This window comes from Mytilus trossulus, chromosome 8 (genome assembly GCF_036588685.1).
Source record: "Mytilus trossulus isolate FHL-02 chromosome 8, PNRI_Mtr1.1.1.hap1, whole genome shotgun sequence".
NCBI classification, from domain to species: Eukaryota; Metazoa; Mollusca; class Bivalvia; order Mytilida; family Mytilidae; genus Mytilus; species Mytilus trossulus.
Window position 1 is genome coordinate 66,095,822 of NC_086380.1, and position 132,466 is coordinate 66,228,287.

At 33.2% G+C, this 132,466-nt stretch overlaps 4 protein-coding genes and 3 long non-coding RNA genes across 7 annotated transcripts; 4 read left to right on the forward strand and 3 right to left on the reverse strand.

Annotated features, from left to right (window-relative positions):
• Positions 1-1,090: 1,090 nt before the first annotated feature.
• On the forward strand, positions 1,091-12,838 carry LOC134682057 (toll-like receptor 4). Its single transcript, XM_063541656.1, has 2 exons — positions 1,091-1,149; positions 10,162-12,838. The coding sequence occupies exons 1-2, from the start codon at positions 1,125-1,127 to the stop codon at positions 12,681-12,683; spliced, it is 2,547 nt and encodes an 848-aa protein (XP_063397726.1). The 5' UTR covers positions 1,091-1,124; the 3' UTR covers positions 12,684-12,838.
• A 1,320-nt stretch (positions 12,839-14,158) lies between these two features.
• Positions 14,159-14,980, reverse strand: LOC134682058 (uncharacterized). Its single transcript, XR_010100771.1, has 2 exons — positions 14,643-14,980; positions 14,159-14,580 (listed from the first exon to the last, which is right to left on the reverse strand). It is a non-coding gene; the product is annotated as an uncharacterized LOC134682058 (long non-coding RNA).
• Positions 14,981-15,077: 97 nt separating this feature from the next.
• On the reverse strand, positions 15,078-21,208 carry LOC134682059 (uncharacterized). The gene is made up of 3 exons (XR_010100772.1): positions 21,158-21,208; positions 16,715-16,903; positions 15,078-16,056 (listed from the first exon to the last, which is right to left on the reverse strand). It is a non-coding gene; the product is annotated as an uncharacterized LOC134682059 (long non-coding RNA).
• Positions 21,209-25,260: 4,052 nt separating this feature from the next.
• On the forward strand, positions 25,261-28,106 carry LOC134682060 (toll-like receptor 3). Its single transcript, XM_063541657.1, has 2 exons — positions 25,261-25,326; positions 25,509-28,106. Exon 2 carries the CDS (start codon positions 25,515-25,517, stop codon positions 28,041-28,043), a length of 2,529 nt encoding a protein of 842 aa, XP_063397727.1. The 5' UTR covers positions 25,261-25,326; positions 25,509-25,514; the 3' UTR covers positions 28,044-28,106.
• A 9,734-nt stretch (positions 28,107-37,840) lies between these two features.
• Positions 37,841-67,590, forward strand: LOC134727876 (uncharacterized). The gene is made up of 14 exons (XM_063592271.1): positions 37,841-38,021; positions 40,850-41,271; positions 41,528-41,696; positions 43,264-43,685; positions 44,592-44,760; positions 50,062-50,166; positions 54,843-55,091; positions 58,033-58,548; positions 59,601-59,707; positions 60,233-61,477; positions 62,460-62,490; positions 63,573-63,859; positions 65,998-66,025; positions 66,646-67,590. Exons 1-14 carry the CDS (start codon positions 37,841-37,843, stop codon positions 66,948-66,950), a joined length of 4,236 nt encoding a protein of 1,411 aa, XP_063448341.1. The 3' UTR covers positions 66,951-67,590.
• Positions 67,591-87,799: 20,209 nt separating this feature from the next.
• Positions 87,800-94,390, reverse strand: LOC134681280 (uncharacterized). The gene is made up of 3 exons (XR_010100598.1): positions 94,237-94,390; positions 88,541-88,686; positions 87,800-88,087 (listed from the first exon to the last, which is right to left on the reverse strand). It is a non-coding gene; the product is annotated as an uncharacterized LOC134681280 (long non-coding RNA).
• A 26-nt stretch (positions 94,391-94,416) lies between these two features.
• Positions 94,417-102,413, forward strand: LOC134681281 (uncharacterized). Its single transcript, XM_063540832.1, has 5 exons — positions 94,417-95,474; positions 96,848-96,878; positions 97,961-98,247; positions 100,656-100,683; positions 101,647-102,413. The coding sequence occupies exons 3-5, from the start codon at positions 97,984-97,986 to the stop codon at positions 101,949-101,951; spliced, it is 597 nt and encodes a 198-aa protein (XP_063396902.1). The 5' UTR covers positions 94,417-95,474; positions 96,848-96,878; positions 97,961-97,983; the 3' UTR covers positions 101,952-102,413.
• Positions 102,414-132,466: the final 30,053 nt, after the last annotated feature.

Here is a 132,466-nt window from a genome sequence, read left to right on the forward strand (position 1 = left end):
TCTATCACACAATGATGGTGTATACATACGAATACTGTCAAACTTAGACATTTTGACGTGCCATTTAGAATTTGGACGCCATTTTGATGATTTCTGTATTATATGGTTAATAAAAATAATAATTGACATATCTTTATTGTATTTCCTGAAGTTTGTGATATCTTCTGAACTCATTAAAATTGGAAGACTTTATCAAGTGAATTATGTTATACTTATGTTGGTCATCTTGAATTTGGCGGCCATATTGGATTTTTTTTCGTGGCTCCATATCTGAATTTTGTCTACCCCCCTTAATCTTTCACTATGCCAAGTTTCATGCTTTTACCATCAATTATTCTGATATCCGCTGGACTAATTGGTCATTTAGTGAATTTAGTGATTGTGTGCTTAAAACATTAATTTAACATTTACGATTGACACAGTATGCATAAAAGTGCAATTGAAATTTTATTTTTTTCTCTTAATTTTGGTATACATTTTAAAAACGTCGTGCTATAAGCTCTGTTGTCCCCTGGTAATGATTGGTTCCTCGCTTGCATACTTAGATAGATATTAACTCATCATAGATACCAAGATTGAAAATATATATTTGCGCCAGACGCACGTTTCGTTTACAAAAGACTCATCAGTGACGCTCGATTCATGAAAAATTGTTAAGCCAAACAAAGTACGAAGTTGGAGATCATTTAGGACCAAAAAATGCTGCCAAATACAGCTAAGGTAATATTTCCTAAGGGAGACAGCTTTAGTGTTTCAAAAATTCAAAATTTTGAAAACAGTTACGTTAAAGTTATGACCATATCAATGATATTTCATGTCACCACAGAAGTGCTGATTACTGTGCTGGTGATACCCTTGGGGAATATGCAATTTGGAAGCACAAATACAAATAAAGACATAAATAGGTTTAAATATGGTGAACCTACAAAAGGAAGGTATTTAAACAAATAATCAAGTTCTAATTTATTATTTATTTATTTAACATATTGCCAGTTCCTCAATTAAATCATACGGCGAAACCTTCCTGTTTTGAAAGTCGTTCGAGTCTTTTTATCACCTCACCCAGTTAGAAGTTAAACTAATAGTTTATGCAAAGGTGTGTATAAATTCTGTTCAAAATCGCCATGTTGTATTCAAGAGGTAGTAATCGTAAGTATTTATTATAATTAAACTCATCATAGATACCAGGATTTTAATTCAATATTTATAAAAAGGCAACAGTAGTATACCGCTCTTCAAAACTCGTAAATCTATGGACACAAAACAAAATTGGGGTAACAAACTAAAACTCAGGGGAACGCATCAAATATAAGAGGAGAGCAACGACACAACATAACACACACAGAAACGGACTAAGCATTAGACAAAATCCGGTGAGAATAACAAATATAGCAGACGCGCATTTCGTCAACAAAAGACTCATCAGTGACGCTCAAATAAAAGAAATGTTAAAAATGCCAGATAAAGTACGAAGTTGAAGAGCACTTTGGACCAGATATTCATTTAGTTTTGCCAAATACAGCTATGGTTAAATTGAGAAAGCAAATGGGGAATGTGTCAAAGCGACAACAACCTGACCATAGAACAGACATTAGCCGAAGGCCACCAATGGGTCTTCAATGTAGCGAGGATTCCCGCACCCGTCTGTGTCCTTCAGATGGCCCCTAAAACATATTTTAACTAGTAGTGATAATGGACGTCATACTAAACTCCGAATTATACACAAGAAACTAAAATTAAAAATCATACAAGACTTACAAATGCCAGAGGCTCAGTCCTGACTTGGGACAGGCGCAACATTGCGGCGGGGTTAAACATGTTTATGAGATATCAACCCTATACCTGTAGCCAATGTAGAAAATTAAACGCATAACAATTCGCACATTAAAATTCAGTTCAAGTGAAGTCCGAGTTCGATGTCAAAAGATGTAACAAAAGAAATTAAATAAAATGACAATGATACATAATTAACAACACACTACTGGCAGTTAACTGACATGCCAGCTCCCAGACCTTAATTAAACTGATTGAAAGATTATGTCTTCATCATATAAATATTAGGAATAATCTCTACCGTTAGTGGTTTAGTGTCATACTATCATAAAATATATTAGAAGAACATAACCCGTGTCATGCCAACAACTGTTTTTTTTCTTTTCTTTAAATAAATGCAGAAATAAATGTTCCGATGCAAAGACCCTATACGTGAATCAATATTAAAGCTAAAATATGCAATCTTTAATGATCCGACAACATTATCGTAACTATATCCCGTCTAAATAAGTCTGATTAAAAATTTTGTAAGCTTTTGAGGTGAATACTGACATGTTTGCGCTTTGTAAAGAATATTACCAAAGAAGATTGAATGTGAAATACCTGAACGTATAAGATGTCTGCATGTTCAGTTATATTTACGAATTATTTCCTTGTACCGATGATAAAATTTAGTAAATGTCTTGACCAGTTTATAATAACAATAATCATTTCCTGAGGTAGAAAAGTCTAAGTATTTAAAAAACTTAAAGTTTCGTTAACAGTTAATTTACAATTATGAACATATAGCACTAAATAGAAGCAACACTAGATAAACTTGGTAACAAACAATGGTCGATTTTATACTAGAAGCTTATAATAGTTAGTACAATGTAACACGATTTCTGTAACAATCGTAGGTATGAACATAATGTTTATACGTTTCATCTGTTTCTTCAGTTTTTATTTATATTAAAAATTGGATATTGTATAAATGGCAATCAGGCAACTATCAGTAGACAATTTCAGATCAAGTTTCAGAAATTTCTATCAATGGTAGAGTTAAGCAAGATTTTATGCATTTTCAGTAATATTTTTATGAGTAATCAGCTGGTAATATGATCATTAATTTTCATTTAGTAAACAGTTATTCTGTCCTGTAAAACAGTGAAAATTGAAGAAAACATTTCGTTCCATATAAGATTATAACCATCACCAGAAGTATTACATGTTAATCCCTTGTATCCCTGCTAACTAGTTAAAATAGTGCTTTTAAACACCCATGATATATATCTATGGCTCGGACATTTTTTTCTGTAATGAAATGCAGTGTTAATTTCCTTCAACTGTCAAAACCAAGGAAATATCTTTTTTTACCTTCACGTTATCCAGCGCATCATGATAGAATTTAGTACGAATCGATTAAATCGATCAAACATTCATCCCATTTGCATAACAATTATAGTTGAATATGATACAAAAAAATGACTATAAGATGTTGAAAAACCACGAATTTCCTCTTTGTCATTACTAAAAGGTGACTTGTGGTCCATTTATACCTAAGGCTTTATTCCCTCATGTGTTTTACTTTCATTTTACTAAATTTAAATTTTGGCAACTTTTACATATCATATAAGAATTTTTTTAATAAATGACTAGTTGAAGTGTGCATGCTGACTGAACTATCCGTAAAAAAGTTTTCTGACTCCATGGAGGTTTCAAAAAGTCCTTACGTAAAACTAAAATGTACGCCGCCATATAACGGATGCCTTTTAGTAAGCATGTGTTGTAACATAAAAAAAATTCATTGAACTATTACTGTACATTTCTTAAAGAGTAAAAGAGAAAGGTTTTCTTGTATAGCCCATTGCATGAAATAATGAGAAAAACATCCGAAAAATATCTCCTAATGCGCCGAGTATGGCTTTCTCTGTCTATACTCATATTCATGGTATAGTCGATGCCACTGCTGGTGGACGTTTCGTCCCCGAGGGTATCTCTAGCCCGGTAGTCAACACTTCGGTAATGACATGAATATCAATTATATGGTCATTTTTAAAAATTTCCTGTTACAAAACTTCGAAAAACTAAGGAATTTCTTGTCCCAGGAATAGACTATCGTGGACGTATTGGTTACTACTTTTGGGAATTGCGGGTGATAAATGCTCTTCAACTTTGTACTTGTTTGGCTTTACATTTATTTCGATCTAAGCGTCACTGATGAGTCTTATGTAGGCGAAACGCGAGTCTGTCGTATTAGATTTTAATTGTGGTACCTTTGATAACTATTAAATCCTATTTCAAGTTATTTCCACTAAAATATGTTTTTACGACGTAATCAACTCAGAATCTATCAAGATTATTATATTCAAGTGAAACAGCATGACATTTAAAAAACATGAGAGTAGTACATATAAGGTCAAATATCCACATTTAGCTTTCCATTCATATATAGTAGTAATACCACTGTTGATTTCCGCTATTGATAGTCAATTGTTTCAATTAACTTCTCATCAAGAGCATTTGTTATGTGCATGTCCACCATTATGTCAATGACAGAAAAATATCAATGTTTTATATAAGGCTCAGAAATTGTGTTTCGTGCCAAATACACAAATGTTGAGATATAATTTTATCTGAGACTGATCTAATATTGTTGTTATACTGTAGCTAAAATCTATTATATTAAAGAAAATGAAAATTAATTTTCATCCCCAAAAGAAATCAAAATTTTGGCATGACATGAATTTGACATTGCACGAAATTATCCCTTTGTTACAATATCTAGTAGATAAAGGCGTTACATGAAATCGACCTTGCACAGAAATATCCCTTTATTACTAAATTTGAAAGATAAGGGCCAGCGTGAAATGGAATTCACATTTCACGAAATGATCCCTTTGTGATAATATGTATAAGATGATCGAAGGCGTGACATGACATTAACATTGCACGAAATGATCACTTTGTTACTATATTTAGTAGATGATAGTGTGACGTGAAATTGACATTGCACGGAATTATGCCTTTGTTACTTTATTTAGTAGACGAAAACGTGACATGACATTAACATTGCACGAAATGATCCCTTTGTTACTATATTTAATAGATGAAAGTGTGACGTGAAATTGACTTTGCAAGGAATTATCCCTTTGTCACTTTATTTAGTAGACGAAAACGTGACATGACATTAACATTGCACGAAATGATTCCTTTGTTACTATATTTAGTTGATAATAGTGTGACGTGAAATTGACATTGCACGGAATTATCCCTTTGTTACTTAAACTTTATTTAGTAGACGAAAACGTGACATGACATTAACATTGCACGAAATGATCACTTTGTTACTATATTTAGTAGATGATAGTGTGACGTGAAATTGACATTGCACGAAATGATCTCTTGTGACTATATTTAGAAACTATAGATGAAAGCGCGACATAACATTGACATTGCACGAAAGATCTTCGAGAAATGATCCCTCTGGTACTATATTTAGTAGATGAAGGCGTGATTTGAAGTGACCCCTTTGGTACTATATTTATAAGATGAAGGCGTTTCATAAAATCGAACTTGCACGGAATTATACCTTTGTTACTATATTTAGTATATGAAAAAGACATTGACATTGCACGAAATGATCTCTTGTAACTTTATTAAATAGATAAAGGCGTGACATGACATTGACATTGCACGAAATTATCCTCAAGAAGTGATCCCTTTGGTACTATATTTATTAGTGGAGAGTATCAAAAAACATTGACCTTACATGAAATATTCCTTTGGTTACTATATTTAGTAGATGAAGGCGTGACATGAAGTGATTCCTTTGGTACTATATTTATCAGTTTAGAGTGTGACAAGACATTGACCTTGCATGAAATAATCCCTTTGTTACTATATTTAGTAGATGAAGGCGTGACACGAAATAATTTCCTTGTTACTATATTTAGTAGATGAAGGCGTGACATGACATTTACATTGCACGAAATGATTTCCTTCTTACTATATTTAGTAGATGAAGCAAACGGGAAGTGTTCTAGCTGTGAAGTATAAACTACTTTTACAACTGTACCTGTCTTCCTCATCCGTGTTTTATTTAAATAGATAGCTGACGTTTTCTTTGTGTTTTAAAATTTGTTAAGTTATTTCTTGAGAATTGAAGTAATTTTACTCATCATATTTGTATAAATAACGATACTTTAAAAGCTAACATTTAACCAAGACTCGTTGAACAGCATGACCGTTTTGTCGCTTTAAAAACATTACATTTTTAGATAACATTTAAATTACCGTTATTTGATACAATTTTTAAACTGTTTATAAGTGTGTTTTTCAATCATAATAAATAGATTGAATATAAAAAAAGGTATGCAGATTTTCTAAACTTGATTTTTGTTTCCTGTTTTGTTTAACACATTTTTAATAGATTTTTAAAAGGCAATCATCTCCTCTGACATAGATCTCATTCTTAGCCTAGGTTTGGCATTCTTTTATTTGTTTTTTTTGTTAGCTAGTCTAATTTGTATAAGGCTATTTTATATCACAGTATCTTTGATGCGTTTCACTCGGTTTTTGTTTGTTGCCCCGATTTTGTTTTTTGTCCATGGATTTGCATGAACAGCGTATTTTTACCGTTGCCTTTATTTGGCATCGGGTATCAGTGAATACACATCTGGTGTAGCAATACTGACACCCTTTCATGATATGACAAAATATTTTTTGTTTATGTTGGAAAAGGTCTTGGGACAGTTTGTCCACAACATATTTTTAGTAAAGACATGCGCACGAAGGTTCAGGATAAAAACAGATCTTTCTCATTAGGTAGCTCCGTACTTTTAGTCTACTAAACTCTTATAAAACAGCCTAAACTACATTTTTGTATGGTTAGGATTTTCAAACTTATCTAAAACATAACAGTAAATTGTTAAAATGAACAGATAAACATGAATTTTCTATTTTGATTACTAGTAACAACTCGTTAGAGTTTAATTATCCTCGTTTTTCAGTATACCAAAAGACTTAAGAATGTTCGCACATGTATTACCAATATTTTTCAACTGATCGGGCGGAGCTCATGTCTTAATTTGCATTAGAACAGTCTACTTGAAGATGTGTGTGATAAGGATGATTGCCGTTATAATTAATATTGAATTCTAATCAACTGTAAGTGTCACCAAACTCATATACAAGAGAGCTGAGTGTATGATATTGGACATATAACTGGACAGTTCATTAATGAGTTTATCCCAAAACTCCGGTCTTCAGATGAACTGGTCTTAAATAAGCGAACTTCTTAAACCCCGCCCATTCAAGTGAAATAAATTTAATAATAATTTTGTTTTAAATAATAAGATCATTACAATAGGCAAATACACGTTTCGTAAAGCGCTTAACCTGACATGAATAAATATAGAAGTGTGCTACGTGATCGGATCACAATAAGCTGTTTTATTAAAAAAATTTATTCATTAATACTACTTTTTCTGTTAAGTCTGTTTTTTTATGATATGCATTTGACGTGACTCTGTACTTATGTATCCTGTTATACTTTGAATCACACAATTATTTAGTCTTTCCACTTTTCTGTGGAAAGACTTATTGTATTTGTTCTGAACGTTACATCCTCGGGAATTTTTGATTTATTTTGATGAAAGGATTCGATGAAATTTTAGAGGAGTTATCTACCTTTACAAAACAAATTTGTCGGTACGCTTTTTTACCTCATAAACAGTAAACCGTATAACCCTGGAATGTTTTTATTTGAATCCCCTAGGTCCTCACTTAGAAATGAGGTCAAGGTCCAGGTCAAGTTCTCAATTGTGACTTATGCCTGTTTTTGCATTTTCGCCGATAATTTCAAAGATACATATAAAAGAACAAGTGCAAAATGTCTACTTTGTTGTAAAGGCATTTGACCTTGTACAAAAAGTAAGGTTACAAATGACCTTGAAAAATGCCTAACGGAAGTGACTTTGAAAAAACCTGAAGTAGACTTTTTTGCAATTTTTTCATATAAAATTACTCACATTCGATATTTTTTGTCATAAAGATACATAAACTGATTACAGAAGACTAAACATTACTTCCAACAAACCGGAAGTGGTAAATTATCTCCCATTCTACATACAAAAGTATTTAAAACTATATAATTTTGGAATCTGTGTGAAAAAAGCTATCATATGCGACCGGAAGTGACATTCATTTCCCCAGAAGTAGCATTATCTCCCTTACATCACTCAAAAGTATAATTAAACCATTATTTATTGTATTAGTATGAGGAAACTATCTATCTAATTTCTTTGTTATGGAAAGACTTTCAATTGTTCTCTGAACAATTGGTTTTTAATTCTAATTATTAATATGAGGCAGGCAAAACCTGTGAATGGGGACGAAGTCTGTGTGTATTATTTTTTTTTAATTCAATCATGTTGATAAAAGAAACCGAAATACCGTACGTAACGTTCCCGATTTTGGTTCTGTTGTTATGGAATTAGCTGTGACGTTCTTTAAATTATGACGTCATATTCGATGTAAACAAAAGAAACGCTTTCATCAGGTAACGTTTTTTTCATATCAAACAATTATTAAAATTGAATTTGTATTGAGATCTAATCTTATATTTTACTAGACTGATAAATATATTTTTTTTTTAGAAGAATGAAAAATTCGGGAAATTTTCCCGATTTAAAAAAAAATCAATCTTAAGCTGGGGTCACACATTCACGATTTTTACTACCGTCCTCGACAGGACCATTCCCGATTAAAATGTATCAAAAGTCTGATCAAGATTCTGTGAATCGTGGATGGAAATTCAAACTTAAATCAAAATTTGTAAAAAAAAAAAAATTTGATCACGACAACAATCAGATAGTGTTCAGGAAGCGACGATATTCAACCGTTTCTAAGCGAATTAGTACCGATAATCCCGTTCTGAAGCCGCTTCTAACCCGATTTGTATTTTTCGCCAGGTAAAATTCGACCGAGTATGTCACGACTTCGTCCCGACTCTACCGAACGTAATCCGACAGAGATCAGACAGTGACCGACGCTGACGGAAGATATCCGTTAGAAAACTATCGACATATTCGGGATGATCAGGTACTGACGGAACGTAATCCTATCACGGTCCGCTCTATCACATTGCAAACGGCTTTGTCTGGTCTCAGTCGTATTGTATTCTGTAATTATCGGGACTCTGACGTGGGTATCATTGATTAATTTCGTATTAATAACGGGACTGTTTCGGCAAAAAAACGGTTCGCAATCGACAAGATCTGGATGCAATCTGGACTCAATCGGCAGAAAAACAACTATGAAAAATTACTCCAGATCATTCCCGTTCCACAAGACACCGTCCAGAATACAGTCATTGTTCGGAATTCGATCCGATACAGCAGAATCTGTCACGACATAGCCACGATTGTAATCCGACTAGACAAAATCGGCTGAGTTGTCCCGAATGTTACGGGACGCACCTAACTGTCGGGGTGCTTTGCCGAACTATTCGGACCCTTCCCGACCCATAAGAATCTGTTACGAACTCAAACGACTGTGTTCAGACAATGATAGGACATTCCAGATAATTGAGGATACTAATCCGACTTTTTCACTTTTCGTGTCGTATTGCTGTCTGATCTCAAACGGGAGCAATAATCAGCAATGTGTGAACCCCGCATTATTAATTTTTCTACCGTAATTGGGGACTTCGTCCCAATATTATACTTTTACTGTTAAGTCTGTTCTTTTGTTGTATCTACTTTACGTGACTCTGCATTTATGTATGCCGTCATACTTTGAACGACAAAATTATTTTATGTCTACCTTTGAGAATTTCAAACGCGCAATTTTACACCAGTACTGAAAACCTGCCATCCTTTTCGGGTAGACTTTACATAGATAAATAAAAACGTATAAGATAAACAAAATGAGGATGTTAAATTTGATGTATGCCATTTTGTGCTTCTTCGTTACATTTGTTATTTTTATAGTGATAAAGATGATAACATAATGTTGACTGCTGTACCCCTTTTTATGACATTTTTACTCTTTCAGTACGTTTGTTTTGTTCACGCATCGTTGACAATGTAATGAAATGCGACTGACATACAAGTGAGAGGTTTAGCTAGCTATAAAACCAGGTTCAATTCACCATTTTCTACATTAAAAAATGCCTGTACCAAGTCAGGAATATGACAGTTATTGTCAATTCGTTTGATGTGTTTGGACTTTTGATTTTGCCTTTTGATTTTGATCTTTCCGTTTTGAAATTTCCTTGGAGTTCAGTATTTTTGTGTTTTTACTTTTTTTTCTAATAGCCAAGAATTGCAAAAAAATAATCAACCAATTTCATATAATTATTCATGATCTTGTAGCAAGCATGTGTAATTTTCTTTTCTCTTACAGAAACAACGAGTATGTTGCCGCTGTTATTATTTATCACATGTGTTCACGTTGTTAATTGTCAACGCTGTAAAATCATTTACGGCAGTTTCAAAACAGCCGATTGTCGTAGACTTCATTTAAGGGAAATTCCACAAAACCTATTGGAAGACATTGATGCATTGGACCTTGGTGAAAACAGCTTTGTGACAATTGCGAATGAATCTTTCAGTCGTTATAGCAACTTAAAAGTTCTAAAACTAGATACATGCAACATAAAAAGCGTAGAGTCAGAAGCATTTAAGGGTTTGTGGAAGCTTGAAATCTTATCATTGGCTAATAATTCTCTCAATATATCAACCAATGATGGGTTATTCATTTTACGTAACATACCAAACATTATTGACCTTGACTTTAGTTCAAATATGGAAATGGCTGATAAAACTGGACATTTGTTGTATCCAGGAGCGGCATTTCAACACTTGAAAAGACTACAACACTTGACCATTGATCTCTACGGACATCCTGTTTTTGGACCTGAATTCAAACATTTACCTTTAAAGTATATCAAGTTCAAGAGCTGTCATCTTAAAAATTTAAGAAATGACACATTCAAAAACTTTCCAGCTACTTTGTCAGAAATTCATTTTTCGAAATGTCTTTCTATCCAAACTTCCCAAATCGGAGTTAATGTATTGCAACCGTTTAGCGCGCTTTCTATTCTTGACTTGTCATGGACTTGTGTTACTTTAACAAAAGGATTGGAATTAATGTATCCACTTGTAAACAGAATAATGCATTTGGTAGATCTATCACACATGCTTAATCCAAGGACAAACAAATTTGTTATACCTAATACCATCATCCTGACAGCGGAAATGATGAAACATCTGAACACTATGTGCATTCAAATTCTAAACTTGGCTGATAACAACATTGTAGATATTCTACCGCGCTCATTGTTTGGATCAGAACATCTGGAATGCCTTGAACATCTCGATTTATCAGGCAATCGCTTCGGACTTTCTTCTCTAAAATTTGAACTACCGTTTAACACTCCTAAACTTTCAAATCTTAGAGTTTTTGATTTTTCATACTTGGCGTTAACATATTTGGATGCAGTTTACATGCCAACAAATACCAGTGCGGATCAATATCACTCGCGTACCAAACAGAAAAGGAAACATGACTATTGTGAAGGTGAAACTTCCGTCAATGTAACTATTCCACCAAAACTCGAAGTATTGCGTATAACACATGTTTTAGGTGCGCCTCCCTTTCCACAATTAACGCTAAATAACATCACTAGTTTACGATACTTAGATATGTCTTATTACGATATCAAGTGCTTTCCTGACATCTTTTTGTATAATCGAGACATACGGTTGGAATACTTAGACATATCAGGAATTGATTGTGAACATTACTTCAAGAAGAAAAACCTACCTTACTTTCCTGTTCTTAAGGAACTGTACATGAGGGATGCACATTTCTATCGTGCTATAGATAAGAACATAAATATATTTAAAAATACTCCAACTTTAGAGCGTTTGGATTTAGATTCAAACTATATGTTTACTTTGCCATCATCATTCATAATGCATTTGGACCAATTAATTCACTTACGACTTTCAGAAAATCGCCTGAGTCATATTCCTACTGCCATTACATATCTGACAAGACTTAAAACGCTAAATTTGAAAGGGAACAGAATATTTACTCTCTACCCTGAGTTTACTTCATGGCTTGATGCGCAGCAAGTAAAACTTGGATGTTTTTCACTGAAGATACGAAAAAATGATTTTTCTTGTTCGTGTGAAAACAGAAAATTTGTTCGATGGTTGAATAGTACGATGGTACATTTGGACAATAAGACTTACTATTGTCGATTGAGCAATGGATCTTCAAGTAACACTAACACGGTTTTAATGAATTACCATGATATATTTAGTAATTGCGATGCTTTCGTCTGGTTACGAGTTGGTGTAATACTTTTGGTCTCGTTTTTTATTGTTCTTCTTCCTACTATAGTAATATACAACTTCCGATGGAGAATTATATTTTTCTGCTACCGGAAGTTTCGAGGAATTGTGGAGAACAGCTTGAAGTTAAATTATGATTATGACGTATTTATTTCTTACGGATATGATGGATACACATGGGTTCTTGAGACTTTAATGGAGCAACTGGAAACAAAATGGGGTTTTCGCGTATGTATAGAAGATAAAAATTTCATAAGTGGCAGATCGACATTTGAACAAATAGGTATTGCTATAAACAGAAGTCGCCAAATCATTTTTGTCGTGACTTCCGATTTTATGTCTAAACCTTTTGCCGCGTATGAAATAGACCGGACAAAAGAAGCGAGATCATCACGTTCGCTACAGAATATAATCGTTATTGCCCTGGATATAAACATTGAAGACATACCACGAGAATTACAGTCACTATGGAGTGATGTTGTTGTTATTGAATGGCCTCGACATTCGGATGATGTTAATTTGGCTTTAGACAATTTGAAAACAAGACTTCTGCTGAATTTTTGAGACACTCTTGATGCATGTTCACGTATTTGGTTTAAAGGGACAGAATGAGAAATACTAAATAAATTGTATTGTTCATGTGTAAGCTGATACAACAAAATCAAAGTGTTTAAATCTTAAATTTTAACTGCATGACATTTAAACAGAGAGCAATAATGTTAGAGCTAAATAAAAGAGAATATACAACCAAATTTATCTACTCGTTTGAATTGTTTTACATTGTCTTATCGGGGCCTTTTATAGCTGACTATGCGGTATGGGCTTTGCTCATTGTTGAAGGCCGTACGGTGACCTAAAGTTGTTAATGTTTGTGTTATTTTGGTCTTTTGTGGATAGTTGTCTCATTGGCAATCATACCACATCTTCTTTTTTATATTCTCCAATAAATATTTTTTTAACTGACCACAGTATCTGTATTGTAATCAGAGTGGCTATATAGTTAAAGAGACTTAGAGCCGTGGTTTAGGGGTTAGTGCATCGGACTACTAACACAAAAGGTTCCGGGTTCGATTCCCGTTCGGGATGAACATTTCAGGAATAAAATTGAGAATCGAAATGGGGAATGTGTCAAAGAGACAACAACCCGACCATAGAAAAAAACAACAACAGAAGGTCACCAACAGGTCTTCAATGTAGCGTAAGATTCCCACACCCGGAGGTGTCCTTCAGCTGGCCCCTAAACAAATATATACTAGTTCAGTGAACTCGATTTTCGGCTCTCCCTTGACACCATTTGCATGGTATGGTCTTAAGGAAACGATGATAGTCAGTCGGAAGGGGACGATAAATGCATGGCTGACCCGTGTAAAGAGAGAGCCATATCTCTTGCACGTTAAATACGCCCTTGTAGATTTCGAAAAAGAGTAGGCTAATGCCGCTACAAGGCAGCACTCGCACCCGCAAAGTGGAAAGATATTGATATAAGTTGCAAAACTTGTTTCCCAATCCACTATAAATAAATATGTTTAAACTAAACTAAACTATAGTTAAAGCAGACTCCATCATTCGTTTAAATTGCTTCAATGCTTAAATTAAAATATACATTCAGTCTTCCTTGAGTATTAACAAGTTGTTAAATAAAAATCACCTTTCACTCATATTGATCAAAATTGTCGTCACCAAAAACATGAATATAAGAAGAAGAGGCCTATACGTTAAATGAGACAACAATCAAATCACACTTAACAACACGTTTTCAGATCAATATTATATCTTCTATAATTTCCATACATTTTATTTTACAAAAGCTGTGAGTGTTGACAAATTATCCAAGATCTGTAAAGAATACCAGATTCTCCATATGGCATATATATTAAAATGAGTTAAATTAAGATACATTAACATTTCAGACTTGGTACTTGTAACAAGCTTATGACAATGTGACGGGTTTGACTAATTTTTACTAAGATTAAAATTCACATGTTCGCCTTATATTATCATCTTAATCGGTGGACTAACAATAAGGACATAAAAAAACCCATACAAAACATTTATTAACGAAAAAGCACATAACTGTTTTTATGACGGCATATATATATATAAAAAAAAAAAACAAGAACAAGAACTAACAGCACTTTAATGATTACAAGTAAAAGAAACAATATTACTGATTGTGAGCAGTAATTTAAAACAAGCTTAAAGTTAATTAAATCATGTGGTCTAACATATAGTTAATATGATGCATGTGGTGTAAATATTCTTTTACGATCCAAGGGGAATTCGGGTTAAACATTCGACAGCAAAATACAGACTTAACATCTCGGGGAACCTAATTAAACGTTGTATAAATTATCAGCATGATCAAAGCAAGATTTGATGGAAAAATAAAATAAAGTTGTAACAATGTCCAGATTAAGATCTAATAAACGTTCACTTAAATTTTTGGGTAAAACTTCATCACCTTTGCTATAAATTATAATCATGAAGGATAATTCACTGGTAATGTGGGTAAAACTTCATCACCTTTGCTATAAATTATAATCATGAAGGATAATTCACTGGTAATGATCTGTGATTTTGTGTCCTTTGGGTTGCTACATACAGCTTATGATCTATACTATATCTAATATTAAAAGCTCGTTCTTTTTGTATGCAATTTGGTCTAGACTATTGCAATACGTATCTTGAATTTGGCGGCCATATTGGATTTTTTTTTCGTGGCTCCATATCTGAATTTTGTCTATACCCCTTAATCTTTCACTATGCCAAGTTTCATGCTTTTACCATAAAGTGATCAATTATTCTGATATCCGCTGGACTATTACCTGCATACTATTGTATTACAAATTATTTCCAGGACCAGGTATTCCCGTTTGAATGGTTTTACACTAGTAATTTTGGGGCCCTTTATAGCTTGTTGTTCGGTGTGAGCCAAGGCTCCGTGTTGGAGGCCGTACTTTAACCTATAATGGTTTAATTTTTAAATTGTTATTTGGATGGAGAGTTGTCTCATTGGCACTCACACCACATCTTCCTATATCTATAGTTATTTTTAAATTAAATTTCAAAATATCCTTTCTTTGCCTTTTCCCCTTCTAGGAGTGGGTAATAGCAAAAAGGTACTTACAAAAACAAATCTTGTCATTTAAGGTATCAATGTATATTCTTGTTCTGTCATTGAAAGGTGTAAACTTTCCACTTGCACAATACACCACTGTACATTCAATCATGGACCATTCCCAATACAACTGACCACTCAAAATTTCTCTTGCCAATTTCACATTTAAATCAAAGAAGAGTGGCACTATTCATAATTACCCGCAATGTAACGTGTTTCGGAGGACTTAACAAATTTAACTACGTTTTTTTTTCTAAAATAGAAAAATATAAAAACCATACAGCATTTCTCATGCACCATACACTGTTCCCCATACACCATACACGTTCAATTTGGTCAATTTACACATTTCAAGGATTGTACTATAAATTTCATTTTTGCGCTTACATTTCTTTTCGCACCTTTCCTGTTGTTCACACCCATTGGAAAAAGGGAAATCCCGAACATTTTAACCACAGGTCTTAAAATGCGATTTTTGTAAAAAAAATTAATATAACACTGAGAAGGCTACCATGCATTAAATTGGTTCCTGGTTTGGGAGATACATAATTTCAAACATTCTCGAATTCCTGATGTTAAATATAACAATTTATAGTAAAAAATGTAGAAATTTAAACGGTTCGTGGAACATTCAAATATGTAGATTATTTAAGTCAAATAGTTCGTGAAATGTCTTCATAGATGTTGGTCAGCCCATTCTTTGAATGCATTGAATGCATCAGTCTGTAATCCATCGTTCATTCCAAATGACTGAAAATATGTTTTGCATTTTTTTCTGTCCAAATCACGTACTAAACATTGGCCGAAAAGCTGTTGTGCCTAAAATTGTAAAAAAAACATTTTCTTTTAAAAACATTTAGTAGCCATGTGTGCCATACAAACTGCATCATTTGTTGAAAACCCCTGGATACGATCACGACCCGCTGTCTTAAGACAAATTTATGAACGATTTTTGTCAATTTTATGTGCTTCTTTTACAAATGTTCACCTATTTGAAAGAATTCAATCAGTAATATTTCAGAAAATAAGAGATATAGACATATTTTTATTTTATTTTTCAGATATAATTTAACAAGCAAGTTGCATGCAAAATTTTATCAAAATCTGTTACATAGCCCATTTTTTTCCCACTTGAACTTAAAACCTGTCCTCGTCCAGAATTAGATCGAATTAGATAACATATGGACGCTAAACATATTGTTTTTGTAATAGAATATTGGGTGCACCGGCAGATTTTTATATTAATCTTTTGTTCCTGGCAAAAAAAGATTTTTTTTCTCTTTTCTTTTTTTTGAGGGGAGGATTTATGTCTTACGTGCTTCAACAAAAAAATAATTGATGGCCAATACAGCTGCATTTTTTTTTTAAATTGCAACTAAAAAAATAAAATGCCAAGACGCTTGATTGTTTTATTGACCCCATATTCTACTTTGTTTAATCTATTACTACATATTGAGACAAAAACGTATTTACTCACATTAGTAATTCCTTTCCGAGCAAGACTGGTTTTTGTCACTGTACCGATTCCTGGCACCTTTTCTACTCCTATACCTTGCATAGACCTGCACACAAAACTAATATGTTTCGCTGTTGGTGTCACCTCTTCAAAAGACATGTATTGTTTTTGCATTTTCGTTGCCATTATGCAAAAGATGATTATGAGACGCTGTAATTAAAACAAACACACGTGTGTTAGACCATTGGTCACTGATTATAGCTATGGTCAATACATGTACCTTATCGATATTTATTCCATTCCTGTTAAGTTCTGAAATTACACAATTTTTTAAACCAGTTGAAGCTATATTGGTCTCTGTTTAAGCACTGTACTGTGCTTTGTTTTTGCAACACTTGACCCAAACTGTTTTTGGAACACTTGACCCAAATAGGAAGTTGCCTAAATGACTCCCCCCCACCGATCGGACTGATAAGCGATAAGTTGTTTGTGGTTGCTGTGCTTTTATAAGTTCAGTGTATTATCAACTATACTTCTCAACCCGAACTTGATTATGTTGTCTGCAATCGCGTGAGATTGTAAAGGCCGTAATTTGGATTTTATCTAAAAGTATTTGTGACCGACAAAATAGTTAAACTGATACAGTTTTTTTTAAGTATATCATCTACAAATCATAGCAAGTATCTTTTCGGTCAAAAACTGGTTCCCTGACCTATATTTGTTTGGCTCTGGCAACGAGAGGGACTCAGATACCCGTATGTTGCAAGGGAGAGAACCACCTAGTGCTAGTTCATTTATATAATACTTTAATTTTGCAAGTGCATAAAATATATATTGTGCGTTACAAAATGGAAACGTTTATATCAAACCAATACGGAATAATAACCGTGTTGCAATTATATTTCACTTAAGTCCCTCAATAAACCTGAAGTTACTGATATATTTTATGCTAATAACGTATATAGTGCTTTAACATTAGCAATCACGCACGGCATATCCAGAGTAAATGAATACTAAGGGAACGGAAGAAGTCCATTTTATTTAAGGACAAATTTTGTTTATTAAAGGTTCATGTGTCATGTTTTATCGACTCGTCTTGGACATGTTGAACATACATGAAATGTTTGCCACTGGACGTTAGACAAACAACAATCAATCAATCTTCTTTTCATGAAAACAAAAATGCGATGACTTAACACCTCTTCTTTTATATTGAACCGGCCGTCCGCCCTTTAATCGACCAACAAGATTCGTTCTTAAAATTTATAAAAACGCTGACATCGAAATACACTGCGTGTAAACACACGAAGGGGTAATTAACTTAAATTACAAAAAAAGTTTAACTTTTGTGTTAATTAAGACCACCGTGTTTCATCGTACAGCGGATATAGGTACTATCCAAGCGGGCGTGTTCGATTTTGATATTACACGGTAACGAAAATCTTTGTTTTGTTCACATAATATCAATTTGTACTTCAATCTAAACATAAGTGCTGTTTTAAGAAATGATTTGGTCGTAGGTTGATAATTAGAGATGTCTCATTATTTTCCCAAAACAAGAGGGATGACTAAAACATAGAACATAGTAAAAGCATGTGCAAATACCTGTCAAAAGAGTTGGCCCTCGTCTCATCCGATATAATTTCCTATTAATTGTAACTCTTTTTCTGATAGAAGGTTTAATGTGTGAGTACAATAAGTATAGCAGTTCCAATAATTGACATTAAATTCTTTTATACATTTGTTATTTTTCGATATTTTATCCCTAAAGAAGCGTTGTGTACGGTGTTTAGCTGACCACATACATTTTTATGTACGGTGCTTAGTTAAGTTGTTATACACCGTACGCAAACTTTTTTTTATAATGGTTTATTACCCAAAAAGTTTTAAGGAATGAGTGATCGTAAGTAGGTTTATGATTGGTAACAAGTACTTTTGCCCTGTGTTAGGTTTCTTTCAGATAAAACATGTAAATGTCTCAACAGCTGTATCGAAATTGAAAGTTTGTGTTGACATTCACAACTATTTGCGCAAGTACAATTTAATTGTTCTTATTAGAATATCAAAGTTGTTTTAAGAATAGGAAAAAGTCGATGCGAAAATTATTTGGGAGCAGGAATTTCAAATATTGAGAAATGTACATTGAATATTGATAAAGCAAAACAAAGATTTTCGTTACCGTGTAAGGTCAAAATCGATCATGCCTGCTTGGTTAGTACCTGTATCCGGTGTACTGATGATACACGGTGAAGACACGTCTGCCTAATTTTTAAAAATTAATAATTACACAAATTCTAACATATTAACATATTCTGTTTGTGCCTGTCCCAGGTCAGGAGCCTGTAATTCGGTGGTTGTATTTTTTTTTTATGTGTCATGCATGATTGTTTTTTGTCCATTATTTTGTACATAAATTAGGTCTTTAGTTTTCTCGTTTGCCTTTTATAGTTGACTATGCGGTATGGGTTTTGATAATTGTTAAAGACCGTACTTGTTGATTTCTGTCTGTGTCATTTGGTCTCTTGCGGAGAGTTGTCTCATTTGCAATCAAACAACATCTTCTTATTTTTATATATATATATCGTATCGAAGAGGAGAGTAATACTACAAATATTGAAGGTCAGAATACAAGACGGTCTGCTCGATAATTAATCTGTTGCCTCAACAATCGACAATGAAAGTAGTCTGAAAACTATCTTTCGACAAAATAGATGAACTAAACTTCCTATCATGAAGCTTCTTCCATATACGTAGAAGAAATTAAAACTTTTCTCTTTATACAAAGGGGATTATTATATAAAAGAGACGACAAAATAGATGAACTAAACTTCCTATCATGAAGCTTCTTCCATATAGTTACGTAGAAGAAATTAAAACTTTTCTCTTTATACAAAGGGGTGTATTATATAGATCAAGACGTGGTTATCTTCGAGACAACTCATATTAAATCGTTTATGGGAGATTTTTATATGAAGTTAGGTGTGATTGACAATGAGACAATTATCATCAAGAGTCTATATACAATGTACAAGCTACTTTACTTTTACAGCATAAACACGGTTGTCATTCGGTATTTCGGGAACAACTGTCTTGAAATAATACGTTCCTATTGTCAATTATTAAGACTTGATCGTGAAAGATCCGGTATGGGGTCGTGAAGTTGACCTTATTGAGAAAAAAAATCTAAATTTAATCAAACCGTTTCATGGTAGTTTAGCGTTTTTTTTTAACTCAGTAACTTTATAGCTACCATCACCATGTTAAAAAACTACTCCTGATGTCAGACTAAGTTAATTGTAACACGGTGTTACACCACTGTCCTAGGTAAGGGAAGGGTGGGTTGAGCGCTCATAAACATGTTTAACACCGTCACATTCTTGATATGTCTGTTCCAAGTCTGGAGCCTGTAATTCAGTTGTCGTTGGTTCATGTCCGTTATATTTCAGTTTTAGATTAAGTATTAGTTTTCTGAATTGAATTGTTTCGTATTTATCATGTCGGAGCCTTTTATAGCCAACTTTATGATATGGATTTTTCTCTTTATTGAAGACCGTATGATTGCCTTTGCGTACATCCAATTCATTTAACTCTCTCTGCAAGAAGAACGCGAAATAAAATTGTCATTTCATGATGAACGAACAATCAAAAATTTCCTGCACGTTGATCTTTTTATAGATTTCACGAAACACGGTGAATAACGAACCTTTTTCACTGCTGCACATGTGACATGAAATAAATTGTCAAAACACGTTGCACGAAAATAATCCTCATTTAATTCTGAGGAGGCCTGGTATATTTTTTGAAGTCACCCCCCAGATTATTTACTTCCAACTTAAAATTTGCCGATATCTCAAAAATAAATTCCATTTCTCATACAGATCAGGGCCAGAAAACTTATTCCTCTTCGTCAAAAAATTGACACAAAAACGTCATCCTTTTTGAATGAAATAGATCCCTGAAATAATTTTTGAAAAAAAAGGTTTTTCCAGTTTTTGGAGAATACATAATTTGTGTTTGACCCTGAAAAACATGTTTGTTTCACCCTCAGCTGCCACTATATGTCATATTATATTTTTTTAGGCGTCAAATTTAAAGCAAAACAATGAAATATCCTTTCATGACATCATTATCATAATTATTTAGACTAATAATGACGTCTTGAAAGGCTATTATATTGTTGAGGCGTCAAAGCAAAAACATAAATAAATAACCTTTCAAGACGTTATTTGGACTACCCCTATTCAAGATGGTTGCAGTAACCTTGAGGTGTCAAATAAGGTCAGTAGGGTCAGAAATGAGCTAATTAAGGGTTTTGTCTATAATTTTTAAAATTTCTATTTCATTGGGATAAGTTGTTAAGATATTCACAAAACGAATGGAGCAGGTCGTATTTGTATTGAAAACCTTTTTCTTTTAAAAATTGCTCCAATTTCGAAATATAATACTGCAAAATGTTAGATTTACCTCACCTGTCCAGACGCTGCCAACAATCTTCAGCGTTATTGTGAATTTGAGACTGTTTTGATTGGACAATGCAATTAGGGGTGTTCCATTATTCTAAAAATAAACGCTTCGCACATTTTCGGGAAATGGTTTATTTTCAAAAAATGTCATTTTATTTTCGAATTGAAATGTCGATATAGTTATAGTTTGGAACACAACGGGACCCGTTGAAAAATTACAACAGGTTAAATGTCTTAGGTCTAAGACTCTCACAGCAGGTTCAGTTGGTTTTATTCATTAAATAATATGACATTCTGAGATAGGGAAAAAAAGGGGGGGGGGTGAATTTTGAAAAAGAATAACCTGACCTGGGCAGAAGAGAAAATTAATGACTTGACATAACTAAGGCAGCAACCATTTGATTTTCGGGGGGGGGGGGGGGGGGGGGCTATGGATATTTTTTGAAAAAAAAGGTTTTTCCAGTTTTTGGAGAATACATAATTTGTGTTTGACCCTGAAAAACATGTTTGTTTCACCCTCAGCTGCCACTATATGTCATGCTAAAATTGTAAGAAAAAAATTGACCGTTTTTCGCCAAAAAAAAGTTGTCTGGAAAAAAATCCATAGCCCACCACCACTCCCTCCCCCACTCCCGAATGTCAAGTGGTTGCTGCCTTAGGAGGAAACTGAATATCTTGCAACATAAAATGTAAGTCTAGCTGGAGGATACAAATGACACTGAGAAGTGATCTCATGTTTACTTCATGTATACTTGGCAGTACTGTAAATGTGTATGAAAGTGAAAAAAAAATCACCTTTTTTAATCCCACCTTATGATCTCAAAATATGTCACATCTTATAAATGAAATTCTGCATTTTGTAAAAAAAACAAATTTTATTCATTTGAAAACAAAAGTTGACAATATATCGACGAATATATACACATGTATTAGGGTTCCGGTGAAAAAAGTTCCAGTGGAACTAATTTCACAGGAAATATGTTCTTGGAGAACTTTATTCACAGACAATTTCTATGTAATTTGTTCCATCTGTATGAAATAAGTTCCACACTTTACCTGGTGAAATAAGTTCTGGGTTGGTGAACATTTGTTCCTTGCCTAGTGAAATAAGTTCCTAGTCTGTGAAATATGTTCCACTGGTTAAACAAGTTATCTTATATATTGAGCGCTTGTCATGCATCAGTGAGTTTAAAGCAATTATAAAAAAAAACATGTATTATATTGATAATGTAATAAATTAAAAGAAATTCAGAAATCAAAAAATATAAGAATTAACTGCAGTGTTTTTGAGAATATATACGACATTGAAGCAAGTGACAGTCCCATCTGAAGCAAGAATCTCTTGCACGCGTCATGCTAACTATGATATCCATGTACTTTCGTATAAATCAAACAAACTAGAAAACAGCATTCAATTCAATGAACAGCAACAAACCCGTTTAAACTAAAATTGAGAATGGAAATGGGGTATGTGTCAAAAAAAAAAAGTAGATGAAGAACACCAAAAGTTCTTCCACACAGAGAGAAAATTCCGCACCCGGAGGAGGGCTCCAGCTGGCCTCTACACAAAAATGTGTACACGTTAAGTGAAAATGGACGTCATACTAAACTCCAAATCATACAAATTAACAAAAATGTAGCAAAACATACAAGACTATCCAAGGCTAGAGGCTCCTGACTAGGAACAGGCGCAAAATGCAGCGGGGTAAAAATTCTCAACCCTCCCCCTATAACTATAGCTAATGTAGATTAAACAAACACACAGCAATACGCACAGTAAAACTCACTTAAAAGAAAACAGAGAACGATTTCAAAATAGCTAACAAAAGAAAATAAACAAAATGACAATGATACATAAATTAACAAAGGACAACTAGCAGTTAGTGACATGCCAGTTCCAGGCCGCAATTTAACTGATTGATATCCTATGTCTTCATCATATGAAAATCAAGCACAATCCCTCCCGTTAAAAGTTAAGTATCATATTATCATAAAAAAAATATGAGAAAAACATAACACGTATTATGACAACACGTGGTTTTAGAATAAATGTGTTTATTTCCGATGCAAAGACCAGGTATGAGTGAATCAATATTAATACCAAAATATGTCATCTTTAATGACCTGACAACAGTATCGTAACTATATCCCTTCTGTATTTTTTAAGTCCGTTTAAAGGTTTGGTAAGCTTTGAGGTAATTGTCGACTTTTTGGGCTTTGTAAAGAATATTACCGTAAACAATTGAATGTGAAATACCTGAACGTATCAGATGTCTTCATGATGATTTGAATTTACGAATGATGTCCTTGTACCGACGATAAACTTTAGGAAATGTTTTGATAAGTTTGTGATATCGAAAACCCTGGTATCATATTTTTTTCAGTAAAACATAGAAAAACCAAGTTTTCCTAATTTTAAGAATAATTTACGAATGCCCAGAATCTCTTGGGTAAGAATTTCATGTCTCTTCGTTGTAGCATTATTTATATTTTATACTGTCATGTCTACATGACGTTTGTATGTACGTTACTTGTTCCAATTGTCGTTACCATAATCCCGTTCTCCATTCCCCGAATATGACTAACTGAATTAAACTTATCACCTGGTTTGTACCATCATGAGCAATACGTCGGGCCTCACACGTGGTGCATGCTGGATCTGTTCAACTTCCTGGAACACTTGTGATTATCCTGATTTTTTCGGTGGGTTCATGTTTCTCAGTCTTGTTTTCTATATGATGTTTTGTTTACTGTTGTTTGTCTGTTTGGTTTTTTTTCTTTTTTTTTTTGCAATGGCGTTGTCAGTTTATTTTTTTTTATTTTTTAGACTTTGAATTACTTTGAAGTCCTGTAAAATAAGTGTCATTTCAATGTTATATTTAACATTGCCATTAAATTGCGAGGTTTGGCATGCCACACAACCAGGTTCAACCAACCATTTTTTTCCCTTTAAAAATGTCCTGTACCAAGTCAGGAAGATGGCCATTGTTATATTATTTTACAATTTAACGTTGCGTTTGTTTTCTCTTATTTTTTAGTGTAAATTCACATTGCGATAAGACGTGTCACGGTACTTGTCTATCCCAAATGCATGTATTTGGTTTTGATGTTATATTTGTTATTCTCGTGGGATTTTGTCTGATGCTTGGTCCGTTTCTGTGTGTGTTACATTTCAGTGTTGTGTCGTTGTTCTCTTCTTATATTTAATGCGTTTCCCTCGGTTTTTTAGTTTGTTACCCCGATTTTGTTTTTTGTCCATGGATTTATTAGTTTTGAACAGCGGTATACTACTGTTGCCTGTATTTGATATATTTTGTGTACTTTGGTATATCTCTTTAAATTTTCTGTCTGTATGGCTCTACAATGCACGTTGGGTTATAAGAATATGCTTTAATTGCCATTTTGTCAAAAAATATTCTCTCTTTTATTTTCGATAACTCATATAAGAAAGAACATACTTGTACCCACCAAAGGCTAACGTATTTAAGTAGAATGTATCTAAAATGTGATTGTGCTAAGTACTTTCTCCCATGAGACGAGTTGCGGGGGACATAACAACACCGTCCTTCCGTCTGTGTGTCCATCCTTCCGTCTGTCCGGTCTTGAAAGCGTTCTCATGTGTACAATTGTAATAAGATTTTGACAAAAATGTTTATCAAAAGTAAGTATCAACTATTTTTCGAACAAGCCAGGATTGAAATTTAATGTCGATCAAATATTTCAAAAAGAGGTATGGCCCTTGATTTTTTTTTAAAGATATGATATGAATTTCAAAATAAACGACTAATGCAAGGGTTGTTAATTTGTATGCATGGCCTAGCAAAAAGGCTTTTAAACCAACACACGGAAATATTAAATACACTTGTGAATACTTACAATGTATTGCGACCCTTTATTTGCTTAAAAATGTCTACATTTCAAAATGTTCGTAGTCCATTGTTTAACACAGAGGAAGTCATAACATATTACATTGACACATTTATCTATGGTTGAACGAACATCAGACGAACTAATTTGTTTATCATTCTACGCACCTCATTTATTTTAATTTTTTCCTTAAGAAATGATAAAAACACATTAAATAATCCGTACATGTAACTTCCCGTAAAGTTTAGAACGTATCATTGGCATCTTGTATACTTCGTTCACTAGGATTAATTATTGACCGAAGTAAGTTGATTTGACGTTTTGAAATTAATTGATAGCAGTTTAAAAATTTAAGAGATATAAAATCCTACTGGATTTAAATTGTTTAAATTAAGAATCTATATTATAGACTAAACATTTGTTATACAGTTTTAGATAATCCCATTTCTACAAAAAAGTGATGCTGTTTATCTTTTTCCTTACAGGGAAATATGAAATTTTCAAGTTTATTGCTGGTTGCATTTTTACTTCACAGTGGAACAACTCATGATTGTGTTATCATAAACGGAAGTCATTTCAGAGCAGATTGTCATAATCTAAACTTAACAGATATTCCGCAAGATTTACCTAAAGACATTGAATTCTTGGATCTGAGTGAAAACAACTTGGGAGTTATTGTAAATAAATCATTTGCAAGATACAGCCATTTGAAAACACTCGAGCTTCAATACAGTAAAATACACACCGTTCAACCCGAAGGCTTTGATGATTTGGATAACCTGGTAAATGTATCGCTAGCTGGAAATGAACTGAATATATCGACGGATGGTTTATTTGTATTGAAAAGTATCCGAAATATTATCAACCTCGACTTCAGTTCAAATACAGATTCATCGGTTAAAACTGGGTATCTATTCTATCCAGATACGGCATTTCAACAGCTCACAAAATTACGAAACTTGAGTATTGATTTGTACGAACACCCAGTGTTTGGACCGGGATTTAGATATTTAAAACTCCATTCTATACAATTCAAACGGTGTAGTATCAAGGCTTTACGAAATAATACTTTTGTTTATTTTCCGGATTCAGTAATAGAGCTCCATCTGACGGAATGTAAACTTATAGAAGATAAAAATATCGAAATCAATCTTCTCTATCCCTTTCCGCAACTGTCTATATTAAGTTTATCCGGAACTTCAATATATCTGACCAAAGGACTAGAATTGCTATACCCGTTTAGAAACAAAAGTTTGGAGATTTTAGATTTATCACATATGGTAAAGCCACCGAACTACGACAAACAATCAAGCATACCAGATGCCATCATATTAACAACAGAGAAAACGCAGTATTTGAAAACGATATGCGTCAAAACTCTTGCTTTAGCTGACAACAATATTGTTGACATTCTGCCTCATTCGTTTTTTGATTCGGATTGGAAGCATCTTGACTGTTTGGAACATATAGATTTGTCGGGTAATCGTTTTGGATTTTCTTCCTTAGGCTTCCAAATGAGAAAAACTAGTCCAAAACTTTCGAATCTAAAAATATTTGATTTTTCATATATTCCTCTTAGATATAAAAGCGCAAATTACCTACCAGTGACTAAAGATCTCAAAGCAAACCAGTTTCGATTCAAACACGAAGATGAAAGTTGTTCCGATGCAGCTCATAGTATTCTGACACTTAATGTTCCACTTCCGCCACGGTTAGAGTTTGTTCGTATAACACGTGTTCTTGGTGCACCACCTCTTATCAAACTGAATTTACAGAATACTGCTAGCGTACGATATCTTGATATGTCCTATTATGACGTTAAATGCTTTCCTGTAATCTTTATAAACGAAACAGAAAACAATCTGGAATATCTAGATCTTTCAGGAATTGATTGTGAATTATATTACAAAAACATTCCTTTCTTTCGTGCACTGAAAACATTGATAATGAGAGGATCGCATTTTTATCGGGCAGTTGAGAACAACATTAATTTGTTACTCAATGCTCCTAACTTAACTAAATTAGATTTAAGCTCGAACAGCTTATTTACGATTCCGTCATCGTTTTTAAAGCATTTGAAATCTCTCGCGACTTTACGACTGTCACACAACTATTTAAATAATGTTCCGAGTGCAATTGAAGATCTTCGAAATCTAAGGTCCCTCGACTTAACTGGCAACAGAATTTTTACAGTGTTTCCTAATTTTACTTCGTGGTTTCATTCCCAAAGAACCATAAATACCACTTTCCATCTTCAAATACTTGGAAACGATTTTTCCTGTTCCTGTGAACACCAAGGGTTTATTCGATGGTTAAATACTACAAAGATCACTTTAGATAAAGTCAAATCTTATAAATGCCGGCTGGCTAACGGGTCAAGTACTACCACACAGGTCGTTTTACATAACTTCCATTCATTATTTACTAACTGTTACGCAACGACGTGGTTGTATATAGGAATAAGTATAGTTATATCTGCCTTCATAATTATTCTTCCAACTGCAGTTATTTTTAACTTCCGATGGCGCATACTATTTTTCTTATATAGAAAGTTTCGCAAAATTGTAGAAAGCAATATGAATCTATCGTATGAATACGATGTTTTTGTTTCGTACGGATACAATGGTTATACATGGGTCCAGGGCACATTGATAGATAAGTTAGAAACTGACTGGAGACTTAATGTGTGTCTTGAGGATAGAAATTTTATTGGTGGAAAGTCAAACTATGAACAAATTGCGCATGCGATTTCTAGCAGCCGTCATATCATATTTGTTGTGACTTCCGATTTCATGTCTAAACCATTTGCTGCTTACGAAATAGATCAAGCAAAAGAAGCTAAATCTTGTCGTACTCTCCAGAAAGTAATACTTGTTGCACTGGATATTTGCATCCAAGACATTCCAACAGATTTAAGGTCAATATGGAGTGATGTGTCAGTAATTGAATTGTCGGACAACAATCGTGATGACCAATTGTCTTTAGAGAATCTAAGAACGAGGCTTCTTTTGAATTTTTGAAAGTATATACAGCATTAGTTTTTTTTAAACAAAAGTTTCTTCCATTTGTTTTGTCTCCATTAAAACGACGTGTATATACATATATATTTGCATGTGTATAACACATTATTAACAGATCACATCTTAAATATATTTCTAGTTAAAGTTTTGGACATTATTGTTATATTTATATATATTTATATTGTACAGTTTTTTTACGGGTACTATCAGGATTTGGTTGACCGTTATGGATTGTCAGGGTCACACATGATCACGGATCCATCGTCTTCACCTTGATTGTTGCATTACGAAATGCGACTTTCATCGAATTATCACTTGCATGAGAATTAAGGCGGGTTCTACAATTAAAGCAAGAAGTGACTTATTTGGCCTTTTAAATTTTTTTTATTCGAGCGTCACTGATGAGTCTTTGTAAAATTAAACGAAACGCGCGTCTGCCGCAAATACTAAATGTTAATTCTTGTTTTTGTAATTCGATATCAATAGATAAAAAAACGTATACAATGAAAAATTTGAAAAATAATAAAATACAACTTAACTTAATTTCAGTATTCTTTTTTCTTTGCTCATTATTCTATAGCTTTAAAAAATATTGAATTTTAAACCTGATGCTTTTTGTTATCTATTAATCATGCTTTTCTTTGTCTAATATGTTCTGCTTTTTATTTGTATTGTTGTCCTGTAATATTTTGTTTTCATTTCAATGTTATATTTAACTGTGCCATTAAAGTGCGAGGTTTGGCATGCCTTAAAACCAGGTTCAACCCACCACTTTTATTCCCCTTTAAAAGTGTCCTGTACCAAGTCAGGAAGATGGTCATTGTTATAATATTGTTCGTTTCTGTGTGTGTGTGTTGCATTTTAACGTTGAGTCGTTTCTGTTTTCTCTTATTTTTGAGATAAGACATGGCACGGTACTTGTCTATCCCATATTTATGTATTTGGTTTTGATGTTATATTTGTTATTCTGGTGTTGTATTGTCTGTTGCTTGGTCCGTTTCTGTGTGTTGTTGCGTTTCGGTGTTGTGTCGTTGTTCTCCTCTTATATTTAATGCGTTTCCCTCGGTTTTGGTTTGTTGCCCCGATTTTGTTTTTTGTCCATGGATTTATGAGTTTTGAACAGCGGTATACTACTGTTGCCTTTATTTAAACAGAATTGCTATTCCGTAAAAAAAATTAACTGATATATTTGAAGTCATTGCGGACATTGCTTATTTTCTGTCATCAGTATCTTGGTAGCATATTCTTTAATTTTTGCAGCTATTTTGTATATATTTGCACCCGAATATTCCCTATTCTTTAATTGGTTTGTATTTTTTTCTCTATTTTTAATTATTGTTTTACCGTTACTATATATTCCATAAACCCAATCCACACCCTCGTATCATTTTGTAGTTATCTTTGTTGTTTGTAGTACCAGTGTTCGTAATATCTTTTATAATAATACATAATAAGCATTTCGTTTACAGATTTTAGTCACATATACTATACGTTTTACATAATTTTCGTCTTGATGCATTCCACTACTCGAGGTAAAAAATGGAGATGTTTGCAATTTTTGAAAATCTAGTTAATCTCCGCAACGCTTTCATTTGTGCTTTTCTTAATCATGAATGTCGTCAGTGGTTGTCTTATAACTTAAATAATTTGGCCATTGAAATAGAGGGACGAAAGATACCAGAGGGACAGTCAAACTCATTAATCGAAAATAAACTGACAACGCCATGGCTAAAAATGAAAAAGACAAGCAGATAAACAATAGTACACATGACACATCATCGAAAACTAAAGAATAAGCAACACGAATCCCACTAAGAACTAGGGGTGATCTGAGGTGCTCCGGAAGGGTAAGCAGATCCTGATTCACATGTGGCACCCGTCATGTTGCTTATGTGATAACAAATCGGGTAAATAGTCTAATTCGGTAGGTCACATTCATGAAAGGGAAGGTTACGATGTAAGGAACATATCCGATATCATTTGCGAAACGATTGTTCCATCACGGTCAACCAACTCGTGAAGGCGTCCGTACAATTTACGAAGGTATGATTTCAACTTCATCATTTGGTACTTTTGGTTTAGTAGCTTCCTTAGCTTGTTAGCAACATCCCTCTATCAAAAAAATCATGATAGAAAAAAGGCAAGCCGGGTATATCGTATCAATTGGGAGATTTATACCCCGTATGCAGGTGCTGCTGGAATGTTGCTACTTAGAAATGAAAAGTTCACAATTGGAAAGCTGAAATCATCTCTTTTGTCGTAAGGTAGTGTTTTCAACCGACTCTCATTGTCAATTTCTAGATGTAAGTCAAGATATGAGGCCGACTAAACTGTATCGAATAAGCACTGATGAAAAATGTTGATAAACTTTGTTAAATCTGGTCACCTCCTTTTTAGATTTTAAGTTACGAATATTATATAAACACTATCAAAGGGGGAAACATGTTTATCTTACGAATGAAGACATTGCAGCCCCTTTATTGGTTTACAGCTTTTATTCCTTACATTGCATCATCATCATATTTGACATGAGGCACCTGTTTACGCATAGGGAGGAGAAAAACCCTATTCTTCGTGTGGTCAAAGTACAAGGTCACACTTGCTTTAAATGGACAGATTGTTTATTTGCTTAATTAAAGAGGAATTGATTAGACACAAGTAAATCATACTTTTGAAGTCTTCTGCATAATACAATATAAAATTACAATAACAGTGTAATATAATGAACATGCATATAAAGCAAACAGTTTATACATGTATGGAATATAATACTAGCTTTTATAGGTAAAAAGAGGAGAGAAAGAAAAGAAGAGAAAAGTAATATAATTATGTGATGATGACGTGTGTGTTGATGATGACGATGATGTTCCGTGCCAGAAACAATAACGCTCTAACAAGCTGGCATAAGAAATCTGTTTTATTGACCTGTTAATGAAATTTTGAACATGTTTGAAAGTTTTAATAGTTTTATCGTTCGAAAGTTCCAAGTGTCCGCAAATTAATAATTTTGTATCTACAACACAGTTTTAGGATAGCCAGTTAAGATTATCGAATAAGTTTTTTCTACCTTATTAATACACATGGAATTCGGATCACAAGTTCCTACAAATAGGATCAACTAAAACATCGTCTACCATCCAAGCTTTCTCTTACCAAATGACATAACGCCAATTCAAATTATGTATTTGTGTGACAATATGATGGGCTTTATAATATATATATATATAACTATATATTATAAAACGTCTGAATAATAGTCAACGATGTTTCCCACGAGGGCGCTTGATCGGTACAAGTAACGATACATGTACACAATAAAATAAATTATATAAACGCTTAAAAAGTGTAAGTAACAACACCAATAACATAAAAAGGAACTATAATGTAATTATTTATAAATATTTCGGATAACGGATATCCGTCATCGGTATATATGAGTGTGATGTTGAATGAATCAATCATCAGTCTACTTAGATTAAGCTGTTACAATCTTGAAATTTATACAATAAAGAAGTCAAACCAAACATCAGGTAAGACGCTTGCACAATTCTAAACATTTGTTAAACACGACATAGGTTATATGACTAATTACATCAGAGAGTTCAAATATATGCTTTAAATAAAAATAATAATGTGCGATATTCTAAAGCTTTAACGGTGTCGATAATTATGATGTTACAAGAAAGATTGCGTCAATAAGAGTTCAAAATAAACAGCACTGAACGGTCTAAATTTATAAATATTTCCGATTTGACAACGGTAGTGTAGTTACAATAGAGTCTGCGATGTTTATAACAAACGGCCGCTAAAATATAATTATACATTTTGACTAAAGTAAACTAGTTGAACGTGGCTTGGTACTAATACATCCCTAAAAAAAATTGTTATATTCAACAGATTTATTTTAGAGATGAGTAAGGTAAAGGAATAGAAACAGATACTGTAATAATAAGTAATATAACCCAGATGTAAAGCACTGCATGGTGTCGAACTACATCTTTTCATTGATCCCATTTGGTACCAAAGTTATTAATTTTCTTATCCAAAATCTTTCCCGAGTAAGTCTATCCTCCCTAGAACAAGCAGAGTTGTGGCCAATGATAGTAATGGTCAGTCGATTGAGTTCTGCCTTAGTGTGGCCAAGGGATCTCAAATGACGACTTAGAGGGAGGTCTGGCTTGCATTGGTAGTCGCTGCGATGACCGTTTATTCGTTTGTGAAACGGCTGTGATAACTCGCCAACATACTGTTTAACACATTTACACTGTAGGAGATACACAACATTTGTAGTCTTGCAATTAACATTGCAAAATAGTGTGTATGCTGTACCAGCGGAGTGACTGTTAAAAGTCTGGGTAATCAGTATTTGTTTGCAGACATCGTTTGTTTCTACAACCCTTACAAGAGCCCACTGACGAAGAGCCTGCTTGAGAGGATAACTCAGCTCTCACCAGCAAGTCTTTCGGGTCTACGAAAAGCTAGTACAGGTGGCTCGGGAAAGATCTTGGATAGTTTAGGATGTTTTTCGATATATTTCCAACTTTCGCGGATAAGTTGTCAAATTTTGGAAGGTAAGTCAACACAAAAGGCACCCTCCTGTTGACCTTTTTGACTCTATATTGTAAAAGTTCATCTCGGCTGATGTTGCTAGCACGAGAAAAACCTTAATTAATGTCTCTCCTTTTATAGCCCCGATGTTTTAGTTGACCGCAAAGTTCTTGTAGTCGTTTTTTGGCAACATCGTTGGTGGAGCAAATCATTTATATTCGTATGGCCTGGCTGTAGGAATTTTTGTATATATATTCATATTTATAATTATATATTCTCAAAATGTTTATTAAATTGAGTAGAATAAATTCAAAGGGTATATCTATTAAGAAAATCATGACCTTGTAAAAGGTTGTTTAATTGACCGATACGTTGCATATAACATGTTTACATGCAGACCAGGTGGTGACATATAGCAATAACAATTAGTTAAAACACTGGACATACTACATGTATTCTTCAAACATCAATTTCCAGGTTGGTCATACCCCTACACTGATGCAGTATCCCAACTTCTTAAACTAGGATGAAAATCTACTATACATTGAATTTCCTTTAGTGTGTGCTATGGATATTTCTGTGCTGCGTTTTTTAACCATTGTGCTTGAATTGCTTTTGGCTTTTGTTTATATATATATATATAAAAAATATATGTATTATATGGTGTGTGAATTTTGTTCTGTTCAGTCTTTGTGTAGTACAACGTATTCATCTTAAATATTTTGTCTTATTTGGATCATTTGGTCAGAAGAACAGAAAAAAATAAATAATAACAGCTCCCTCTCGTTGACAAATCTCTTCATGGATAAAAGTGCAACTGATATTTTTCTATCCAATTCAAATTTTAATTAAGGGTTAAAAACTTAAAATACTTTCAAATTATTTGCATTACATTAAAATAAATGTCAGTTGGACATTTTAAAATGCTATGCTAAATAATACTAGTACTACTGTAACAGAAAATTTAATCCGGGTATAATTTTTAGTCTTATTTTTTCACCTGTCATTCAACCCAAACTCTAATTGAAAAACCCTTTGTTCTTGATTACCTTTGATCTCATCTATCCAACTTTTTTATTTTACCCTTACTACCTTTAATTTTAAAAAGTTGGATAAATGACAATGAACCGTCAAAACAGGTCAATTGGAGTCAACTAAATATATATTCATCCCTGTATCTTTTGATTTAAGTCTGTTATGGTCAAATTGATAGAAACCTTGACACTGTTTATATTCTGTATATATAGTTATGTATATTACTGTATAAAGAGACCGTTCGTTATGGGCACTGGTCAAAAAGGGCTTGATTAATCTGGTATCCCAAATAACCATGTGTTGTGTTACATTTGTGTGGCGAAAACCCGACTCTAGTAAAGACCAATTATGTATATTTATTAATTAAGATATGAGTATATTTGAGAAATAATTATATTTTAATTTATCTGCTTATCATTATACACTATACACTGCTATAATGATCTATAACACTTATGCACAAAACATTTATTTAAATTTAAAAAAATCATTCGATATTTATTTTGAATTGATATTAAAATTACAGTAAATGTATGTTTCATAAAATTGGGTACACTGATTTAAACTTGTTTAAAATTCAATCTATTGATCCTACATGTCTTTTTAACACTATTTTTGTCATACAAAACAGCGCTTTAGGTGAAACGCAATAAGTTATCGCTTCAGGTGAAACGCAATAAATTATCAACAATCAAATTTATATTTAAAGGTATTTCCAATCTATTTTTATATCAAAAAGAAGTAATATTGTCATAAAATGGCGTCGATACAATATCAACATATTTAATGTAAGTCATCCTTTATTCTTTCAACTAGTGTTTATCTTGTCTGGAGAACGATGCATTTGGTTACTTTTTCATAAATTTACAACCTTTTTTTCATTATTAATGACCATGGTAAGCAATTAAATTCATGATATTGATAGACATTTATTTTTCACTGTAGACTAGTGCCTATAAACAAGACTTTATGAATTAGACGAAGTACTCCTCAAAACAGTCGTATTGAATTTTGAAGTAAAAAAACCAAGGCAGTTTGAGATTATTTTTTTTTAGGGGGGGAGGTGGAGTTTGTGGGGGGATTTTTCTTCTCAAAATGAATTATTTAATGGAACAAAACATCTTGTTGTAAACCTTCCCTTTTTTGGAACAGGTTATCAAAAAGTAACTTATCTACTCTATATGTGGCCATTCCCATTATCTTCCGTACTTCAGTTTCGTTTTATTAGGGACTTTCCGTTTTGAATTTTCCTCGGAGTGAAAGTTCGCATCTCAGTTTCAAAATAATGAACTTTTCAAAACACTAGTTTATTTTGATTGGGGATTAATAAAGTAATCAAAGGAGAAAAAAATATATAGGTCAATGTACTTGTTTTTCGTAATATTAGTCATTGACATTTTGGAGGGAAAATATTTTAAATTCTCTGGACTTTTCATAGCTTTATCATTGACAAGTTTAGTTCTCAAAAACTATAAAAAAAATATTGAAATTCTATAAGACTTTTACAGATGGGTTAACATTATACAATCATGTGAAAGATTTGAAAATGGGGGTCAATTGGTAAATATTTTTAAGGCATTCAAATGGATAAAACCAGAGGTTTCCGAAAATCTGTTAAAAATCCCAAAACGTGACAAGCGAACTTCATTTTAAAAGTATGTTTGTGATTTTACTTTTTATCAATACAACAAATAAACAAATAGAACAATATGGACTCGTCCAGTGTTCAGTTTGAAAGTTTCAGTTACTGTACGCATTCATGCATGTTCCAGCTGACTTACTCAATTTACGTGACTGTACAGCAGAAAAATAAGTTGAAGGTACACTAATAATAACTACAATTTATGTATGATTTAATAACAATGACAGGTCCACATCATAAGTTTTTTTTCTTTCATTTATACTCCGCCTATCTAAGCGATATCTTGATATGAGTTCATAAAAATCAAACAGTCTACACAATTAGTGACTTCATACAGGAAATTCTCCCTTTCCAATATTTTATAATTCACAATTAATAAATGTCTTTGAATTTTTTTTAAAATGTCAAGGAACGTAGGAATTAGATTTATGAAATCACACGTTTTAACATTTTAAGCTACGCTGCAGAAAGATTTATATAGATATAAGAAGATGTGATATGAGTGCCAATAGGGTAACTCTCCATTTAAATTATAATGTGCATTGCAGGTTAAAGTATGGCCTCCTACACGCAGCCTTGCCTCATACATATTTTTTTAGAACAGCAAGCCATTAAGATCCCAAATGGATATTGTTAAACAATTTAAACAAAACAACAACAAAAAACACGGTCTAATCTATATAACAAAAAAAAAAAAAAAAAAAAACCGAAACAAAATTATGAACAAAATCAACACTAGACAACCACTGAACACAGATTCCTGATTAAGAACAGGTGCAAATAAAAACCCAGCGTAATTGAACGTAGTAATAGGCGTCAAACTTCACCTTAACCTGAAACAGTAGTTTGACATTACAAAATGTTCAAGATAGAAAGACACAATAAAATAATACTTGAAATGGCTTAACTCAATAGAAAATAAATATATTTATTCCATATTGATAAAATTTTAGTAGGTTTTTCTATATGAATTGGATTTTGAATAAATAAGCATATTCACCTGCGAAAAAGGATATTCACCGCGCAAAACGTCGCGTGCTTTTACGTGCATAATTTTGGTAAAACAACGTTTGATGTACAATTGGTTTTGGTAAATAATTGTCATTACATAGATTTATCTCGTAATACGGAATAAAACAATTACTGTCTTTTGTTTCGGTAAATATGTGGTGTAATTGACTTTTGAAAAACTGATATTCACTTCGGCCGTTGGCCTTAGTGAATATCAGTTTTTAAAAAGTCAATAAAACTACATATTTCCTCATCAAAAAAGAGTAATTGTATAGTATTAAACATCAATAAAGATATCCTTTATTCAAACAAAGGTCCTTTGATTTTCTTTATTTATATCAATGCAAATATTGTAAAACAAAATGACTTCTTTATAACATTTTGTTAGATTCTCTTTCCACTTGATAAAAATATAAAACAAAATTATATAAATGGATAATAGATGATGTGATAAATAAATGATTTATATATATTATAAATATATAGATTTTAACACTGCATCGAGTGTGATACGATATTTATTCACCCGGACAATTAAATTTTCAAATTTAAGACGTCAGACTCAACGAGCGTTCTTAATATTAAATTCTAACTGTCGAGAGTGGATAAATATCCTAATTCACGATATTTGGTAATGGTCAGTTTCTCTAAAGATTTTTAGATAATATGCAAGCTCTATGTGACGTCGACCTTTTTCGTGCAGTCACAATTTGAAATTCAGAAGAAGTGCATGAAAATTCGACGTCATAATCGAATTTTGACCAATGAAGAACTGAGATCAAATAAAAGGTTTTAAAATTAGAGAAAAACAATTACATTTCCATGCACACGAATAATATAGTTTTAACTTTCTTACTTTCTAGTGAGGAACATTTAACTCAATGTTTTGGAGGCTAATTTCCACCGTCGTAAAGTCGAGTTGACAAAATAATTAAGGCGTCGTGCCTAAATAATAACAATGATAGAATGTATCCTTTCTTAACTGCTTAAGCTTCCACCTATTACTTTCGATTCTAAATGAATCAACTAAACTTAACCTAAGTCTTTTCTTTTTTGTTTTATATGTTGAATTAAGACTGCGAGATTTGTTATTGTTAATCACAATTAGCAACAAATGATTAGAGTGGTTAAATATCACAAAACGGTTAAATGATGATAACGAAAAAAACACTTTTAGTGCCAACATTTGACTGTTCTTTGTTTTGTCACTAAGGGGAAAGAGTAAAGGCACAACTAACGTAATATATCTTTATAATTTATATTTATTCGAAATATCCTCAAAAATGTGGTACACATTTTTCAAAACCCCACTTTGCTTGTTAGTCAGTGTGTGCCACATAGTTGATGTTATTTCTACACCGACAGAAATAAGATTATAGTCGATTTCTAAAACAGATCGTCACCTTCTTACTGTTAAATGACAAATTATAATTATTCCAGAAAGTGATGACAATAAAAGAGAAGTTTCAATATGGTCGGAAACAAGGGGATACTGACAAGGAAAACGATACATATTATAACAATGTTCTGACAATCTAAAATTCAGAGTTACTCACTTAATATGAACGACGAACCTTCGACATCAGGTGGCAGTACACGTTCAATATCACAAAAGCACCAAGATGATGTCGATGTGATGGCTGCCAAACCTCCGGAAGTAAGAGATGGAACAAAACTTTCAATACCACTGAAACTGAAAGATAACAATGATGTGATATCTGACAAGCATCCAGTAGTAACAGGTATTTGTATCTTATTCAGTAAGCACATAAGGTTCATTCACATTCTGAATGTTTTTTACTGAGAACTTATTATATCGTTTGACAGTTGTATTCATTTGGGAACAAACTGTGATCCTATACTTGCCGATTATTTTCGTTTCTCTTTTGAGGCAAGTTTAATGTTCTAACATCACGATCTTCTTCATAGACGATGTTCTTTAACTGAGTGAATCTATTGATTGTATCAATAAACAAAAAATAATATGAAACAACGAATACTGCCAGAATAGATAAAGTCTGCCTCTAATGCACAGTAGTTGTCGTTTGTTTATGTAATTTATACTTGTTTCTCATTTTTCGTTTTTATATAGATTAAACCGTTGGTTTTCCTGTTTGAATGGTTTTACACTAGTAATGTTGGGGCCCTTTATAGCTTGTTGTTCGGTGTGAGCCAAGGCTCCGTGCTGAAGGCCGGACATTGACCTATAATGGTTTTCCTTTATGGATTGTTATTTGGATGGAGTGTTGTCTCATTGGCACTCACACCACATCTTCCTATATCTAGATTAACTTATTTTTTTTATTCCACTGAGAGTTGTTTAAGAACTGAACTTAACGACACAAATTGATTAAAAAAAATTCAAACGAAACGTTATAATTCTGTGAACCTACATTTTAGCAGAACATTCATTAGAATATTTATCTTCTGTTTTCTACAAAATTCCAGGGCTTGCTTGTCCATTGATTATTTTATAGTTTGACAGACGCCATTATGTTTCGGTTTACCTTAAGGGAATATGTAACATATTACCACTGACATTAGCCGCTTGTTGTTATAACAATCTCGTCTTTGATTATATTATTAAAGAATGTGACCGATCACCATGTATTTAACTTGCCATGAGTAACTTCTTGTTCAAAAGGGTTCATGTTATTTCTGCTTTAGTTTTGAGTGTTGTTTTTTCGGTTTTTTGTAAGCGACTGCAAATAAAAACCTGTGCATTATACACTTTTTTCAAAATTAATCATGGGGATAGATCTTCATATGTGAAACACCTACATATATTGATGCCTCTTATTATACCTTTACTGGAAGACTATCAGATTTTTTCTTAGAAGTACTATTTTCCAGAAAACGTTACATTTGAATCATGCAAAATACAAATAACGATTTATTTTACGTTTACTTAACTCATATCAATGAACTAATATTCAATGGCATAACTAAAATAGCTGAACAAGTAAATGTTTTGACAATTACAATAACAATATTGTAATGTCTGAAAACAGGTTGCATTAACTCGTGATTCGAAAATTATACAAAAATTGGAAATTTAACAATTGGATAAAAGATTTGTTTGGTTCACGTTCATTTGTTGACAACACTCTTCCAATACAAACCACCTAAACTTCCACAGTAACGTAAACCGATATTAGCACAATAAAGCAAAATGCGAATTAAGGTGATACCCAACACTTTCACTAAAATTAATTTGGCTCGTTAAATTTTCATAAACTTTTACCTTTTAAGTATTTACTTTGACCCTTTAACAAAAATATACATTTGAAAATTTTTGAACCAACCGTTTTGTCAGAAATATTATACTGGTTACATAGCAGTTTGACAAACAGCAATTTTGATCATTGAGAAGCTTAATATTCCTTTTACAACACAATATAATTTAAACGGTAAGCTGACTTTACAGAGTTATCTTCCCGTAGTGTTAGGTACCACCTTATTGTACAAATAACAAGATATATTGTGAATAAAGTAGTGAACAATATGTTACTTTAACAGAAAGAAAACTAATATGTTTATTGTAATCAATATTTGAATTTATGTCTGTGCATATTAGGTACATTATTTAATTACCAACTATAGCATGCTTCGTAATATATTAGTACTCACCACATGTGCCTTATCCTTTTTTATAATCTATATGTATGATACAGAATAATTTCAATTTTTGTTCAGTTACATCAATTAATTCCAATTCAAGTTTTTAAAACTTATTTTTCGCAATCAAATCAAATCAAAGTTTTTCCAGTTTACATCAACACATGTTTTTTCAGTGAACCGGATATACGATAGTGATTTGATACAGTGAGGGTTATCAGGTGAAAATCAATTGCACTGTTTTAAATATAATTATGTATGTTAAACTACTTAGTATTGTATAAACTCATTTGATTTTTCCCTAGTCAAGTGAGGCTGTATGAAGACAGGGTCCCTAAGTATGCGACCTAGGCTACTTTGGTACATGTATTTGTATATCAGGGAATGATTGAATTATACATTTGTTATTGTTCAAAAATACATTGTACAAATAACCATTTATTTTCCTATGTGCCATTTAATGGAAGTGTTGTGGAAAGTATATATTAATAAGGAGAATATACGACTATAACTTTCGTTGACTGATATCTAAACGTTTAATATATTTACTAGAATATATTTATGTATATAGATATAGTCTTGAATGTTAAACTGCCCTATTTTATGTCGAGTTTAAAAATGTTTAAGACATTTTATCTGCAAGCTATTTTCTACGATAGTAGCTGTTATTTTAATTGTTAAGGTATGCAATCAACATATGACGTAATATTGCACATTTCATCGGCATTATTAAAAATATGATTTAGTATATAACAATGTCTGAATTGGTGTAGTTTTAATGATGGGAAAATTTATAGAACTATAAACTGGTGGAGTTTTTACAACTGTTTAAACAAAAACAAAAAGACAAATCGTATATAACACGACTTCTGTGTCAGACATTAATATACTCTTTGCATTTGACATGTTTAACATATGATTAAACGCAATGTTTTTGTATTTTTATTTTAAGCAGAACTGTCAGCTTTAGACGATAGGCAGAAGAGATGGTTGATTGTTGGAATATGTCTTCAGAAGATAGTATTACCAGCACTGAGGCAGTATATTGTTCCAATTTTAATAGACCTGTATAATGAATTAATTCTCAAACAGGCAATTGACACGCAAACATATCAAACACATTTAACACGATATGCTCCAGCAAACACTGACCTGAATTATGAAGCTGTCAACAACAACCAAGCAAAGTATGGTAATCAAAGAGCAAAGTACGACTACACAATCAAAAGTGTTGTTGATCTATCGAAGCTATTTCTACCGACACACATGACACTCGATACAGACTTTCATGAAACATGTGACATTTCTGCTTGGCTGGGATTGATCATCAATACTGGCAGGTTTCCAGTATCTGTTAGCTCATGTGCAGAAAATGTAAGTCTATTAAATGTTTACACTTATATCTAACCGTTTTTGCACAAAAATTCAATGTTTCAATTATTTATGATTTTTTTTGTATACCAAAAGCGGCCTAAATTTTACAAATTCAATGCATCTCAAGTTTCTGACAGGTCCCTATGACACGATTCAACAGCTCTTTTCAAAAATAATTTGATGCCTAGATATTCAATTTGCTTTCATATGTCAATTTATATACAAAGATGTTGTTTTGAATTCTGTTTTATGTCAGGTACAAAGTGATATAAGAAACCCATGGGTTCATTGCAATTTCACTGAATGGGATGATTTAAAGTATTCTCATTCATTCAAACTGATGGAAAAGCTAGTAAAGACACTTAGGCTGAGTTCCTACAAAAGAGGTCAAATCATTATGGAATTGAGAGAATGGAAAATTAATGGTAATGTACAAATATAAATTCATGATTGATTAATGTCAAGTGGCAAATATTATATTGTAGAACAATTTAACTTTTCGAAGCTGTGGTCATTTTTTTTCCTAACAAATATAATATTCGTATAAAAGTTAAATTTAGAGGGCTGACATCAGTTTATCAAAACAGACTTGCTATTGAAAGCCGTACGGTGACCTATAGTTGGTAATTTTTGTGTCATTTTGGTTTCTTGTGGAGAGTTGTCTTATTAGAAATTATGCCACATCTTTTTTTTATATACATTATAGGTCAAAGTGGGGTCTCTAATTCAGGGCCTTTGCTTACACTGAACATGCAAGCTATAAAGGGCAATAACATGACTTATAAGTACTACGGGAAAACATTAAAACGGGAAAACAAACGGTATAATCTGTATAAAAACCTAGAAACAAGAAACACTTATGAACCGCATAAACAAACCACAACTACTGAACATATAGATGACGTATATATTATTTGTACTAAACATATCTGTTTGCCTGTATAGTGATTGAGATTACAACATAATGTTAATTGCTGTACCCCAATATTTTAGATTTTCGCCTATTGTAAAAATGAGAATGGAAATGGGGAATATGTCAAAGAGACAACAACCCGCCCAAATAATAAAACAACAACAGAAGGTCACCAACAGGTCTTCAATGTAGCGAGAAATTTCCGCACCCGGAAGCGTCTTTCAGCTGGCCCCTAAACAAATATATACTAGTTCATGATCAGTGATAATGAACGCCATACTAATTGTGTCTGTTTGTTCTGTTCGCACATCGTTGTCAAATATTTTTTTTTATGCCTGTCTTACAAGTAGGAGGTTTAGATAACTATAAAACAAAGTTTAATCCACAATTTTCCACATAAAAAACTGCATGTACATGAACCTAGTTAGAATCATAAGTCAGAGTGGTAATCCATTTGTTTGATGTGTTTGATATTTTGATTTGCCATCTAATTAGGGACTTTTCGTTTTGAATTTTCATCACTGTTCAAATTTTTTGTGATTTTCCAGTATACACAGATTTCCTGAGAAAATAATGAAATAATTCAGTATCCAAGCTAATTTTCAGTTTTTTCTGCTATTACATTTTTGAAAGGTATCCATTAATGAATTTTATGCATCTGTTACTTTTATATTGCCATGTATGAAAATATAAACTAAAATGGTATTTTGTTTTATCTAACTGATTACTGTATTACCTTTAATGTAACACTCCACACCAAATTGTCAAGTTCAGATATTTTAACCATATTACAAGCCATAATATAATGTGTTATTGGTCATTCAATTGTTAAGGTATGGAATACGTATATTTTTGTGTCGTATTTTTGATAACTGGTAAAAAAGAATATTTCAGTGCTATATTTAGGAAATTTGTATAACACGAAATGTATTGATGTTGTGATAATGATCGAAACAATTCTAAATTCTCAAAATCATAGTTTATACCAAATTTCGAAACAATTACGAAAAGAAATTAGTGTACTCTTTGCATTTGACAGATTATAAAAAAAACTGTTCTTGGTAAATCATTATTTACAGCTAAACCATCAGATTTAGACGACAATGAGAAAAGGTGGTTGGTTGTTGGAATATGTATGAACACTGTATTAATACCAGCTTTGAGGAAATATGTTGTTCCAATTCTAACAGTACTCTATAATGAATTAACCCGCTATCAGAATATTGATACGCAAATATATCCAACACATTCAGAATATTATCAACCAACACACAAAAGCCTGAACTATGGAGCTGTCAACAACAACAAAGCAAGGTTTGGTAAGAAACATGCAATGTACGACTACACAATCCAGAGTGTTGTTGATTTATCCAAGCTATTTTTACCGACACATATGACGAACTATACAGGCTTTGATGACACATGTGACATATCTGCTTTGCTGGGATTGATCGTCAATATTGACAAGTTTCCTCAAATTGTAAAGTCAGATGCCGAAGAAGTAAGATATTTGTGTAAACTACGGACAAAAGACTTATACATGTAATACGCAAACATGAAACACTCATTTCAACCAATAACAGCCAACAAAAACTTTCCTAAAACAAGACGAAGGCAACAAAAACAGTGCAATATATGATCATCAAAAAGAAAAGTACTACTACACAATCAAGCATGTTTTTATTTCTTTAAGCTATTCTACACACAGACATGACACATTAAAAGACTTTGACAACACATGCAGCTATTCCACTTTTCTGCGATTGATCAAGAACATTAATTAGTTGTTTAGGTATATGCTGTATATGCAGGTTCTGTATCTGTTTTATCTGATATCTAACCATTTCTGCAAGAAAGTTCAAAATGCTAATCATCTAATCTTTCGTGTTTTTTTATAGTAATGATATTCATTTTTACAATCAACGTCCGTAGTTGTTCAATCACTATTTGTTATATCGAGATGTAATTTGATATATAAATTAATTAAAACCATTGGTCGTGGTGTTTAAGTGACCACCGAAAAACGCAAAAGAAGATTCAGTGCCTTGTTAAAATGTTGTAGTATCGTTTACTTAACATTAGAAATAAAACAAAAAAGTACATTGAGATGCAGATTGAATTATCTTAATTTGTTACCTAGGTAAACTGCCAAATCTTTCACTTCCCAAATGTTGGTTTATATTTCTAAGAACGAATCTGTGTCCACATAGTTGATTTTATATTTTTTATCGCGGATTTGTATTATGAATGTCATCTCAGATAATAGCAGAATAGATATGTGTTTACGGACCACTGTGACACGAAGTATCGCCTACTTTAAAAACACAATGCCTTGCGATTTAATTCTGCTTCCATGTATTAGTTTTATACAGGTTTCATATGTAGTATATATCTTGTTATGTATCAGGTACGACGAAGTATACAGAACCCATGGACACGAGGCAATTGCACTCACTGGGATGCGGTACAATACTCAAATGCTTTCCAACTGATGAAAAAAATAGTCAAGGACCTCAATCTGAGTTTAAACGAGGAAAATCAAATCATTGAGAAAATGAATGAATGGGAATTAAACGGTATTGTGCAAATATTCATTTTAGAATAATAAATAATTTTAGTTATCTGAACATCAGGTAACAAATACTTACAATTTGAAGAAAATGTTTCTATTAAAATAGAATGGGAGTCTAAATTAAAAATGATAGAATTTGTTCATACTTTGCCAAATGTAGGATATATTGTGATATGATCAAAAATATAAGTAATATGATAGGTCACCGGACTTTTTTTTAAGCTACAGTTTGTGACAAAATGACACATTTTGTAAAGATTATACAGAAAAAACATGATTGAGTGATTAGAAGCTAAACTAAATTATAGAATTGTAAAATAAAGTATGAGAAGATAGCTTTTAATTAATGCTTTGAGAATATCAAAAGAATGATAGGATCAACGTGCGTTTTTCCGACTAAAATACAAAAGGTCATGTAGATTCCTTCAGAAATGCATGATTTCCCCTTAAAATGCTTATTTCAGAAACATTTACAATCTACGCTTGTAAAAAAAATAATATTTATAAGTTATATCTTATAAATTTATTCATTTCAATAAAAATTCAGATTAGTTATGATACATTCCTTGAAAAGATATGCTAATTTGAACGAAAATCTAGACCTCAGGTTCTCTGTAATTTACAATCCAAGTTGGCAAAAGACACCCATACCACCTCAATCACAAGTTTGATCATCATAAATCTTTGATTCGTTTTAAATGTAAACATAGAGAGTTGTGTTCTATTATTGAGATAAATACTAGTAGATACAAAATTTACAGATACGGACCGGGTTTTACTAATGTTATTATCTGACGCATATTGTGTATGCATTTATTTACCCAGCGGTGACAAACAGATTTGGCAGACGAAAAGGGGATCTTGCAAATAGACTAGAATATACATAAACGTGATTATTTCATTTTTCTATTTCTCAGCAAATCATTCTTTCTGACCATTGTCTGACGTTTCAAATATATCAATTCATACGTGATGCTCGTGCATTTCTTAAAAAGCGGCACTTTTGTTACACAAAGTAAAACATACTGTATATAAATGTTGTGCGTCTGAACCGGCTTTTTTGATTCGCCTTCAACAGGTCACTTAAGCCCGCACATTTAAACCACAAACTGTATAAACATGTATTAACGATAGAAAACGTTTATTCCGTCATATCTATATAAGAGCAAATGCCAGAATAATTAAAGAATATATGCAGTCGTCTATTGTTATGTTAAGGAGTTGATACATACGTTATCACACTTTTTTTCTAAATTAAAAGGAATATAATTAGTTTTAAAAAAAATTGTGTATATTGGTCCGAGACCACCATTGTCGTCCCTTGATTTTCGTTGTTTACAAATATAGTCCCTAGTGTTGACAGTGGGTTACTTGCCATTAATTTTTATACCCCTTCCAAATTTATTTCTCCATGTTCACTGCCTCAAATTGCAAGAAGGGGGATGAAATTACACTGTAAAAAAATTTGGGTCCAGAATTTTAAAGGAAAGTAGTGATTTGGTCCAGCTGAAAAAGGTTGAAAATGAGCACTTCGGAAGCTGTCAAAAGATTTCAAGACGCCCTAAACATAAAATTGTCCATATTTTGAGTTAGAGACGATGAAGTTTTCTATAAATTTGATATAATTTGTCCCAAAAGTAGTACAACACACTGTAAAAGTTTCTTTGAGAAAGCGCAGGTGGGATTTTTTTTATTTTCATTTATGTTCTAAAAGAAATGCACTACGAATTAATTGTGTTCTCGGACCTAAGAGGTGAAATCTGTAAATATAGAATTTGTACTCTGGCAACTTCCCTAAATGATTTGATGGTGTCAACTTGTCAAATAGCATGAAACTAAAGGATTTAAACTTTTATTTTATAGAATTTCTGCAAAAATTACCAATTTTGGCATTTTATGGTCAAAATAGGCATTTTATAACTTTTTCAATATTGATGCATAAATGGCATCCTGACTTTCTATCTGACAGGTTTTTATGGGTCAATATTTGTGTTTCTATGCCTTTACCTGCTTCTTTTACTTATTTATGAACTCTGAATCTACAGAAAAGAAGTTTATCTCAGATAAAATGTGCAAAATGTGTTGTATAAATGACCCTTGTCTAACGCCTTGTTTGGATGAAGGCAATAGTGGGGAGCTTGGTATATAAAATTTGATGTCCATATTACAGACCTCACTAAATTTGTATCAAATGCACTTTACAATGTCTATTGTACCTGTTCCATTTCACATAATAAATTTCTTTTCTTCTGTAGGATAGCAAGTGGTTTAAATATAAGCCTGTTGAGAATAAATTGCATGCAAGTTTTTCCCTAAAAAGGCAAAAATCTTTGTTTCAGCCCATACTGCTTGTAAGAAAAGTTAATTGCAAGAGTCTTTTTGTGCTCAGATTTGTTGTATCATGTCACATGATTATAGAAATGATAAAAAAGACACAAATTTTTATTTCTTATAGCCTTAATATGCATTTTTTAATGTAAATATGTAGCACGGCCTTAATTGACCCTAAATTTTTTCCAGTCTTACTTGGCCTAAGACCCTTTTAAACTAATATGATATGTTATTTGTAACTTTTCTTTCCATTTAAAGTACTTTAAATACATATGTAAGGATTATTTATAACTAAAGAGCTTCACAAATTAAAAATTGCTGGAAAATATTACATCTTCATGTAAGGCTCCCCTTCATTGAAAAACCTGAATTTTTAGGCACAGGCTCATATAAATTTGACTTTTGAATAATTATGCCAAGTCTGATAAATCAAATGAGTACTCTATTGCTTTTAGTACATGATAAGTTATATGTTAAGGCATTTAAAAAGTGTTTTTTTGCAATATTTTAATTTTTAAAGCCCCAAATGTTGATAGTTGAAATTTTTCAATTTTAACGTCAAAATTTTACAGGCAAAGATGAGTATAGAACTTAACTTAATGTCTATAATGTACATCCTATTGTCATGAAACTTTGTAAGCAGTGTTATAATACATTAAGCTTTGTTCATACCAAGTTTTTTTAAGATTTGTCAACTCTTTCTACCCTATTAGGTCCGAGACCACCATTGTCGTCCCTTGATTTTCGTTGTTTACAAATATAGTCCCTAGTGTTGACAGTGGGTTACTTGCCATTAATTTTTATACCCCTTCCAAATTTATTTCTCCATGTTCACTGCCTCAAATTGCAAGAAGGGGGATGAAATTACACTGTAAAAAAATTTGGGTCCAGAATTTTAAAGGAAAGTAGTGATTTGGTCCAGCTGAAAAAGGTTGAAAATGAGCACTTCGGAAGCTGTCAAAAGATTTCAAGACGCCCTAAACATAAAATTGTCCATATTTTGAGTTAGAGACGATGAAGTTTTCTATAAATTTGATATAATTTGTCCCAAAAGTAGAACAACACACTGTAAAAGTTTCTTTGAGAAAGCGCAGGTGGGATTTTTTTTATTTTCATTTATGTTCTAAAAGAAATGCACTACGAATTAATTGTGTTCTCGGACCTATTAGATTGGGAAACAAGTTATGGAACTTATATTGATCCCTTTCCACTTGTCGGGTGAGAGTGCTGCCTTCTAGCGGCAAGGGTGTCTTAAACGTGCAAGAGATGAGGCTCTCTCTTAACACGGGTCAGTCATTTATCAAGCCATGACTTCTCACGGACTATAATCGTTTCCTCAAGACCATACTCGGACATGGTGTTTAGGTAGAACCGAAAATTCAGTCACTAAAAGTCGAAGTTGAATTTACACTGTATTTTCCGATCTATAATTGATTAAATTACGATAACATATTACATTGTTAGGTCGATATCTTGGTTATGTGTAAATGATTTCAATCAAATATGAAACATGATAATCCTATACCCAAAAAAGGATTAGGCGTGTAAAAAACCTTAACGACTTTAATTTCTGCTTAGCAATAAAATCGGTACCTGAATAAAGAAGTCATTTCGGATATTTTGATATGTTCTACTTCTTCACACTCCTGTCCATTTTTATATTGCAGGTTACATCAACAAAAACGATTTGACACAGGTTTTTGTTTCCTTCCTTGGGCTTCAATATAGATATAGTGATATGCGATTTGATTGAAAACGGGACAATTTTTTCAAGAGACCATATGACGAAATGACATAAACTACAGATTGCAAACAACTGCATGTTGTACTGTATCTAAGGATAATTATAAATGAAAATCGTCAAGCAATTGCTTAGACAAAAAATAAAATGTATAAATCAAAAACGGAAAAAGCCGTCTTCCAAGATTTGATGATGAGATAAAATTGAGAATGGAAATGGGGAATGTGTCAAAGAGACAACAACCCGACCAAATAAAAAAAACAACAGCAGAAGGTCACCAACAGGTCTTCAATTTTACGAAACAAACGAAAGAGCAAAACATCCTAATCGTTTTTCTTATACAGCATTTGTTTGTGTTCTATCAAATAGCTCTATCTACTGATGGCTAACTGCTTTCAATGTAGGTTTATACTCAACCCTCAAATAGCCACGTTAACTTTTGAGGTAAAAAGAGTTCAAAGAAATATGCCCTAGTTTGTAAACTGTAATTATGCCATCCCTTTTAACACCAAACACATTCCTTTTCAGCTCTATTTCTCATAATACAAATGAGTCAGGGATAACGATTAGAGATCCCTTGCTTAATGAGACGATGCGCATTTAATACACATATTATATTTCCGGTTGTCATTTACGAGATAACCAACAATGAACGAGAAATGTTTATTGCATGTACATGTTTTACTTTTGTACTATTTATTTTTTTGCATTTCTGGGGCAGTATTTTTTTCTCGCCAGTTTATATCTGAAGAGAACATTCCAAAATCATAGACCCCTTTTAAATCATCTATAATCCTCTCATAAGTTCATTATAGTGTAATCATTTGCAGTTGTTAAATCCTCCTTTTTTCCCCGTTCTATTTCGATTAATTTACTTTAAAAAAGGGGGGTGTTTTGATACTGAATATATCTTATATATATTGTTGTTGCAACCAAATTAAGACTTTGAAACAGTATTTGTCATGACGAACGGATTATATACTATTAAACTTTATAAAACCAATGTGGAACTCAACGGTAGTAATTTCAAATATGCCGGATTGGCCTTATCGCAGAGAAAAGGTTTAATGCTATTGTAAGAACAAACATCTATCACTTGGAATCAATCACACTGTAAGTTCTATGATTGGTGATTTGTTGCATTTCTTTGATTTTTCCTATCTTTATAAATTGTTCTGAAAATATATAATGCCTTTATACTAGAAATGAGTGAAATATTGTTATTTTCAATAGAACTTTTACAAGGAGACAATGTTAAAATGGCGACCTCTAAAGATGAACCAGACACTGTTAGAGACGATATTGAAATACATGGACATACAGGAGGCAAGCATGAAGGTACTGTACCTGTAGAAACTTTTTAATGTACAATTTAAAGAATGTTTGTGAAATATGTGAGAAAACAATGGAGAAAGGGACATTGGTTCAAGAAATTAACAATGAATTTGTTCTTGCATTTGACGTGGCTCTGAACTAAAACATCCCGTCATATTGATATTGTAGCATGGTAAATGTTTGGTTATACATCTGTTTGTTTAAGGTGGTAGACCTAGGTTAAGGGAAATAACTCTTAAAATCATCAGTACGTTTGTGTCAGCCATTTTCATAAATATGTTCTAAGCTTCTAGGATACATAGATTATTTTTAATCTGTTTCAGGTCAATGCTTAAAATACATTTATAAAACTTGACTATTACAAACGCATCACTGAATTAAAGAGTTATCTCCCTGGACCAAGGTCTACCCCTTTTAAAGAGATTTATATTATAACACTATGTTGACTACTGTTTCCATACTTTTTTCTACATATTTCGTATTTGTTCACACATTGTTTAGTTGTCAATATAATGGAATTTGAAACGGCTGGCATACAAGTGAGAGGTTAAGCTAACTGTTCCAAAATTAATCCACCGTTTTCTACATTAGAAAATGCCTGTACCAAATCAAGCATTTGTCAGTTGTTGTATATTCGATTCGTTTGATGTGTCTGAGCTTTTAATTTTGCCTCAGAGTCAGTATTTTTGTGATTTCACCTTTATCACACTTTCAAATATGTTATAAGTTTGTAATCTAGAGCTACAAAAGGTCCTTAGAAGACAATACAAAATGTCTGAAATCATAATTCCTAAATTTTCGCCAAAAAGCTAATGACTGACATGACCACCTAAAAAATAATCAATTAGGACATAACCCGTTACATCTATAGATATAGAATAATAAATAAAAGCTTGTAAAAATAAATACAAATTAGTAACAATTAATATAAAAAAGAGAGCATGCCCAAGGTGTAAAGTATATTTTCTTAGATCTGTTTGATCTTATTTCATAGAATAAAACACCATATTAATTGAATGTGAATCCTTTACGAATATTTTTAAAGGAATATTTGTTTTTGTAAAAAAGTATTTACGATGATCGAGATTATAATACATTGTTAACTATTATAACTCTTTCTTTTGATTTATTTACCTTATATATATTTGGTTCGTTAAAGCACTGTGGTCAATATTATTGAACTTTATGCGACTTTTTGTGACTGTCATTCAAGTAAGAGGTTTAGCTAAGTTTAAAACCAGATTTAATCCACATGTTCCATATATATACCTGTATCAAGTCAGACATATGACAGTTGTTATCCATTTGTTTGAAGTGTTTGATCCTTTGGTATTGCCGATTGTCTAGGAAATGTTCCATTTTGAATATTTAATGGAGTCTGGTCATTTTGTTGTTTTACAATAAATAAGTCATTTTCAGTTTAAGGTCAACAAACAGTAAATGGGCTTTGTCGCAGATTTTGCTAAAAGTTTGCATACAACCTTGGCTCGTTGAACTACAACTGAAAATCGAAAAAAAATACATTTATCTCTTTTATTATCTGAAAAATTGCAGATTGATTTCTTTTTATATGGGTGAATATTTGTATAGAAAGCACACGAAATCGGCGAAAAACCTTCTAAAATTTGTCTTAAAATCGCCAAATCTCTAATTCTACTCCATAGATTTTTCTTAAAAAACAATATATTGTTGACATATTAATTTCTGTTTTAATGATATAAAATAATCATAGGGTCACCGACTTAGTTTTTTGTCTAATAATGAATTTGTTCGGTAGCAATACACAGTTAGGAAAAAAACTTAAAATTGACACTCATAATTTTTAAACACCCTCTTTCTCCCCTTGTCTAACAAAGAAGGCTTTATATGTGTGTTATGCATGTATATACTTGTAGAAAGAGAATCTTCCATAGATTTGATTTCTAATGGTCATAAGGGTGAAATATTATCCCTTTTGGGTGTAACCATGGCAACAATCTGCATTTCTTAGATACAAAATATAGCAAAAAAGGGGGGTGAACATGTCACAAAAGTCTCCAAAATTTGGTCTAAAGGAAAATTTCAATGACTTACAGTGATACCTTTCCTAAATCCATAGGTTTATATCTATCAAGTGGTCCAAAAAAAATCATATGTCTTCCTGCTCGTTTTTCCATAAAATTGAATTGAAAAGATCGAGCGCAAAATCTTTGTTGATAAACACTACAATAATTTATGGACCTATGAACGGGAAGGGATAGGAAAATACGGACTGTCAATCATTGAAATGGCCTATAAAACATGTTAAAATCAATATAAATGTTCATATATACCCACTAAGAAGGCTATATTATTCTTCAATTATCTAAAAATCAATTTTATTGTACAAAAACTTTCATATTTAAAAAATTCACAGGGGCCATAATGCGAAACTAAACTTCTAACTGTGTATTGCTACCTTACCTTGTTGGTAGTGAAAAACGTCAAAAATCAACGTTTTTCGGCCTGCAACGCGATAACGTTACGATTATTTCGACTTTTTGATGGATTTTTTCACAAAGAATGCAACTTTGGATGATGTATATCGTAAGAACGAAGTCGGTGACCCTATCTTTATTTTGCATCATTATAACGGAAATTTATGTATCATCAACATATAGTTTTTTAAGAAAATCTATGGAGTAGAATTAGAGTTTTGGCGATTTTAAGACAAATTTTAGAAGGGTTTTCGCCGATTTTATGTGCTTTCTATACAAATGTTCGCCCATTTTGTAAGAATTCAATCAGTAATATTTCAAATGATAATTGAGATAAATGCAATATTTTTTCGATTTTCAGTTGAAGTTCATCGAGCCAGAGTTGTATGCCAAATTTTACTGAAATCTGTGACATAGCCCATTTACTGTAACTTGACCTTAAAGCAGTTTTGCAGAATTATCCATCTTTTAAAATATAAAGCTTTACAAAAAAAAGAAGTTAGCTAACGCCGCCGCCATTACTTATATCAATGTAAATTGTGTTGATGTTGTATTTTTATGACAGAAGTTGAAGCTTAAGATAGAAAAAAATATGTTTCTTTGAATAGTGCCATTGATTTAGGATTTTGTATTTAGTTTTCGGTATAAAACATGAAGAAACATAAATAATGCAAATGCTCTTAACGTAGTGTATAGCATAATCATCAACCTACTTTGATCCATGCGCAGTTATTGAGGCTGGTTTGATCGAACCAGATGTATGGTGTCTAAATGTAAGCCTTTTTGGTTCAAGCTAAATGTAAGCAACAATTGTTCTTTCTGAATTTAGATATTTTAGTTTTACACAAGAAATTCTACACAACAATGATCGACAAAAGGGATCATTTGTCTTTCCCCTTTTTTGTCCCTTTTGTGAAAGGTGAATCTACTTGGCACCATCCTACGGGATTTATATCCCGACTCGTTCGCTATACCCGTTTCTGTAATGACGGTTTGTGTTTCAATGAGCATACCCTTCATTGTTACATGGACATTTTTGGTAAAGTTGTTAACCGAGCCTGGAATTAAGGTCCGGATAAGATTATCTATTGAAAATATCCCCCCTCCTCCCGATTCGTAGCAATGAACTGATAATGATTCCAAGTTATGTACGAAATAATTCATGGAAGCCATAGCCATTTGTTCGAAATTTACACATGGCGTGGGCCATGATATTTGAATTTTATTCAGAGCCTTACGGAGGGAAAAAATTAACGAATATCACGTCCAAGGCCATGTGTAAATTTACAACAAATCTATGGCTTCCATGAATTATTTCGATTTTAATGGGACAAATACGGTCGTTTAAATACTGAAGCGAGGGTGGGAAGGCCATGTGTGCTGCTGTTCTTTCTTACTCCCTGTGAGATAAAGCTTACACTTTCTCATAAATCTATAGCTTGCATGAATTAATATTTCGTTAATAACCGCCAAAAAAATGTACTTTATTCTTTTAATAATCAAACTAAACATGTGCCATTTTTAATCTACATGTTTTTCTCGTATCCTACTGTCAAATCCAAAGATGACATTTCGTAACTAAGGTACCGCAATGTTGACTTGCTGACATCAATAAATATGCGAATAAAGAATGGAAATGCACCAAAAACTTTCGCGGAATTTTATTTTATTTTGATTTGTAGCTTTTTCCGATCTCTTGGGAATTAGTTCTTTTTGTTATGTATTCAAATAAGAATAAAAGTTTTGTAGTTTAATTTATTTCAACTTCAGTTTTTTAAACAAAATATCGGCAAAGCGTTTGCAAATAGGTTCTGATGCATGTGGACTTACGTGGGAGGTATATTGTAACATCCATTGTTATGTATCTCTCTGATTCTGCGCTAAGTATAAGTATATCGGGAATTTTATCACGGACGGTGTTGTTTACAAAGCGAAATAAGCACGTCATATTAGAATCTTTAGTAAATCCTGATTTACTGGTATCTGTTTAAAAGTTAGCATTGGTAGCATTCCCAAGATAAACAGTTCATATATTTAAAACAGTTACGGTGTTCATATTTTCACAAACTAAGAAAATAGAGCAATCCTTTTTACTATCTAACAGTTTGCTTAGAATCACAAATCTGTATCACAGAATTCCGTATTAAGATTAATGAAAATGTTTACAGATGAACTATGAAAAACCAATAAATAAATGATGATTCTGATTGAATATTTTAATAGATCCTGATTTGCTTCCTTTTGCTGGAACGTCTGAAGATTTTCGAAAACTGCTATCCACTGGATCATATGAGTCGTTTGAAAATAGAGTTTTCCTTTGTGGAAGTTGTGCATGTGGAAAGTCCACCCTAGCAAGTGTTTTAATTGGTAGCCCAATACCACTTACATGGAAATCAACAGATGGATTAGTCATACACTTTGGGCGTAATGGTATCAACTTGGAGAGTTTTGAGATGGTCCCTTTAAAAGAAGGTAAAGTAGTTTGAAAATATAAGACGTGGATATTGTTATACATAAAGCATAATAAATTCAAAGATAGGCATGAAAAGTTCATACATTGGCATCGTTAAACTGTTGATATTTTCACAAGAAAAAATAAATATGGTAATCTTTTCCTTTGATTTATAAATACCTTAGTTAATACAAAATTCCAGGGCTTGTTTTTCCTTTCGTGGTTTCCTTCAAATAGACATTGGAGCTATTTGAGCAAGAGTTCCAAGTTGTAAGAATTTTACGGACGCCATTCCAAGATTGTTGACCATTAGGAAATATCTGTTTCACATATGACGACGGAAATGTTCCTAAGGTCGTAACGAACACTCCATTTCCCCTTTTTCTGTCCAGAGCACCTGCTATCAACCCTGTTATGTTGTGATGTTTGTGTAGCTCAGTCTTAAGTTTTAAATGTTGTGTTTATTGTATTGTTTTTGTTTTTGTTTCTTGTCTTTTTTTTTCCTGTGCCTTATTTTTGACTTATGAGTTTGGATGTCCCTTGGTATTTTTGACTTATGAGTTTGGATGTCCCTTGGTACATCTTTTACCATTTAACAGTTTTAAACAGTAACGTTTTATTAAACATTGCATTGTTTCACAATACTTCAGATTCAATATGATATAAATGACTGGTAAATATTGTCAATGAAACCACTATCCTTCAAATAAAAGTAAAGCTGCTGCATTTTTTCTTCATAAATACGAATGTAAGTTCACTGGTGACATATTATCAACACAATGTAAGTTGGAAACAATGCTTATAATGCCCTTACGAAAATAAGCATAGGTAATATTCGTATATATAATGACATCTCACGAAATTGAGTAGGTCAACATTACGAGAAAAGTCGGGGTTTTATGAAATCAGCTGTATTTATAAAGTGCAGCCTACATTTGTACATCTGTAAATGTGTACAATCATCATTTAGTAGTATAATGGATAAATCAGACTTATTTATCAGATACTAGTATTCGGATTTTGTTATTGATGAATAAAGGCGGCTTAATACCGCAATCCCACTAGGCCACGGTCGCACTACGATCTGTGCAAAAAGTGAAAAAAAATGACGATCGTAGTGCGATCGTGCAGATCGCAGTAAGGTCGTAGTACAGTCGGTTCAAGGTCTTCATGATCGTGATGATCGTGGCCAACTTTGAACATGTTCAAAATAATCGTGGTGCGGTCGTGGCAGATCAGATCGTAGTAGAACGTAATGCAAGCGCAGTACGGGCGTAGTAAGATCGCATAGGTCGATGTACCCTCGTACCGAGAGCGTAGCGAAAGTGCTCTTCTAGTCGGGGAGACTGCACTACGATCTCACTACGATCATCACGTTCTTACCGCGACGAAAACACGCTCCCACTACGACTATAGACCATAGTACGATTTGAGCAAGCCCATGTTGTCCTCATCACGCTGTTCTTACGACACGACTACGTTCATACTACGATCATCATGCTCATTGTCACTGTTTTATAAAATTTATAAAAGTTTTCCAGTTATTGTTTGTCTGTATGTAATTTGGACCTTTTGTCCTTTATATCCAACGGCTTTATCATTTGGGACACATCTGTGTCACCCCTTCGGTCGTTCACTAAAGCATCAATTGATCTTGATGGACCAGCACTAAGTTGTGATTCAGGTTAGATTGGTCAGTCTGACAGATCTATTCTGGAACATGATTCGTTACTATTAGATTGCCCTCTGCCTCTACCTCTACCCTTACCCTTACGTAAATTATGGTTGCATAACTGCTTTGTTTCCGAGAAATTCTACGTATCAATGATAATTTGAAGGAATGATACAGCATTTATTTGGAACACGATGTTAACGTTATTGCTGGGAGCGTAGTATGATTGTAGTATGGCCATGGTAAGAGCGTGCTATAATCGAAAAAAAAACGTGGTTGGATCGTGTTGAGATCGGATCAATCGTGGTATGGTCGTAGTGAGGATGTGATGAGCGTAGAAAGATCGTGAAAAATGTAGTGAGGTCGCAGAATAAGCATGGTGAGAACGTGGTATAAGCGTAGCGGGATCGTTGAAGAAGCGTAACGAGGTCGTAGAAACAACAAGATTAAACGAAAATTAACATTTTCATGCCGCTCATACTGCGAGGTCACCACGATCTGAATTTATTTTAGATCGCGGTGAGCGTGATGCGATGGTGGTGTAGTGTGACTTGGGCATAAGGAACACTTTAATATCTTGACTTACATTTAGAAATTGACAATGAGGGTCGGTTGAAAACAAAAATTTACGACAAAATGGATGATTTCAGCTTTCCAATTGTGAACTTTCCATTTCTAAGTAGCAACATTCCAGCATCACCTGCATACGGGGTATTTATCACCCATTTGATACGATATCCTCGTGCATGCATTTCCTATCATGATTTTCTTGATGGAGGGTTGCTGTTCACAAGGAATCTATTAAACCAAGAGTTCCAAATGGTGAAGTTGAAATCATCCCTTCGTAAATATTACGGACGCCATCACGAGTTGAGTGACCGTTATGGAATAAACGGTTCACAAATGATATCGGATATGTTCCTTACGTCGTAACTACAAGCAACACGACGGGTGCCACATGTGGAGCACAATCTGCTTACCCTTCCGGAGCACCTGAGATCACCCCTTGTTTTTGTTGGGGTTCTTGTTGTTTATTCTTTAGTTTTCTATATTTTGTCATGTGTACTATTGTTTGTCTGTTTGTCTTTTTTCAATTTTAGCCGCATGGCGTTGTCAGTTTATTTGAGATTTATGAGATTGACTGTTCCTTTTGGTTTCTTTCGTCCCTCTTTTATTTTGTTTGTCGTCGTCATCAATATTTATGAATTGCACATTTTATTTAATAAGCACATTCATAGTCTGATACATTAATGTTTCCTTTAATGCCGAGTGAAAACATTTTTTTTCAGAAGAAAGAGGTCATAATGTGTTGACCAAGTTAGTAATTGGAAAACCAAATCGTGAGATCACTAAACGTCAAACTATTGATAACCAACAGGACTCGTGCTTTGCTCCATCCTCTATTGATTTGACAGAATTAAATCTTCAGGTTACTAAGACTAATGCTAATTTCAGTCCAGAAGTTTCTCTATGCACCGATGATGACGTTGTGGAAAATGAGGTCTTACCAGGGGAAAACACCAGTACATCTGAAATAAACAATACTTCATTAATTAGTCTGCCTAATGTGAAAAGGGTTGAAGCCTATGCTGTACATGAAGACATTTTGAAAGTAGTTAAGAGTGGTCAATACAAAGTTAAGATTGCACCTTCAGATTTAGTTGACTTTGGTGGTCAAAGGTCGTATGATATGACCCATCAGTTATTTGTACAGCACGGTGGTACATTTGTGGTGATGTTTGATGGCAGTAAGGATTTTCAAGAACCTCTGACAGAATATCCTACGGGTGATATTTCTAATGAAAGTAAGTACATCCTTATGACAATTGATAATATATATGAATAATTCAGAACGGCACTTGGGAATATGTCAAATAGACAACAACCCGACAACAGAGCAGAAAACAGCAGAAGACCACCAATGGGTCTTCAAGGTGGTCCTCAGGTGGCACATACATTTACTTAATTTGTTTAAAACATCACACCTCACATAGGCCTGCGGCTCCTGGCTTGCGACAGGAGCATACATGCGACGGGATATAACATGTTTTGTAAGATCTTAAATGTCCCCTTATACCTCCAGCTAATGTAGAAAAATAGAAACAAATATCAAGTCGCACAGTTAACTATGTTTAAAAGAAGTACGAGTCCGATGTCTAAAGCACCTAATGTGCCTGTCCCACGTCAAGAGCTTGTAATTCAATGGTTGTCGTTTGTTTATGTATTATATATTTGTTTTTTCGTTCATCTTTTGTTCATAAATTAGGCCGTTAGTTTTCTTGTTTGTATTTTTTTACATTGTCATTTCGGGGCCTATGCTATATATAGGCTTTGCTCATTTTTGGATGCCGTATGGTGACCTATAGATGTTAATTTTTGTTTCATTTTGGTCTCTTGTTGAGAGTTGTCTCATTGGCAATCATATCACATTTACTTTTTTATAAGCAAAATGACAATGATAAATAAATAATCAAAGAAGTACTAGCAGTTACTGAAATGTTAAATATATAAGATCCATTTATCACATCTTGGATTAATTTATTTGACAAAAGTCAAAGGCAGGAGGAAATGTTTTTGTGTTGTCTTTCGACCCCTCTACCACAAACTTTGTTTTTCATCGACACGTATAAAAATTGCGGTTTTTCAGTTAAAAGTTATTTATATAAAAATAATTGCGTAAGATAAAAACGGAATTCAGAGTTGCCTATATATTTATTCAAATACGAATATTTAGATTACTGTCAAAATGTAACTAGAAAGTCATTATTATTCACTCAGGATTATGACAAAAATCTGAAAATGAACAAAGAGGCATATGCAAGGGGGAAACTTATTTGAGTATCCGTATTTTTTTTAGCTATTGTGAAACATTGGGTCAACTCAATACTCACCTACTGTGTTGATGATAGTAGTATCATGCCAAAGATCTTGTTTGCTGCAACGCATAGGGATATTCTCTCAGATGTAAGCATTCATATTTGTTAACGCATTTTTTTTTCATTTAATCGATGCTTATTCGACAAAGTATATTTTTCATTACGGAACGTAAGCTATACAATGCCGAAACATGACAAATTTCAAATGCATTGGAAAGTTTAATTCGCGAAACAGACACATGTATATTATTGTGAGGCTAAATATGAACAGATAGAACACTCCTTAACCTAGGACAATGATGTTACAGCACAACATAATCGCGCACTAGTTAAAGATAGGATTATCCCTTCAGGTCAACATAGAAATATATCCGAATATAGACTAATTGCACCAAGTAACGACCAGACCATATTCGTAGTTAACACCGTTATTTGAAAGCCAATTACGATAAATGAAACATATTTCCAAGGGAATATTATTAATCGTTGCTTATCCAAAGAATGTAGGGTAAAGGGGTCATTAACTGTCAGAAAAAAACAGGACTTAGTTCAATGCTAAAACATAAGATGTATTTGATTTGTTTGTTAGCGTTGTGTATTATTTTCTCAACAGGATATGCAGACGAAAAGGAATAACGAATTTGTAAAGAGAGTCACTGAAATGTTTGGTTCCCATAAAATGAATAAACACATTGTCTTCGATCCGGTTTTCTTCATAAACGGTACCGACAAAGACGATCAAGAAATACAGCATTTGAAAAACCAACTTGTCACTATTGCTCGGAACCAGCCATCTTGGGGACTACGACGGCCAATAATTTGGGTCCCAATTGAGATTCTGATCGATAATATGATCAAAGATAATATTCATATCATACCAAAAGCATACTTAGCTGAGGCAAACAAAATGAACAAAGATTTAGGACTTTCTGACAAACAAATGGACGAGTTTCTGTTAACACAACACGCATTGGGCAAAATCATGTACTTTGATCAAGCGGAACTTAACAATTTTATCATTCTGTATCCTCCTGCATTGGTCAATATTCTGAGGTCATTCATCACAGATGAAATGTTTTGGCCCAAAGATGAGACCCTAAGAAGTATTCTAAGAAGAATGACAGAAACAGGTAAAATATACAAAACAGACCTCATTAAGCTATGGCAACAGAAACAATTCGTTCATCATATACCAGATGATGACTTCAAAGAGTTCATTATTCAGGTCCTTGTACATCTCGATGTTTTGGTCCTGCCAAAACGATACTCTGGCCAGGATGACACACACATAGATTATTTTTTAGTTCCATGCACAGTTAAACACAAGATGCCGATGTCCTTTCTGGATGACAAATCATTTGCAAACAGAACAATTGCGTTGGTCTATCACATACGACAGTCATCCATACCGTCGGCATTGTCTTTCAAACTGATAGGTGCTGTTAGTGGTATTTGGCCTATCAAAGAGGTGAACGCACGTCCATTATTATACCATTCCTCAGCTGTACTATGTGTTGACAGCCAAACTGAGTTTCGAATAATAGTAGAAGACAACAGAATTGTCGTCTATCTTACAAACATGTCATCTAGGTCTTGCATCTCCCCAGATATCGCAGCCAGTATTCAAGATTGCTTGACGGTTACTTTACAAGCTGTTTTGAAGTTTTATTTAATCAGCATAGGAAAAAACCACCAACAAGTAAATGTGTCGAATCTCTTTCACATTGAAGTCGGAGAAGTTTGTTGCAGAGCTCCATGTGTGATATCAGTTTCAAAGGCAAAACAAACTCCTGAGTGGGTGTGTAATAGTGGAAATACACATTTCTCTAGAGATCCTTTACTGTGGATTTTTAACAAGGTAATTAATCTTATGAAATAGACAAATTAGCAAATTAATTTGGGAGTTCCTCTGTTGAATAATTCGTAAGATTAAAGATATTCTTCCTCAGAGCATGCAATGATTTGTACAATTATCTTAGAGGTATTGCGCATTGCGGCGGTGATATCAAAAAGGTATTAACCTGTGATCAGGTCTAGTTTATGGTGAATCAGTATTGGTAGGACAATGATATTTGGTATGTAGTTGTATAAGCATTGGCACATCTTATTACCATGATAATTGTTTGGAACTGCACTCTCAGTCATGGTCTATCGACTTTAAAACTTTGCTTAGTTAGCATGTTGTAGTTTGTGATTATGTCAGTTTGTGGATAACTAGTTGTGGTATGTCAATGATATTTGGTATGCAGTTGTATAAGCATTTCTCAGATCCATGGAGATTTTTTGGTCCCGCCCTTCAGTCATTGTTTGTTGACTTTGAAATTTTGCTGAGGCAACATGTATTAGTTTGTTATATCAGCATTGCTTGCGCATTTTTGCCTAGACGCCACAAATATCATTGAGATGATTACCGAAGACTGTTGATAATCATGTTAACACGATGTTTACATGATAATAGATCAATAACGAACAAGTGCAATACAATTTTTGTAGGTCTGTTTGATTTTATGTTTTGAGTTAAAAAATAAGTCCTTTTTATAGTTGAATATAACTAATACATGCGTACATGTAGCCTCTGTCTACGTAAGGAGCTAAATCAAAGTTATCTTGAATACGGATTCACGGCAGGTCGAATTATTATCTTTTTTTAAACATGTTTTGACAAATTTGGGCCAAAGTAACTGTGTATTACGAAGCATTATTTGTAAATTCCTCTTATATTAAAAATTGAAAAAAAAGATTCTATATCATCCTTAGCTTTTGCAATTTGAAGTTATAACGTACTTATTTATCTCTTTGTTATATTATCTATCATAATGTATCTTCGAAATATTTTTCAGACGCATCAAGAGTGTTCATCCAATTGCCCAGGTAAAGTAATTAAGTTCATGATTTATAATCATGAAATCAGGATTCATTTAATGAATAATTTCTATAATACCAAGGTCGGATGAATGTCCATGGCCAATTCTCTTTCAAATCTAAATTAGGTATTACGGATGAATCAATACCATTAATTAAAAGCAAACCGACAATCGGTGGAAGAAAAACAAATAAATACAAACAACAAAATGCAATCCACTACACATACAAAATACAGCATCAAGAACCTTCTAAAACTGCAGTTGAAATATCAACAGTTTCTGTACCAAATTTGGCATCTTAAGTCTTGTTGATGTCCAACAAACAGTTATAAATCATATTCGATAATGAAATAAATAGAGGAAGAAGAGGATCCGTTTCCATGCAGTGGAACACAATAAAATTTCATTGATAGCATGCGTCTGACAAACTTCCCTTAATAAATGCAATTTGAAATTGATATATGAAATACCACATTTACAGCTTTTAGACAAGCGGCAACTTTAAAGTATGCAAAATTTCCTTAAGGCAAACAGGCCTTATAATAATTTCAAATACATAATTGGAAAATATACAGTATGTTGCGAATCGTGAATTAGACCGCTTACTAATGAGCTGATGATACCCTAGGGAACAAACACTGGCAATATTGGTCCAGTTTTCATATGTAAAAATAACATTAAAACTTTCGTATTCTACGCGCGTGGTTTGATTAACCTTCTGTATGTTCATTATGAACGATATAATTCTAAAGAAAGAAAGCTATGCATATTTACAATCTTTGTGAGTAAAGAGATAAAACAATTATTTTAAAAAGATAGACATTTCAGCGATCATAAACTTTGGCCAAGATATTTAGGATCATTTTGAAATGTTTGATTAGTGGCGAATCTAATTCCATTTGGTTTTAAATCATGTAAGTATCGGAGTAATGACTTTAAAGCTGATGATTAACCGTCGGAAATAACAGACCAAAACATGCAGGATCAATTGGGTCCAAGCTCTATTGTTCGAACACGATTTAAAAAAATACTTGCTAATTCAATTCTAGTATTATCGTCTATTTGTAAGAGATTATTTTTTATATTTAGGTCTGGACGAATCTGTCCTGACAATGTCACCAAGTGAGCAACATCTATCAAGACTTGCCTATCAACTGAATATTCAAAGTTGTAGGGAGTTGATAATTAACCTCGGGATACAACTGAATGACTGGGAAGATATTGAGTACAGCTACATACGCATGCCGCTTATTATCAAAATCATGGCATTGAATTTCTGGAAAACGACAAACATAGTGGGAAGACCAAACAAATCATTCAACAACTTGCTAGATGCACTGAAGGCAGTTGGCGACACAAGGCATTTACTTTGCAAGGTTTGAAAAGTCTTGTTTATTTTTTTTCATTTACACTCATACTTTATTGATAGTGTTGACTTCCCTGTCTTTTTGACGTATATTTCATTCAAAATAGCAAACGTTTAAGATTTCATAGTATACATCTTGATCTATAACCTGTCATTTATCCTCTGTTTAATTTCTTATCTTATGATCTACGCTTTTAATAAAATATATTAACATCGGTTCCGATAGTCAACTTTAACACACCTTGTTCAAAGAGCCAACCAAGCTTTTCTCATCATTTGGCTTTCGTCGTCGTCTGTTTACTCTTACAAAAATCGTCTCCTCTGAAACTACTGAACTGAACCTAATCATTTTTTTCTTCACTCATCATGGGGTTTTTATTTATAAAAGGATTACCCTTCGTGCTACCCAACATTGCTAAAAATAAAACATAAGTGTAAACGTATGTTTTGTCTTTTATTGTCAAAATAAAGTAAATATAAAATTGACAGGACATAATGTCCAGAATTTTTAACTCTACTAATTGTTAATTGTTAATCTGTTCGACATCTTATTGCACTAACATGAAACATCTTACCACTGTTGTCCTTATTGCCTTTATCTTGAAAACTATATTAGGTAGAGATAAACTTTAAGACTTTTATCGTAATTGACACTCTTCTCATTAAAAGATTTATTGATGACAATTTTTACCAAATTATGCGTTTTTGCCATATAACTATAGAATTATAAAAGAGAAACAAAAACTTAAAAGCAAAACTTATCAAGACGACATATTCTACATTTAAGACAATTCGGAGGAAACTTTCTGACGACTCCTTATTGGAATTATATTGTCCTTTAATAAAAATGCAATTATATTGTTTTCGTGTTTTGCCTGATAAAAATTAAATATAAAATAGAATATTTTCATAACAAACATGATTCCCAAACAGGTCAAATTTGGCCGAAAAAGTAAATAGATGTCACTATTCATAAGCATGAATGCCCTTGAATGAGGATTTTGTACCGTTTTATGTGTTTTGAACAAAAATAGAGACTTAACAGACCAAAGTTCTCAGCATTACAAGATCGACATCAACCGTGAGTGTAAATTTGACCTAAAATGTAATATTTTCTGATATTCGTGGATTATACAAAGCAAGGTAAATACCAATCAATACATTAATTTTGGTACTTTTATCATTCGATAATAGACCGGTTATACCAGTTAAGGTTGATAAAACAAAAATTGGTTATATGATGCCTCTGCTTGTGGACTATTAGTCCCCGAGGGTATCACCAGCCCAGTAGCCAGTACTTCGGTACTGGCATGAAAATACGGATTTTTTGTGTTTTTAAAATTTGCTGTTACAAAATGAGAGAAATTATAATAAATTAATGAATGTATTTCCCTCATGCAAAGCTCTGATTCCTTTCACGGATTTTGGTTAAACTTTTTGGATCTTTTACAGTATAGCTCTTCATCTTTTATATAAGTTTTGGATTTCAAATATTTTGGTCACGAGCATTACTGAAGAGACATGTATTGTCTAAATGCGCATCTGGTGCAAGAAAATTGGTACCGTTGATTTTATTATAGTCATATATCCCAATACCAATTCAGGGCACGGTATATTCTTGGTAATTGAGAACATGTTTACTTGTCTTCCTGCACATAACAAACCTTTAGTGTAGCTTTTATTGTGTAAACAAACAGGTATTTGTTAACATTGTTTATTTAGTTGATTGCCAACTGTATATATTTAGCTCTTACGAAATTCTTAAGGGGTACCCAAAACTTTTACTTAAATAGATTTTGCGCATTTTGTTTATAAAATGTTGAAGAAAATATATGACCTGTTGACAAAAATAATAATTTACAGAAATAATTTGGATGTATATATAGCAGTTTGACAAACACTTATTTTGATCGTTAAAAACTTGATTTCTCCTTACTAATGATATATGCTTAAAGCGTTCAACTGATCGTTAAGAGTGAACTCTCATATGTGTTCATAATCCCCTTGAAAAATCAAATAGTTTCTTATTTTTGTTTTATTGCATACTGTAATTCTGTCATAAAGGATTTATTTCTTTTAATTTATCAAACACAACATATATTTTTTTTTGCATAAACGAAAAAATTTGACCAACTTATTTCATTTCAGGTGTTTAGGGAATACACACATTTATTAGGTAAGAATGTTTATTGTTATTCTTCACATGCAAAAACCAAATTCAAAATAACCAACATGTTAAAAACAATACAAAATTGTTTCTTTGCATCAAAATAATTACCATATAAGAGGGGCGAAAGATTGAAATCATAAAAATCTACACAGATGAAAATAGAACATTTTCTGTAAAATTAAAACTGTTCAGCAATCGGTAGCTATTCCTAACTATTCCGGTGTTTAAAGAATACAAATCATACCGATCAACTAATTCCGAATTGCGACCTTACCTCTATGTATTATACACCATATTGACATATGAGGGTTTTTTTTAAGATTTGATAACGATAAATCGTTTCAGTGTTGAGAAATCCAGTTTAGCTTAAAAAGAACACATCTATTTCTCGATTATTTAAAATCGTGAAAATTCATAAACGAAACATATTCCACCACCACATTCCGTCCAATTCGATTTGTGGCAACCCTCAGCTCTCAAATGATAAATATTTTAAACGTTCGGCAGGCTTCGCGTTCGAAATTTAAAATTTAACCGTCTTGAATTTAAAAAAAAGTGTATCCCCCTTGCATCAGTGGAAAAATCTCGTTATATTTATATCATATGATCTTTAAATCTTTTGACAGATATTGCAGATGTCCGACTTCAAGAAGTTCCAGATGATGATGTTTTGCAAAGTCTTCCTAAGAACCTTGGTAACTGCGCTATACCACTCGGAATAGAGCTAGGAATAAGTATTAGTTCGATAGAGGAAACAATGACTCGGCATCCAAGAGATATGTACAATCAAATATCAGACATCTTGAGAAAATGGAAAACTTCAACATGTTCAAGAGAAGTAAAACCGACAATTTACAAATTAATGTTAGCACTGGAACGCGTACATACTGGAGGGTTGGATTACTTAAAGGACATCTATCTTGGGCATTAATCCATGTTATTATTCGACAAATTTTAAATGATATTTCTGAAATGTCTTATTTAATTCAAAATATACTCTGTACTAGTGTCAATTGAAGCAGAAGTCAAAGCTATTAAATAATTCTCTTGAGAAAATGTAGAAGAAACAAAAACGTAATACGCTAGACAGATATGTGTAGGCCAATATTTTGAGTTGGGTATTTCTATTAGATTTAAAAGCAAGAACTATAGAATGAAATTGAGAAAGGAAATGGGGAATGTGTCAATCACGTTATATTATTTTACCATTAACTTGTTTACTATACTTCCAAACATTTTACAAGAATTATATATCAAGTTATGTTTTACAGATAAAAAAAATGAAAAATTGAATATAACATGCTTATAGATATATAATGCTTTTAAATATATTTGTTGAATTGCAGAGCACGGGGAACAAGACATTTATGATAGGTACTGACACAGATTGACAAAAGGAAGTAATATTTGTATTGTGTTTACAAATGCTTGATTTGAAGCAACTTTACTACTTTACTTGTACCCTTGTATACAAGTTTGGGATTGCACGTCATGTACTTTATATGTGTCATACAGAACGTATGATTTTTTATAAATGTAATTGAGGTAATATGAATACATATTGTAATATACTCTTAATGTTGTATTCTTGTTACTTGCATATAATATGAATGAATCTCAGTTGAAGTAGATGTAGAAGTTACAATATTGTATTTTGATAAAGCTTCTTTCACCAGTTAAGTATATTTCTAGAATTGTGATTGGTAAGCGCACGTCGTTACAAACCATATAGCCCCAGTGTGTTGCTAACAAATATCATCAGACGTTGTTTATTCGTTTTTGATGCGTTTTGCTATTTGGTTTTACCATGTGATTATGAACTTATCGAATTAATTTTCCTCTTAGTTCAGTATTTTTGTGAATTAACTTTTTTTCGCTACCCCGGTGACGTCACGTGCGTTTTTCTTTGTTTCATAGGTGTGTCTAGTGAAATATTGAATTCTGTAGATTTTCCAAGATGTCTGTCATTAAAAGGTAATCCATTTACGAATTTACCGTATTACTAGTATGTCAATCGTTGGCATTTTAGTAAATGCATCACTTGGCTTCCACATTGTCTATAAATGGGACTACTGATCTAGATATGCAAATAACCCAGGTTGACGTAACACCGTCTATGATGTAACTCTCAAAAAAGATTTTTAGAAAATGAAAAACAACGCGGCTTTTACGTTATACTTTGTGGTCGAAATTTCTCAACAGATAGCCAGACTTGCACTACGGCCGCGGATTAATTCGATATCTAATTTCATATTCGTAGATATGTATATTGTAAAACCCTTCAGAACCCTGTACACAATTCGGCTTCGCCTCAGGATTTACATGAATACTTCAAATATCCGTATCTAGGGATATGAACGTAGATAACTTTGATGTGTATAATATAAGATTATTTTTTTACAATTTATCATATTTTTTTATGAAATTAAATGTAGTTTGTAAGAACATTAAACGGAACAGTTTTATTAAAGTTATCGGGAAATCCAAATGTTGATATAATATAAACGTTAAATCGGTTATGTAACCATAAGGTGACGGCGGATTATAAAAGTTAAGAGGGGCGAAAGATACCAGTTTTAACTCATCAATATAAAATAAACTGACATTGCCATGGCTACAAATGAAAAAGACGAACAGACAATTACTAGCACACAAGAAACAACATAGTAAACTAAAGACTAAGCAACACGAACCCCACCAAAATCTTCGAGTTATATCAGGTGCTCGGGAAGGGTAAGCAGATACTGCTCCACATGTGACACCGTGTAACTCAGATTTGATATTCCAGGGCTTGTATTTCAAGTGCGATTTCTTGGTAGAGAGTTGCTGCTCCATAAGTATCTAATAATCTGACATTCCGAGTGATGAAGTTGAAATCATTCCTCCGTAAAGTTAATGGACTTCACCACGAGTTGATTGACCGTTATGGATTATTTTTCTCACATACGACAGCGGATATGTTCCAGTTGTTGTAACTAAAAAAACTCCTCTTTTCCCCCAAATGTAACTTCCTCATTGGACTGATCAGCAGTTTGTACTACCATGAGCTACACGATTGGTATTAAAGGTAAAGCAGGATCAGATTACCCTTGCAAAGCACCTGAGATCACCTCCAGTTTTGACTGAGTTTATGGCTGCATAATCGTTGTTTTTTTGTGTTGTCTTTTTAGCCATGGCGCTGTCATTTTATTTTCGACTTAAGTACTCTTTAGAGTACAAAAGTATCGACAACAGGTGCAACGACAGATTAAACATGTCCTTTTATGTATGACCCACCCGTAATTCAAATCTTCAAATGGTTAAAATATCTCAATTGAGATTAGTACACAACAGGTAAATCAAATATGCTATCGAAACGATATTTATGGATTTATTGCTTTAATGATTGAGCGTTTTGAGTAGATCACACTTTTTTTTATTAAGTCCGAAGCGTTAAAAACATCTTTACGAAATGTTTAAATTGAAAAGGTAAGAAAACCCCATAATCAAATTGTCATAGATTCTTATTCATATTTACACATCTTGGTCTTTTAAAAAAGATCTTTATATGAAGATATGTTTCGTTTCGATAGCTATCGACTTAATGAAAAAAGTGTGATCAACTGAAAACGCTCAATCATTAAAGCAATAAATCCATAATAAAGTGTTATTGTCACAATAAAGAGCAATTTTATGATGGAAAACATAGCAAGATAAATTAAACAAAAATATGTATTTCAAAGATATTCAAAATAATTGCAATTCTGTCTTATATTCTTTTGTGAAATACTCAAAAGAAAAAGGAATAATGCTTGATGAAATGTAGGATGGAAAATAAAATTATTTTGAAGAAAAGAGAAAGTTTTATCAAATTGTCTTTTCGATTATACCCTCTCGAATGCTACACAAGGTTTTACAACAAATATTGTTTGTAGCATCCATTTGAATAAAATAATCATTAACACACCATATATGTATGGAATAATTTATGTAACCAATACTTCATTGATAATTTATAATGTATTGTTGTTACTAACATTTTGCAATAAAAGTGTAGCTTACTCTTTTTATTTCCGAAACTCTTCTTTGTGGTGTCCATTTGACTTGGCTCTGTATTTCTACATCCAGTAATTGTGTTATTGTTCTATAATATTTTTTGTATTTTTGTCTTTCATTTTTGTTAGTATGTTTTGTCTATATGCCTTCTTTATATTTGTTGTTACCTATGACGTGGCTCTGTATACTTGTTCGTCCCTCCATTGTGTTATTGTTCTATTATTATATCTGTATTTTTGTCTTTCATTTTTGCTTATGTGCTTTGTATATATGCCCTTTTGTGGTTCTTTCTTACACATGACGTAGCTCTGTACTTTAAATTCCGTAAATGTGTTATTATGCCCTGGTTAATGTTTGTTTGTATATTTGATTGTTTCTAGAGTCATTACGATGATAACACAATGTTGACTAGTGTACCCCTACTATTGACTTATTTACCTATTTTGTCTGTGTTGTTCGCACAACGTGGTCAATATAATGGAATTGTATGCAAATGTCATAAAAGTGAGAGGTTTCGCTGACAATAATGTTTTTGACACTCTACTTTAATCATGTTTTTTGTTTCGGATTTGAACGATCTTAGCTGTCTGGAACATCTAGATTTGTCGGGTAATAAATCGTTTTGGATTTGCTTCATTAGGGATACATCTGTTAATAGTTGGCCCAAAACTTTCGAATCTAAAGATATTTGAATTTTTCATATATTCCTCTTAGATATAAAAGCGCAAATTACCTACCAGTGACTAAAGATGTCAAACCAAACCAGTTTCGATTCAAACGCGAAGATGAATAAAGGCAACAGTAGTATACCGCTGTTCAAAACTCATAAATCCATGGACAAAAAACAAAATCGGGGTATCAAACTAAAACCGAGCAAAACGCATTAAATATAAGAGGAGAACAACGACATAACACCGAAACGTAACACACACAGAAACGGACCAAGCATCAGACAAAACACCACGAGAATAACAGATATAACATGAAAACCAAATGCATGAATTTGGGATAGACAAGTACCGTGCCACGTCTTATCTCAATATCTCAAAAATAAGAGAAAACACAAACGACTCAACGTTAAAATGCAACACACACATAAACAAACAATAATTTAACAATGGCCATCTTCCTGACTTGGTACAGGATGAAAGTTGTTCCGATGCAGCTCATTGTATTCTGACACTTAATGTACCACTTCCGCCACGGTTAGAGTTTGTTCGTATAACACATGTTCTTGGTGCACCACCTCTTATCAAACTGAATTTACAGAATACTGCTAGCGTACGATATCTTGATATGTCCTATTATGACGTTAAATGCTTTCCTTTAATCTCAATTAACGAAACAGAAAACAATCTGGAATATCTAGATCTTTCAGGAATTGATTGTAACTTATATTACACAAATATTTCTTTCTTGCGTGCACTGAACATGCATATTGATTATGAGAGGAGTGCATATATACGGGATGTTGAGAACAGCGTTATTTGTTACCCAAAGCTCCTTAACTTAACCAAATTAGATTTAAGCTGGAACAACTTGTTTTCGATTTCACACAAATTCTTACAAATGCCGGCTGGCTAATTTATAACAACGGCTCAACTATTACCACACAGGTAGTTTTACAGAACTTCCATTCATTATTAAGTAACTGTTACCCAACGACGTGGTTGTATATAGGACTACGTACAGTTATTTCTGCGTTCATTGTTATTCTTCAAACTGCAGTTATTTTTAACTTCCGATGGCGCATACTATTTTTCTTTGTACGTCTGTGGCACAGATGATCACGAATCAATCCTTTTTTTCGTGCCACTTTCAACGAATTGATAATTGCATGAGCAATAAAGACGGATTCTATCATGAACGCAGGAACTGCAAACTATTTCGGAGAAATTGACTTCATCCTCGATTCTTGTATGTCTCGTGCTGCCCTATTTTTGGATTGTTGTGTGATGTTTTATTGTTGTTGTTTGTCTTTTCTTTATTTTATGTTAGGCCACGATGTACATATATGCTCAAAAAACGGGCCTTTAAATTTTTTTTTCATAAAGTATTTTATTCGTATTCGTATCATATTTGTGTATAGTTCTACAACACTTTGGCTGTCACAAAAACTATTTGAATGGATTCGACGTAAGCATTAAAACGTTTATTCCTTGAACGAGAATTTTGAACTCGACATAAATACCCAAAAATCTTTTTCAAAGGCAATTGGGAGAAGGAATCAAATAAAGCTTTACTTAGCAAAAAAATAAATGGAAATGGAAACCTTCATATCAGCATATGGTCCGAGACATAAATTATTCTAAGTGCATTTCTTTCAGTTTTAGACAGTACATGAAAATTACAGAAATCCCATCAGCGCTTTCTCGATAATATTTTGACAGAGCGTTGGGCTACTTTTGGGACAAATTATATTAATTATAGAAAACTTCAACAGCGCTAACTCGAAACATGGACAATTTTGTGTTAAGGGGGTCTTGAAATCTTTTGTCAGCTTCAAAAGTGCCAATTTTTAACCTTTTTAAGCTGAACCAAGTCACTACTTTCCTTTAAAATTCACAATTTTTTTCCATTAAAATTCACGACGCATATTAACAGTTTAATTTCACCCTTCCTGGTCATGTGAGGCATAAAACAAAAGGAAATAAATTTGAAGGAGTATACACAAAAATGGAAAGTAACACACTGGCCACACGAGGGACTTTTCGTACGATAACTGGTCTCGGACAATGTTAAGTACTCTGAAAAAATTGGTTGCCATTTTGATTGTGTTTGTGCATGTGTATATGTTTTTTTTTTGGTGTAATTAAAATTATTGTACTTTGTTTTATGGAGAGGGCTTACATATGTTGTGTCTGTGCCAGAAAAGTGCTTTGTGTAACGGATGAATATCCCTTATACTTTCTTGTCTATTATGTAAGAACTTATTAAAAAAATTATTGTAATTTCTTGGTATTTTATAGCTGACTTAGCGAAATTCGCTTTGTGCATTGTTTGAAGGCCGTACAATGACCCATAGATCTAAATTTCTATGTCATTTGGTCGCTTGTGGAGAGTTGTTCCACATCAAAATTAATTTCTTATTTTTATATATTAACCCCGCCCGCCATGTTAGAAGCGTGCGGGCTGTGTCGAAATCATAAGCATAGATTTCATTCATTTGTGGTCGTTTGTTGAAGGCCTCTATGCTTTTTATGCCCCCGCCGTCGCGGAGGGGGCATTATGTGTAACCCTTGTCCGTCTGTACTTACGCAAGTACGTCTCAAAATTGGTCTCCGTCCTCAACCACATAATATGAAACTTATACACAATGCTAATTACCACAACATACAGATCTAGATTGAAATTTGGTAGCGTCACTATAACAGTTTTAGAGTTATGCTCCTTTATAAATGGAAAAATTACCCAAAAAAATAGTTTCCGTTCTCTTACTTAAGTTTTCCACAACTAAATGTTATGAAACTTATACACAATACCTTTTACCACAAAACTCAAATCAATTACAAATGAATAGCGCTAGCGCATCACGTTTATCCCTTTATAATGTTAGATTCAAGCGTGGGCATCATCTGTGCCCATAGGGACACATTCCCTATTTATCTTCAGTGGCGGATCTAGACATTTTCATAAGTGGGGGCACACTGACTGCCTAAGAGGGGGCCCGATCCCGTCACACTTTTGTAATTCCCTATTTAACAAACCAATTCCCCCCTTAATACGCCTCTGATCTTTGATAAATCATGTCAAGTACCATCAGAACAGTCAACGACTTGTACAACTTTGACAGGGGTCTGACGACTTACAGAAAAGAGCAAAGATTTACAAAAAAGAACCGAAATCGAGATCGACTTTATTTTAGTAATCGAATTAAATTGGCAAATTGCAAATCATTTAAAGCCCCACTAGACCCCGATCCCATGAAAATGTAAATTTCCGTTGCGTTCACGATGCTACTACATCCGCATTACGCTTCTATAACGATCCCGCTACGATTATATCACGTTCTCACCGCGCTTAGTTTGCGACCTAACTACGCTTATCAAGATATGTGTACGCTCTTCACGTTCTCACTACGACCATACTACGGGTTTTCCGATTGCAACACGATCTACCACGCTTCTTCTGCAATGATAGCACGTTCTTATCACGGTCATACTATGTTCATATCGCGATCTTAGAGGCGACATCAAAAGATCAATGAATGATAAACAAAAAAAAATTAAATTAAATAGTTTGAGGTGTGGGGTTAAACTACTGCAAGTTTTGTTTATTCGACAATGATTTTTACATTGATCCATGTTGCATTGGTGAATCATTTTTTACTTATTGAGGGTCATTGAAAAAACTCAGTCAATTAAGTTTTTTTTATCCCTCATTGGACTTTTGATATCGTCCCTTACTACGTTCTCAGCAATAAAGTCAACATCGTGTTCCATAACAATACAGTCATGCCACAAAAATATAGAAGAACATGTGGAGTGGTGGTAGGGGTTGATGTAAAGGCAGAGGGAGCAAGGAAGGGAACTATGATCAAGTAGAGATGTCGGACCGACCAATCCAACCTAAATAACAATCTTATTGATTGTCCATATAGCTCAAATGACGATATTTTAGTGAACGATAGGAGAAATGACACAGCTGTGTCGATAGACATAGAAAATTTTGTAGGAGTGCCAATGAGACAACTCTCCATCCAAGTAAGAATTTATAAAAGTAAATTTATAAAACGGTAGGTCAAGGTACCGTCTTCAACACTAGCCTTGGCTCACACCGAACAGCAAGCTATAAAGGGCCCAAAAAATTACCAGTGTAAAACCATTTAAAAAGGAAATCCAACAGTATAATCTACATACAAACGAGAAGCATGATTGAACCGTTAGAGCAAATGAATAATTATATATAGACAAACAAAATCTAGGAAGCTTTTTTAATATATTCTTTGTAAAAATTACAATGAGAATGATGGGCGTAGTATGAACATAGTCAGGTCGTAAGAAAAGCGTGACGAGGACGAGACAAGGGCGTGCTAGAATCGTACTATGAACGTGAACAGCGAGGTATAGTCGTAGTGTAAGCCTAGTTGGGTCGCAGTGAAAACGTTGTGGTCATAGTGAGGTCGTAATAATGTCGCTGTGAGATCGTAGCGTAGTCTCTCTGCATAGAATTACAGCCACATTTGCGATCCTACTACGATCTAAGTGCGCTATCACTACGCTTCTTCTACGACTTGATTTCGCCACGACCGCACCACGATTGTTTGAACATGTTCAAAGTTGGCTACGCTCATTACGATCTAAAAGACCTCACAACGACCGTGATACGACCTTGCTGCGATCTACACGATCGTTCTACGATCATTAAAATTTGCATTTTTTCACAGATCGTAGTAGTGCGATCGTGGCCTAGTGGGACTGCGGTATAAGTCTATAAATAAAAAGATATTTTTTTTACAAAAGTTTCTTATTAGGTTTTAAAACATTATACTGCGACAAGACTATTTAACTTAAATGGTACCGACTGCGTAAGGGCTGTATTGCCAGTCAAGGTCGCTAAAAACTTCCATTTGTTGTAACTTTAATGTGAAAAAATACAGGTAGGATGGAAGCTTATCTTCTATATTAGAAAATAAAAAATATTAATCATTTAAATGTACTGTCGAACAATCTTTCTACATGAATTATATTTATGAATATCATTATGTTGTTCAATATCGATCGCTAATTTAGTTGGAACATTACAACAGTTCTTATAAATTTTTGGGAATGTGTATATACATTCCATTAATCAGTTAATACATATATAGATAATAACAGGAAAAAAACAAAATAAAATCAAATATCGGATAAAACATAGCGGAAAACATAACATCAGATATTGAATAAATACGAGTAAGTCTGAATATACCGTTCTTTTTGTTTGTGTTTTATGTGTGTGTATGTGTATAAAATGTTAAATTAAAACACATTGATTGTGAGATACATGTAGCGCAGGCCAACATTTACCACCATCTGATATCGTTTCGGTTATCTACATATCTGTTTTTAGTGGTTGATTAGATAAAAATAATAGAAATAAACATGCCATTAACCAGGGATTTAAGTATTTTTCTCTACTCTTATTTTAATTGTTTGTACATAAATAATATTTGTCATGTCGAATCCTTGTATAGCTTGCAAAGCAGTATGAATTTTCCTCATTGTTGAATGTTCTAGTTGACGTATATTTATAACATCTACGTCATTGTGTCTCTAGTGGGTATGTAAGTTTCTAACGACCTTGACTGACTATGCAGCCCTTGCACGGTCGGCTCGGTTATTTATCTCGTTGGTAATCAAACCAAACATTATTGTTTTGTTATAGTAACACATATATATGTCTGTCTAATTATCTGGACCATGGCAAATACATCGATCAAAGTTTGACTTTACCATTTGTTGTAAAACAATTATGATACAAACATGCACTGTGATTATTGTTTTCTACGATGTTAACAAACGGAGTTCATTCCTGGTCGTTGCCTTAAAGTCTCCGTAAGGACAAGGTACTGTTACGGTCAGACATCACCTTTAAATTGTAGCCAACAAAAGACACAAATCAATAATAATATTTAACAAGATTTATTATACAAAAGTTTACAAAAAGTTTTACACAAATATCACTGACATATCTTTTAAAACTGTCAAAATATGAATCCAATCTTTTATCTTTACATGTATCTGTATCTGGAAATCTTTTGGAATCCAATCTTAATATTACGTTCACTACTAAGGTCACAATCCAGTATGATGTTGTTTGTAGAATAAAAGTGTCAATCCAAATGCTGTGAATAATAATGTCTATCGATGTATAAGTCTAAGTCTAAGTCTGAGTGTTTAACTTTAGTGTCTGTATATATATAGTTGTCACGGAAAATTCTAGAACACTCTAGTATTATAATCCTGGTACTTTTGATAACTATTAACACCACTGGGTCGATGCCACTGCTGGTGGACGTTTCGTCCCCGAGGGTATCACCAGCCCAGTAGTCAGCACTTCGGTGTTGACATGAATATCAATTATATGGTCATTTTTATAAATTTTCTGTTTACAAAACTTTGAATTATTCGAAAAACTAAGGATTTTCTTACCCCAGGAGTAGATTACCTTAGCTGTATTTGGCACAACTTTTTGGAATTTTGGGTCCTCAATGCTCTTCAACTTTGTATTTGTTTGGCTTTTTAACTACTGTAAATTCAGAAATTATTGCGTGCATTTATTATTACGATTTTGTCATTTTAGACTTAAATGCGATTTTAATTTTTACGATTTTGAGTAAAATCCTGTTAAATTCATATAAAGAATTTCAAAATGCGAGTTTAAATTATTGCGTTAACAACTCAGTCGCATTTTTCGCAATAATAAAAACCTCGCATTAATTTCTGAATTTACAGTATTTTGATCTGAGCGTCACTGATGAGTCTTATGTAGACGAAACGCGTGTCTGGCGTATAAAATTATAATCCTGGTACTTTTGATAACTAGAAAGTTACAACTGAAGTTTCTAGTAAAATGTAAAACTTTATATAACGCATCCTTCATTAGGATCATTATGGAATCATTATGTAAGTCAAATGTAAAGTTCCAATCATGCTGTGATTGTTCCAGTGATTTCTAAACTGCACAGTTCTAAGATTATTCTGTAAACAACTATCAGGCCACACAACACAAATCAGACCAACATAAATAAATACAATAATAACAATATCATAACAGTACGATAACCCCCGTTTTGGCAACCCTATTTTCTCAATTTTCAAATTTGTTTGTACTTCTTAAGATTTGAAGCTTTTTTGAATGAAAAATAGCTTTCCAAAACAAAATTTGAAAAATGAGGAAATAAGGGGTCAAAACGGGGGTTATCGTACCTTGTTCTTTTAAAGGAGACTTTAAGGCAACGACCAGGAATAAATTCTTTTGTTAACATCGTTTCATTACCTAGGCATCTTTTTCATCTTGTAAATACAGTTTCAAAGGATAAATTACATTGTTTGCTGTTATTTTCCAATTGTAACCAATCTGAAATGATGTATTTATTCTTAATCTATAAAGTAAAGCATTTTTTTTAGAAAAAAATCCTTTCTGTTACCAACTCTGTCCTGTTACCGTTGTTCTGTTACTCAAGATTCTTTCGTATGTACCGACATATCTGACTTTATTTTAGTATATTTCTAAACCTTTTGTATTGCAAATGCTAAAATCAATAATTGGCATCTGATAAACTATTGCAGGATATACTAGTAAACCACAAATAGTGTCTAAAACTTATTCCTTATTCCCATTAGAAACTTTTTTTAAATTGATTCACTTTGGTAACAGAAAAGATCTGGATTTTTTTGTACCATTTTTAAAATTGCAATTGATACCACATTTAACAATTGTTTGAATTCAGACACCAGTTCCTAGATCCCTAATGTGTGTTCTTCGATTTGTGCTATTAAAATACCGGGTCTTGTCAGGTATTGTCTCATATATATTATGACTTTTTGTACATGTTTTTTTTCCATTTGTAAATGGCTTTGCAAATCACGACGGTGACTGTGTAGTATACTTGATAAAGCGTTTATTGCTTAAATCACGACGTGTGCACTTTTATACATCTTATATGAAATAGCTATTGCGGATATATATTTTAGTGTGTTATAGGATTTATTGTATCCTGTATAAAGATACGTAAGAGTGATAACTAGAAACTGATTTCAAACACAAATAAGTTATGAATATTAAAATTAAAATTTAATAGTATAAGGACAGAACAAAACTCGATTAATTTGAATCACTCCTTGCTTCGTTAAGATATTGTTTCAGCACTTCAAAATCAATTTTAATGAACACGTCACTGTCATTTCACGACGACACACTTTCGTGATTCTTTATCGACCTTACTTACGACTACGTTAACATATAATAGATGAAGCACAATAAATAATCAATCAGACGGTAAGAAAGCCCTTACTTTATCCTGTATATGTTCTTCTGAAATAAGCTAATATTCACCCATCATAACACCATAATAGATTTATCCTATTGTGAGTCTGGCTCTGAGGAGTCTGGCGTGCCCCGTCTGAGTAATGTGACAGAGTCTGAAGTAACTTGGTAAAAATGACATTATGTATGTTTCATGAGCCGTTCATATATTGGATATACAGATTTAAACCCTTTTAAATTATATCTATTGATCCTCTTTGTAACATTATTTGTGTCATACAAAACAGTTCTTCAAGTTTAACAACACAATCAACTATCAACAATCCGACAACTATTTAAAGGTATTATCAATCTATTTTTATAATACACAAGAAGTACACAAGAAGTAATACTGTCGTAACATGGCGTAGACACATTATCAACATATTTGTTGTAAGTCATTCTTTATTATTTCACATAGTTTGTATCTTGCATGGAGTATCGGATGGTGTTTTTTAATAATTAAGGTGTGCCGTTGCATTCAATTTGGTTACTTTCTCTTTGATTTTTGACCAGTGTTATATATGAGAATTTAAAGCAATTGAACCTAATTATTGATAAAAACATTAAGCTCGTTTTTACATTAAGGTTTCACTAGGTCAAAATATAGGATATTTCATAAACATCTAAACTTTGCCTGTATTTTTCAACCTATAATGAATAAAAGTCCTAAACTATTGAAATACATGTTCAGTTAAATACTTTTAACAAATACACACTGTGTTAACTATAAAATATTTAGCGTATTTACCTGACGATATCGGAATGTAGGTATTTAGTCGGATCTTAATATGTATACCTGTGATTTGTTTACAAAGATAAACAAACTATGTCGAAATGTTAAGGACTTAATTAAATCTGTATTTGTGTAAGTTAATGCAAGCATACGATTTGTATTGAGTCTTACGCTTTGAGAAGCAAATAATCTTTAAATACTTTATTAAAATATTGTGTAAACACGTTAATTATAAGCTATGAAAGTCAAGTGGCTCGAGCATTTTTCTGAGTAAGTTTTAAAGATAGTCAAAGAAATATGTTTTACAATGGGTTAGCTTTCATTAGTCTTTACTTTTCTATAGATAAACAACTTTTGGTTATATTAATAACTTAGAATATTCATTGAAGGTGGAGCACGAATGCACAGTTAATATTGATATTGATGTGCCATTTGTATGAAAGAGTGACATTCCTTTGTATTATGCTGCGATTCGAAGAAGTCAATGCGGGATTGGTTCCCTTGAATAGGTTCATTATTTTATAATTTTAAGTATAGGTTTTACAAATCAAATCAATAGATTTCAGTTTTTATTATTGGTGTATCAAAGACATTGATGTACGAATATAATTTCTTAAATTTGTAACGTTTAAAATAATTACATACCAATATAAAGAACCGTTCATCATTTTTGAAAAAGACTATGAATATAAGCCGAATTATTTGTTTCCCCCTATCGCGATAGAATGATTGGGAAATTAACCAGCGTATCTAATATTAACCACAGAGAGGGACTAGTAAGCAATTTGTAATTGTAGCTTATTTAACATTAAAACAATTTTCCACTGTAAATGAATGTCAATTTATACAAATATAAGGACTTCGCTAGCTAAATCTACAAATTTTATTAGATTTTATGAATTCTTATTACAATAGATAAACATGTTAAATAATGAATAAACTTGGAAATGTTATTTGGTGGCCAAACCAGTTCTTAGGACTCACTGAAAATTTTCCAAAAAATCAGGAGGTCTGCGAAACGACTTTTTAGATTAAAATTGGTTTTGACGAATACTGTTGCAAGTAATGCAGTACACGCTAATGTTGTTTTGTCACGTACTTATGTTTCAATGATATATTTGTGAAATATTTGTCCAAGTTCTGATCATTTCTGTATTGTACCTTAGAAATTCGTTCACGTAGATACATGAAATTAACTTAAACTCGTAAATCAATACATTTTCTGAAAGAAAAAAAAACATTAGCTTGTACTGCATTACATTTAACAGTATTCGTCCATACAAATTTTAAACACATTTAATCATCTAGCAGGCCTCAATATATTTTTTTTTAATTTTGTGTTCACCCTAAGAACCAAAACATGATAATTTCAAGTTTACTTACAATTTACACAGTGTGTATTCATCAAATATGTTTGAATTAACATATGTTTCTAGTTTAGGACTTTATTTAATTATAGGTTGAAAAATACAGGCAAAGTTTAGCTGTTTGTGAAGAATCCTATATTTTTACTTTAGTGTTTAAAAATTTAAAATTTTAAAGATAACTCATAAGATTTTAGAAATAAACTCATAGTTTATTTACCACAACCAAGAACTACAATGTATGACAACAGGAATTTCAGGATTGAGGCAGCAAAGTTGTAGAACTCCTTGCCTAACCATGCACGGAGCCTCTCAACTTTGGAACAGTTCAAACATTTTATTTCTACATGGTGTTCTATAGAAAACTGCTTCTGTAGATCATGTAGACAATAACTTTTCTGTCTCAGAGCTGGAATCTTCTTAGGTTGGTCCCCTCCGTAAAACATTCAGTATGCCTTCGGAATATACAAATATTAACGGTCGGTATGAGCTAATGATGGCCTTGAACTTGAACGTTTCGGTTCCCGGTTTGACGACGTCCACATACGGTACCAGTTGAAATGGCGTTAAACGTCAGACTGAAGTAATTTCTTGATCAGTTCGTGGAAACATCCCAAACTCATGAAGTCTTGATTTTATAACAGGGGGAAACATAATTATATTGAAGCAAATGCTTTTTATCGGGCATCGGCAAAATAGCAAATATGATATTTGACCGTCTCTGATTAATATAACTGAGCTAATTCTTTAGAAATCTATTTACATGTTAAATCAATCATCCTTAATCAGAACGATAGTTGTATGCATTGTGAGTGTATGCGAGTGGGAGAGAAAGGCTTTTTTATTTTTACTTTATGTGATTACATGCTTGTTATGAGCCCTATGAGGAAATAAAATATCTTTATATTTATCTTTTATCTATTGCATCATTATAAATTTGAGAAATATATATATATATATACAATATGACATAGACAATCGCATAGCTCCAAAAAATATTGCTTTTGAAATAATAGCTATAGTTATTTGAATTGCATACCATATCTTTAAATAAAATAGGTTTCAACTTGGCTTCCCCTTACCAGGGATTTGCTATTCTAACGGGACTTGTCTCTATTAGTTTTAATTAATTTTATTATTATCATGTATACATAAAATGTCCCTCTGCTAACTTATATTCTTTTTTTCCAGCGCCGGCAAAATGACACTAAATTAATGGTGCCGCCGGTAAAATAGCCCGGCATTTCTATAGAAATAGGTTATTTTGCCGGTTTGAACTAAGATATTTCACACAGTGCCGGCAAAATAGTAACTGCCTTTTATTTAACAACAAAGAAATATAGATTACATGTCGACTGCTTTCCGCATTCAATAATTTTCGTGAAATGTACGAGCTTATCATAGATAGCCGATTGAGCGACGATATTATTTATAGGTAAAAAAATGAGGGGGTTAGGAGGGGTCCTGATCCCTAAACCCGGGCTTAAAAACATGAAATCCCGAATTTAAATAAATTAAAACCTGACATCCCGAAATTCGCGAAAAAGAAATCCCGGATCCCGAAATCCTGAGCTTAAAAAAAACGATCCCGATAAGGCCTCCTATCCCTTCCTCATAAATCTCATAAATGCTGAAAACAAAATTATTGGTGGTACACCATCAGGCTGTTGTTTGATATACATGAGTGGGGGGCTAAATCGCTGTTATTTGGAAACTCTCTCCCTTTAAGCTTTCATTTCTTGAATGACACATTCCAAGCCCCCCCCCCCCCCTTTCCCCTCTTCCATTTTTTGAATCCTACATCCCCACTTTTATCTATCCCTGTCCGGTAAACATAAAAACAGTTTTGCTATAATTATGTACTGACCATGACTGATTTGATTAAGCCTTTTAGGGATTTTTTTTTATTCATATTTTTACAGAATTGACCAATTGACCATGTCTGTTCCTAGTATTAAGATAAGTATAAAAAACTATGCCCTTCTTTCAACTGGTGTATTGTAGGGTTTTTTGTCCCAAAATTTTTAAATTATGAAGCCTATTCTTGTTTTGAAGCATCTCACCTGGACAATTATAAAGTACATGCAATTCTTTCAACTTCCAAACTTTTTTACAGTGCTTTATTTTTTTGTATGCTATAAATCAATAAACATTTACAGTAATGACATTAGCGCATGATACGCCCGTCACATTTTCACAGAATAAGTTTAATTACTTCTCAATGTGATATTTGAAATTCATGAAAATCAAACAGGAGATTACATTAATAGATATAAACAATTCACCAAAATTTCATAACATTTGCTAACGCATATTGTTGAGTTAATGTCCGAAAACTGGAAAATTCCACCTTTTTTTAAGTGAATAAAACCCCATATAAAATCATAAACATCAACAGATATAAACTATTCACCAAAGTTTCTAGTCCGAGATTACTCTGACGTCCAACGGCTGTTTTGCCAAACAAGCTTGGGACGTGGGATCACGTCTTGCAGAGTAATCTCGGACAACAAAGTTTCATGAGAACTGGTGAAAGCATTTTTCAGTTTTTGTCCGAATCTAGAGAAATCCCCTTTTCTGACAAATATATGACTCTGTAACTCAGAAACGTGAAATCTAAAATTTATAAAAATCAAAAATGAGCTCTTGTCAATAGATATAAACAATTCACCATAATTTCGCAATGAAAAATAAAGTCAACTGGGAAACGTAAAAATCTATTTATCAAATAAAACAAAAAGGAGCTCACGTCAGTAGATATAAACAAAGTGCTATGCAAATTGATAAATGGGTTTTAAAGTTAATGTCCAACATGTTAACGACGGACGGACAGACCGTCAACTGTATACCACAATATGTTCCGTAAACGGGCATATACAAATTATCTTGATTCTTAATGTCTTTTCTGTGTTCACCATAACTAGTTGAAAAGATATTAAAAGGTGAAGCTTTATCTTAATACAGGAAATAAAATACTATAGTACCCGCCTTAGAACAATTACCCTCAAACTCAATCCCAGCCTTAAGTTCTCTTTGTAGTACAATATTTTAGATAGATATTCTTAAACACAAGTTACTGTCTGGAAACTACAAAAATGCCGGTCTTTGGCACTGGATTCCTGTATGTTTTGAGCAATTACCTTTAAACTCAATCCCAGCCTTACATTTGTGATATGGAACTTTGTGGTCAAGGTCACATGAAACCTGCCAACGGTCAGGTCTGCCTTTCAATTATTTCACAAATCAAATACAGTTTACCTATTGCCTACAGTATCAAAGTGATCCGAAATGAAGTTGAGGTCAGGTAAACCCTGTCTGATAGGCATGTAGACATTGCAAGGAACTAATATACCAAATAGTAAACATATTACTCATAATCATGGAAATTCACACAACAAAAATTGAAATGAGCCAGACGTCACATCTTGATTCGACTGCAGATGTTGAACCTTGAAGGCTGAACAATATTTGACAAAACGTTCAAGCTTGGTACAGCTTTGTATTTCGATTGTGATAAAAATTTGACGCAGTAAAGGTTCCCGAAACCGAATGAATGTGGTATATGCATGTAAAACCAGATGATCCACAGGGCGCAGCTTTATACGACCGCAGAGGTTGAACCCTGAACGGTTGGGGCAAGTATGGACACAACATTCAAGCTGGATTCAGCTCTAAATTTGGATTGTGATTAAATAGTTGACACCGCATAGGTTTCTGACACAGAATGAATGTGTTCTAATGAACTTAACATTTTGTTTTCTCTTACAGCAATTTATTATGCTGTTGAATATTAATCCTCTTAAAAAAATGTTTGAAGAAATTTTCTTTTTATTTATGAAATTTCAAATAAGAAAATTGAACCCAATTTTTTTAATCACATCCCCCTTTCCCTTATTCCAAAACTAATCTCAATTAAAATTTCTAATGGAGTTTGCAACAATAACTACTCATTTTAAATACATCATAAAATATTAAGATGTAAAAAAACTGCTTGTTATCACTGAATGGTAAAGATTATTTTAATTTATCAGTTGGTAGTAAAAAGTGAATATACATTGTATATTGTATATAACAAAGATTTAAGTTGATTCTGGACAAAGAAAGATAACTCCAATTAAAAAAAAATCTTGCTATTGCACAATATTGTGCAATTAGATATTTCTTGCTTACTATTCTGGACAAAGAAAGATAACTCTAATAAAAAAAAAATGCTATTTCACAATATTGTGTAATTAGATATTTCTTGCCATTGTGCAATACTGTGCAATTGAAAAGACTTGCTATTGCACAATACTTAATATAATAATTTTAGATCCTGATTTGGACCAACTTGAAAACTGGGCCCATAATCAAAAATCTAAGTACATGTTTGGATTCAGCATATCAAAGAACCCCAAGATTTCAATTTTTGTTAAAATCAAACTAAGTTTAATTTTGGACCCTTTGGACTTTAATGTAGACCAATTTGAAAACAAGACCAAAAATGAAGAATCTACATACACAGTTAGATTTTGCATATCAAAGAACCCCATTTATTCAATTTTTGATGAAATCAAACAAAGTTTAATTTTGGACCCCGATTTGGACCAACTTGAAAACTGGGCCAATAATCAAGAATCTAAGTACATTTTAAGATTCAGCATATCAAAGAACCCAACCGATTCATTTTTTGTCAAAATCAAACTTATTTTAATTTTGGACCCTTTGGACCTTAATGTAGACCAATTTGAAAACGGGACCAAAAGTTAAGAATCTACATACTCAGTTAGATTCGGCATCTCAAAGAACCCCAATTATTCAATTTTGATGAAATCAAACAAAGTTTAATTTTGGACCCTTTGGGCCCCTTATTCCTAAATTGTTGGGACCTAAACTCCGAAAATCAATACCAACCTTCCTTTTATGGTCATAAATTAAACCTTGTGTTGAAATTTCATAGATTTCTATTTACTTAAACTAACGTTATGGTGCGAAAACCAAGAAAAATGCTTTTTTGGGTCCCTTTTTGGCCCCTAATTCCTAAACTGTTGGGACCCTAACTCCCAAAATCAATACCAACCTTCCTTTTGTGGTCATAAACATTGTGTTTAAATTTCATTGATTTCTATTTACTTAAACTAAAGTTATTGTGCGAAAACCAAGAATAATGCTTATTTGGGCCCTTTTTTTGGCCCCTAATTCCTAAAATGTTGAAACCAAAACTCCCAAAATCAATCCTAACCTTTCTTTTGTCGTCATAAACCTTGTGTCAACATTTCATAGATTTCTATTAACTTGAACTACAGTAATAGTGCGAAAACCAAGAAAATGCTTATTTGGGCCCTTTTTGGCCCCTAATTCCTAAAAAGCTGGGACCAAAACTCCCAAAATCAATTCCAACCTTTCTTTTGTGGTCATAAACCTTGTGTTAAAATTTCATAGATTTCTATTCACTTTTACCAAAGTTAGAGTGCGAAAACTAAAAGTATTCGGACGCCGACAACGACGACGACGCCAATGTGATAGCAATATACGACGAATTTTTTTTCAAATTTTGCGGTCGTATAAAAATTAGACATATACCTACATTTGCATTAGGGTCCAGTATCTAAAATCTTAATGTTTGGGTAGATTCAGCATTTTAAACCACCACCAAAACATATATTTTTTTAACTAATTTTTTACTCTTCAGACCTTAATATGAGCCAATTTGAAAACCATGACAGACCAAAAGTCAAAATTCCAAGTACACTGTTAAATCCAGCATATCAAAGAAACTAACAAATTTCAATTTATGTTGAAACCAAACAAAACTATATTTTAGACCTGAAATGACAAAACATTTCAGGGCCTTTCATAACTGACAATGAAGTATGGGCATTACTCATTCTTGAAGGCTGTACAGTAACCAATAGTTGTTGATTTCTGTGATTTCTCTTGTGGAGAGTTGTCTCATCAACAATTATACCACATCATCTTTTTTACATTCAATGTGGACGAACTTCCAAAAGGATTCAAACAGTTTCATTTTGGACCCTTTGAACCTTAATATGAACCAATTTTAAAAATTAGACACAAAATGAAAATTCTGAATACACAGTTATATACAGTACATCAACCAAACTAAAATATTCAATATTTGTTGTAATCAAGCAAAATTAAAATTAGGATCTAAAATAAGCTCAATATGGACCAAATTCAAAAAGGACTAAAAAATTAGAAATAGTGTGTACTCTGTTAGTTTTGGCTAATCAAAGAGACTAAATAATATTTTTTTTAATGAATTCAAACAAAGTTTTTAATTTTGGACCCTTTAGACCTCAATGTTGACCAATGTAAAGACGGGACCCAAAAATCCAAAATAGCAATATAGTTTGATTCAGCATACAAACAGACCCCACAATTTGAAGACTTTGAATTAAACCTCATTGAAACAATACTGTTTGTTACGTATAAATTGCTTGATTCTTAAAATACATTCTACTTTTGCCCAAACAAACGAGAGACTACTATATTGGACTAATGTCAACAACAGGGCACTATTAATCAATATTTACTGTCGCATAAACATTATAGAAGATATACAATCAATTTATGAAATAATAAGTTGTAGAAAAGTAGAGACAATAACCTCTTTATGGGCAGCAATAAACTCAGTAAATTAATATAGATTTTAATTCTTAAATTCATTATTTTTTAGAAACACATTTATGGAACACAACCGGATCTTTTCTACGAAAAAAATAATATTATTTTATCCCAGTGTTTCAGTTCACATTTTGACAAAATCCATCCATATATATCTGCAAATAACAAAATTTTGCACAAATTATGACACCTTTAGTTGTATTGTCTGACTTCACGTTAGTCTTTTGTTCATTATTTCACATCTCTCATAACATCTTGGTCGTTTTAAACCATCAGTTCACTTGTTTATCATTGTTCCTGAAAGAAAAAAGAACATATTATTGTACATGTATATATAATAAATGAAAGTGAAATAAAGGTAAATCATTAGATTGACTTATTCGATCCACAAAAAAAATCATTCTTATACAAGTAAAATCGAAAACTAGTTTATTTTTTTTAACTTTACAAGTTTATACACGAAATCATGTATATAAATACTTGTACATACTTCTATATATGAGTTAGACTGAAATGGGTGATCTTAAATCACTGATTCAAGTAACATTTTGTCCAGAAATGTTGGAAGTAAGAGTTGTCTTTCTTTAATAATCAACAATTTTAAAAGTACTAGTAGTAGACAGTAGTATAAATAAAACACTAGACTAAGTGATTTAATTTTATTGTACTTTAAATATACTGTACACTATTTATGAACCAGGGACTAACTATGTTCAAAATTGAAATCCCATTTAGTTTATTGAAAATCACCTCAGTAAATAGTTTCTGGTGTTTTCTTTCATTATCAGGTATGGAATGTCAGACCTTTTTACTAGGGTCATCCCTCTGACATACATGTAAGAAAGCTAGTCCTACTGTACCTAGGCCCTCTCATGTCAAATACTGGTAGACCATTTCTGAAAGACAATTCAACTATTAACATTGATTTCAAAAATTCAGATAACACAAATTCAAAGTGAGGTCAATAAATAGTTTTTTAATCAAAGCAAGTTTTAGATCTATGGAATATAAACAAATTTCAAGACCTGCTTTCTTTCAAATTCCCTCATGAGATTTGTTGACCTGAATTTTCATACACTATTATATAAACCATGGTATTTAAAACAGATATTCAAATGATTTAAACATGTTAAAAGGATGTTTAAGCTTAAACAATATACATGTAATTATTACTATTAGATTAAATCTACATTGTTAGGAGGATGACCATTATCAGGATTCTCATTACAGATTTTTTTTTTACATGGTGAGTCAAGCAGTAAAAAGATGAAATTTTCTTGATACACTTTACATATGCAAGCTCACTAAAAATTTTGCAAGTACATATGATCTATGAATATTACTGAAACATAGATGTTTCATGATCATCTGATGAGTTGAGCCTTTTCAACTAATTTTTAGGGTTGAAAACCAATGTGCACATCATCTACATGTAAACAGACAATTTTTCTACATACTGTTTCAGTGTCTGTTTTATTTAATTTTCAGTGGCAGATCCAAAAAATTTCAGAAAAGAGGATGGGGGGGGGGGGCACACTGACTCCCCAAGAGGGGCTATTCAAGTAATGCTTCAGTGATTCCCTATATTTTTTCAGGCATAAGGAAATAAGGAATGGACCAACCACCTGAAAAACCCTCCAACTACGCCTCTGATTTTGACAAGCTTTAAATGAATGATATTTTCTATGTTTTAAATCATATTAATGTGAAAGTTGAGGTCTATTTCTGTATATATACATTTTTTTATTGTCAGTGGCGGATCCAGAACTTTTCATAAGGGGAGGCCTGCTCCAGTCATGCTTCAGTGATTCCCTATATAATCAACCAAATTTTTCTCACGAAAAGGGGGGGGGGGGGGGGCGGTAAAATAATTTTTGAGGGTCTTATGAAGGAAAAATGTAGAAATTTCTGGTGGCTGTGCTGAAAGCATTAATATGTGCCCAAATGAGGAAATTTCTGATGGCCGTGCTGTAAGCATTAATATCCCTGATGTGCCCCACTGTTTAAGGGTTTGTATGACCGAATGATTTATTGTCTGACATTTTGAGGAACACACAAAGTTTGTGATACATTGCTGAAAGGCTTCAAAGCAAAAAAAAATATAAAAGCCTTTCAATACCTCATAATTATTTGGACTAACAACAAGCGTCATCGGATACAGACAGCCTGAGAACCTTTACTAAATTTATCAATATGGTTTTTTTTATATTAGGCTTGTACATTTGTACTTCTTTCCAAAATTTCACTTGATGTACATGTAGCTGTATATACATGTATGCCTCTAAAGACTAAAGATATAAATATGACACCCCCTTTTTTTTGGAGGGGGTCTACCATAACATAACGAATCCGGGTCCACTATAAACCGATGTCTTTGAGTTGTAGACATGTTTTGAGGATCACTGCTTCTGTGTACGCCTTTTTGAGCCCCCTGCCTCTTCTTCTTCTTCTTCTTCTTCTTCTTCCAGTTAAGCGGCCGCAATCAACTGTCTGATTATTCTGCCACTGTGTGTTGCGCATGAAAGTCCAAAGAAAATTTAATATATTTACATTTTGTGAAAGTTAAAATCCTATATACAGGTGCTCATTAAAAACAAGTGTTTATGTCTATTTTGTTAGCCGAGCCTTGAAGCATTCAAGACTCGGAGCGGTGGTAGTTGAAAGTGGTAAGGCATTCCATTCCCGTATAGATTTTGGATATAATGACATTTTCCTTATATCCGTTCTGCAAAGAGGAACCTGGAAACATCCAGTTCTAGTTGTTCTTGATGCTCGGCTTGTTGGAATGAGCCTAGATGTTGCATCTATATTAACTAGGCAGTTAGTAATTTTGTACATCATGCACATCCTTGTTGTTGTTCTTCTCTCTTCTAGTTGTTGCCACTCGAGTTGTTTTATCATGGCGTCTACTGATGATATGTTACGGTATTTGTTGGTAACATACCTAGCCCCTCTGCGTTGTACCATCTCATTTTTTTTCTTGTTGTTTTGTTGATGGGGGTCCCAGACTGCGCTTGCATATTCTAGTGTTGGTCTGACTAATGACTTGTATGCATTTTCTTTTAGTTGTTTGTTACTGATGTTAAGATTTCTTTTTAAGAACCCAATAGTTTTATTTGCTTTTTGGCAGATGTTATGTACATGGGTACTCCAATTTAGATCTGAGCTGATTGTAACTCCAAGATATTTTGCGTCTGATACTCTTTCCAGTACATGGCCATGAAGGATATAATCATTTGTGATTGGCTTTCTTTTCTTGCTGATGGTCATGACATTGCATTTGTCTGCGTTGAACTTCATGAGCCATCGTTGTTCCCAGTCTGATAATTTGTTCAGATCCTCCTGCAGTGTTGTGGTATCTGCATCTGATGTTATTGTAAGATAAATGATTGTGTCGTCAGCAAACAACCGTGTTCTGGATCGAACCCCCTCTGGCATATCATTAATGTAGTAGAGAAAGAGTGCTGGTCCAAGGACTGAACCCTGTGGTACACCTGATTCTACATCAATGAAGCCAGAGCTTACACCTTCAACCACTACCGACTGTTGTCTGCCACTTAGGAAGCTCTGGATCCATCTGTTGGTTTTTCCATCAATCCCGTATTGCCCTAGTTTATGGATCAGTAGTGAATGGCTAACTTTGTCAAAAGCCTTAGAGAAGTCCATGATTAAACAATCAGTTTGCTTTCCTTCGTCCAGGTTTTGTGTGATATCATCTATGAACTCGATGAGTTGAGTTTCGATTGATAATTTTTTGCGGAAGCCATGCTGCATAGGATGTAGGATATTATGTTTATCCGAGTGAGCCATGATGTTGCTGGTAATTATGTGTTCCATGATTTTGCAGGCTATACAAGTTAAAGATACTGGGCGGTAGTTTTCTGCTTTGTATTTTTGGCCTTTTTTAAAGATAGGGCAGACGTTGGCTGATTTCCAGTCTATTGGTAATTCTCCATGACTGTTGATAGATGATGGTAAGTATTGGTGCTATTTCGGTGGCTAATTCGTTTAGGACTTTAGATGTAATTTGGTCTGGGCCAGCTGCCTTGTGTGGATTGAAATTTTTTAATACTCCATTTTCTGTGATTTTAATTTCTGGCATAGATGGATATATTTTGTTTAAAGAGCCGCATCTGTCTTGGAATTCCTGATTTGAGAAGCTTGTTTTTTCAGTAAAAGCAGACTGGAACTGTTGGTTTAGTATATTTGCTTTATCCAAAGGATCTGAATGTAGAAGGCCATCCTTTTTCAGTGGTGATACTTCATTTCCATCACTTCGTTTGTGCTTTATGAATGTCCAGAATCTCTTCATACAGCCACGATTTTCTATGATGTTATCTTCTGGTGGTGTTACAATGGATTCAACATACTTCCAGTATGACCTCCTCAGACCTTGTTGTACCTGGCGTTTGATTGTTTTGTATTTCTCAGAGTCTTTCTTGTCATGAGATTTCTTCTTTTTCTTATACAGCCGATATCTCTTTCTGATGAGTCTTTTGAGATCTCTGGATATCCATGGTGGGCTGTCCTTGGTTCTAGCCTGTTTGTGTGGGATATTCAAATTAACGCTTTTCTCTAAACTTGTTTTAAATACTAACCATATGTCATTGATGTTACTTTTGCTGGTTGTCATTGTTACAATTTCGTTCTTAATATTATTTATATCTTCCCTCATCTTATCCCAATTTGCCTTGCTGTATAGAGGAATCTTTCTTGCTGCCTGCTTTTTTCTTGTGGGGATGACACTTATTTCAGCAAAGACGATGTCATGATCAGATACCCCTGGGAGTATTTCCACCCTTGTAAAACTATTAGGATGATTTGTTATTAGCAAGTCAAGTGTGTTTGCCTGCCTTGTTGGTTCTTCAACAATCTGTAAGAGACCATTATCATCCAGTATATCTCCGAATCTTTGATGTATTCCAACATGTTGTGTGTTATCTTTTAGGCATTTTGCTTTCCAGTCCCACCCCGGAAGGTTGAAATCCCCACCGGAAACTATGAAGCAATTCTTAATGCTAGCTGTTTGATCAATGCTTCTTTTGTATTCCAAATAACCTTGCTCATTTGCGGTCTTTGGATTGTAAAATGATGATATATACATATTTTTCTGGCCAGCCAATTCTATTTTACACCAGATAATTTCACAATCTGTGTCGAGCTCTGGAACAGGTGAACTTATATATGTATCTTTAATGGCAATAAGTACACCTCCTCCACATAGCTGTCTATCTTTCCGGTATATCTTATAGCCAGATGGAAAAATCTGTGAATCCTTTATGGAGGAGTCAATCCAAGTTTCCGTTCCAATTACGATATCTGGGTGTGTGCTCTCTACAAGATTTTTAACTTGGCATTGTTTTGTCTTTATAGACTGACAATTTACATTAAGTATTCTTAATGGTGTGGTATTTCTCTTTTTTTTGTAGCAATTCCTATTTGATCTATCCGGTGTTGAAGAATGGATAGGTTTTATTCCAGTTTCAGTAGGTGATGGACTTTTTAAGGATGTATCTGATAGTATACTGAAGTGGTTTGACGTACTGAATGACAGGTCATAACACAAGGTCGAATAGTTTGGGCATTCACACAAGACGCAGTCCCAAGCTACTGCACTATCATTTACAAAGATATCATATGACCCGCTATGCATTGATTGACAGTTTATGTGGTACCATTGGTTGCAAGTGTCGCAAACAATACCTCGATCATTCCATGTCACAGGTTCATCGCATGTACCGCATGGGTATAATGACTGGTTTGGACCTGGGTTTAGGTTGACATCATTTGATAAAGCAATCAGAGTCATAGACAGAAAGGTCAAGAGAATGTCATCTCTGCTTGCACACTGCTTCTTATTTAGGTGTGCAGTTTGTGTGGTGAGGTCAAGGAACTTTATCATGGCAAATGAGAGGCCATTTATCTTGGTGTTATTGCAAATGACAAATTTGCTATCCACGTCTGGTTGGTTAAAGGTACTGATGACAAGTATGCATGAGTACAAAAATATCTGACGAAATACAAGCATTTTATTGCCTACGCAGTGTATCAACGAGCCAAAATATTGGACAACCTGTTGCAATGTAGATCTGTCTACTGCTGTATGATCCCCAAGCCTCAGGTTTCATCATAAAAACACAACTTGTACAAATCTTTCTTTGTGAAAATAGAGGAAATTACTGATTCTTTTCGTCAATGCCGACAAAAAAACGAGCAGTATGTTTATATTTTACTTAGAAAGCTTGGAAAAGCTTGCAAAGTTATTTTTAACAAATTTTTGGGCTAAAGTTGTGAGTTTGACACAAAAAGAAGGGCCTAGCGGACACTTCAAAAGCTTGCCCATCTGTGGGCGATTAATAATTGTTCAAAAAAATTATACCACACGAATCGGGTGAGTTTTGGCTATCTTACTTTCAATTTGGGCAACTTAAAATTACTCCACTCACCTGTATCGTGGCTTTCTGTAACCCACTACCATCTTCGAAGCGCAAAGAGGAACAACAATGCGTAACTGCGCATGCTCGAGATCGTTCATTTCAAATAGTAAAATTAGCCCATACCGGACGGTATTGTCAAGAATTTCAATAACGGCCGGGAAACTATTGCTCGGAACCAACCATCTTGGGAACTACGGCGGCCAATTATTTGGGTCCCAATTGAGATTCTGATCGATAATATGATCAAAGATAATATTCATATTATATCAAAAGCTTACTTAGCTGAGGCAAACAAAATGAACAAAGATTTAGGACTCTCCGACAAACAAATGGACGAGTTTCTGTTAACACAACACGCATTGGGCAAAATCATGTACTTTGATCAAGCAGAACTTAACAATTTCATCATTCTGTATCCTCCTGCATTGGTCAATATCCTGAGGTCATTCATAACAGATGAAATGTTTTGGCCCACTGATGATACCCTTAGAAATATTCTTAGAAAAAGGACATATACTGGTAAATTACCCAAAGCAGATCTCATTAAACTATGGCAACAGAAACAAATCGTTAATCATATACCAGACGATGACTACATAGAGATCATTATCCAGGTTCTTGTGCATCTCGATGTTTTGGTCCTGCCAAAAAGATACTCTGGACAGGATGACACACATGTAGATTATTTTTTAGTTCCATGCACAGTTAAACAGAAGATGCCGATGTCCTTTCTGGATGACACATCATTTGCAAACAGAACTATTGCGTTGGTTTATCAAATACGACAGCCATCCATACCGTCGGCATTGTCTTTCAAACTGATAGGTGCTGTTAGTGCTATTTGGCCAATCAAAGAGGTCAACGAACGTCCATTATTATACCATTCATCAGCTGTACTATGTGTTGACAGCCAAACTGAGTTTCGAATAATAGTAGAAGACAACAGAATTGTCGTCTATCTTACAAACATGTCATCTAGGTCTTGCATCTCCCCAGATATCGCAGCTAGTATTCAAGAGTGTTTAACCATTACTTTACCAGCTGTTTTGAAGTTTTATCTAATCAGCATTGGAAAGAACCACCAACAAGTAAATGTGTCGAATCTCTTTCACATTGAAGTCGGATAAGTTTGTTGCAGATCTCCATGTGTGATATCAATTTCAAAGGCAAAACAAACTCCTGAGTGGGTGTGTAATAGTGGAAATACACATTTCTCTAGAGATCTTTTACTGTGGATTTTTAACAAGGTAACTAATATAATCATATGAACTAGACATATTAGCAAATGAATTTGGGAGTTCCTCTGTTGAATAATTCGTAAGATTAAAAATTTTCTTTCTCAGAGTATGTAATGATTTGTACAATTATCTTAGAGGTATTGCGCATTGCAGCGGTGATATCAAAAAGGTATTAACCTGTGATTAGGTCTAGGTTATGGTGAATCACTATTGGTAGGACAATGATAATTGGTATGTAGTTGTATAAGCATTGGCACATCTTATCACCATGACACTTTTTTTAAACTGCACTCTCAGTCATGGTCTATCGACTTTGAAACTTTGCTTAGTTAACATGTTTTAGTTTGTGATTATGTCAGCTTGTCGATAACCAATTGTGGTATGTCAATGATATTTGGTATGCAGTTGTATAAGCATCTCTCATATCCATGGAAATTTTTTGGTCCCGCTCCTCATTCATTGTTTGCTGAAATTTTGCCAAGTCAACATGTATTAGTTTGTTATATCAGCATTGCTTGAGCATTTTTGTCTATACGCCGTATAATAATCACTGAGATGATTACCGAAGACTGTTGATGGTCATTTTAACACGAGGTTTACATAATATTAGATAAATAACGAACACGTGCAATACTATTTTCGTAGGTCTGTTTGATTTCTTGTTTTGAGTTAAAAAATAATTCCTTTTTAGAGTTGAATATAATAAAATTAACGGTACTAATTTTCTTGCACCAGATGCGCATTTCGACAATACATGTCTCTTCAGTGATGCTCGTGGCCAAAATATTTGAAATCCAAAGCTTATATAAAAGATGAAGAGCTATAATCCAAAAGGTCCAAAAAATATAGCCAAATCCGTGAAAGGAATCAGAGCTTTGCATGAGGGAGATACATTCCTTAATTTATAATAATTTCTAATATTTTGTAACAGCAAATTTAAATAACACAAACAATCCGTATTTTCATGCCAGTACCGGAGTACTGGCTACTGGGCTGGTGATACCCTCGGGGACTAATATTCCACCAGCAGAGGCATCGACCCAGTAGTAGTAATAAAATCAACGGTACTAATTTTCTTGCACCAGATGCGGATTTCGAATATAACTAATACATGCGTACATGTAGCCTCTGTCTACATAAGGAACTTAATCAAAGTAATCTTGAATACGGATCCACGTCAGGTCGAATTATTAACTTGTTTTTTAACTTGTTTTAACAAATTTGGGCCAAAGTAACTGTGTTTTACGAAGTATTATTTCAAAATTGAAAATGAAAAAAAAGATTCTATCTCATCATTAGCTTTTGAAATTTGAAGTTATGACGTACCTATTTATATCTTAGTTATATCAACTATCAAAATGTATCTTCGAAATATTTTTCAGACGCATCAAGAGTGTTCATCTAATTGCCCAGGTAAAGTAATTAAGTTCATGATTTATAATCCGAAATGAGGTTTCATTTAATGAATAATTTTTATAATTCCAAGGTCGGATGAATGTCCATGGCCAATTCTCTTTAAAATCTAAATTAGGTAGTAAGGATGAATCAATACACTTAATTAAAGAAATCCGACAACCGCTGGAAGAAAAACAAATAAATACAATCAACAAAATGCAATACATTACACAGAAAAAAGTGCAGCATCAAGAACCTTCTAAAACCACAGTTGAAATATCAACAGTTTCTATACCAAATTTGGCATCTTAAGTCTTGTTGATGTCTAACAAACAGTTATAAATCATATTCGATAATGAAATAAATAGAGGAAAAAGAGGATCCGTTTCCAGTGGAACACAATAAAATTTCATTGATAGCATGCGTCTGACCAGCTTCCCTTAATAAATGCAATTTGAAATTGATATATGAAATACCACATTTACAGCTTTTAGGTATAGACAAGCGGCAACTTTAAAGTATGCAAAAATTCCTTAAGGTAAACAGGCCTTATAATAATTTCAAATACATAATTGGAAAATATAAAGTATGTTGCGAACCATGCATTAGACCGCATAATAATGAGCTGATGATACCCTAGGGAACAGACACTGGCAGTATTGGTCTAGTTTTCATATGTAAAAATAACATTAAAACTTTCGCGTTGTAAGCGCTTGGTTTTATTAACCTTCTGTATGTCCATTATGAACGATATAATACTAAAGAAAGAAAGCTATGCCTAGTTACAATCTTTGTGAGTAAAGAGATAACAATTTTTTTTTTAAAAGATAGACAATTCAGCGATCATAAACTTTGGCAAAGATATTTAGGATAATTTTGAAATGTTTGATTAGTGGCAAATCTACTTCCATTTGGTTTTAAATCATGTCAGTATAGGAGTACTGACTTTAGAGCTGATGATAAACCGTCCGAAATAACAACCCAAAACATGCAGAATCAATTGGGTCCAAGCTCTATTGTTCGAACACGATTTGAAAAATACTTGCTAATTCAATTCTAGTATTACCGTCTCTTTGTAAGAGATTATTTTCTATATTTAGGTCTGGACGAATCTGTCCTGACAATGTCACCAAGTGAGCAACATCTATCAAGACTTGCCTATCAACTGAATATTCAAAGTTGTAGGGAGTTGATAATTAACCTCGGGATACAACTGAATGACTGGGAAGATATTGAGTACAGCTATATACGCATGCCGCTTATTATCAAAATCATGGCATTGAATTTCTGGAAAACGAAAAACATAGTGGGAAGACCAAACAAATCATTCAACAACTTGCTGGATGCACTGAAGGCAGTTGGCGACACAAGGCATTTACTTTGCAAGGTTTGAAAAGTTTTGTTTATTTTTTTTTCATTTACGCTCATACTTTATTGACTTCCCTGTCTTTTTGAAGTATATTTCATTCCAAATAGCAATAGTATAATTTCTTATCTTATGATTTACGCTTTTTAAATAAGATATAAACATCGGTTCCGATAGTCAACTTTAACTCACCTTGTTCAAAGAGCCAACTGAGCTTTTCTCATCATTTGGCTTTCGTCGTCCAACGTCAGTTTCGTCGTCGTCTGTTATTTTTATAAAAATCTTCTCCTCTGAAACTACTGAACTGAACTTAACCATTTTTTTCTACACTCATCATGGCAAAAAATAAAACATTATTGTCAAAACTGAAGTAAATAGAAAAAATCTGACAGGACATAATGTCCAGAATGTTTAACTCTACTAACTTTTACATCTAGAAATTGACAATGAGGGTCGGTTGAAAACAAAACTTTACGACAAAAGAGATGATTTCAGCTTTTCAATTGTGAATTTTCCATTTCTAAGTAGCAACATTCCAGCAGCACCTGCATACGGGGTATAAATCTGGCAATTGATACGATATTCCCGTGCTTGTATTTCCTATCATGATTATCTTGATAGAGGTTTGCTGCTCACAAGAAAAAGCTATTAAACCAAAAGTTTAAAATGGTGAATTTGAAATCATCCCTTCGTAAATTTTACGGACGCCATCATGAGTTGGTTGACCGTAATGGAATAATCGTTTCACAAATGATATCAGATATGTTCCTTACGTCGTAACTACAAGTCCTTCCCTTTCATGAATATGACCTACAGAATTAGACTATTTACCGTATGTGTAATCACATAAGCAACACGACGGGTGCCACATGTGGAGCAGGATCTGTTAACCCCGCCGGAGCACCTGAGATCACCCCTAGTTTTTGGTGGGGTTCGTGTTGTTTATTCTTTAGTTTTCTATGTTGTGTCATGTGTTCTATTGTTTTTCTGTTTGTCCTTTTAATTTTTAGCCATGGAGTTGTCAGTTTGTATTATATTTACGAGTTTGACTGTCCCTCTGGTATCTTTCGTCCCTCTTTTTCAATGGCCAAGTTATTTGAGTTATAAGACGACCACTGACGACATTCATGATTAAGACAAGCACAAATGAAAGCGTTGCGGAGATTAACTAGATTTGTAAAAATTGCAAACATCTCCATGTTTAACCTCGAGTAGAGGAATACATCACGGCTTCTTGTAGGAGTTATTGCACTAACATGAAACATCGTACCAACTTGACAACTATATTAGATAGAGATTAACTTTAAGACTGTGTTCGTAATTGCCACTGTCCTCATTAAAAGAAATATTGATGAAAATTTTCCCGTTTTTGTCAAATATTTATAGATAATGGCAACAGAAGTATACCGCTGTTTGAATTATTTCACATTTTTACATGTCGCGGTCAATCATAGCCACGATAGTATGGGTTATCTATTCATAGTTAAATTCCGTGTGGTGATCAGATTGATAGTTCAACTTATGGCAATAATATCGCATATTCGTCTTGGCGTGTAAAGCAAACGCTCAACAACTCAACGGACAAAAACATGAAAAAGGCAGCAAAAGTAAAGTCAAATCAAGAGAAGGATGCAGTCTTCATTTGAGAAAGATATATTCCTTGATTTATCTAAAGGCCTTTCAAATACGTTTTTTTTTCAGAAAATATATCAGGCTTGTTGAAGTTTATCATAGTTTGGATTATTCCTTCTACCTTTTAATATTGTTATGATTATTTTGTAGGGTTGCCCGGTAGTTTAATCTTATTATGGCTATTCTTGTTAATTGAGAACATTTATACTGGTCTTCGGTCTGGAATCTGGAGACTGATAATGCACATACTTCGTTGTGTAAAACAAAGATATTGCACATTACAAAACCTTTAGTGTAGCTTTCATCGCGTAAACCAACATTGTATTTGTTTGCATTGTTTATTTAATTGATGGCCAACTGTTTATATTTAGCCCTCACGAAATTCTTAAAGGGTACCCAACAATTAGACTGAAATAGATTTGTCTCATATAGTTTATATAAAATGTTCACCAAAAAAATTATGACCTGTTGACAAAACATTAAAATGTCGTGATATTTGAATCACATAATTTACAGAAATAATTTGGATGAATATATAACAGTTTGACAAACACTTTTCTTATCGTTGAAGACCTTGATTTCTCCTTACTAATAATAAATGATTAAAACGTTCAGCAGATTTTTAAGAGTTAACTCCCTTAGGCGTTATGTATCCCTTAACAAATCAAACAGTTTCTTATTGTTTTTATTGCATATTGTAATTCTGTCATAACGGATTTATTTCCTTTAATTTAGCATACACTGCATATAACGTTTATGTATCAACGAAGACATTTGATCGACTAATTTCATTTCAGGTGTTTAGGGAATACACACATTTATTAGGTAAGAATGTGTATTGTTATTCTTTACATGCAAAAACCAAATTCAAAATTATCAACATGTTAAAACCAGTATAAAATTGTTTCTTTGCATTACAATTATTACCATAACAGAGGGGCGAATGATTGAAATCATAAAAATCTACACAGATGAAAATAGAACATTTTCCGTTCAATCAAAACTGAACAGCAATCAGTAGCTATTTCAAACTATTCTGGTGTCCAATGTCGCTATGCACTTGAAAAAAAATAATCTTACCGATCAACTGATTCCGAATTGTGCCGTTACCTCTATGTATTATAACCATGGAACATATTGACATATGAATTTTTTTTAAAGATTTGATACAAAAAACAAATCATTTCAGTCTATATTAAACTGCATTCAATGTTTACTCTTTATTCTATTTTTACAAGCTGTCTTTTTTGTCGAATAATGTTTTCATTGTCTCTTTAAGATTATTTGAGAAATGACTGACTGTAAAACAACAAAATCAGTTATACGGTCGTCTTTGTTCGCTATTGTGGATCCTTAAACCTATAATGGTTTACTTTTTAAATTGTTATTTGGATGGAGAGTTGTCTCATATGCACTCACACCACATCTTCCTATATCTAATATGGCGGATGGTGTCTGCATAGCTGATGTGTAGCTGGACACCCTCAGTCTGTCGCGGAATCCAGTTTAGCTTAGAAAGAACACTTTTAAGATTATTCAAATAAAGCATTAAATTTAAAATCGTGTAAAATTCATAAACGAAACATATTCCACCACCTCATTCCGTCAAATACAATTGATAGCAACCCTCGACTCTCAAATAAATATTTAAAACGTTCGGCGAGCTTCGCGTTCGAAATTTTAATTTTTTTCCGTCTTGAATTAAAAAAAATATCCATTGTATCCCCCTGGAAGCAGTGGTGAAATCTCTTTAAATTTATATCATATAATCTTTTAATCTTTTGACAGATATTGCAGATGTCCGACTTCAAGAAGTTCCAGATGATGATGTTTTGCAAGGTCTTCATAAGAACCTTGGTAATTGCGCTATACCACTCGGAATAGAGCTAGGAATAAGTGTTAGTTCAATAGAGGAAACAATGACTCGGCATCCACGGGATATGTACAGTCAAATATCCGACATCCTGAGAAAATGGAAAACTTCAACATGTTCAAGAGAAGTGAAACCGACAATTTACAAATTAATGTTAGCACTGGAACGCGTACATACTGGAGGGTTGGATTATTTAAAGGACATCTATCTTGTGCAGTAATCCATGTTAAAATATTCCACAAATTATGAATGATATTCATGAAATGTCTTTCTTAACTTCAAAAAACACTGTATATTAGTGTCAATTGAAGCAGAAGTTAAAACTAACAAATAATTCTCGAGAAAATTAAAATGTAGTAGAAAAAAAATAATCTATGAACAAAATGGTATGTACGAAATGTTAATATAAAGTACATCTTAATTAGAAACAGAAAAGCGATTTAACATTTGACCTTTGACTTATCTACCAAACATTCAAATATTTTACCACTTGTAATAGAAATGAATATCAAGATAACTTATTACATAATTATAACACAAATTGAAAAATTAACAATAATTAAAATATATAATGCTTTTGAATATATTTGTTGGGTTGCACGGGAAACAAGTCATTTATAGTATGCATTAACACAGATTGACAAAAGGTAGTAATACCTGTGTTTTGTTTACAAATGTTTAATTTGGCCTCTACTTTCACCCTTGTATACAAATTTGGGATTGCACGTCATGTAGAACATATGATTTTTATATAAATGTAATTGTAGTATTTAGTTTTTAGAGAATAAAGTATATATCTATCTATCTATCTATCTATCCATCCATCTATCTATCTAATAGGAATAAATATTGTAATATACTCTTAATGTTGTACCCTTGCTGTTTGCATATAATATGAACGAATCACAGTTGAAGTAGATGTTTATTCAAAGTTACAGTTTTGTATTTTGATCAAGCTTATTTTCCCCAGTTCAGTATATTTCTAGAATTTTAATTGGGTAGCGCACGTCGTTACAAAACCTATAGCCCCAGGGTGTTGCTAACCCATATCCTCGGACGTTGCTATTCACTACTCCCGGTGACGTCACATGTTTTTCCTTTGTTCCATGGTTGTATCTAGTGCAATATTGAATTCTGTAGATTTTTCAAGATGTCTGTTTTTAAATAATTACTCGACTAACGCATTTATCGTATTTTGTCAATCATTAGCATTAATTTTAGTAAATTCATCACTTGGCAACCACATTGTCTATGAATGGGACTACTGACCTAGATATGCAATTGACCCAGGTTGACGTCACACCGTCTATGATGTAACTCTCACATCATTGAGAGCAAAATTCGACCCAAACCAGTTTCTCTGTCTCCGAATTGAAAACGTCTTATATTTGATTACCAGTAGGGTTCTACCAAAGGTAGTAAGTACCCTACACCCCATAACAAATATGTCAAAATCCATAATTTCAATAAAAGATTTTTAGAAAATGAAAAAAAAACGTTGCTTTCACGTTACACTTTGTGGTCGAATTTCGCCAAAGATCGCCAGACTTCGACTTATACCAGGGATAAATTCGTTATCCACGTTCATATCCGTAGATATATATATGTTAACACCCTTCAGAACCCTGAAAATATTTCGGCTTCGCCTCAAGGTGTACTTAAATACTTCAGGGTGTTAAAAAATCCACATCAAGGAATATGGACGTAGATGACTTATAATGTGTATAATATAAGATTTTTTTTTTAATTTATCATATTGTTTGATGAAATAAAATATAGTTAATGATTATGAGAACATTAAACGGAACTGGTTTACTGCATCAGATGTGCTATTGAACAAAAAATGCATATGTTGTGATTCCAGACCCAAACTTATCAGGAAATCCAAATGTTGATATAAAAGAGGGACGAATGAAACCAAAGGGAAAGTCAAACTCATAAATCTAAAACAAACTGACAACGCCATAGCTAAAAATGAAAAAGACAAACAGACAAATAATATTACACATTGCACAACATAGAAAACTAAAGAATAAACAACATAAACCCCACCAAAAACTACGGGTGATCTCAGGTGCTCCGGAAGGGTAAGCAGAACCTGCTCCACATGTGGCACCCGTCGTGTTGCGTATGTGATATCAAATCCGGTAAATAGTCTAATTCGGTGGGTCACATTCATGAAAGGGAAGGGGATTGTAGTTACGACGTAAGGAACATATACACGTTGAATCGATTATGTATCATTAACGTGACGGCGGTGTATAAAAGAGGGTCAAAAGATACCAGAGGAACAGTCAAACTCATCAATCGAAAATAAACTGACAATGCCATACCTAAAAATGAAAAAGACAAAAAGACAAATAAAAGTACAAGAAACAAAAAAAAACTTAAGACTGATCAACACGAACCCCACCAAAAACTGGCACCCGTGTAACTCACAGTTGATACTCAAGGACTTGTATTTCAAGCGGGATTCCTTGGTAGAGAGTTGCTGTTCCATAAGTTTCTAATAATCTGACATTCCGGGTGATGAAATTGAAATTGAAATCATTCATTTGTAAACTTGATGGACTTCATCACGAGTTGATTGACCGTTATAATTTTTTTTTCTCACATACGACAGCGGATGTGTTTTAGTTGTCGTAATAAAAAAAAGTCCTCTTTTCCACGATTATGAACTTCGAAATTAGTCTTATCACCAGTTTGTACTAACATGAGCTACACGACGGATATCACATGTAAATCAGGATCGGATTACCCTTGCGAATCACCTGAGCTCACCTCCAGTTTTGACTGGGTTTATCGCTACTCATTCGTTGGTTTTCTGTGCTTTCTTTTAACCATGGCGCTGATATTTTATTTCCGACTTGAGCTCTCTTAAGAGTACAAAAGTATCGAAACCAGTTGCAACGACAGAGTAAACATCTTCTTTTATGTATGGCCCACCCCTAATTCAAATCTTCTTCAAATGGTTAAATATCCCAATAGATATAAGTACAGAACAGGTAAATAATTATTATTTCATGTAGTGCTTGCGATTCGTATAATAAACAATTGTAATTGAACTTGACAACAAATATGCTATTGAAACGAAACATATCTTAATAAGAATCTATGACAAAACAAAATACGATAATTTGATTTTCCCGTTTTCTTACCTTTTTAATTAAAACATTTCGTAAAGACGTTTTTAACACTTCTGACTTTATCAAAAAGTGTGATCTACTCAAAACGCTCATTCGTTTAAGCAATACATCCATAAAAAAGTGTTATTTTCACAATAACGATCAATTCATGAAGGAAAACATAGCAAGATAAATTAAACAGCAATAAGTATTTCATATTTATAATAATTGCAATTCTGTCTTATATACTTTTGTGAATTACTCAAAAGAAAAAGAAATAATGGGTTAATGAAATGTAGGATGGAAAATTCAATTATTTTGAAGAAAAGATAAAGTTTCATCAAATTTTTTTTTCGGTTGTAACCTCTTAAAATTGTACACATGGTTTTACAAAAAAATATGGTTTGTAGCATCCATTTGAATAATATAATGATTAACACACCATATATGTATGGAATAATTTATGCAACCAATACTTCATTAATAATGAATTTTTGTTACTAATATTTTGCAATAAAAGTGTAGCTTACTCTTTTTATTTCCGAAATTCTTTTTTGATATATCCATCTGACGTGGCTATGTACTTCTACATCCAGTAATTGTGTTATTGTTCTATGATTTTTTTGTATTTTTGTCTTTCATTTTTTTTAGTGTGTTTTGTCTATAAGCCTTCTTTATATGTTTTGTCACCTATGACGTGACTCTGTACTTGTCCATTCCTCAATTGTGTTATTGTTCTATTATTATATCTGTATTCTTGTCTTTCATTTTTGATAATGTGCTTTGTATATATGCTTTTTTGTGGTTCTTTCTTACATATGACGTAGTTCTGTTCTTTTAAATTCCGTAAATGTGTTATTATGTCCTGGTTAATGTTTGTTTGTATGTTTGATTGTTCTAGAGTTATTACGATGATAACACAATGTTGACTAGTGTACCCCTATTATTGACTTATTTACCTATTGTGTCTATTTTGTTCGCACATCGTTGTCAATATAATGGAATTTTATGCAAATGTCATAGAAGTGAGAGATTTCGCTGACATTAATATTGTTGACAATCTACTGTAATAAATTTTTTTTGGAATGGAGGCATCGTAGCTGCCTGGAACATCTAGATTTGTCTGGTAATAAACCGTTTTGGATTTGCTTCATTAGGAATACATCTGTTAATAGTTGGCCCAAAACTTTCGAATCTAAAAATAGTTGATTCTTCATATATTCCTCTGAGATATAAAAGCGCAAATTACTTACCAGTGATTAAAGATGTCAAACCAAACCAGTTTCGATTTAAACGCGAAGATGAAAGTTGTTCCGATGCAAAGAAGTATGAATTTTCCTCATTGTTGAATGTTCTAGTTTGACGGATATTTATAACATCTACGTCATTTTGTCTCTAGTGGGTATGTACGTTTCTAACGACCTTGACTGGCTACGGTCGGCTTGTGTATTTTTCTCATTGGTTATCAAACCACATATTATTTTTGTTATACATATACATTGTATGACTGTCTAATTATCTGGATCATGGCAAATACATCGATGAAAGTTTGACTATACCATTTGTTGTCAAAACATTATGATTCAAACATGCACTGTGGTTATTAATTTCTACGATGTTAAAAAAAAGGAGTTTATTCCTGGTCCTTGCCTTAAAGTCTCATTGAGGACAAGGTATGATAACCCCCGTATTGGCAACCATATTTTCTCATAATTTTTTTTGGGGGAAAAATCTTATTTCCTGAGAAAGACTATTTCCTGAAAAAGTATGATTTCCATGTCCCATCTTTCACCGGCGATTTGTTTTTATTCAGGCATCTTTTTGAAAAATTTTAAGTTTCTGTATTAATTAGGGTATATAATGCACCAACTGCACCAATTTTAACATTCTTTTAAATATTGCTTCTAGATAAATATTGTAATTTAAAGGGTCAACCCCCAAAAATAATGTCGTCCCCATATATTTTCTGAAAATTAAATCATTCAAAGAATATATAAATTATTAAAGTAAACAGCCTTCCAATTTTCATAAATCTGATAGATTATATAAAACACTTCTCCAATACTGGGCTAATTTTTGTATGACTAAATCATATAAAAAAGTTTAGCAATTGTAAGGGTATTTTAAATATTGTCCCCAGGGGTAGTTTCCCCCTTGTCACCGCTGAGTATTCTCCACATGTGGAAACGTTTGAAAGACCAAAATTGTAGTTCTTGTAATGTAATGTGAAGAGCATTATTTCCTGAATGTATGACTCCATATGTTCAGGTGAATAGCAGCCAGTTTGAAAAATCTGAACTCCTCAAAGATCAAAATTTGGAGAAAATAATTGTGTTGTTCTCTCCTGTTACAGCCTTTTTTGTACATTCTGAGAATATTTCATTATCAGCACTATAACAGTACATGTGTTTTTATAGTATCAAATTGATATGTAGATGGAAGTAAACTTCTACACAATTCGAGTAAAAGAACAAAAAGTACTTCGTAATATCTTTCTGTTACGTTCTGTCATGTTACCTGAATCAAAAAGTGCCAACCATTATATTTAACATAAGTTAGCATCACCATATTAATTGAGATTATAAAAATTTTATATTTTCAATAATCTGGTTTAATTCAATCAAATATTTGTGAGGGTGCGTGGGTGTTGCAGCCTGTAGCTCAATGCCATATTTGGCTTGGCCACTGCGGCGCTCGCAGCATGAATCAGAATTTTGGAATTCCCGGATCAGCTTGAATAGAATTTTGGAAATCCCGTGTCGGGCACTTGTTAATTTGCTGTCGACGAAAGCAGGTGTTACGAAAATTAGTTAAAATCTCCAAACATCCAAAAAGAAGATGCCCAACAAGAGAAATGCCGTAGGATCGCTATCAAGGGCCATGGGGAAGAAAAGAAGAACGAGCAGCAGGACAGGAGGAAAGAAAGTGCAGATTGAAGAAATTGCCCAAAAGAAAGAAGGAGCTGGCCGGAGAAGACCTGCCAAGAAAACAAAAGAGGTCGGACGTGTGGTGGCAGAAGTACCTGAGGAACCTGAGGAAACTACTGATATCTCATCGGGTAATGAGTTGGAGGAAGATGCACGGGCATTTCCATCTTTAAGGCACGAAATTGCACATAATTCCATAGATTTCACTCCACCACAAGAATCTAGCGTTCATGATACAGTGGGGGGACACGTGTCTTTTAGAATTAAAGAAAGGATTTGGGAGGAAAAGTTTATAGAGCTCCATTCTCTTTTGAGAACGCTAAAAGAAATGGAAGAGGTTGACGAGGGCGATTTGAGATTAAAAAGGGGGAAAATTTGCATTGAAAAAAGATCGTCGGGGGTTTATTTGTCAATAAATGAATGGACTTCAGCATTTTATGAGTGTTTACATTGAGAAATACAGCACACGGGCACAGGAATTGTTAAAATATATGCGCGATATAAGATTAGCGGCAACAAGGTCAGAAAACTGGGCCACCTATGACGAGCAATTTAGGCTAAAAATAGAAAAGAATCCAAATTTATCTTGGGGAAATATACGCGGCGAATATTGGCTATTACACATCACATCTCCATTAGTACATAACACTTTGTCAGGGCAATCACAGGGTTATAGAAAAAATACACAAAATCGTGGTAATTATAACTCAAATGAAGCTACGCTTTCAAGCAGTAGAACACATCAACAATCACAGGTAACTAGCGGAAGTGTAAATATGTCATGTAAATACTATAATAATGATACTGACTGTCCCTACTTCCCTCGTTGTGTGAAATATGCAGTGGCAAACACAGAAAGGCCCAATGTAATAACCGGGCCCAAGGAAGAAGTAACAAAAAGTATTAATTTTTATTCGTTAGGAAGTACTCCTATAAAAGTATCAGTCTTGTAAAATTATTTAGAATTCTACCCACTTCACAATGTAGCACATGAAATTATATCTGGTTTCAAATACGGTTTTTCATTAAAATATTTTGGCTCTAGGGAACCAAGGCAGAGTTCCAATTTAAAAAGTGCATTACAGCTACCCAAAATTTTTAAAGAAAAATTAATGAAGGAAGTAAAACTTGGTCGCATTGCTGGTCCTTTCAGATACCCACCTTTTCCCACACTTCAGGTATCACCAATTGTTGCCAATTGCCCCGCACGATTTTGACTTGTTGGGGATAAAATTTCAGGGTGAATATTATCTTAATAAAATGCTCCCTATGGGGGCCTCAATAAGTTGTGCCCTGTGGGAGAAATTTGCAAGAGCTTTGCATTGGATAATACAGCTTAAAAGCGGAAATGATGATATCCTTCATTATTTAGATGATTTTCTTTTTGTCGAGTCGAGCCAAACATCAAAAGTTGGCAATACTTTAAAGTTATTCCAAGAGGTATGCAACAAAATAGGTATTCCTCTTGCCAGTGACAAGACCACTTTGCCGACTACATTACTTATGTTTTTGGGTATAGAATTTGATACACAGAATTTAATAATGCGACTTCCAAAGGAAAAACTTGTCAAACTCTCCCAAAAAATCAGAAATACCTTGAACAGTTCAAAAATAACTCTTAAAGATATGCAATCCCTTCTTGGGCTTCTGAATTTTGCTTGTAAGGTAGTTGCTCCAGGCCGCACCTTCTGTCGCAGACTCATAAATTCAACAATCGGGGTTAGAAAATCGTATTACAAAATTCGAGTAAACAAGCAGATGAAAGCAGATTTGGAAGTTTGGTCAGACTTTTTAAAACAATACAATGGTGTCACTATAATAACAAACAATGTATGGGTTTCAAATAAAAAATAAGAGTTGTTCACTGATAGTGCAGGGGGGTCCAAAGGCGGGTACGGGATCTATTTTGCAGGTCAGTGGGCCCAAGGCATGTGGCCAAAACATTGGGTTGAGGCTGGAATCACCAGAGATATGACATTGTTAGAGTTGTTTCCAGTTGTAGCTGCTCTTATGTCATGGGAATCCCATTTTGTTAACAGACAAGTTATTTTTCATGTTGATAATCAGGCTGTTGTTCAAATCATTAATATGAAAACTAGCAAATCAAGTAGAGTTATGACTTTAGTAAGACAGATGGTTTTAATGAATTTAAAAAATAATACATTAGTTAAGGCAATTTATATCCCTTCAAAACAAAACCAAACTGCTGATTGTCTTTCTCGTTCTCAGTGGGGGAAGTTCAGAAGCCTAGCTCCAGAAGCAGACCAGTGGCCAACCAAAATTCCAACACAGATCTGGAACATTTAAGTCAGGTGGCTGACTATATTGTCCATCAAGGTGTGTCCAAAAATACACAAACATCATACAATTTGGCTCTGTCAAAACTTTGTACCTTCAGATCATCTTATAAATTGAAACAAGATTGGCCGGTGCCAGTCAATGGTTTGTTAATTTTTATAGCTTTTTTGTCAGTACAGGGTCTTTCGGGGGGAACCATATCATCTTATATATCAGGAGTTTCATACCATCATAAAATTCAAGGGATACAGGATACTACAAAATTCTTTATAATTGGAAAGGCATTAGAAGGAATAAAAAGAATTCAAGGGGGAAAACGTAATGACATTAGAGCACCAATTACAGTGCAATTGTTATCAGATATGATACGTTGTTTAGATAAAGTATGTAAGAATAAATATGAAGCTGCTTTATTTTCAGCAGTTTTTTCTGTTGCCTTCTTTGGTTTGCTAAGAGTAGGGGAAATCACTACTTCAAAATCCAAGTCTGTTATAAATGGCTCCAACTTAACAATTTCAGATATTTTAGTTAGGAGAAAAGTACTGGAGCTAAGAGTAAGGTGGTCAAAAACTGACCAAAAGGGAAAGTCTGTTACTTTATGATACCTGAGAACGGAAAAAACTACTGTCCGATACGACTCATTAACAAATATTTAAAGGTACGACCTACCTGTAACAATTCAGATTTGTTTATCCATTATATAAGGCTAACAAGCTACAGGTTTTCACAGGTCCCAAGATTTTATGGATTGTTGGAAGTTCCCTTGTTCATTGGGCCAACGTAGAGGCGAAAAAATATGGTAGAAACAACCTGGGACTGGGGTCAAAAGGTGTAACAACATACTGGATTGGGCAACCTGGTTTACAGTTTAAAGATTTGGACTCCCTACTGGACGCCAAAAGAAATTGTTTACCTTCTCCTCATTTTATTATTATTCACTGTGGAACTAATGATTTGACAGACTTAGAATTGACAGGGAAGGGTTTAATGGAAAATGTAAAATGTTCTATCCTACGTTACAAGGCTTTATTTAAAAAAGTTATTATAATATGGTCTTCAATGCTACAGCGCAGATACTGGCATTTTGCTCCCTTAAAGGCGGGGGCAATAATCGAACAGAAGAGAAAAAGAGTGAATTCAGTGGTCAAAAACTTTGTAATAGAAAACGGGGGGAAAGCTATATTACATGAGAACATTAGGGCAAGTGACGTGTCTTTATACAGAACAGATGGAACTCTCTTGTCACAAACTGGAAATCAGGTTTTCTTAAATAATATACAAGGGGGTGTTAAGTCTTTCCTACGCACAACAAATTCAACTTTTCCAATAAATCAATAATGAAAATTTTGTGGAGGTGAGAACCCCAGTCAGATTTTGTAGCTGACTGGGGCTGTCATGTGGCGGTCCAGGGAGACTGGTAGTGATTGGGGGATTATTTCACTCGGCCCTAGCTCTGGGCCTGACAAGTTCTACAAGTTGCAGGTTTGGAAAATGTGGTTAGTGGTAACGGTGGGGTCTACAGATGGGTAACGCTGGGACCTCCTCCACCTCATCTTATAGAGGGGAGGCCTACAACTGCCAACAGGTTGGGCACTTATAACTGGAGCATTGGTAATACGAGTGTTTTTCCCCGGTCACTCCCCATGGTAGATGGTGGTGTAACCGTGTTTAACTACGGTGTGTTCCCATTTCGCCTTAGCTGTGAATTCCAGGTAAAAAAGGTATAAAATATACTAAGGCCAGATGGGAATTGAACTAAGGCGAAATGTGAATTTAGATAAAAATATTAAATAAACAAATTAAACCTAAATGTGTTTTTATAGCAATTTGAACAACATGTAATTAGGGATTTGTTTCTCTTTAATTATTTTTTTAATAAAAGTGACCATTTTTATGATTTCAAAAGTTGTGAAATCAGGAAAATTCTACAATGAAATAAATGTAGTTGGAAAGTTGGTTCTCTTGAAATATTGTTTGTTGATATTTAATAAAAGTTGCATTTTTTTTTAATTCATGCAGTTAGATAAATCAAAATAATTTAATTATCCTTTACATTATGCCACACAAAAAGTTTAATGGAAAGAAAAAAAAAGAATATTTGTCCACAGACTTGTTTAATTATAACAGAAACTTTAATAAAAAATATTAAAAAATCTCCAAAACTGTGCTAATTATATATCACAAATAAATTATCGGTTGTTGAATAACCCGTTCTAAAACCACATTGGTTTTCGTTTAAAATCATGAATTCTTCAGAGAAAAGATTAAGTCGCTCGCATAAAATTGCGGTAAAAAGTTTCCCCATACAACTCAAAATGGTAAATGTCTAAAATTTTTGGGGTCCAACTTGCTACCTTTATTTTTATAAACAGACTTAATGTAACCAACTAGCTAACTGTTAGATATAATACCAGTTCGAAATATAACGTTAAATAATTTTTCGTAAAATTCAATGAATAAACTAGCTGTAGACTTGATATATTCATTTATTATACGATCATCCCCAAATGCTTAATCATTTTTCAGGTTTTTGATGCCCTTAAGAATTTCGTCTTTAGAAAAAAAAATTCTTCTGTTTAGATCTTCATGAAGCCTATCGACATCATTCGGGTTTAGAGTTGGAATATTTGTATTTTCTTCAATTTCTGTGGCGTCGTTCAGATTTTTGAAAAAAATCGAATAATTTGTTGATGTCAGGTTGGGCTCTCTTTTTTCTTTTGTTAAGTAATTTTCAATACTCTTTTGAGCTATTGGATCTCAATGTGTTTATTTTTTTTTGCCATTTTCTTTTTATGAGCAATGATTGCTTTATCTAAAGTTTTTTTGTATTGCTTCTCCGAAGATTTCATAATTTGACGATTTTCGTCAGTACTTGTATGATATTTGTCTTTATTTATTCATTAAAAGAGGGACGAAAGACACCAAAGGGACAGTCAAACTCGTAAATCTAAAACAAACTGACAATGCCATGGCTAAAAATGAAAAAGACAAACAGAAAAACAATAGTACACATGACACAACATAGAAAACTAAAGAATAAACAACACGAACCCCACCAAAAACTAGGGGTGATCTCAGGTGCTCCGGAAGGGTAAGCAGATCCTGCTCCACATGCGGCACCCGTCGTGTTGCTTATGTGATTACAAATCCGGTAAATAGTCTAATTCGGTAGGTCAAATTCATGAAAGGGAAGGGGATTGTAGTTACGACGTAAGGAACATATCCGATATCATTTGTGAAACGGTTATTCCATAACGGTCAACCAACTCGTGATGGCGTCCGTAAAATTTACGAAGGGATGATTTCAACTTCACCATTTGGAACTCTTGGTTTAATAGCTTCCTTGTGAGCAGTAACCCTCTATCAAGAAAATCATGATAGGAAATGCAAGCACGGAAATATCGTATCAATTGGGAGATATATACCCCGTATGCAGGTGCTGCTGGAATGTTGCTACTTAGAAATGGAAAGTTCACAATTGGTCATCTCTTTTGTCGTAAAGTTTTGTCTTCAACCGACCCTCATTGTCAATTTCTAGATGTAAGTCAAGATATGAAGCCGACTTAACTGTATCTGTAGTATCCTTTATCTCCAATTCGATGGGATAGATGCGATCCACATAGTCACCAAATTTTGAATTGTTTAGTGAAAGAACGTCATCTATATAGCGGAAAGTAGAGTTAAAGGATATTGCTAACTTCTTATCTTTCTTCCTAAGAAGTTCCCGCATGAAGTCAGCCTCATAATAATAAAGAAACAAGTCAGCAAGTAGAGGGGCACAGTTTGTTCCCATTGGGATGCCGACAGTCTGTTGAAAAACACGTCCTCCGAACGTAACAAATATGTTGTCAATCAAGAAATCAAGCATCTTGATAATATCGGTTTCAGAGAATTTTTTGTTTGAATCAGAATGGTTTTTTACAAAGTATGATTTATCCCTCCCTAAGACAAGATACTTGTATCTACGTTGGCCATTCTTTTTTATGAAGCAAAGTAATACCAACTCTTTTAATTTGTCTTTTAGTTTGGAATGTGGAATACTTGTGTAAAGAGTAGAAAAGTCAAATGTTTTAATACTGTTACAAGATGAAAGAGAGTTAGATTGTATGTACTCTAAAAGATCTTTGGAATTTTTAAGTATCCACATCTGATTCACGCCACCTCTAGAATAGGCAGTTTCACAATAACTTTGAAGCCCGTCTTTGATTGCTGATAAAATAGATGTTAATAATTTAGAAAGGGGTTTCGTGGAGCACTTGGAAGACCCAGCAATATACCGTTGTTTGTAAGGACACTTATGTAGTTTAGGTATCCAATACAGTGATGGAAGATCCAGTTCTTCATCTTTGGTTGAAATACCAAAGGAACAAAGAACAGACCTATGATTATCCAGGATTTCCTCTTTGGTAAGTGTCGTGAGGGTATATGTTGGGTTTCCAAGTGAATTGTCTATACCTAATTCGTTTATCAAGCAATTAATGTAATGACTTTTACAGATAAAAACGATGTTATTTGGGGCTTTGTCTGCGGGGACAACAACATATTCATCATGGAGGTCAGATAGGTGTTTAGCAACATTTGGATCTTTGAAGATTGACGTAGCATGGGCATTGATGGACCCATTCAGTTTCTTAATTCTGATTTGTATTAACGACCTCACTGCCTTAATCCATTCGGATAGAGTGTCTACGTCTTCCTTCTCGCGCTTAGCCCATTGCCTGGCATAATCCTCGACTGAATCCATCAAAATTTTAAAGTTGTGTTTCCAATTGATGGATTTAGGCTCACGATATTTCGGACCTTTCGATAACACGTTTCGTAGAGAAGTGTTATTAACAATGTTAAGGTCACCGGTAATAACGTGAACGTGGCCAGCAGGATTATATGTGAATTGGGAACTAGCACAAATGCAATCAGGAGGTTTAGACTTGAAGTCGTCAATATCGAGATCCTGCAAAACGCGTTTGTAATTGAAAATTTTAGTTGCAATAGATTAAAATATGAAATGTTCATATCCAATTTGTCATCTCTAATAAGACTTTTTTAACAAAAAATAACACATTAGTAAAAAAAAAACACTTTCAGGAAAGAAAAAAAGAGCAACATAAAAAGTTGGACACCAAAAATGAAAAGAAATATTCCTTTAAAAAGTATTTCATGGTAGAATTTGACATTAAAATAACAAATATCAACTAATTGCAATACAAACAAAACATAGCTTAATTCTATTGTTTACAGAAGCTCCCATTTCGCCTTAGTTAATTCTTGTGTACCTGAAAATTTGTACTAAGGCAAACTGGGATTAATTTTATATATAAATTTTGACAGCTAAGGCGAAATGAGAATAAACCTTAACTACCAGGGGTTTTATGACACTATATCAACATAGGTCAGCTGATAGCCATTGTGTTAGGTAATCGGTAGTCACCCTGGCGCCTCAACAAAATATTATAGAATACTCTGTAGCCAAAGTAATGCCACAAAGTAAAAAATGTATATTCTAGTCATGAAAATGTAAATACAAGTTGGTGTAATAAAATGTATGTTTAATTCAATGGATTGTTTTTGAAATAGTTGTAAAAGTTATAAATGAAAAACAGAGGATGGAACCTCTACACAAATGCGTACAGTATACAGAAAGTCTGTATCATGTTAATTTTGGTATTTGTGAATTACTGTAAAACAACAGATAAAGAGAGACAACTCTAGTTTAATTTTAATCATTTTGTGATTAAAGGAAGGACTTCAACATAGTTTAAAAATACGTCAACAACTCTTGATCGTTGTTCTTCATCTCATTGTTTTTAGTTCAGTATTGATATAGGGTCTTCTCCTATGAGTATTGCAATTAAATAAATTTCAAAATAATATACAGTATATCTAATGAAAAAATAGTTTTTTTGCTTTTGATGACAGCAGAAAACATTGTGCAATTCTAGTATAGTAGAAAGTTACAGAAAGGAATTTATTTTAGAAATTTTCATTACTTTTGATAATAACTAATTATTCCCATTAGAAACTTTTTAGAATTGATTCACTTTGGTAACAGGAAAGAACTGGATTTTTTGTACCATTTGTAAAATTGTAATTGATACCACATTTGACAATTGTTTGAATTACAGACAACAGTTCCTAAATCCTCAATGTGTATTCTTCGATTTGTGCTTTTAAAATACCGGGTCTAAAGACATTATTTTTTTTTATTGTCAAAAATTACTATTTCAGATATTGTCTCATATATATTTTTTGCACGTTTTATTTTCATTTGTAAATGGCTCTGCAAAATCACGACGGCGACTGTGTAGTATACTTGATATAGAGTTTATTGCTTAAATCACGACGTGTGCATTTTTATACACCTTAAAATGAATAGCTGAAATGATTTAGGGAGGGCCCCGGGGGCCCGCCCCTCCCCCCTTTTTTGGAAAAAATTTGGTTGCTTTTATAGGGAATCACTGAAGCGTGACTGGAGCGGGCCCACTCTTAGGTAAGTCAGTGGGCCCCACTTATGAAAATTTCTGGATCCGCCACTGATTTCGGATATATATATATTAAAGTATGTTATAGTATTTATTTTATCCTGTATAAAGATACGTAAGAGTGATCAACTAGAAACTGATTTCAAACACAAAAATATGAATACGAAAATTGAAATTCAATAATATAAAGACAGAACAAAACTCGTTATATTTGAATCACTCCTTGCTTCCTTATAATATTGCTTCAGCACTTCAAAATCAACTTGAATGAACACTTAACAGTCATTTCACGACAACATACTTGCATGATTCTTTTCCGCCCTCACGTTAACAAATAATAGATGCAGCACAAAAAATAATCAATCAGACGGTAAGAAAGCCCTTACTTTATCCTGTATATGTTCTTCTGGAATAAGCTGATATATTCACCCATAAGAACCCCTTAATAGATTAACCCTATTGTGAGTTTGACGTGCCCCGTCTGCATAATTAGACAGAGTCTCAAGAAACAAGTGGTATTAATGACATTATGTATGTTTCATGAACCGTTCATATATTGGATACATGGATTTAAACCTTTTTTTAAATTTTATATATTGATCCTCTTTGTAACATTATTTTTGTCACACAAAACAGATCTTCAAGCGTAACCCAATCAATTATCAACAATGTCAGACAACTATTTTTTAAAAGGTATTTCTAATCTATTTTTAACTACACCAGAAGTAATATTGTCATAAAATGGCGTAGACACATTAGCAAAATATTTGTGTGTAAGTTATTCTTTATTATTTCAAATAGTTTGTATCTTGGAGTACGATGCATTTTAATCAGGTGTGCCGTTGCGTTGGAAACTTTTTGATTTACGACCAGCATTATTTGATAATTTAAAGCAATTGAATCTAAATTATATATTGATCAACATAAGTAATTATGAGAATGCAGTGCGATTTGCAACATTACAAAGCTTTGAACACGATATGTAATATAAGCGGGGTGGGAGGGACGGGGAAGGGCTCTACATGCCCGAATCAATGCACAAACGTGGGTCCCTTTTAGCTCAGATAACCAACAGGGCCACTGAATTGAATTTTTCTCATCACTTGACGTCCGTCGTCCGTCGTCGTCGTTAACTTTTACAAAAATCTTTTCCTCAAACTTGGATACGATCATCATTGGGATATCTTGTTTAAAAAGTGTCCGATGAACCGGCCAATTAACCAAAATGGCAGCCATGCCTAAAATAGAACATAGGGGTGAAATGTAGATTTTGGCATATACCATGGAAACCAAAGCATTGAGAGCAAATCTGACATGAGGTTAAATTGTTTATCAGGTCAACATGGTCAATATCTATCTTTCCTGAAATTTTCAGACGAATCAGACAACCAGTTGTTGGGTTGCTGCCCCTGAATTGGTAATTCTAAGGTTTTTGGTTATTATCTTGAATACTATTATAGATAGAGATAAAGCAATAATGTTCAATAAAGTAAGATCTACAAAAAAGTTTCGTGATTTTCCTTATTTTTTCATCAAACTTTAAGTATGTTTTAGACTGAAAAAGTATGTGCGCACACCAGAAACAACTTTATATCTGGTGAAATAATGCCAATAGTTATAATAAAGCTTTTGTTGAATTATTTAGTTGTTTCTCGGCTGCACAGGATGTTTCCACAACGGAAATAAAGTCAGAAAACTGCATAAATTCAACATTTTTCATCGTTTTTTGTGAAAACAGTACATATTATGACGTAATTGTGACGTCATCAGATAAAAATCTTAATGTTTTTTCATTTATGTTTCTTGACCCTAAGCATGTCTAAACATTATGCGCCAATTTGAAAATTTCATTTTCTTGGGCCAAAACTAGGCCTTAATGCCTCTACTCCAAATTTGGCCACAAATAAGCATTAGTGTATTAACTAATTAAAAATGTGTCCGATGCTATTTTTGACTCGTATCTCTGAAACTAGTATAAGTATAATGGTTGCATTTAATTTAGTAAATATGAACACAAAAAAAAGTTTTCAAAGTAAACAACATTTATTTATGAGTAATCAATATTTTTTCAATTAGAAATATCTAAAATTAACTAAACATAATCATAATATCAATCAAGGGCACATTACTACAATTCAATATACATACCCTAAATAAGGAAATAGCAGACATTTATACTGCAATAATATCATTCTCTAGTATGCAAATCACATAGATTTACCTCAACAATGTGTGTCAACTAAATTTAATGAAAAGTATATATAACGCCTATAACCTTTCACGTAGATTAAGTTAAAATTTTGGTAGCTTCGCTTTTACAGTTTTTGTGTCGTGTTCCTTTATAACGTTATGTGCATTTTGGTGGTGTCAGTTTAATCGATTAATCATTATCGATGTATGCCCCTTTATAAATCGAAAAATTGCAAAGAGGTTAAGTTTCCGTTCTGTAACTTGAAGTTTGTCCTAACCAAACATATTGAGACCTCTACACAATACGTATCACCATAAAACTGGGATAAAGTACAAATTTGGATAGCGTCACTTTTATCGTTCTTGAATTATGTTCCTTTATAATGTTGTATTCAAGCGGGGGCATCATCTGTGTCCATGGGGATACATTCTCCATTAATTTACATTTAATGTGCAGAAACCTCCTTTTTTTTTGGGGGGGGGGGGATCCATTAGCTAAAATGTAAAAATATGATATCCTTCATTTTAGTTTAGAGATAATTGAATGATGGCATCCATATCAGAAGAAGAAGAGAATTATATCCGAATAACTTTGTTATTGAAAGGAGTGTCACCAAGAGCAGTTCGTTCTTATTTTGATCGAGAATTTCCACCTACTTCTCTACCTTCAATGCTGAATATAAACTACAACACTCTTCAAGACTTGAAACTAAAGAGAGTTTTGAACCATGCTCACTGGAATCTTTTATTTCCAAATAAAGGTATGTTTTTTATGACTGCATGTAAAGTAGATATATACAGGGTGTAAATTAAAGTGACTGTAGCAAAAAAATACTAGAATATAAATAAAAATACTGTCAGCAAAAGACACATTGTCTATACCAAACTGGATACTCTAAATCAAAAAGTCGAGTGATGTTTGACTAGATGTGAAAAAATTGAACAACGACTATCAGACATTAATATGTGTTATCAACAAAAAAGACATAAAAAAGAAAACCTGTATTATATGAGCCAGTCCTTGCGAAAAGGTACAACAAGTCCTTTTGATAAACTTCACAGGACACGTTATCAAAGTTCTTATAATATTTTTGAAAAAAGATTTTATCCGAAAAAGTTACATTTATGTAAACATTCATAAAATTGTAAATTCTATCTCGAATTGGTCAATTAAAATAGAAAAAGACGTAGAAATATCTGACTTTCTTGGTATTTGAGCAAGTGTAAAATCATTTTTTTACCCGGACTAATGCTATACTGACCAGAACTTAAAACATTACGACACTATAGAGACAAAAAGTCAACAATTGTCATCAGTTTTAGTGTTAAAGACATTTAAACATGATGGCAAATACAAAAATTATGTCGTCTTGTCTTTTAGAAATTGAAATTTAGGTTAAGTTAAGTTATTTAATATATTACAGCATATTTCAGTCAGTATGTAGCTAATGGTAATATCGTTGGTTAGCTTGCTTGTTAACTGAACCGTGAAATCATTGTTAAGCAAGGTAAACTTTCCTCCTTTTAAAGTAGCATAGTCCTACAGAGAGATAGATTTTTTATCTTATGGGCTAGTCTACTATTAAAGGAGGGAAGTTTACCTTACCTAACAATGACTTCACGGTTCAGTTAACAAGCAAGCTAACCAAAGATATTACCATTAGCAACATACTGACTGAAATGTGCTGTAAAGCCCAACCGTCCTTATTCCTTATTCGGGATTTGTACCGTTGCCCGGTTGGATTTCATTGATATCAGCATCGTAAGCGAGAGCCTTATCCCTACTGCTACCGGAGTTAACATTGATAATTGGCAAATAAAGATATTTAAACTGTACTTTGAAAATAATTGAAATATATTCATGAAATAATTCATTATTTATCTTAATGAAACAAGAGAGGGGGCTCAGCACTTGAAGGTGCGTATAACTAATTACAGCTTTAGGATATGAGGAAAAGTAAATGTGTTATATAAATCACAAGTCTGCTACCAATAATTGTGCACACTTTTTAGAATCTTGTAATTTTTTCGTTTTTGTACCTTTTCACATGGACTGGCTCATATGCCAATCGCTAAATCAAATGCTGGGTGAGGTGTGAATAATTTGAACAGAGACTATCAAGCATCGGTATCTAAAATCAAGACCAAAGGACACAAACACACAGAAACAACAACAGAAAAAAACCTTACAGAGGTTTGTGTCTTTTGACACACAGATTACATTAACAACCCCCAAAAATGCAGTTTATAAATTATATATATCAAAATATATGCCTATCTGAGAAAACATTCTTTCACGACATGCTATGCTCATTTTAACATGGGTAGTAGGCATAGTATTTGAGAGTTTCTTAATACCGAGCGATAGTGAGGGGTCAAATGTTGACAAAAATACTGAACTCCAAGACAAATAAACAAAGGTAAACAGTGCATGAACTGGTGACAAAATATTACCTCCCCTGTAAACAGTGACTAGAGGCGATCGGCAAAAAAAAACCCGGATTATGGTGTAATTGGTTGGCCTGTTTGAAATGACATAACACAGACGAATTAAGACGTCTCCACATTATTTGAATATGATAATGAATCAGGTATATTATTATTGTTAAGTTTCTCACCTTATTGTAGCTTCATATGATAGGTAAATGCGTGACTTTTCGATTTTTAGTGTCAGCAAGGTTCAAACTTGCCATCATGTCATCCTTTCATTATTTTTTTAATACCATCCAATGGTCGGAACACCTTGATTTTCTTTCAATTTGTAAAGTTGATTATGTTGCATGATATATATTTTATCGGGGGGAAAAATTGAAAATTTAATGCAGCAAATTAAAGATTGGCAGTTAATTTTTCATTTGGGTTGCTACGTGAAATAAAGGGAGGTAGATTTAAGTAAAAGAAGGCGCATTTTTTCAAATAGTAAACAATTTAATTCAGATGCATGGTATTTTGTCAAAAGATAAAGAATATCGTAGAAACTTACTAGAAATTCATCTAATTTATGCAATTTCAATTAAAGATATACAATATGACATACTGAAAGCCGAAAAGGGGTAAAACCAACATTGGCTTTAATATTGATTCACGTATAGGGTCTTTGCATCGGAACTAATCATATTTATTTAAAAAAACAGTTGTTGGCATGGCACGGGTTATGTTCTTCTCACATATTTTATGACAATATGATACTAAACCCCTAACGGGAGGGATTGTGCCTGATATTCATATGATGAAGACATAATCTTTCACTCAGTTTAATTGAGGTCTGGAGCTGGCATGTCTAGAAGTTTATTGTTATTTATGTATTATTGTCATTTTATTTATTTTCTTTTGTTACATCTTCTGACATCGGACTCGGGACTTCTCTTGAACTGAATTTTAATGTGCGTATTGTTATGCGTTTAATTTTCTACATTGGCTAGAGGTATAGGGGGAGGGCTGAGATCTCATAAACATGTTTAACCCCGCAACAATTTTGCGCCTGTCCCAAGTCAGTGGCTCTTGTCTTTGTTAGTCTTGTTATTTTTAATTTTAGTTTCTTGTGTATAATTCGGCGTGTAGTATGACGTCCATTATCACTGTACTAATATACATATTTTTTAAGAAGCCAGCTGAATGACGACTATGGGTGCCCCATTTTCTCGCTACATTGAAGACCCATTGGTGGCCTTCGGCTGTTGTCTGATCTATGGTGGGGTTGTTGTCGCTTTGATACATTCCCAATTTCCTTTCTCAATTTTATTTTATACATTGGACAAATAAGGGGGGTGTCGGATGAAACAATGACAAAAACCCATACCGTATATAGTTGGCTAAAATGGTTCCTACATGAAAATGTGAAATAATTCAAACGAAAAAACCAATGATCTAATTATATATAATAAATCAAAGAAAATAACAGTCGACAGACATTTGCCATCGAAAACCACTCACCTACAGCATCTTGAAGTGGGACAGGCACTTAAGGAATATGAAAGGATTAGACATGTTTGTGAGCGCTTAGCTCTCTCCTAAACTTGGATAGTGTGGTAACATTACAACATAATGAGAAACTATAAACATCAGTTGCAATTTGATTAACTTCAAAGATCAGCACGTTACAAAAGAAACAACTAACAATAAACATTCAGGCAATAGACACAAAGCACCGAAATAAGAGTGCATGTGTTTTTAGAGTTATTGAAAGTTTGTTCAAATATATTATATAAAAAAAGTAGAAGTGGTATAACGACTATAGGTCACCGTTCGGCCTTCAACAATGAGCAAAGCCAATAACGCATAGTCAGCTATTAAAGGGCCCAAAATGACAATGTAAAACAAGTCAAACGAAAAAGCTAACGGCATTATTTATGTACAAAAAATGAACGGAAAAACAAATATGTACCACATAAACAAAAGACAATCACTGAATTACAGGCTCCTGACTAGGGACTGGCACATACATACATAATGTTGCGGGGTTAAACATGTTAGCGGGATCCTAACCCTCCCCTAACCTTGGACATTTGTATAACAGTACAACATAAGAACGAACTATAAAAATCAGTTGAAAAAGGCTTATCTCATCAGATGGACAAAAATACAATTTGACGTGGCCGGGTACATCCCAACAACAAAAAGACACTAGTTACAGATCTGAGAGTACTTGCAGTTAACAAAGCCAATTGCAACTTAAACTGAAATAAATCTTTTTCTCTCAGACGATAGATATAATAGTTACGAACAGCATATTTTCTTCGAGAACCACTAGGGAAATAAGATTTTGAAATCTCTGCCATATAGGGTGTTGCATGTGTACCTCGTTCAAATACTATGATATGACAGGCGTATCTAATTTTGATACTTTTGATGTTACAAAAACGCGCGTTAGCGTACCAAGTTATATTCTTGATATCTTGGATAATTCTGCTCTTGTTACGGGTATACCTGATTCTTATAGTTTTGATGTAAATGCAAACCTTTTCACACAAATTGTGATTAAACCGGATAACCGGACTCGAACAATTTTGATGTTTCAGTGTACTCTATTCGACAGCTTTTGATGTTACCAGTGTACCTAATTTTGAAGCTTGTTGTCTTACATTTGTTTCTGAATCAGATATTTTTATGTTACAGGTGTACCTGTTTCCACAAATTTTGATGTAACATTGATGATTTGCTTGATCAGAAACTTGACATCTATTAATCCGCCAATGAATGGATTTGCCTCACTACCACTACCAGGGGAGACAACTCCAGGAGCTGATCTAGCAAGAATTAAATGGTACAGGAATGAATTAATACATCATGATAGTTGCAAAATTGACACTGTTTATTTCAATACAGCTTGGATTAATACATCTGATGTAAGTAAGAAATAAGTATAAGTGATTATTGGATACTGCATGCATTTATTCACTTGCCATCGCCATTTTATACTTGGCTGAAGTTGAAAACCACTTGTCTTAGTTATGTTCTTGCTTTTAGAAAACATAATCTGCCAATTATAAACAAACAATCAGGTAAATGAAATTAAAAAGGGAAGGAAATATTGCTGATTTTAACGGCTCAAGTCAAAAAACAAATGTGTTTCTCCGTTTATCAAACTCAATTTGAACAACATAGGCATGCAGTGTATAAGCTTTCCCATTCTCGTGTTCAAGGAATTCATTGAATAAAAAGCATTTTAAAATTTTAATCATATTCAAAGTTTACCACATTGAACATCAATGACGTACATGTGGTGGTATCAGGTATGTGTCGTCATAATTATTCATTGTCTATTGGTTATGCTGTCATTGAAAACTGCATGCATTGATATGATTTTGGACAGAAAATGAATAAAATGGAATAAAATGATAATAAAAAAATAAAAAAAATAAGAGTTAAGGAAGTTTTGGGTATCTTCTGCCATCTTTGATTTTGAAAAAAGAAATAACAATAGATCTTTATCTTTATGTTACACTCTGTTTATACAATTGTTTAACAAACCACGATTCTTTTGGAGACAAATCGGCAGCCTTGAAATCCAAGGAAGACCAAAAGTTAGTGTAGAGATAGCACATAACGTAAAAGGAGTTCCTATATTAAATTGCATTGTCTATATTTTCAGAATGCAATTTATATTGGAAGGGAAAAAAGAGAATATGTCGAATTATACCAAATCTGGTTTATTATCAGAGTTTAATGAGATTAACTCATTTATAAAGTTTTATAAATATTTCATGATTGAGAAATATTTGGCTTTTACTATGATGACTCAGCATAAATTCACAAATAACAATGTGCATAGTTGATCTAAAGCCATGTATGCAGGGTTAACTCATAATATATGCTCGGTTGTAATATAAATGGTTAAGCAGTGCTTATATTTACTTTTCAATCAAATGAAAAATCCTGAACTCCTGTTTCATAAAAGTGATAGGTAAGCATGTAGAGGCTATAATTTTATTATTGAAAGGTTGTTTTACAGAAAAAAATAACTGTTATTTGAATTTTTGGTTAAGACAGATTTTAGCAGTCAGTTCCATTAAACTGTTGGTGAATTTATATATCAGACTGGTAACATTATACTTGCAATTTTTGCAAACATGTCTATGTTTAAACAATTTATTCATATGTTAGCCAAGTAATGTTATATATATATAGTAAGAGATAATATGGAAGTGAACAAGTATTCTTCACTGACCGTTTGAGGCAGTAATTGTAAAAAAAAATAAGATAAATATGCATACAGTAAAATGTGGACTGGAGACAACAGGCAGGATTGTACACTTTATTTAATCTTAAATATTGTTATGATTAACTACTAAACTGTACATTTATAGTATTCTGAAATTATTTCAATTTGTTATCACAAAATTTTAATACATGTTTTATGAATTTTATGTCAGAAGACCTTGACTTTAATTAATTCAGCTCGTTTAATTTTCATAAAACTTCGACAAAATATTTACCTTGACCCTTTGAAAAAAAATGAAAATTAAAAAAAAATTAACTACACACTTTATCGATGACAATTTTATTGGATATATAACAGTTTGATAAACACTTAACCTGATCATTGAGAAGTTTAATATTTTCTTAAAAATAAAATGTGATTAAAATGTTCATCTGATTTTTACAGAGTAATCTCCTTCTAGTGTTCTATGTCACCTTAAGGGGAGAAACAGATGTAACTCATATAAAATTATCGTAATATTACAATAAATTAATTTTGGTTCATACACGTCTTCTGATGTAGTGAAAGTTCCAGTTTCTTTCTCAGCTCATAGTCTTAAATTTGTCATGTGACCGTAACGTCATCAGCGTTTTTTCATGATTTACTCCTTAAAAATGAATTTAGAATTTTGATGTTATTTCTAATTAGAAAGAGAAAAACACATTTAAAAGTGTTATGAATTTACCTATTTTGTTATGTAAGAAGAACATGTGTCCGTTGTTACCATTTTTTGTCTATCTTATCTGAAAGCATAATATTACAGCTATCTTCTTACATTTTATCCCCGTAATCTTATTTTAAAATTCTATGGGTTAGTTTTCCTTCCATCACACACAATTGGGTTGTTCATGCATAATCTTTTTAAAATCTGAAATATAAAATTGGAAGACAACAGCACTTGATCTATATGAATTGACTAAAAGAAGTACATATATACAGAAAGGTTTCCCTAATTTGAGTAATATTAACAATATTATAGTCTTTGACTTTTAAAATAATTTGAAAAAAAGGTCTCGTTTATATGGTCATGCTGATATGGTGTACATTATTGTTTGAATTTTAATTGTGTGTTTTTTTTTAAACATTATTTGAACAGACAGTTTTTTCATAATGGTATCTGCTTACAATGACAGGCTATAGGACGACTAGGGGGCCCTGGTATGCTTAAGGAATGCGAAGAGCTAAGAACAAAACAGTTAAGCCATTCAGCAGAACAAACATCGCACATAGAGGGTAAGGACAAAACCTTGATTTTCTTTTAAACATTGATAGTGTAAATTACCTCAATTATAAATTTTTATGACAATTCTAACAAAAAATATTCAATAATTTTTCAGTTGAAATGGATATTGATTTTCATGTTTTAGATAGTGATAATTGTAAATTGCCAATGATATTGCCTACTCACTGTATGTTATTATTATATCTGCTTTTATAACTAATTGATAGTAGGGACGAAAAAACGTAAATTTACTTAAAAAAACCATTTTGACATTTTTCTTGTTCCATACAAATAGCTTTAAAAGATACTTATGAATGGTACATTATGTCCCTAATTATCCTGGACGACTATTACAAAACATTATGTGTTGGGTTTTTTCAACATGGTATGTGACAAGTTTGGTTTCAGTTGACAACCGAATGTCATATGGTACAGATCATGTCTGCGAAAGGACGAGTTGCTTTGCATTTCTTTCATATCATACAGCATGGTTTAGGCACTTTAAATTTAAAAACATTAACATTTTGTACTTCTCTTTACAGATGATAGAGAAAAGGACGCCTATTTTCGTAAGTACAATTGTCATTCCTGTATCATCTAATTGTTGAAAAATAAGTTTATATTTTTATCTGTACATTTGTCTTATTGCAATATTTTTATTGGAGTAAGTATTGTTTATATAGGAAAGCTATTTTACAAAGTTTTTTTCTTCTTGAAATACTCTTCCTGATAGTAGTGACTACTGTTGTAAGCACCAACTTATTCCTGAAAAAAGTGTCTAGTTGCTTTATAAATTATCCAAATCGATATCTCGCTTATTTGGTGCAACTTTTTTGATTAAGGCTTTTTTCTCTTATCATCTTTATAAATGTTCTGTTACAAAACTGGGAATTATTTGAAAAAAACTAAGGATTTTTTTATCCCAGGAATAGATTACCTTAGCCGTATTTGGCACAACTTTTTGAAAATTTGGATCCTCAATGCTTTTCAACTTTGTACTTGTTTTGGCTTTATAATTATTTTTGATATGAGCGTCACTGATGAGTCTTATGTAGACGAAACGCGCTATGGTAACTCATTTATTCTTGTATTTCATTTTTGCGTATGTACTTTGTTTTTCTTATTTTTCTCACAACTCAACTAGTCTCTTTGTCTTAAGGGTTAACAACTGTACATAAAAAATTAATTGAAATCAGATAAGACAATATGACGAGTAGATGTTGTTTCGCAAGATGTCGCTTAGATATTTGGTATATGATGTCAAACGGTTTATATGCTTTTCAAACTTCAGATCGTTAAACCCAACACTTTTCCTAATAAAATTCATCACCCCCAAAACTGTGTATTGGTTATCTTTACTTCTTGGCAATCGTTAAAGAAGCCAACGAAATATTTAACCACAATGCTCGTTATATCCTCGGGGTGTTAAAATGCTTTTTGACCAATGCTATCATGAGACTCCTTATGTCCCCTTATGTACAAACATGCGTAATATGTATTTGTTACTGAAAAAAAATTAAGTGATAGAGACTCGGGCTTATCGTAAATTTTCATCAGAAACATAAAATAGTTATAATTAAATTAACGGTACCAATTTTCTTGCACTAGATGCGCATTTCGACAATATATGTCTCTTCAGTGATGCTCGTGGCCAAAATATTTGAAATCCAAAGCTTATATAAAAGATGAAGAGCTGTAATCCAAAAGGTCCAAAAAGTATAGCCAAATCCGTGAAAGGAATCAGAGCTTTGCAAGAGGGAGATACATTCCTTAATTTAAAATAAATTCTATCATTTTGTAACAGCAAATTTTAATAACACAAAAATCCGTTTTTTCATGCCAGTACCGAAGTACTGGCTACTGGGGTGGTGATACCCTCGGGGACTAATAGTCCACCAGCAGAGGCATCGACCAAGTGGTAGTAATTAAATTAACGGTACCAATTTTCTTGCACCAGATGCGCATTTCGACAATATAACTTATAATTTAATATGCCAGACGCATGAAAAGGTATCCACAATTTTTATCAATCTTTCTTATTTGTTACTATGTGTTGCAACCCATATACTTTGGGTGAAAGTGTACGTTTTCTGATTAGCCTAATGTTGTTAAAACTCATTAACCATATATCGGATAGACCTAGGGTCTTTTGATTTGACGTCCTTGAAATCAAGGTCAAGGTCAATGGTAAATTTGATATATAAAGGAATGTCATTGCCTCATCTACTATACATCGGCAACAGTAAGAGACAAACGCAGTAGGATCGCCTTTGATGAAGGGTGTGACATCGACGACCATGATCTACTCACGACACCACTGCATACGTCGCTATTCATCATCCAATATAAAGAGGCAAAAGAAGCAGCTATCCTTACAGAACAGCCTAATACTACGTACCAGCCACAATACCGCAGTCGGAGTAAGATGAGAGCAAACAGAAAGACAGATTCAAATATTTAACATCAGTCCGCAATATCCAGAAGGATAGCCGGACGTTAAAACCTATCCAAATATGTAACTTTAATACTAATACATCAGTCCGCAATATCCAAAAGGATAACCGGACGTTAAAACCTATCCAAATATGTATCATTAGATCTAGTACAACAGTCATCAATATCCAGAAGGATAGCCGTACGTTCAAACCGATCCAAATATGTAACTCAAATACTAGTACATCAGTCCGCAATATTCAAAAGGATAGCCGGACGTTCAAACCGATCCAAATATTTAACTTACGTACAAGTATATCAGTCCGCAATACCAAAAAAGATAGCCGGACGTTAAAACCGATCCAAATATATCACTAAAGTACTGTACATCAGTCTGCAATATTTAAAAGGATAGCCGGACGTTCAAACCTATCATCAATCAACTATACGCGATGAACATTCTGAATTTTGTAGTTTTGTAAACTTTTATACTTTAAATCTTGATTAATTCTCTTAAATGTACGTTTGAAGAGAGGACTGGATAGAAGTCACATCCTTGGTTTGTTTTCTTTTTGCCTTACGGTGCAAGGGTGAAACTGATGGCAAGCAAATTGTAAATTTCATATCTGCATAAAATAAGTTTTGCGAATCATATTTATTTTTTTTGTGAACCAAACGACAACAATTAGTATGCTCATCAGTGCTCTTTTTGTATTCGTTTAAATAAAAATCTGATTTTCAGTTTTTGTTTCATGTGTTAATTTTATTTATTTGATTTGAATATTGGTGAAAACGCACCTTCAAAATAAACTCGTATCAGGCGGGGAAATATACAACACAATAAAATGTACATTACCTGTTGAAACCCGTAATCGATGGTGAACGAATTCGTTTGAGTAAGGACTAAAATAATCAGCATACAACATAGTGATTTATAGGTTTCAAATAAAAATATTAACAAGTGATATATGTTTTTCCAAAAATTGTAGAACAAGTTTGAGTGGTTTCACGCATCGTTGTATAATTAGAAGCAAGAACAGGTTGACAAGGTCGTTGACAAATGAAGTATAGTTCGACAACTTCTATTTAAATATTCATGAGGAAAACTTGATATCGGGTCAGTGACTGTATATGACAAATAAATATATAGACAAGGCATTATGACTGTTCAAATAGAACGAGTGCAGTATAAATGTGTATATCGACAGGAAATTATAATTCAAAAGGTCTATGACCCTTTGATATTATTTGCTTCAATATACTACTGTATCAGTTTGCAATTATCACAGTTCCAACCAACCTATAAATTCCAAAATACCTTGTGCTGAGTCACTAAAGTCGAATACATCCTAAAAGGTGTACTTGACTTGGTCCATATTTTTGTTTGTTTTAACCAATTACTACATAAATAACTTTGTTTTAAGGAAATCAATGCTAGCACTGCGTGCAATAAATCTATATATATGGGGCAATATGCGCAATTGTTTCTCCATAGGCCGTAATGGTAACGTTTTCTTCTGTTGCTCAGCCCATATCGTAAACTTGTATATGTATGATGGCTTGTTTCGAAGCTGAGACATTTTTACATATGTGGTTAAATTTTCGGGGTACGAAGTGTGATTCATTTTTCCGTTATTTAGCAAACCCAGAGTATCCTTTTGCGATGTCGCTCCTCATGGTAAAAAATCCCAATTTTAACACAATAAGTTCTTTGAAATTTTAATACTTTGAACACATTTCATAGCTCCATGGTTTTTACACATTTATTCTGTGTTCCCTTATTTTCTAAATTAACACTTATGGTTCAGCTCAGTCATTTGTTTATCATAGAAATGTGTCAAATATAACTACACAGGGATTTTTTGTTTACACGTGACTTTTGTGTTCCTCATTTCAAGGCGCATTAGGGGTATTGTCCCATACCAGTCATCATATTGCCAAATATGAGAGTAAAATGTTTCTATAAAATGTCAACATGTTTAGCATTGAATCAACATAAGGGTACATAATCCTTAACATTTTATTGTGTATTCAACTTTTGTAAATGTCATTTTGGAAAAATTCTTATTCTTGGAATTTACACTCAATTAAAATTATTTGATTTGCTTTGAAAAAGATGCTTTTCTGTATTTACGGTACACTTAAAGACAAAACATTTTAATTTCAGAAACGGCAAGACTAGAGACTTACCTGGGAAAGACAGCCGGCGAGTTTGTCAACAAGTTAATTGAAACATGCTGCATGGATGACAAGAGACCTGATGAACTTAAGAAAAGTAATGAATTACATGCTGTTGAAAACGATGCAGGTGATTTGAAAGGCAGTAAGTACAAAATAGATGAAGAAAAACCCAATACTATAGGATTATTGTTTTTTAATTGATTGAAAACAATATTTTTTATTGATACTTTATTTTGTGCCAGGTGTTTAACAATTTTTACAAGCAAAGTTTTAAACAAACTTTTTATTTTAATATTTTGATATTTATTCAAATCTGTTGGTCATTTTTACCAATGAAATCTATGAAAATTGGTTAGCCATGAAGAATAATGAATCCTATTATCAATTCAAAGTATGATGTATTTCATTTGCAGATTAATGATTGACTCACGTAAAGTATTAACAGCAATATATTTCAAACAGGCAGACTAAAACGTTTACGATCGCATCATTGCGACCTAGTCTGCAAACTTATATTTAAAAAGATACATGTTTCATCTAGATCATTAGCACCATTGGATATATTAATATACCTTTTTAATAGGTTTGCTTAGCCATAAAACCAGGTTCAATCCACAATTGTTTTCTTAACTGTCCTGTACAAAGTCAGGGATATGGCAGTTGTTATCAAAAAGTACGTTGCTATATATATATACACATGGAAAAAAGTATTGCAACACCTTGATTTTTTAAAACTTGAAAAATCAGCCTTTTTTTTTTGGATGATATATAATAAGATATTTGTATAATATTATTGAAACATAGTTTATGATAACATTGGCATTGAAACGAACAAAAAATGTTTAAAAAAAAATGATTTATATAACCACAATTTTAATAACAAAATTAAGTGTTTTTTGTACAAAAAAATGCATTTTACAACTTTGACTGTAGTCGAACTTTACAATATCAAACATTTCAAAAGTTAATCTTCAGATGACTGTTCACATCATGGTTGATCGTTATACGCCAAATTCAAACAGATAACCGCATCTTAACGTCTTCGGAATCTTGCCAAAAATCGACTATATTGTTGCTAAGGTAGAAGCAACCATTTCTGATGAAGGGCATTGTTATTTCATGATGTGTTTGAACTGGGGTGTCCTTTCGCTCACTTTCCGCCCAATAGTGTCCTATATAT

Coding starts and splice junctions, on each gene's coding strand:
- LOC134681281 (XM_063540832.1), top strand. CDS start 97,984: ATGTCACCAAGTGAGCAACATCTATCAAGACTTGCCTATCAACTGAAT. Junction 98,248..100,655: donor CAAGGCATTTACTTTGCAAG/GTTTGAAAAGTT, acceptor ATTTCATTTCAG/GTGTTTAGGGAATACACACA. Junction 100,684..101,646: donor GGAATACACACATTTATTAG/GTAAGAATGTGT, acceptor ATCTTTTGACAG/ATATTGCAGATGTCCGACTT.
- LOC134727876 (XM_063592271.1), top strand. CDS start 37,841: ATGAACGACGAACCTTCGACATCAGGTGGCAGTACACGTTCAATATCA. Junction 41,272..41,527: donor TTAGCTCATGTGCAGAAAAT/GTAAGTCTATTA, acceptor GTTTTATGTCAG/GTACAAAGTGATATAAGAAA. Junction 55,092..58,032: donor GATGGTCCCTTTAAAAGAAG/GTAAAGTAGTTT, acceptor ATTTTTTTTCAG/AAGAAAGAGGTCATAATGTG.
- LOC134682060 (XM_063541657.1), top strand. CDS start 25,515: ATGAAATTTTCAAGTTTATTGCTGGTTGCATTTTTACTTCACAGTGGA.
- LOC134682057 (XM_063541656.1), top strand. CDS start 1,125: ATGTTGTATTCAAGAGGTAGTAATC. Junction 1,150..10,161: donor GTATTCAAGAGGTAGTAATC/GTAAGTATTTAT, acceptor TTTCTCTTACAG/AAACAACGAGTATGTTGCCG.